This window comes from Xiphias gladius, chromosome 23, assembly GCF_016859285.1.
Source record: "Xiphias gladius isolate SHS-SW01 ecotype Sanya breed wild chromosome 23, ASM1685928v1, whole genome shotgun sequence".
NCBI classification, from domain to species: domain Eukaryota; kingdom Metazoa; phylum Chordata; class Actinopteri; order Istiophoriformes; family Xiphiidae; genus Xiphias; species Xiphias gladius.
In genome coordinates, this window is record NC_053422.1 from 20680628 (window position 1) to 20802523 (window position 121896).

Here is a 121896-nt window from a genome sequence, read left to right on the forward strand (position 1 = left end):
ATTTATTTACAAGAGAAGGTTAGGCAAAGAGTAAATTAACAAGCGAAACATCTTTTAGTCTAACTTTCTGGTTTAACGTTGACCTACTGTATTTAGTTGTCCTGGTCAATTAGCGATATTATGAGTGTGCCTACTTTTGGTTTTACCTCTATACACCTCTATTTTACCTCTTTTACCTCTATGTTTTTTTGGACCATTGGACCTAGTATTGACCTGAATAGCAACTGGACAGAAAAAATAGGTCAAATGTGGCAACAGTAAGACTCTCTAACTGAATAGTTAGAGAGTCATGCAGGTTGTAAACAAGCCGGCAGTTTTTCCAGATTAGCTACGAGTTCCAAGATTTATCGGTTACTTTGGTGAGTACGAGACCAATAGTACCGATGGCTGGAGATAAAAAAAATAAAACCCAAATTAGCTCCTTTGATAGTTTTTCCATTCTGGCCAAATTCTCAGTTTTTTTGGAGGAGAAACCACAAACCCTCCAAGGTTTCTGCTACATTTTCTGGTGCTGAATTGCTGCGTCATTCATGCTCATGTTATAGCTATATCATCAGTCAAACTGACGTTTTTATGCAATATCTCTTCATAACACCTTCTCTGCTCTTTTAGCATCATTTCTGCTCTGCCACTTTAACGTTTCAGCTTAAATATGAGCCAGCCCGCGCAAACTTGGCCCTCACAACAGTCCTTAAGTTCCCATTTCACAGAAACAGGGAACATTTGCATAATATCATCTTTTTGTGTGGGTGTGATTCCTTGGCAAGCATACAATGCCTCATTAATTAAGCATAACATGATAGGCATCCCTCATGTCATGTACAGTTTCAGCTGAACAGTCAGATGGTTCATGATTTCTTAATGGAGAGAGATACTCAACATGGGATGCTGGCTCCTTTGACAGATCAATGGTAGTGAGGAGGTGAAATTCAGTGTATTGCTCTGCATGTGCATTGTTTTCCAAATGGGGCTGTTTGTCGGAAAGCCACACCACTTGCATGGTGTTTATTAAAAAGTAAAGGCTTCAAATGAGACTTGTTCAAAGTCAAGAGAGTAGGCTTCCTGTGAATAATAAAAAGATATTGCCCTGTCAGAGTTAATGCCAAAAGGAATCTAGCTTAGTCAGATGTGAATGGGTATGAAAAGAAAAACTGTTAGACCCATAATCGGTGGAAGACATCTCTTTGTTTCTGTGCTCAAAGGATCTGATCAGAGTGCTGGCGGCCCGCAGAAAGGCTGAGGGCAAGCCAATGCTGTGGGCACGGCTCCATCAGAAAGCTAGTGTTAGCCGGGGTACTGGCACAGTCTCAACACCTGTGTCTTTGACTCTCACGGAGAGAAGAGGTCTTCTGCAGCCTCATGTGCGTACATACAATACACTACATGCACAGGCCTGCATGCACACTGGTATTTGTACAGTTTCATTCACAGTCATGTGCTTTCCACACGATGTCTCACTGTGTGTACTAGCCAATGGTTTGTACTTTGAATTTTGAGGATATCACGCGTTGTTCTGTTTGCTAATGTATTTGGTGTTAGGACAAACAATTGTGAAAGGCTTTGTGCTATTGAATCCAGACTTTTTAAGAAGTAGTGTCTGAAGCGTGTAACAAAGATCATCACTCCCATCTCAGACAAAAAAAAAATGCCCTCACTGACAAAAAATTAGAAGAGGCTCTTCAGACTCAAACTGAATCAATTTGATATTATATTATATTATATATTGTAAAAGTTTTTAAAAACGTACTTGTTATTAATGAGTATCTTGACGGTGTGTGATTAGATCAGATCTAGCTGACCCACATCCAATATGTACCAGAAAGAATAACAATTCAGTTTGTTAAATCAGTTACAATGGTGGTTTCAGAAGCATAGGCTCGATGTGTTTTTCAAGTGTTAACGATATTCTCTTGGAGATGCTGCGGCTCCAAGAAAGCTGTGACTGCACCATAAAGTGAGTACTGGGAATGCCCCTCTTTTCAAACGTAAAGTGAAAGCATATCTGTTCTTCAGTGTTATGGTCTCAGCTGCTCACTTCCATAAAGATCACTTAAATGGCTTCACGGAAGCTACTGAGCTTTTTTATTTTATTTTTCATGATAGACAGGATACTGACCAGACACACCTATATTTGACTAAATCTGGATTTAATGGTTCCATTAACTGTGAAGATGGCAGCAAGTGGTCCAAAAAAAATCCAGTCTTTCAAACAAACCCAGTAACACATGGGAATCACAGATGCCACTGTTATTTTTGTCAAAAGTGTAAATGCAGCAGCTGTAAGTTATATCACAATTATCACCCAGATACATTTTCACAGGTACAGTAGAATAACAGGAAAAATGATTTTGGGAGAGAATCACATTTTCTGTGGTTTAGTTCTGTTCTGTTCTATTTCCTGTTTGTCCGGTCATAGGGCTCTCTGTTTGTTGTCTTTGCTTCTGGGGAGTCTCCAGGGTCGAAGTACACACACACACACACACACACACACACACACACACACACACACACACACACACACACACACACACACACACACACACACACACACACACACACACGGTCTCACACATGCACCACTCCTTTTATCTCTACCGTGTTTGATAGTACAGAGAATGAAGGCTGTTTATGTCTTTTTTTATACATAAAGATCCCATAAAAATTTAGCAGGAGAGGTGTTATTGTTTCACTAAACCATTTACATCATCTGTTAATGAGGCAAATGGTAGACATGTCATTGTCACTTTTTCTTTCTGAGATGTTTTCCTTGGTTCGTGTTTAATCTTCTTCTCTTGTTCTTCTTCTCTTTTCCCACTTTTGATTCTAACCGTTTTAATAACAGCCTTATCTCCTTTCCTCGATGCAATTTGTCACCGTCTACAATCTCCCCTGTTTGGGCAAACAGGGACCATCACACAGCACGCTGCTTGGCATAGCTCGCTGAGACACGTTAATGAAGGTCAGCAGGCCACTCCACGCACGTGGCTGCTTCGACTGTGCTCTCACCCACCCGATACCCCCTTCACTCTTTCTCAACCCCTCGGACAGGCCTCCTTGAGGCTCTGTGACGACTCTCTACCTCACATTATCCTATCATGTTAATTTGAGCTGCAGCCACCAAAGAAGTCCTCAACATGATGCTAATCAGCTAAGACACTATGAAATGATTGAGAAGTTTTTATTTTAGCTTTCACTTTCCATTTCTCTGGGTGGAATTGTTGAAAGCACAGATGTTCTGCAGTGCAGCCCAAAGTTTGACTATTAAAAAAAACATTTATAAATATATAAATATATAATAAAATATAATATATGAATTTTTTTTTGAGGATTAATTAAAATCTGAAAATAGAGAGACATTTAAAACTGGGAGATGCATTCATCTGTATATAGCAAACAATGTCAGGAAAAGGCAAGAAAAGTGCAAAATTATCCTAAGCAGAAGTGCACTGTTAATATATTGAACTTGTGGAGACAAACATATTGGTATAAAAATGTAATTTAAGTGAAATGTTTCTCGCTTAAAAATGTATTGAGTGCAAAAGTTAAGAAAGAAGAACAAGGAGTTGTAAACAAGAAGTATGCATACAAATAAAATACCCTCTTATTCAAAAGTGTGGTCCCAAAAGGTGAAATAATACTAATAAAATAAAACTCCAACCTGCCATTGTTGAAACCTATTAATATGTAAGTGCTGACTAATACTTGTTTCAATGTTTTTGAATAATTCAATATGAGCAATTTTGTTGATTTTTATCCTGTTTGACAGTGTTAGAAAATACCTAAAGTGATATCAACGTTAATTTAAATAGGATTTAAGACTGTTATTTAATGATACAATATCATCATTTCATTTTAAAACAATGCACATCACAGAGTGCAAAACAATTGATTTCTAGGCTTGTCAGTATTTCTCCAATTGATAAAATCAGTGTGGTCAAGCACAATGAATCTAAAACACATGACTGCAGCAGGTTCAGGTATGTGCAGTGCAACAAAATCATCTCAGCATTTATTCAGTCTCTGGCAGGTTTTTGTCTACAAATTCCTTTTGAACCCCTCCCCATCAGTCATTGACTGCCTTGATTCAACTAAATGTGTTTCTGGAATTAATATCATGCCAGTTCACGTTAATTCTGGTCACATTATGTGCCCTCCGTGACACTGCATTCATGTATTTTTCCCATTCCAAAGCTTAGCAGAGTCTTTAATTCCACTTCTGACATTGTTAAACTACAGTGGAGTCCAAAAGTCTGAGACCACTTCTCTCAGACTTTTGGACTCCACTTTACATGCAAATGTATTTCTGAAATAAAGGGCTATTGCTGGATCTAACATAACTGAAGAAACAAACAATAAAAAAAAATGTCCTAACATATTGTTGCATGCCATTCATTGTTAGATGACTATTTTATTGCATTTCCAAAGTCAGAGAGAACAAAATGATCAAAAGTTCAAAAGTATTATATTATACTGTATGTGAGTGTGCAGATTTCAAGTCTCTCAATTTGGACATTTTCTCAACCCAACACCTATGCATGAAGTACAGTCCAGACCATAAGTACCTGGACAGTTACACATTGTATGCTCTTCAGGCTCATTGAGCTCCAGCACATTCAATTTGAAATAAAATAATGGAAATTACATTAAAGTGCCAAGTCTCAGTTTTGATTTGAGTGAATCAATTAGAAGTACAAAACGTACTTGGTTACATTGACAAGATAGTAGCAAGTACAGCAGAGTAAACTAATTTCCTTGATTATCAGCGAAATAAAAAAGCAATAAAATATCTTTCATTGTTGTGGGTGGATGGTAGCTGCCTACAAAGTCTTTTCTTATGCTGTGTAACATTAGCTGTGGTTACATGTGCACTTTTTTACATATTGATTGAAATCATTCCGATTGAAGATTTTTCATCAACTGTTTACATGGAATGTGATTTAATACGGTCTGTGGTTTACATTCGCCGACGCATTTCATCGGAAAAACTGTGTTTCATGCTCTCGTCTTCCTCAGCGGCTATCTTACAGAACACTTAACGGAGATGTGAGGGGTTTGTTTCAGGGAGTGGGTAAGGGGTAGGGACAAAGGGTAGCAAAGGGGAAGGGGGCAGTGGGGAGTGGGTAAAGTAGGAAGGGTGAAATGGGAAAGGGGACGAGGTTTCAGGAGGAGGGATGTTTTGAGGTAAAGGGATCAGGTGAGGCATCGTACCTGAAGCTGTTTGTTTTCGGAGGTCAGGAGGCTGAGCTGCTCCTCAGTCTGACTTTCCCTCTTCCTCCATTCTTCCTCCTTCCTGAGTCCTTTTTCACTGTGCAGGTTCCTCTCAATTTTCAGCTTCTGCACTTTCCTCCTCCGGCTTTCGTTTCTCCGAGCATGCTCCTCTTGCAGGCTCGCCTCAAGTGTGTCACACCTGGTCTTCCCCTGTTCTTCACTCCTCTTTAGCTCTTGGTCATTTTGAGTGAGCAGGGCCAGGCAGTCTATGTGGGCCTTTTTGCGAGCCTGCCTTTTTCTGCTGACTCTTTTGAGGACCTCATCTTTGTGTCTGAGCTCCCCTTGGAGCTGGCTTTCCATCTGCCTCCATTTTCCACCAAGTTAACTCGCTCCTTTAGAGCCTTATTTTCCTATTTGAGAGACTTTATCTCAGTGACTGCAGAGTAGAGCCCCTACACAGTGTGCTTCAGCTGCACCGCAGCTAGCCTGTACTGATTTGGGCCGAAAAGGGAGGCACTAAACTGCATAGGCCCAAATGCCTGAAAAATAGAAACATAAATGTAGTTAATGGCTAAAACTCCAGTCCCACCTTAACACAACCTGTACACTTATTTATACAGTTGAATCTACTTTAGACTAAGGACAGGACTCCTCGAAACACTCCTCAACAGAGAGCAACATGTAACCACAGCCAACCACTTAAATTCATACATATTCAATGGAAACCAAACCTTTTTGAGACCACAGTGTTGGGCTTATATTTTATTTTTCTTCTCCTTGCTACCAACTTACCACAGAAATGCTGCCACATCTATTTTCAGTTTCAGTTAAATAGAAATTCAAGTCAATTTCAATCTCTAAAAGTCGATTTTCATAACAACAATCTAGACACGTGGTGTGTTTTGTACACATAATGTTCGTTAGTAGATTGTAACTGTTTTAAAGTCCCTGTTCACTCCGAAGTATGTGTTGCTTATTGTTACTTCACTTGAATGTTCAACCTTCACTGTGCAGAATGTTGTATGTGAAGAGTTTGACACTAAATGACTGTTTTCAGTTTGATCTGCTGAAGGGGGAAAACCTCTGTGCTCACTTCAAGTCTCAGTTTCAGGTTTATTTGAGCCATTTCTCAATTTGTTCTCACATAATCATTTGTGCTAGAATTTTTGTTAGTACACACATTTTTGTTCATAGATTTCCAGGGGGCTTTTGATAGTGTGAATCATGATCTCCTTTGCTTCAAACTATTGAAATCTGGCATTGGTAGGGAATTTTAATAAAGCTGTGAAAGCTGTCTATTAAGTCTCAGTTGCATGTGTGCAAATGAATGACTAAGACAGGTTGGTTGAAATTTAGCAGCAGGTGTCGGGGTCAGACTTTCTGAAAGCTGGTATTTTTCTTTATTCAAATGACATAGTTATTCTGGCAGAGACTAAACAGGATCTTCAGAGTAAATATTGCACATTGCTGGTGTAATGAATGGCAACAAAGATAAATAAAGATAAAACTCAGATCATGTCTTGTAAAGAAAAGGGGATACTTCGTACTGCTGGTACTGCTCTGCATTCTAAATAAGGTTAGGCCTTGTAAAAATCTTGGTCACAATATGTGCATGCAATTGTTTAAATCTTGGGTCTGTCCAGTTTTGGACTGCACTGCAGGGATCTGGGGTTGTAGACAATCAAAAAGTGATAATGTGCAGAAGGGAGCTATGCATTGCTTTTCGGGTCCCAAAACTGTCTGTATGTGGTAATATAGGATGGGAGTCATGTGAAGTTAGGCAGAAGGGTGACATGCTGCTACTGTGTAATAGATTACTTAACATAAAAAAAAATCTTTTATTGGGATTGTTCAAATAAGTATTCATGGGCAAGTGAGCTCTCTAAATTACTCTCTAAATTCTGTTTACAATATATATTCAGAATAAATCGCCTTGTTGTGTCATTTATTTTAAATATCTGCGATTTAAAAAGTATAAACAAAAATGGACAGAAGAAATATTAAGCAAACCAAAAATCAGAACATTTGTGTTATTAAACACATATTTAATATTGTGTTATTAAACACATTTACAATCACGAGCAAAATGTCGCCGTTAAACTGAGGAGAGCTCAGAAGTCTGTTTGTGCTCAGTTAAAGATCTGGCATCCTGCCTTTGGCTGTGGAAACTGGAGGCTTCCATTCCGTCCCAGAGGAGGACAGAAAGGGTCTCCTGTGTGATTTGGATGAGGTTGTGAATGAAATACATTTTATATTCTACTGGCCCTTTTACCCTGATCTTCAAGTTAAGTTTTTTTCTGAAAATGTCTGCTGGGCATCCCAGTCCGTTTGATATGACCAATAAATGAAGACTACTACAGTACATGGTTAACATATGAGACATTTGACATAGCTTTTTTAAATGTCTGCCATCAATGTATGAAAGTGCAGATCTGATATGATGTGTTTTTGACACGTGTATGCAGCATACTGGCTTCCTTTCCTTTCTGTCTTCTCTTGCTTCTGAAGGTTGGTAGTGACTCGTAAGCCCATGTGGGCTGGGCACGTTTAGGTGTATGACACTCAAACAAAAAACAAAAAAATTTATTCATTCATAGTTGTACGAGCATGATTTTGTGACATCAAAGCTAGTTTGGAAACCAGTATGTGACTTACACAAGTGTGATGTGGAAACTCGAAGCTTCCACATAGTGGGGACTAGTCATTCTGGATTTTTCAAGGACGTAGAAGGAGTTGATGTAATTTTAAGAATTTTTTAATTAATTAAAACAATGAGACACAGATGATTATTACAAGCAGAGTACTTTTATGTTAAAACATGTATTGAGGGAGATCTCTAACTTTTTCAAAATCCTCCCATTTTGAAAGGTGTTGGAGCTTTCGTCCCCACATGAGGAGGAAGTGAGTTCGGAATAGCGATGGGGGAAGCAGTTCTTTTACTTTTACTGAATCATTAGAATCAGTTCATTAAAAAGATTTAATTCAAAAGATTCGTTCATCAAATGATTCAGAGCTTGACTGGAGCTCCTACTGCCTAGTCCCACTCAGTGAACTGAAACATGGCGAAACATTCATTTCAGCTGGCTAACTAGTGAACTTTAGTTCTGTTCTGTTCTATTTCCTGTTTGTCCGGCCATAGGGCTCTCTGTTTGTTGTCTTTGCTTCTGGACACACACACACACACACACACACACACACACACACACACACACACACACACACACACACACACACACACACACACACACACACACACACACACACACACACTCTCTGTTCAGTGAGTGCATCCTTACAGCTGTCCTCTTTTAAAAACAGTATTGTTTTTTGTATGTTTGTGTATGTGTATGTGTGTGTGTGGTGTGCACTTGACATTAAATGTTGGCCTATACATATAATATCAATCCAGATAATGTCATATATCTGGATTACAGTCCAAGTCCAATGTTTTTGAATCATTGCAGCTTAATGGTACCAACCCAAATCAGCTGTGTGTTTGATGTCTTTGACACGCCCCATCCGTCCTGCGAACGAATGACTTGAATCACTCGCTCAGTGAGTGTATCCCTGAACATTCGCTTATAACTGACTTAGAGCTCAACTGAACTGATTGAGAACAGATTGTTTCAGCAAGTGATTCAGTTCAGTTCATTCGTTCAAAATATTAATTCTTTTGCACAAAACATTCACGAACAACACAACACTAGCATGTGTTTGATCAGCTCCCTGAAAATGGGTATCTATTGTCTGTTGAGTGCAGTATATGCCGTTTTTGTGTTCTCTTAATCAAGCAACAGATTGAGAACAGCGGCGATTACAAGCCGCCATTTTTGGGAAGTGGAGAAACGTATGCCCCCATGCATTTATGTCAAGACGGAGGGCATGTGCAGAAAGAATGCAGGAAGTAATCAAGTTAAATTGTTCACATGGTGCAATTATTCTTTTGATCGTATATAAAAAGGTTTAAACTACCCCTCTGCACCCGATTTTTATTCTATTTGATCTTTTAAACCGATTATAATTGGAATATTAGGCTCTATGTAAACGTACCTATTGTCATATTGTGTAATGGTGGATCACCATCTTTCTAATAGTGACTGTGGGATTATGGAGCCATTGGTGTTGCAGCTTTAATAATTCTTGGTATTCACTTCATTGGAACCCTGACAGTATACATTTCCACACGCTTCAGTGTAATCAGATGATCTTAATTCATTTGTAGTGGTTTGGATGTGTCAGAATCGCTTTGTTCCCCTAATTGGTATAATGCAGATGCAAATGGAGATATGGTTAGTAATGAGTTCTCATTGGATTAATGGTGTGTCACGACTACTAACTTATTATTTGAGGATTACTGTTACAGCAGGGGATGTCCACTGTATTCTCTCCAACTCCTATTCTGACTTGATAAAATAAAAAGCGCTCATAGAGGAAATCCTGAGAAACTCCACACATCCCTGGTACACCTACTAATTGACTTTATTTCATTTTAAGGTTTTGAGACAGAGATTTGTAAGCAATTAACACAGACTCGACCTTTTCCTTACATCCAGTCATCTCGGGGAGAGGGGGTTGAATAGGGCATGTTTGATTTACCTGTAGTGACAGCTCTGGTTTCATGTACTCTTTTAGGATTTTCTAAAAGACAACAGAAAGTCTCCAAAAGCCTCAAGCTAAGGCATGATAGGTGAGCTTATTGTACCATCTCCTCCTCTTCAACAAAGATTGTAGCTCGCTGGAGACTAAGGGAATGTGGCATATTATTACTCGAGAGCTGATTATACAGCACCAGAAGATGCTGATTTTTTTTCTACTGTGCTGCCAAGATTCATCAAGAGCAAAACTGCTCATCAGATTGCACCCTGATTTTTTTTTAATTTCCACCAATGTTTCATGTCTTTGTCAGAGTGGTTTTGCTTGCTCCTGGATTTGGCTCCATGTGGAGACAGGCTGGCACATGGCGTCATCTTGCTATAAGAAAGATGAGAAGGGAGAAGAAATATATTGGCTAAACAAATCAATAGTGCATTACAGCCTCCAGGAGGCATCCTAAAAAGAGTAATACTCAGAGGCAGTAAGCATAGAGTCCCCAGCTGACTCTAAACCACTCGCACAAACATGCATGCATGCACAAACGCCCACAAACACAGAAAATCATTCCTTGATGGTCCCACAGTAGCTGACTGGGGAACTACTGGCATAGTAAATCGGATGAAGTAGGGTGTGTGCATATGTGAAATGGGGGTGATCCGTTATTCCAGTGATAGGAAATTTTATTACTGGAGCAAAGAGAGGAAGAGGAGATGATAGCAGTTCAGTTTCCACATAGGCTCTATGCAATACAGCGAGGAGAAACAGCAACATCTGTGTGAAATAAATACAGCTGAAGTCCCACTAAAGCCTCCCTGATTGCTAATCAGATATGGCAGATGATCTAGAATTACTATTATTTCTCAGAACCATTATGTCTTACTTTACTCTTAGCTGCTCTGTGTGTTATCTTCTTCTTTTGAATGCAAGATGAATTTATTATCAATTCAATAATGCGTTTTTACAAAATGATAAGAAATCAACATATAATCACATAAGTGGTACTATGTAAAGCAAGGAATCATTTGGTTTATTTTATCAAGATTTTACTCTTTCACTACTGACATTTTCTGTATTTACATTAGATTTAATACTCACTCTTTCGCTGTTAGCTGCATGTTTGCTATGGAATCGGACCTCATGCATATGCTGTTGCTGATATATTGCAATGCACTCTAATAGCTGAACTTTAAGTTAGACCATCAGAACATCAAAAGAAGCAATACAACATCCCCAAAAGATAAAAAGTCAAACAGGTCATTAGACTTACTGACTAGACTAATGAACTATGTTGTACTAATGAACTATTTGTGCTCACTTGTATTGGGATAAATTACTCTGAATCTTATGTGATCGTTTTATTGTCTGCGATGTTCTGATGTCAGCCAGCGGCTGAAAGTTCCAACCCGGACAAGACAAGAACATCGATGTTGGAAGAATCTGCAAAATCCAAGTTTACGTTCATTTCTTATAGTGTCAGTGTTTTTAAAATTCTGGCTATCTGCACATGGCAACAGTTATATGGTGAGGTTAGGGAAATTAGGCATGTGGGTTTGGCAAATGATCTATATGGTCAAGTTTAGGGAAATAAAGCACTTGGTTAACGTTAGGAGGAGATAATGGTTAGGGTTTAACGTGAATGTTATTTGCAGGTCTGTGACAGGATGCTGACTTTGGTCTCCTGTATGAAAGTGCTGAATGATGTTGAATGGTGTCTTGCCCATCCAACGCCCAAACCTCCCAACACTTGCTTTTGACCTTGCTACTTAAAGGACACCGTTGCTACTTTCCTGCATTGGCACTGAATGTTGGACGTTGACATAATAAATAAATTAATTAGGAATTCTGGGCTGGACAGTTGAACAATTGCAGAGTATCACAAAAGCAGTGTATGTATGGAGTCTTGTTCTTCTTTTTCTTTCGACACATAGACTTGGCATGCAGATACTGTATGGTACCTCTTGTTTCATGTTTGCTAAAACGATACTGTGAAATATTCCCTTTTCACAAACAGGTTACACTGCAAGGAAAATAATAGCTTTCACCATTGGTAGCAATTTTTGGAAGCCAATTATTTGACACTTTTTACCCCAGGTCCACTTGTTTTGTGCTTTGGTGTGTATAGTATAACACAATACAGACATTCTCAGTAAAATACCATTTGAATTCCTGTTAACTAAGGTGACTGAAAAAATGTGATTTGATCAAAGGTTCCCAAAATAGTAACAAGAACTCACTGGTTATTAGAATTTTATGTGTCCTTAAAATGAAACATTTTTGACCAAATAGTCCCAGCTTCTAAGGAACTAAACTCAGGGGCTTAAAGTCCCTTTGCCCATTCTGTGAAGATTAGGCACACCAGTCCTATACCACATTAGAAAAACAACATCATTGTTTGAGATGCAATTTTCACAAACAGTGAAACAGCAATGGGGTCATGAGCTGTTCTTTGTTGTTTACTATGGGACACCTCTGATGTTTGAATGGATGTAATGAATGGATGCAAAGGAAACATGTTGAGGTGGAAAGGGAGACTTAAAACGCCAAAACATGTGATCCTAAAGTAGAAATGTTCCACTGAGTGTTTTCTGGATGTTTCTGCTTCGGTTTACAGTACTCTATGTCTTTACTATTCTGGCACCAGGAACTGTGGCTGAGTATCTAAATTTAGACCCCACTTCTTTCGCTTAAAACTCGGGTAAGGATCCTGAGATCCTAAAATGGTTCCTGGACTCCTGGAAAAGTTCTTGCAGTTAACTAATTATGTTGCTTTGGTAGATATCTCTGCCAGGCACCTACAAAAAACTCCATTTTACATAGTTGCAGTGTGGTTTAGCTCTCAACATAGTGCTCCATCTCAGCCCTGTTATTGAACTGAACCCTGCTGTTATGTTTATGATCCTCTGGCTTAAGGAAAGCATTTGATACTGTAGGTGCACACATTTGAAACAGCTGTAAAGTTCTAAACATCACAACGGTTTCAAGACCTTCACAGCACATATCGTCCATCCATGAATGGTGTTTTAATGCCAGACACACGCTCAATTTTTCTGGGCTGCTGACACTCTTGATTTGTGAGAGCCCTCTTAGCCTCTGCAGTCTTGTATGTCAACACTAACCTGCTCAGCCTCAGGTCAGCTTGATCTTCCATTAAACTCATATAATCCATGGCCACCGAGATTCCCACTCTATAGAAAAGTGCTCTACACTTGTTTAATTACCCAGGATTCTTCCTTCTATATTCCTCTGTCTGTCTCAAGGGGTCTCCATCTGTAGCAAAAGGAACAACTAATTTTGGGTCACCACTGTGGGGAATTTGGAAATTAAAACCATCTCTTTTGGATTATTCCTGCTAAAATAAAGCAGCTTGATTATTCCCCAAACATTTTTTTTTCACTCAACTAATTTTCCTAACCTCTAGTAGTCTTGATGATGGATGACAAACCCTTTGATAGTTTTGGGGGGACATGGATATTCCTCTCTTCACATGAAGAGTTAGAGTACCTCTGTCTGTCTTGTTTTCTATATCAGACTCTGCCATACCGAAGGGACTGTATGAAAATTATCAGGAGAAGTTTTCCCCCTTCAGCCGATCAATCTGAAAACAGTCATTTAATGTCAAACTCTTCACATACAACATTCTGCGCAGTGAAGGTTGAACATTCAAGTGAAGTAACAATAAGCGATACATACTCCAAGAGTTTGGACCCTCGCCTTGGCTTAGGCAAAAAACTACACAACCTTAGTACTATTACCTTAAAATAACAGGATAGAGTTTTTAAAAAACTCCTCTAACAGTACATAACTGAAAGAGGAAAAGAATAAACAATTTTGGATGATGTAACCTGACTTAAAAAATTTAATCCTGTGGGTTCGTTTAATCACTATTTTTAATGTTGTGTGACATCACTGCAGCATAAAAATTCAAATAACTTTCTTGTGACTTACAGTTTTTTTTTTTTACAAACTTGTATATATAGTGATGACATATGTATATAGTAACAGCTTTAGCTTCTTTAGCTTTTTAATTTTTACGATGTGCACAACATGATTGCCAGATTTTTGGCAAACAAATTATGCATCACACTTACCAAATATTCCAGCCACATTCTATGTTCGAAAACGATAGCTACTAAATGCTACAGTACCAGTATGCTCTTGTTTTACACAAAAGGGAATTTGGTTGGTTACAATAGTACTTCACTGATTTGGCATTGCGATTCTATAGCATTTTTAAACTCACGATGGACAGTTTAAAAAATAAAGACTCAAAGTGGATGCAGCAGATCCAGAGATATTGTCTTTTTTATTCCATGCAGTTTTCTTCCCTGTCAAAACCTGGTGCTTACATTACCCACAATGCAACTCGACCGCCAACAAGAGTTTCTGGTGCGTTATGCTAGTAGCAGCTAATGTAGTCTCGCGCTGCATGTAGTTGTCAGCCCAAGCCAACATTGCGCCACGTTACATAACTTGGGGCAACTTATCAAAGTAGGTGCAGCTCCTCTCCCCACGAAAAGCTTCATACAAATTTTTTCACGTATGCAGTAGTACTCTCTAACAGGTAAACAGACTTTGATGAGTAAAATTGGTGGAGTGCTGCTTTGACTGCAGAGAATGGATGATAAAGTGTGTTTAGATTGCCCAGGGGACTGAAAAGTTGGTTGCAGAACTGATTATAGGGGTAATGTTCTAAATTGTAAACGGCCATATTATGGTACTCTTTCATAAAATAAGTCTCATAAGCAAAGGCTGAATTAAAGTATGAATATGTGGGAAAAAATAACATCAGAATGCCCTTGCTTCAGCAAAAAAAAAAAAAAAAAAATACAATACCCTGCCCCCACTTTCAATTTCTTATTAGTTGATGTAATACTCATACATGTTTACTTGAGCTCTAGAGCTATGTGATAGTTTGTAGAACTTGTAATACAAAGCCAAAAGCAGGATTAAAACCGAGTGTGTTGCAGCATTTTATTGCACTGCATAATTCACTGTCACATGCAAATCAGTGTTCTTTCTCAATGCCTCAATGAAATTGATAAGCGCCTTCTGGATCATCAATTGTACTTAGACCTCAGTGCAGGTGTCTAATAGGTTCGGACACGCTGACAAAAGAATAGACACTTTTGTCCAAATGACTACTTTAAGCCATTAGTCAAGTTACTCTCATTTAATGATCTGCACAGCGACAAAACAGCCTTAAATCTATTTTCAGAGCAGTTTTGGATCCGCTCTCCCATAAATTATGACGGCAGCTCCTCTGTGTCTTTATCTCCAGTATCTTTGGAAAGTGTGGCACAAGGTAAGGGGGCTAGGTGGAGAGTATACCGCATGTATCCCTCCCCTGATTTAATTAGATGGATCCTGATGGCACAGGCATGTTCCGAATTCTATTAACCTCACCAGAGGGGGGTACGACCCTGATGAAATATTTACTGGTGAGATTTACATGCTCCGGAGGTCAGCAGGCATCAGGAGAAGTGGTGGAGATGGGAGAAAGCGGAATCAGAGCATGCTCCAGGAGGAGGCCCAATGGTGTTTGTCATCTCTCATACACTATTGAATAATGAAAATGGATAATGGCTAAATATATAACTTATTCCCTTTATTTTGACTGCACAGACAGTGGTGGGACAAGAAAGAATGAAGATGGAAAGTGGAAAAAGCAGTTACATGATCTGATTAGATATGACATATTTAACTTGGAAAGTGCTACTTAATTTAAACATTATTTCCATTTCCACTACATAACACTACAAATATAAAAGAGTCCCTTATGTGACTGAAATATTTATCATCATGCAAACATCAGTAACATTATCCCCCTCTAGCTGTGAATTAAGGGTTATATTAGGAGCTGATGTACAGTACATAGGCCTTGGACTGCCTTCTGTAGACACAAAGGACATTTCTCGCCAAAGGCAACGACATGTAGCCGAGCTCATTAACAATGTAGAAAATGTCATACTCTTTCTTTTTTCTGGTTCAATGATAAAAAACAATGCCTGTGTAAGGACAGAAAGGTGCAGTTTATTTGACTCTCAATACACTTTAGGGAATACAGCGAGATGCTTTGAGCATTTCATTTCCTCATCTTAGCAGCAGTCAGCCTCTCTAAAGGGGGTATTAACGTGCTGTCGCATAAGGTGAAATCTTGAAGCGTTGACAGTTCTTGAGACAAAGATAATGGAATTTGAACTCAAAGGGGAAAATTAAAAAATACTAAGATAAGTATTCCAATTTTGTGATCACACATTTAATTAAAAATCTTCTGTTTTGATCGTGCAGATGAATTTGTGGTTTAAATGAGGGTAAAGTGCCGAACAAGGTCAGTCTCAACATTGAAGACCCATCAGAAAAATCTCATTATAGAGACATTCTTATTTAGGGAGGCTGTCTCTTACCCAAAGGAGGTGAACTACATGTTTCGACTGGTGCTGATTAGATTCTCTGTGGGGGTTACGGCTTTGAGTGTGGGAATACGTTTGTAAATGTTAGTGCATGAGTGTGTGACCGGGGTGTTGTGGGGTACACGTGCCTGCTGAAGGTTACTTAAACTTGTGACCTACAATTAAGGCTCACCATTATCGTTTTTTTTACAGAAAAATATCCCAGTCACCACAGTTTAAAATGAACTGGGACTAAATCATAAACGAGCTCTTGATTATGCACAAAACTCCCTGAGAAAAAAAGGCACTGCAAGTAGTGCATCTAAAATTAATCACTTCTTACATGAATTCAGTATCTGTGTTGACAAGCTTCACAGTGGAAAAATGTATCAAAAACAGCCATTGAAACTTCTCAAACTACTTGCAGCCTAATCCACTTTTCTGCTGTCCAGGGTAATGTTCAGTATGTTCCAACCGGTCACATTTTCACCAAAACTCAGCTAAATACTGTACTTCACAGCTCCGAGGTTTGCAATAGCATGACAAAGAAGAAGTGTATTTTTGCAACATTTTGGCAAAGTTAAAATTGTAACATACTAAGCATACGGTTTGACTTTGGAAAAGTGGATTATGCTTCAGCAGTGATTTTTCGAACATTTCTGTGGATGTTTGGTTTACTTTTCCCATGAAAACTTGTCATGTTTGGAATCCATTATAACTGACTGAATTCAGCTAACAGGAGGAAGTCTTACTCAAAAGATAGCTTTTGGGCAAAGTATCACCTTAAGAAAATAAAATAAAAAATAAAAAGCTATCTTAAAAAAACATTTCTTAGAATAATTTCTAAATTAATGCACTTTGTACAGCAGCTATTGCGTATTATCTCAGAGTGAAACAAGCTTCCCTGTTTACCTACTCACACTCCACTTAAGTGTCGCTCCACCTGAAGTCACACACACACACACACACACACACACACACACACACACACACACACACACACACACACACACACACACACACACACACACACACACACACACACACACAGAGATGTGGAGGTGATCGTATATAAGAGGATGGTATAAATAAACAGGTAAACTGTTGGATGCAGTTGCCACTTTCTGCCATTAGCAAGAAACAGCTGTCAGCACCGACAGACACTTTGTTCATCCAGCTGTTGCTGTTTCCTCCAAAAAAAACAGTCATTAAGCATATGTATATGACATATACTGCGTGCTCTTTTGATGCATGCACATACACTACAAGCTAAAGTGAGAAAGTTAAATGAATATAGAGAAAAAAAAAGAATGGCAGCATAGATATCACATCTCTAAAGCCACCAAGAAAAGACCTGTTGAGGTGCACAGGCTGCATAAGTAACAACAGTTTCCAATCACTGATCCATCTGTTAATGCGCAAGAGGGATACAATAATATAGGGGAATAACATAATAACAATAACAAACTTATACTGTGTTTACATGTCTGAAAATAGCATGTATCCCAGTGCAACTTCAGTTCGAATTTAGGGACATCTGAATCTAGCAACCTGGTAAACAATGCTGCCTACGCTGTGCAGGTAAACATGAAGTTAACGAACGGCTACTGATCTGTCCACACCTCTTGCCCAACGATATAATGTTTATTGAAAGGAATAGAAGTTAGTATAACTCTGGGTTTGAAACAAGCTACTTTCAAAGTCAGTATCCATACATCTCTATCCTAGCAGGAGAAAGAATAGCCCACCAGTGTGGCATTTGTAAGAGGCTGTGACGTAAACCTCTGAAAGGAAAAGTCCCATTCAATTTCTGCATAAAAAATGTTACAAAACTGGCAGTTGGAGCGCTTCAATGGCTTGGATGCACAAAAGCACAAAAGATTAGGATATGGGTTGGAAAATATGGGGTTCCTTGATAAAAAATGATAGATAGAAGCCTTGTATACATACAAACGTACCTGGAGAAGTTCACTACAGTTCCCAAGGTGCGGAGCAGAAGCTAAACATTACCCTTCTTAGAAAATTGAAAACACAATATGTAGCCTAAATGAATTTTCTGGATTTATGGTCACTGACAAGCTTCTCAAACAAAGCAACTGCGGCCGAGGCTCATGCATGATGTAGTATAGAGCCCCTTGCGATACCAGAATGGCAAACAAAACAAAAACAAAAAGCCGCATATGATTTCACAGAAACAAAGCTGAAATAATTCAAACTGAGGCTCGTCACAGTTGCTAACTTCAGATACTGCTGCTGTACTTTCTGGGATTCATCTTGCACCCTAATGATTGTTCTCTTCCAAGCAGTCGCAGTCCCACCTGTTCAACTGCTACTGTCTAATTGACACTGACGTGATGTTGTCACCCAGCAAGGGACCGTTAATGAACAAACTGTTAGACCACTAACTATGCTAAGCTAGCTTGGCGCTTGGAATTGGTTGAGGGCAGGCACTGTGAGCTGTTTTCCCTCCCACCCTTCAGTCCTCCTGGGGCAGAAGCCAGGCCTTTCATCCCCACCCAGGCCTCCTGCCAACAAAACAGTGAATAATTCACCACCTTCTGGATGGATAAGCTCTAACAAAGTCTCTGCTTATTTGACGCATTGATGTCAACATATAACACAACATGTGCATATTTTTATAAATTCACAAAAAGGAGAAGATGTCTACTCAGAAAAGACAGTAGGAATGGATGTCAAGTATCTAATACATTTAAAAAAACAAATTAGCAAAACAAACATTATAGTTTAAAGGTTTCCTCCGTGCAGTTTTAACCACAAAAATTAGTCATCCCAATTTCTATGTGCATCTTACTGTATATCACGGTTAACCTTGATGACTTGAATTTATTACCTTTCCCTCCATGGACACTGATTACAGGAAAACAAAACAGCTATCTACGTTTATTGACGATTCAAAAATATAATTTTCTCCTGTTTTCTTTTCATTAGCAAAAGTTGAATATTAGGCTCTCTGAAATCAATGTATAGTAACCTTGATTGGTTGAAGCCACTTGTCGTAAGAATCTACAAATTGTGCAAATGTTTCTAATGCTTACTTGCAACATGAATACTCTTCATGGTGTATTACATACAAGTCATCACATACAAAAAAGCTGGGAGTGAACATAAAAGCTGGGGATGGAAATGTATATAATTACCAAGTCAGCACATAGCCATATGCTTCTTGGCAGCATAATGAAGACAAGCCAGAGAGAGAGGCAAGGCAGAGTAAACACACAGTGTGAGCCACAGCAGTGCCTCCAGCCACAGATGTGAGTAAAGGAGTCAAGATGTCAAAATCACAATGCAAATAAAGCCACTGTAGAAATCCCTTATGGAAATTTGGTTACAATACCTGAGAGACAGAGCTTCAAATATGAATTACTGAATTATATTATTACAGCACTCTAGAAAAGCAAGGCTGGTTGGACTAATACTGAACGGATGTAGGAAAAATAGATGAAGATTAACTTACACATGCAAATGTGTAAGCTTTTTTACACATGCTAGCCGCATAGCCTTAGGGACATCATCAACTGCTTGAAATTTCAGTTCATCCCTCAGGATGGATTGTAATAACTGTGTTTCCTTCACGTTTCATCTAGTGCTGTCATCAGGTCAAAATTTCAATTTGTCAGAAACTTTGGTTTATGACCAGTGGATCTGCCTAATTAGCAAGAGAGAGACATGAATCAGAGCTGGAGTGAATTCAAAATGCTTAGTTGTTGCAGTTGGGCCTAAAGCACTGCGCCTTAGTTGCCATATTTACCCCAAAATCTGCTCAAATTCTGAATCTGTTTTGTAAAAAGCATACTCTAGCTTTCACCCATTGTTGGCAGTATTTGTAGCCGAATTTTAAGCTTGTTGTCTTGAAGTCTCTTACTTAAATGCACCTTGGGAGTCATAAATGACTTCTTCCAGTCGTTTTTTTGTACACAGGCTTGTACCTTTGATTTTTATCAAAAAACTAGATATTTTCTGTTGTGGTTGCTCATCTTTTGTAGTGATGATTCAACCTGGAACTATTTGTGTCCATACAGTCCAACTGTCACCTGTCACTGCCACCTGCTACTGTCTATGCAGAAAATAAATGTGACTACCAGGGTACTCAAAATAATTCCTTCCTTTCACAACTTCATACCTATCAGGACTGCTATCATCATGATTGTTGGAGTTATTGCATATTATTATTGTATCAACCCTTCCCTAAATGTTTCATTGTGAGAACCAAAAAATAAACAATTTATGCCCATTATATAGTAGTTCCTCACAATGCTAGAGTGGGAAGGGTTTGACAACATCACATCTGCCTGTGAACAGTGGTGAAAACTTCATAAACCAGAGCAAAATTCTCAGATAAATCAGCAACTAAATGTCTATATGACCTTTTAAACACTGTATTTATAGCTCAGCTACATCACCAAACTCACTCTTACTCACTCTGTCTGAAACTGCCGAGAATGTGAGCATCAATAAAGTGAGCACTGTCACACACATCCATACATTTCCTCTCTAGCAGTCTGAAAACTATGAGTGTTTTGCGGTTTGCCAGGCTGCATGGGTCTGGATGCACCTGGACATGTAGCCTCGCTCTAGTCATTCTATATATTTTCTTTATTCCTCTTTTTCAAGTTTAAGTGACATCTTATTTTCTGTGGGTTCTAAAATATAATCAGTTGTGCACTCTTTGAATCTCAGAGAACTCTAATGTGTTGAGTGGCACAAGCACAAATGTACTGCTTGGTCTTCATTTTCATATTAATAAAAAAATGTAGGCCCTGAGCAGCCATGATCCTTATATTATCTCTCTAGTCTTCAGCTTGGATTTAACAATTTCTTGCTTCATTTTTCGGGTCATGTTATTACGTGTATTCAGGGAAGTGATGACCTTTGCTACGATGTGTAGGCCTCTTCACAAGTTGATGACACTTAGGGTTCTTGATATGAAGTAATGCTTGAGGGACACATCCATGGATTTAGTATTATGTGGTAAATGAGACTTCTAATATATTTTTCACAGCTGTCAAAGCTGTATTATTAGTGATATGGAGACAAGCATTACATATAATTATGAAGCCTTCTTATGGTTGGTATAGCTCAGTTTACATGATGACTTGTGTAGTTTGCTTCCTTGGCTCGTCTCAGGAGGTGAATGTGACTTTGTCAGAGTGTAGATGTGCTACTGGTATTAAAAAGCTGGCCATGTTCAGATCAGCCTACAGTTTTGATCCCTTACTACAAATAGATTTAAAGGTCGATAAAGGTCATGGCCATGAGGAGACCTTTTTGTACTGAAAACTAATTATGACTCAATCTCAAGCCTTGTCCCCAGTTCCAAGATGTCCCTACATTTTATAATAAAAGTAAAACCTGTAACCTGACTAACATCGATTGTTTGATCAGTAGGGGTACAAGCTTAAGCTCCCATTGCATCGTATCAGGCAACATAATGTCCCAAAATTGGCATTTATTTATATAAAAATGTAAATGGATCATTGCTTTAAATTATTTTAGGTAAAGGAAGTGAAAACTAACTAAATCTGGGATCACAGTTCCAACTTGGTATGCACATGTGTGAGGAACAGGTGGTGTGGACGGTTTGAGGACATGTCATGCGCTCACCCTGGCCATCTCTGTGTTTGTATCTGTGTGCTGGAGGAGCCCTGGCCGATCCAAACAGACCCCGGGGGCAACAGAAGTGTCCCCAGATGGGTTGCCTGAGGGGATCGGTTGCCAGAACTGAGTGTTGAGATTCATCATTTGTATGTGATCAACATGATAAGTCTGAAAAAGTGTTCCCTGTATGATTAGTCACTGGTGGCTTGTCAAGAGGTAAATCTAAACTTGATGAAGAATAAATAAATTACTTTATTTTCGGCACTTACTAGGAATGGGGAATAGAAGTTATATTGGTCTTTAATCCAACATAAGTATAACTCTTGGGTTTTATTTATTTCAGTAAATGGGAAACCTTATGGACATAAATCTATAAAATTAATACTATTTTTTTTGAACAGATTAGAGTAGAGAATGTTAGAAATGATTGAGAGGAAAAAGATACAAAGCAGTTGAAGGGGATATTAAAAGAGCAAAGACAAAATGCCAGAAATCAATCCCGATCCAGATATGGCTTACTGGTAGCTATGAACTTAATACCAGATAATTAGGCAGATCCACTTTAAACAACATGAGATTATAGAGAGAAAAAATGACAGTGATTGAAAAGGAACGAGTGTAAATTATGATGAAGATGTAGGATGATGATGACGATGGAGAGAATACTGACTAACCAACAGGACATCACAATAAAGGCATACTCAGATGGCTGAAATTGAAGAGGCAACAGTGTGATAACATCAAGAAGGGGGCATCTTTTATTTCACTCCCTTAGCACTGTAAGTTATGGGATAAATCATTTGAATACATGCCATCAGCATTAGCGCAAACAGACCTCTTGTGAGGAGGCTTGTTCCATGCTTGATGTGTATTAATATTCATAAGAGTGCACTTCTCTTGAAATAGCCATTTATTTATATGTGTGGAGAGGAGCACAGAACATCTGTTGACACTCTGGCTCGCCAGGCAAGATGTTAAACGGAAAATGAGCTTTTGTTAAATAATCTGTTAAGTTTCAAGCTGTGAAAAACTTGGGAATGAAATTAAAATTAAACATGTATGACATTAGAGTATTTTCAATGTTGGGCAAGTTACTGAAAAAAAAATGTCATGAATTACTCATTTCAAATTTCTCACTGACAAAGTAATTGCATTACATTCAATTACTATACTTTAGTTACTCAACATGGCTCTGACAAAGTTAAATTTGAAGCCTGTGTCAAACTCCAAAGCCTCCACACCAATGTCACATATTCTGTTTTTAACAAGTGTAAAACTAGAAAACAATACATTATAGTTTAACAGGCATTCAGCCTATGTTTTGTAGATATTTACAGTCAACAGGTAGCTTAACTCTAATGTTAGCCCCAGTTACTGCACGTTGCAACAGTTACCTGTCCTCACAGTGAAGCTGAGGGCTTCTCACAATATCCAATTAAACCAGCTAATTTGTTAATTTAAGTTTACCGGTGGGTAGCATTAGCAAGCTAGAACACAAAACGTACAAATACAAGAACTTTGGATTAAACAGGAGTTGCATTTCTCACCTTTTGGTAGAGGCTAGCTGCGTCCCTGCGCCAGGCTAGCATGTAGCATTCTATCAAATGTCAAAGAGACCAAACTTATATCAACCATCCATCAAAATACCACTAAGAGAACTGTTGACGTAACAGAGCTTTACTGGGATTAGTCACCGTAATGTAATCGCTGAATTTCAAACTTCAATTTAAGGTGCCGGATAAAATATTCCCTGTGGTCCCTGGTAATTTAACTTACCGCTTCAGATGGGATTTTAAACTTATTGAAATTGTAGGATATAGTCTGTAGTACACTGTTACCCTTTATTCTTACCCTTTATGCTCATGACTGTGTAATCACCTTGTCTTGACCTTTGTTATTATTACTTGTGTGAGAATCTGTACAACTCTCTCATGACAACAGGCTATGCGCCCAGGAGAGAAGGTGAATAGGAACAGGGAGGAACAGGGCACTCTTGTTCCTCTCCTCAAGGCCATCTCACTTGTTTATTCCTGTATGATAAGCAAAGAACTATCTTCACCATGTATATTGATACATGTCAGTGAGAATACAATCCTATGCCCATCTGGCACATAAAAGGGATGGCAGAAGAACAGGAAAGCAGACAACTCATTGCTGCTGTACTGTGTTGTGCTGCTGTATGCCTTGTCTCCTTGCTGCAAGAATAAAATACTTGCTTTGAGTTCGGAGAATCCGTGTGTTATTTGGAACTTTTCCTAACATACAGGTGGACATTTCGTAGGACAAAGGCAAAAGAGAAAGCTAACCTCCTCAGCGAGACATGGGAGAGTTGAAGCTGTTGAAGATAGTGTGTGAGGGTTTTAAGTCAAATATTGTACTCCTTCTCGGAGTCATAAATTCACAAGTCAAATCTTATCACACAGACATGACATACATCTTTCAGCATGGCTTATACTTCCTGAGGATATCATCCTCTCCAATGTCCATTTTAAATAAACATTCATAAATCCTCTTGGAAATCATAGAAAAAAGACACTTCAGAACTTTCCTTAGAGTAATCACATATTTAAGTTTTTTTTCAATATCAAAGTAGTCCAGTGATAGGTGTCTGCACATCCATAGGTACACTGCAAACAGTAACTGTGAATAGCTAATGCTAATTTTCCAAAATGTAAACAAATATAAGCTAAAAACAGACCTCAAAAGAGAATACCTGTATCTAACATGTCAGGGGTCCATTTGATGTACTTCTATGAAGTCTTGATCTCCTTGGGAGTTTAATTTTTTTTTCTCGTCATGTTCGTTCCCAAATAGGCCTATATGTTGGTGTTGGCACATTTCCATCCATCAGATTAGCAAAAACATTTTTGACACAGCCTGTTTTCACACAAAAAGTCAAACTGCACACTGAGCTGTTAAAAAAAAGTGTAAGGACAAGCAGCTCAGAGATCCACTTTAAAATACAAGGATGTTGCTCTCGACAGGATTTAAACTACAGGAGGACCAGTGGGTTCACTAAAATACTACGTAATTTTGGCTGTAATTATTACATGGAAAGGGCTGAAAAATCACCCACGTCTGGGCTCTGGGCTGGATTAAAATCACTGACAAAGGCAGGCAATATTAAAATCACCCCACCTCTATATAGGGAAATAAATCCCGCCCGAGTGGGGTTTGACTTATAAACACAGTGCTGGTAGTCTGGAACTAAACTCTGCTTATTACAAGCCAGTTTACATATTGATGAGGTTACAAGCTAACAAGTGACCATACCAATGAATTACGTAATTAATTGAAGGGGCTGATAAATGAAAGAAAGTAAATTGGATGCATCTAGTAATAAATGTGGTTACTATTAGTGGGAACATTAGGACAAAAATAAAGCTGGCCATGTTAGACAATGAGTTAGATTGTGTAACTTAGTGTTACACGTCTGCTGAATAAAGCTAACCTTAGTTTACTTTGCCACATTCATTGTCCTACTATTAGGATACTGAATCACACTCACAAACAGCAATCGTAGAGGCCAGTGTTAGTAGTTACGTTACTGGTCAAGTGAAGCAGATGTCATCTCCGAGTCTGTTCGGAAACCCAGTTGTTGCCACGATTCTCTCAGTCGTGTTACTGTTGGACCAAGGGTTACGTTTTGTCGTGCTATGCCATTTTTCACTTTCTTTTTTGGCCTCTTGACCCTCTTCAAATCTTGTTGTTTGCTTCTTACTTGGAACACTGCACGCTCAAGTTGGTCATGGCTTTTCCTTTTCACCTGACAGGTTTGTTGCAATCATCTTGATTTTTGTTCTTTTTATCTTTTATGGTGGCTGGCAAATTATGAAGCAAGTCACTACAGTGACTCACTGTTACAGAGTGTGTCGCTGGTGTCTTTGTATTTAGGTTGGAACCTTTGCTCACACCTTGTTGCCTGGGGACACACATGACGGTATCTCTCAACTGGGACATCCAGAATGTGGTCTCATCTGACTATTTTAGAAACAGTAGGATTTCACAGACAAAACAAAAGTAGTGGTGGGTTTGCTATGGTATTAATATTGCTTGGGAATTTAACTTTAGTTTTTCATGAGAAAGAATTCACTTTTGTTTATTTAAAAGTTACATAGTCTTGTCTTAAGCTCCATTTATACTCGTGCATTGCGAGGTTATGCTGTTCCAATGGCGGCTGCATGCATGGACTCTGAAACTACAAGATAGCTATGTCATAGCTGACGTATGCTTTCTCAAAAATGTAAGGGCTTATGTACAGTGACCATGGAGATACCATGAACTGTAAGAGATGTGATTTTCTTCTCCTACAAGTATCTGATGCCAGTAGAGATTGATGATAGTGTAGACATCATTAAGGAAATGAAGAAAGACTCAGCAGTCTTCTCCTTTTAACTAATACACATTTAGCAAACCTACTCACAACGCTCTCCGTTCTCTATCACAGTGAATGAAAGAACATAAACAAGGCAATTGTGCAGTAGTAGTGTTGTATTCAGTAAAGAGACAAAGGCAAAATAGAATTTACCTGGATGTAACTCCAGCTGTATATGTACATGCAAAGCCGACCATCACTCTATACGACAAAGTAAAGTGAAACAGCTGCTGTGGGGAATATAATTACGTAGTTACTCATGTATCATGCGTCCATCTAGTGTTGTGGACCTGCAATCAGTGGGTGAAATCTGATGCTGAACTATAAATCAAAACCTACACTTTATGTATCCAGGACCACGTTAACCCCTTGCGTCAAGAATTAATCAGGCTTTACACACTACTCTTTATTGAAAAAGGTAATCACATTGCTTTTACAAAGTAATGTGTTCCTGACCAAAACTGACTGTTTTTACATTTTTCCGATTTGTTCATCGATTTACATGTCTGGAAAATTGTATATACCCCCCCAGTATTCTTTGATCTGCCCTTTCTTTCTCATGGTGTTTGCTATTTTTCTCCTGTAATCAGACACACAGATTCATCTCTGTCGCCCTCAGACACCACCTAAATCAATTTCCCAGCACTCTCCCATCTTGGAGGGCCACTGTCAGGATTGGCATCTTGCAGCTTGGGACACACCTATGCGCAAACGCACACACTTTCTCTTTCATTCACCCACACAGTCACCAAAGCACACGCACAGACAGGCACATAAAAACACACACACATAGGTGCACACACACACACAATCATACCGGTGATTCACCACATCACTGTTCTCTAATGTCTTACTTGCTTCATCTTTGCAACATCCATTTGTCACTGCTGACAGGTCCTGGCAACAGTATCTATCCATCCTACCTTTATCCTCACTCTGTCAGCCCACACTCTGTTTCTCTCAACACCCGACCTCCTCCCTCTCAGCTTGGTCTCTTTTTGAACTTGGGAGGAAGAAGTGAGGATGGTACACAATTGGTAGCCATATAGATGCAGGGCCATGTCTTCAGATTTCTCCCGGCTTTGATACCAGCCAGTGTGTTCAGTCCCAACATGGGGTTTTGGGCTGAGGAATAAGCCAACCCGGCCCAGCCAGTCAGCTGTGATCAGTGGTGTCGAGGAGAGCATGTGATGCATTAGCAAGGAGGACTCAGCTCAGGCTGGCATCTTGTCTAGAATCACTTAGACATGGTGTCATAGCTTGTGTGTGTGTAGCTACAATGTGGCTGTTGTGGACCATACATTACTATATATCCATATTAAATATGGTAATTTAATAGAAAGTACCCATTATTAGCATGTTAGAGTTGTCATTGTGAGCATTCTAGCATGCTGATGTTAGCATTTAGCTCAAAATTGCTGCTGTGCCTATGTAGACTCTTAGTCTTGTTAGTTGCGTGTGTCACTTAGTTTCTTGTGCTTTAGGCATGATGTTAACTGAATGGTATTTCTATATGTTTGTTTGCTTGTAGCCACATTTTTGTAAATGTAATAACTAAAGCATACTTTATAATTAAGTGTAGAGAAACCCCCCCTACCGAGGGCATGATCTATTTTTGTAATACCTTGATGAATAAATATGCATCTTAATCAGCATAAAAAGATTGTCTTGAAATGACTTTTGATGATTTACAGTACAGAGTTTAAATTAATAAAATCCACTTGGAGTAAGTAAAGTATTTGTTAATTAATGTATCATATGGTTTCATGAATTACCTTATTAGCATAGTTGGTTAGGTCTAATATATCACACTGATTATACTCATTCATTAGTCGGTTCAATACTCCTTAAATGTTAAATGTATGTACAGGAGGTGCTTGATCCTGGAGAAAATACTAAAAGCACGGAGGGAATCTGTAAGGTGTCAGATAGAAGGGGAGAAATACAAGAAGGCTGGATAATGAAAGAGGTGGAGTTATCTACAGTCTTGACCTTAAGAGTAGTCCAGCTCTGCCAGCTCATCCATCTCTTCCTGGTTCTTCCATTGTTTGCTCAACACTGCCACAAACTGTGTGTGTGTGTGTGTGTGTGTGTGTGTGTGTGTGTGTGTGTGTGTTTCTACCAATCTGGCTAGGCTTCTTTTAATCAAATATTGATCTGCAGATCAAAGACAGGAGAAGGTGGAGTTATAGCTCCAACTCAGTAAGTAAACATCATGGGCAAATTATTGTTTATGCAGTTTTTTAAAAATTTAAAAATTATTTTTTTTTCATTCTTATTTATGCCCACTGGTAAGACAAATCAAAATCCTAAAATGCCTTCAAGTCCTAATTCCATGTCCAGATTAATTGTCATTTACTGGCCTCTGGGTCTTTTTTTAAATTTATGTAGCTCACTGTTTACCATTATTTAAAGCCCGTTGCTGTTTTGTGTAGTACCATGCCAAGGTCCTTCAAAGCATCAGAATTCACTTCACTAAGGCTATGAGTCATCAGTGTTTGCTAAATGAAAACTGTCTACTTGGCTTTTCAATTCTGCTCATGGTCATAATACTTGTCAACAATGAGGCATTTAACAAAGAAGACTTGCCTCCTCCTGACAGCCGGAGCAACAACAGGATAGTATCTAGTCTTTCTGAACACTGCTGACTCACTAGGCAAATTAAATATATCACTTTTTTGGGTGGATGCTGCTTCTTTTGAAACACATAGTGAGAGTTGTTCATGTTGATTTGCGATTAAATGTATACCAAAGATTTAAAGAAAAAAAAAAACATAGATTTGACCGGAAGGGGGAAAAGCCACATACCATGCAAAGCCATGGCCAGTAATTGTGTTGACAGTGATTGATAGTAATGTGTTGAGGCAAAAAGGATCATAACTCACATATGACAGCAGTCATGGAGCATGGCTATAAAACATGTATGCATGAAGGCATCTCACAACTTGAGAAGCTAAGATTTTGTTGTTGGCTAACGCTCTTTTCACTCTTTTTTTCCCCCCAAAATTGATCCTCTGACCAACTGAAGCTTTATGGCACCGTTCAGATGGAGTTTCAAAGATTTTCCTCTTTTCTACTGGGCAGCGTGATAAATATGTTATGCTTCTGTTTCATGAACTGGTTCGTAAAGGATCAGTTCATAGTTTTTCAAATATATCTTCATATACTACACAAAAGAGTTATGGTACTCGGTGTTATCACCCCTTGTGTTTAAAAGAGTGTGACGGTGTATGTGCTTGTGTTCAGCTCAACTCTGGATTAGCCCTCATAGGATAAGGGCAAAAATTTTGCTCAAGTTGAAAAGTTGAAATATTTTCAACCATAATGGACACGTCTTTACTTCAGTTGGTGTTACCCTGCATCTAATTCCAGCCATCTCACATTTTACCATTGAATTTATACGCAGTCTTGCGTATTATCTGAAGACACAGTCCGATTGTCCAAATTGAATGGGAATCTTCCAAAGTTACAGTCTTTTTATTACAAAATTTCCTCATTGTATTGGTAACAACACATTGGCTTGTTGCCAGTCATGTGTTAAAGTATTTTTCCCCTTTGTATACTGTTTCGAAGTGTGCTTTCTGCACTGCCGTCCATGGTGGGGATCAGGGTGCACTTGGCTTAAGGATAAGCATTATAGGAGAGACTGGTTGGGGTAAACAGTAAGGTTGGATTTAGGTTTAGATAAAGGGAAACACAAATATATGGGGAAACAGACTCTGAAACAAAGGGGAGAAAAAATAACAGCATTAAAACTTCTACTAGTACTGACCTGTTAAAACAAAGATACCCACTTGGGTGCTGGAGCCGTGTATCAGCTTCATTTGAACTTTAGAGTGTAATTTTGCACATAAGAACTGTGGATTTCATTCCTCATTTCTTACAGTGTGGTTGTGTCACGAAGGTAGTGCTTCAGGACCACGATGGAGAGGAGAGATTATTTTTCTTCTTACATACTGTCTGTCATTTGAGTATTGTTTTAAGATAGATTTTAAAAAGTCCAAACCTAAACTTTAAACAGATCTTATTAGTTCATCAACACTTACCCTTTTAATGTGTAAGTAAATGTTAATTTTAAAAGATGACCTTGCTCACATTTGAGAAAAAAAGGTGAAACTGGAAGCAGAATCAACTGCATGGTTCTTCATGATGCAAATGTATCTGTACATGAACCATGCTCTGTGAACCAAAGTTATATACTGTAGGTATCTCCACGCTCTGCTTGCCTCTCTGGAAAAATGGTTGGTAATTTAAGTAAGCATATATTTGTCCTTGTTGTTTATGTTTACAAGCCTCAGAAATTTGGGAGATATATTTTTCTATCTCTCTCTCTCTCTCTCTCTCTCTCTGTGTATATGTGTGTGTGTGTGTGTGTGTGTGTGTGTGTGTGTGTGTGTGTGTGTGTGTGTGTGTGTGTGTAGGGTCTCTTGTGTGGGATAAGGATAGACTTTTATCCTTGCTCTTAATGTAGCAATATGATTATCAAGGAGTATTGTAGCGTACTTAAGGCTCAGCCTGCCGATACAGTCTATCTCCCTCACGTGTGTTTTAAGATAAAAAACCTCTCCAAACACCATTCTGGCTCACGAACCTCTCATCCCCTGTAAAGCTGGGCTCTGGAACAGTGATCAAGATAAGTCTGGCAATTTTACACAATAACACTCCAGTAGAGCCACATGGAAAATACATTTTTACATGTTGCACTGCCAATGCTCACCAAGGACTGAGAGCTAAAGAGATCAGTGAATGAAGAGTTGCATGAAAAAGTAGTAATTTGTTAGCAGGAGTGCTGGTCTAAGCATTTTCAAGGTTGTTGGACTTGTGAACTTTTATACCCAACAAAAGGAAAGGATAGAGGGGCATTAAGTTACACATAGTTTATTGGTAAAGATGTAAAACATACATTCAATTTTTGTGATGTGACTAGCAACCTTTGGAGCTTGTTATAAATTTCTAGAGGTGACCTTGATGTAAGAGTGATGTTTCAGTATTGTGGCTGTGTCTTTTAAAGGGCCACAAAAGTTTTCACTGCCTCAACCTGCAACTGACTCTTGAGACCTCTCTCCTCAAAACTGGATAATGTTGAAAAACTGCCTTTTTTTATTCTCAGTTTCTCTGTTCATGGATTGGACTGCATGTACCTCATTGTATTGCATGGCAATAGACTTTCATGGGTAATTTCACACACTCATAAAAATGTTAATCTACAATGATAATACTGCAAATGGAGTTCAATAATTTGATCTGGTAAAACATCTTTGTCTGCTCAGCCTTCCCCTCTCTCAGTCTGTCTCTGCTCTGTTGCTCTTCCTGTCTTTTTCCTGCTTTTTTAAACATATGGGACCCAGTATAAAGTCAACTGCAGAGAGCTGCATCAAATTATATTAGCCATAGCCCTAGCCTTCCTGGCTGCAGCCACGCTTCAGAAACGGCTAATGGAGGCTTTTAGGCAGGGTACCTCTCAGATGGCCGGTTCAGGTCACATGGTATGTGGGATTGACTCTTGGGTAAAGCCCCTCTCTCAGGGGAGAGCCAGTACATGCCACTTCCCAGGTGTCATTCCAGCTTCCATCAGCATTAAGTTTACTCACGCTGGGTTTTGTATGCAGGTTAGTCAGGGTCTAACCAGGTGGAAGACAAGGGTCAGGGTGATGATCATATACAGTAAATGCTAAAGAAAGCACAAGGGCCATCAAATGTACAGGTTGAGTGGAAGAATTTGACTGAGATAAATGAAATAACTGTGCTTCAGTTTGATGTCCCTGAATGAACACAAACACTCCTAAAACAAATTACTTGCTTGTAATCACTTGGATTCAGAACAAAGATAATTGCTACTTGCTTACCTTGACAGTGAGTGTTTGCTGGCCCCACTCCAAAATGGGTGCACTCTTCCTTATAACAAATTCTCAAACCTGCTTACACCCACTCATTGTTGTCTTTGCATTAAACACCATCCTGCGTCATGGCAAAATGTTGAAATGTGGGATTTTTTTTTTTGTAAGGTAGCAGCAGGGCTCTAGGGGAATGCAATGTTGGTCTTTCAGTCAGTGGCTCCACCATTTTATCAGATCGATTACCATGACTTACCATGAATTTTGTACAGATATCTTAATTTTCCCCAGAGGATGAATCCTACTGAATTGGATGGTCACCTGACTTTTCCTCCTTCGCCAACAACAGGCTAATATTTTTGTTTTTTATTGAACTGTCTTGACAACTATTGTATGGATTACCATGATTTGGTATACACCTTATTGTCTTCCTCAGGATGAATTGCACTCACTTTGGTTGTGTTTAACTTTTTACCAAGCGCCATCATCAGGTCAAACTTTTAATTGTCTAATTCTTTGGTTTATGACCAAATACCTGCAAAACTAAGAGCATTCCCACCAGCCTCAGCTGTATTTTGAGTTTCGTGCTAATTAGCAAACATTAGCATGCTAATATGATAAACTAACACAATAAACATGGTAATTATTATACCTGCAAAAGGTAGGTGGTGTTTTACTGTGTGGGGATATACAGTGTGCCTATAGTTTAAATGTGTTGAACTCTGAGCAGCTCTGGCCTTTGTGAGTGCTAGTGGCTGTAGGCTACTGCAGTTTAGAATGCTGCCTGTGTCTCTAGTAATAACACTAGCATTATAGCATATGTCTCTGCAAAAGACCTAATTTCTCAACTTTGCTTAATCTCAATCCGAAGCCTTATTTTTGTGTTGGAATATGAACATTTTTGACAGAAATAAACAGACATTTCATTCAGTGATTAAGGTGGTTCAGTTGCTAGTGTATGAGTTAAAACACTTTTTTTGAACTTGGCATTGGAGGTACAAAGTTTTAGTCAAAAGATAGGGTAAAATTGTGCATATGTTCCTTTGGTGATTTAATTAAATTTGGCTCTCAGTCAGGGGCATCAAGTGAATAAAGTGAACAGCTCCTGTATTGATTAACTTCCACATGACAGCTTGACGAATCTGAGTTACTTAAGAGAATCAGTCCTCCCACTGCTAGGTGTTAGTCCTCCAGGCAAAGTGTTGGAGAAAGAGAGAGCAGAGGAAGATGTCCCACTAGAGTATCCCATTACTATAACATTGTTTCTAGTCACTAAGCAGAACAACAGAGGGAAACAGTATTTCTTTAGGTTACACAAAAAGCAGTAAACTAAATTCCTATTTGTAATATATTTCTTACTTCAGCATCATCAGTAATAAGCAGAGATTAATTCTGATGACAGCTGTCATGGAAATCAGGAGGAGATTGCTCTGTGGTCCATACATGAGAAATGAGCATGAAAACATATTGTATATTCAGAGCTACCCTTGAGATAAAAAAAAAAGGATGCATCACTGGCGACTTTGACTGGTACATTAGATCATTGATTCACACTCAGCTTGAGAAAGGGTTGCAAGTCATTTATATTATATCACTTCCATATTACCAGCTCTGTGTATTTAGTAATAAAAGGCTTAATGCAGTTAGAACAATGTTAAGAGTAAAGAAGAGGATTATTTCACTACTGCGGTTTGCTACTGTGAAACATTTGTCAGTGGTTCTTTTAACCACAGAGATCTTGCTAAAATTGTGCAATTTCTTTCACACCAAAGGCAATAATGTAAGAGAGTTGATTTATAAATTTGTTTCAAATAAGACTAAAAGCTCCACTCTAAGGCTTTAGAGGTTGTAATATTCGTAGATCATAGGATTCATCCACAGGAAATGGTTATGGAAAAGGTCCGGCGGGTAACCAAAATTGTCAGCATCCTCTAATTCATTGCAGTATGGCCAGTTTCTGTTGGGATATTTTTCCCAACAGAAACTGGAGTGCTGGATAGCGTGGCAGATCATGGCCCCTCCACAGAAAAGTTTTGAGAAGCTTGGCCACAAAGAGTTGGCAGGCTTAGCAATTGTAACTTTTGAAAGTTCTCTGCTATGCTGTGGGTGAGCCCTCATGTCTGGGGGTCATGGAACTGAAGTCTTTTTGAGTGACCAAATATGGTATGACAGACAAAGATTGGCTATGGGTGACCAAGCTGTCTTTCTTCCTCAGAGGTTGCATTGTGTTTGCTTAATGAAGCCTCTCCAGAACTCCAGTGGTTTGAGCGCCAGCATGACATTGAGTCATGGGTGTGAGACACTTCCGAGAGGTGTGCATAGTGTACAGACTAATAACTTTGGGCTTCAAATGGAAATGATTCAGCCTTATTGTCTTAAGGCAAACCAGGAGAAGAATAGAAAGGAGAGCTTTGGAAATGTTATGTCTGATATGATTGATGAGGAGAGGATGAAGGACTGGTGAGGAGAGGCAATATAAATTTTACTTCCTCCAGTTAAACACCAGCAGCCTGCAAACGAGAAGTGAAGCTGCAGGGTTAAAGAGGTGAGAAGTCTCCCATCGTGACAGTTGTGTGGCCATTATCATGCAACAGCCATGGGTATTAAATTGAATTATTTCTACCACGTCCAGCTGCCAGCTGGAGATAAGGCGCTGTTTGGCTGAACCTGTGAACTTACCAGGATCTCTTGGAACCTGTACTCACTATGTTAATTGATGTATGCACCCTCAGCACTGTTGCCTCATATTAACACAACAGAAATATTGTATCTGTGCTAAGTGGATTGACAGAATTGGTTTTAAAGTCAATTTGAATTATTGTACTATTGGGGTGATGCATATGATTAGACACTGAGCACTCACCCTAAAGAATACTGAGGCAGGGAAAGCATCAAGTTTCAAAGCCACAAGCTACAAGCTTGTGTCCCTCTTTTGTTATTAAAATTCAATTCAATATAATTTCAGATAAGTTTGTGTATATGTGTATTTACTCAGGCATAAATGAGTCAAAGGTGAGAGGACTTTTTACGAATTAAAAATCTGCTGAAATTGGATGACTAAAAAAAGGGAATTTGTCTTACACATCTGTTTAGGGATATTCCTTTTACCTCCTCTCAAGTTGTAATCAGTAAATTTAATTGAGTACTAAATTATGACATATCAAAAAACTAAACAGATAAAACATACTCTTGATAACGTGAATAATTTACTGTAAAATTACATTCGCATTCACTTTTAAGTTCATACATGCTAATGAAAAAGGAGCATTTACAATGTAAAAACACAATAAACCACAATATAAATGCATTGCAACATTGTTAGATTGATAGAGACCAGGGGCCAGATGCATAAAAACACGTACACGGGCCTAATTCCCCCCCACAGTTAGCCTTATATGGATGTAGACACGCCCTTTAACCTCCAGCACCAGTACCATTAATTTATCATACATACCTGTAAACCATCTCAATCCTCATTATTAAACTCCTGGAGGATTATCAATGATTAATTAAAAGTTCTCATTGAATCAGACTTTACAAAGTAGGATTCTTCACAGTTGAGGATAAAACTCCTGCAATAGCTTTGTGCTCCCGCAGAGGGGCCCACTCCCCAGTTTGGAAACCTATGGCTTAGACTGATGAATGTTTAACTATTCTGACATAGATCAGCATAGAGGTTCGTCTAACAAGCTGAAAGCCTGAAAGATGTACCAAAACAGCTGCTTTAGAGAGGATAAACCTCCCACCTCTTATCTCTCAAGGTTGCTGCTGATGCAGATGATGCAGCCAGAAAGATAAGGAAATACAATAGACTAATTAATAGTAATTATGCATGCAACCATGTAAGTATTAATGTTACGACAACAGCAATAATGATGATTTCACTGATGCCAAATATGTAAAAGTAATGGTAGTCACCTCATGTAAACGGAGTAAAAGCATCTTCAGACTCTGACCCCAAACTGTAACTGTAAATACTTTTGGGCTTCTATTTCCTCAAAGGCTGTGCTGCTTTTTAAAATGTAATGAGGCATTTATCATTTATGTCCTGGTTGGTGTTATATTTCCTTAAGTGATGTTAACCTGATTTAAGAGCCTCTTGTTAAAAGACTATAGTCACTGGGTTTTAACCTTCACTCCCTGTTGTCAGGCTTAGAAGACAGACATCAAGGAAACACTTTTGTTTTTAATTTCTCTTACATTAACCACGCTGGTGATTGACTCTGCAAAACCAGCAATTACAGCCATGGCTTCAAATACCATTAACTGTTTCAGGCTCGGCCTAACCACAGGGAGTGGGGGTTAGGAGTAAATACAGTTGTCAAGTAAAATGAAAAATTTGAGTGTAACACCAGATATTGTGTGTTTGTGTGCATTTGAATTGATTTTTTCACTTCAAGATGGAATGAGGAAGACCGTCGTTTTTGATGTTTTAAGTCCAGGGCAAGGCTAAGCCTTTGGAATGGCTCTTGTAAGAACAGACAAAGCCAAGTCAAGGTTGAGGATTTGCTTAGGAGCGGGCATATCTACAAGGTTACCCAGCGAGGCTAGTCCACTCTAGAACGGGGGGGATTAGGAGCTAAAGATTAGACTCTAATGATCCTCAGGTCTGTGTGGTAAGAGCTTCAGCACAAGTAACAGCAAACTTTCTCATGGCCTGTCATCAAAAACAGTGCAGGGCTTAATAAGCTTCACCAGTGAATTCTAGCCCAGAGGCCTGTTTCCTCGTCTTCCTCTGCACTCAGATAATATGCTGATAAAATGCTATAAGTGTTGCAAAGCACTCTCTTGACCTTGATAAGGCAACCAGCCGTGATGAGGGGCTAGGGGGAATTTATACATCAGCTTATCTAAACAGCTAACTGCTGACGTTTCACACACAGAGAAAGAAGGAAGCAAGGACAGAGAGAAAGAAAGACAATGAAGAAGAAAAAGAGACAGAAAATGAGTAAGAAAGAGACAAAAAAGGAAGAACAAAGGGGTGAAAGCTTGTGTGTGTTGGAAGGGATGCTCAGTAACTAAACCTCTTTGAATGAAATTCTCTGCTCCTCAGAAGATACTGTATTTTTGTATGCTGGACGAGACTGCCTCTGAGGAATGAACACATTTTATTTTCCCCAAGTGACACAGATTTAAAGGGCATTATTAGTCTTGTGAAAACAATCACACCACAGACATTGATCATTATAAGAACAGACAGGGTCTGGAGCTGGCCTTTCCCCAGGAGAAACTGCAAGAGCAAGAACACAGAGTAGCTTACCGGAACATCTCTTTTCTCCTTACACCACTTCTGGAAGCCCAACCAGTTTGTCATTCAAATTGTGGACATCACCCACTTACCTTGAATAGATTGTACCACTTCAGGTGACAATCAAAACATAAAGCTTGTCCTATCATGATCCACACCTTTAAAAAGGTTGCTCAAGGCTGGGTAATATGCCATTGCTCTGTGACTACACTCTCTCATACTGGAATATTAACCAGGGCCATTGACCAGTAGTATTCATGTACCTTACACTGCCGTTTTAAACAATGACACACAAAGCTACCACTGCTTACCAGCATGTCTATTAGTTTCTCCTATGAGATGCGCCACATGAATTGAAGGAGATCAGGGAGAGGAAAAGGCATTTTTGGCCGTAGCAATGTTGACACCCCAGGGTGTACTAGCAGCGAGAGCAACAGTGGAACATTGGCCTGAGCTCTGAGGCCAAAGAAGCCACCTCCACTTACGTGAACAGCATCTGTCCACAATGTCGAAGGGCAGTCTTCAAAAAGCCTAGCAAACCACTTCATGCTTCTAATGCGCAACCATAATATGTGCTGTCAACATCAGATCAAAGGGGTGCATGGCAGTCAGATAAGTCCCTTAGTAGCACCCATATCCTAACTGTCATTCCCAAATCTATAGAACTTTACTAATTCTTTTAACCCAGGCACAATAAAGAGGGCATCCAGGTGTAAGCAAATAGTTATTATCTACCTGGTGCTACAATGTCCATACATTTTGAGTGCAAGGCATTGGGGAAGACCAGTGGATGATTTTAACCAAGGGTGTCCTAGGACCAGGTGGGCCTGAGGTGGAATTGAATGTACTCATGGTTACCAGAGAGGATGTGATTCAGGGGTTTAATGTGATGCTCGCAGCAGGCAAGGAGCTTACCATTGAGGGTGTTAGCTTTCAGAGGGGTTGCCAGTGGTTTGCTGGCATTGCCGGCTTGAGTGCATAGGTTGATGTCCAGGAAATTTTCGTCTGTCCTGGAGTCCACTACGGCAAGCAGGGGCAGAGTTTGTTGATCCAGTATAACGTGGCCTCTAGCTGCATTCTTGTTCGTGGGATTAGAGTAGAAGAAGTTTGGCTCGCCAGAACCCCCACTGCTACTAACGAGCCTTTTCTTTTGGTCGAAGGGGACAGGTGGTGAGGAAATGGCCCGTTTGGCCGTTGTAGATGCACCCCCTGGCTTTCATTCTACGGGGCTGTTTGGCCGGTGAGAGCCAAGCCGAACCCAACTGCATTGACTAATCTCCTGGGTTAGTGGGAGTGTTGGAGCTGGGGAAGGTACAGGAAGCTGTAGAACAGCCTGAGTCTGCTCCCATGGAAGGGGGAGAGGAGGAGTAAGAAGAATGATGAAGGGAGGCATTGGGCAGTGTGCCTCCCCTGGACAGAGTGGTCAAACACTTCTCATCTCAGAAACAAAATCATCAAAAGACAAACTAAAGCTAGACTGACTCTTTTACCACTGATGCCCAGTGTAAAGCATTCCCCTTGAGCAATCCCATTACATAAGCAATCTTTGACTTATCTGTACTGTAGTTGAGGGGCTGCTTTCCGAGGACTAGGGAGCACTGGCTGAGGAAAGCCCTAGAGGCACCCAGATCGCCAGCATAACACTCCAATCGGGGAATATGGGGCTCTCTGGGCAGGGGAGCAGGAGGGGCTGGGTTTGAGTGTGGAATTAGGGGGAAAGAGTGACTTGCTGGGGTTCGCTTTAAGCGTGCAGGCGGTGGCAGGCAGGTAGAGAAGCAGACTGGGAGACAGACAGAGGAATGATGAGCTTGGACATGAGAAAAACAGGTTAGTATCTGTGACACACAAGGAGAGCAGTTCACTAGAAATAAAAAAAAAGGCAGTTCAGAAAATTTACTACCACAGTGGTTGAAACAACTACATGGCAACAAATGGATGGAGAGCCAGGGTAGATATACTGCAGGTGATGAGCTGATAGGGCAGGTGTGCAGGTCATCAGGGAGCCAGGAGAGAGAGGACTGGAAGCCACGGCCACACCAACACACAGACGCAGACAGGGGAACACTGGAAAAGCAGGGGGGGGGGGCACAAGGAAACACTGGGAATCTGCAGAGACAGCACCACAGCCCTAACACTAAGGCAGCAAAAAATAGTACCTTGATTCCCATAAAGAAAGTCATAATCTTGCTAAGTATCGCACTCATTACTTTCTGTTAACCAACAAATGATTTAGAGACCCATACATAATTCATGGGGTGGGAATCTTAAGCCAGGGGAGCTGCAAAGACAGGATACAGATACAATCACCGTTTACCCGAAAACCACCAAGAATCCTCTTCACCTCTGCTGAGACTATACCCAACTGCAAGACCATAAGCTCTTGTAGGAAAACACATTACAGAATGAGATAAACAGAAAAGCCATGGCCATTACATTAATATTAAAACAAAGGCATGCTATATCGTATAAAATAAACAATACATTTGGTAATGAGTCTTCAATACTGTACATTATAATGTAATTTGCCTACCAACCTGACATTTTACACCCCATTAACTTAAAAAAAAAAAAGATTCAGGATTTTGGGGGGTATATTATAATTAAACCAGCATAACTCAATATAAATTTGTCACATATGAAGATGAACAAGGGTAAGAGTGTACTGTAAACAGCCTGCAAAAATATGGGAAATATTTTACATTCTGGTAGCAAAGCAAGAATCTCCAAGGCACTGTGAAATAAAATGCTAGTGGAGAATAAATGCTTCACTCTGTTTTCTTCCCCTGTAAGGAAGCATTTTTTTTTATCAGTCATGCCCAAATTACCAGTAAACATTCGTCCATCACTTTAGGGGGTGGCTGCATTACAACAAAATGCTTGTGGTAGAAGAATGAAAGAAACACATACGAGAACAAGTTTGCAGAGAGGCAAAAGCACAACAATCCATACCATCTGCTCTTGCAAAGCCACTATAATAACACCTCCTGACTATTATCACATAACATACAATGAGGGAAACATTTAAACCCCCAAGAGAAAGGTAATGAAATCCCCACTCAGCAGCTTAAAAGAGAACTGCAGTTTCCATAGGAACAGGTCTAAAAGCAATTAGATATCACACAGAATGAAGCTTGATGACCCATCATTCAGGAATGGACCTTGAAATTCCATGAAGTGCCAAATCCACACAGCTCCCTTTCTTGCATTTCCCTCTCGTCATCGCTTGTGTTTCCTCTGTTCCTACTTCCCTCTCCTCACCAGATGCTAGTTTAAAGCACGCTTTCTGCAATGAATCTCGTCTTTAAATCACGAGGGCCCTATTCATCTTATGATCAGCCAGCATGTCTGAAGTGGAGATCGATGACACAGTGTCGCTTTCTGAAAAGGAGAATGAGATGATGAGGATGGGCTGGAGATGCAAAAACAAGGCTGAGTTTAGGGTGGAGATTAGGGAGTAAGGGAAGGCATCAAGGAGAAAATTAAAAAGGAGAAGGGGAAGGTAAGGACACAGACAAATTGGTAGGGAGAAAGAAGACAGGGAGACAAAGAGGGGGAAGAGGGAGATGTAGTGATCGGTGACCCTGATATGGGGCTGTGTAGTCCACGCTCCATTAAGGCTCATCTGCATAATGTTCCTCCTGGCCTCATTAAAGATGAGCAGAGGTGCTAGAAACATTCTGCCAGGTAAAGAATGTGATAGCATCTCCTCCTCCTTTCCCTGATCCCCCCCTCCCTCTCCTTATTCAATCACCGCCTTCTGTCTTTGCTCCTCAGTCCTCCCACCCTCTTTCTGCCCAACCTTGCCTCACTCTGCGAATCAAAAACGCATAAAAGAGATAAAGGGAACATCTGACAGTCTGCAACCCTCTCCACCTCTCATCCATCATACATAAATGCTTCCCTCCCCTCCCCTCCATTGCTGAGCTGCCGTCCCCCTACTCATTTGTTGGTACATGTACTGCCTCCCTTTCTTTCCCTTCTAGCATACCTTTGCCTGTTCTGTGCTAAAGCGTGACTGCACGTCAGCAGCATTTCAGCAAAATACATATCTTTCCAGGAAGAAATTAATGGATTTCATCACTGTTTTTGCCTTGCTTTCCTCCCTCTCCCTATTAGACCTAACAGAGAGTGGCAACAGCTCTGGTGCCAGTGTTAAAGGCCACTGGTGAATGGATAGCATGTGGATTTTTTTTTTTTTTTTCCCAGTAAAACTGAATCTTAGCCACCAAATGTGAGCACCAACAAAAATACAAATTACTGGCTCCTGGAAGAAGAAATTCAAAATCACATCAAATACCATCCATCACATCCCCCTCCTTTATTTGCTTTAGTCTCTTGACTTCGAGAATAATGCCTGCTGTGGCAGTCAATAGATTTCCTCACAACTAATGTCACTCTCTGTTCTGCTGTCTCCCACACACCTCCTCAATTGTTGAGAGATAGCACAGCACAGATTTTTTCTCATTTTCCGCTCACACACTCCATTTGGTTTTACATCTTTGTACTTTTCTCCAGTTCTGGTCCCTTTCCACTCTCTCCTCTTCTGTTGCTCCTCTCTCTCTCTTTCAATCTCTTTCTGCTTACCTCTCTGGCTCTGACAGCTGTTGTTGCTTTGCTGTGTTTGCAGCCTACGCCTTATCTGGGCATGAATTCATTTAGCTGCCATTAGATGCCTCTCCAAAGACCCTGCCCAGAGCTCTTCTAAAGCAGGAACCCATTTAAACAGCATAATTCATAACACAGGGAGCAGCAATACAGATGGAGGAGTAATGTGCTTTAATGCTGTCAACTATGAGTAGACAAATAGTTGGTCATTAAAATCCATATCAATTGCATGGGGGAAAAAAGTAGATTCTCCACTGTTGTATCATTTACATAGAATATGTTAGAGTAAGCGCTGTATTTTTGACATCAAAGTTTTCCCCCAGCAAAACGACACTTTGCATGGGATTTATGCTGAAATGTAAGGTCTTATTTTGCTGCCACTGCCTACGTATGCAAATTCTGCTCAACTTTTAAACCTTTTATCCAAGTTCCCTAGGTTCTCTGGCACTCATGCTTGCCATCAGCATATTTCAGCAGTCACCTAACCAGCTTTGTGGTAGCATATGTCCTGAAATCTGCATGCCTGTTTTAGAGTAAATCTCCCCTTCTCTTCCATCCTTCATTCCCCGTTTACTTCTTCTCTTCGTTCCTTCCACCATACTACAAGACAGACCGGAAAACTGGGTGAGACTTTCTGGCACAGTGCTGAGTTGGTTTGAATCTTATTTGAAGGACAGGGACTAATGTGTGTCGAATGGTAATTACACATCTGAGCGTACAAAAATGACACAGTGGAGTACACCTCGGCTCCATTCTTGGCTTCATGCTCCAACTAGCTCAGATTATGGAAAACAACAAATTACATTACTATACTTCTGCAGACGACACACAGATTTACAAAAGGGTGTTATCAGGTGACTATATCCATATAAGCACTGAGTAGGCGCACAAATTAATGATTGAATGTGCCAATTTTTTCTCCAGTTAAACAAAAAAATAAAACTGAAATAATTCTCTCTGGAGCAAAAAAAAGAATGATTGAAAGTCAGTGATCACCCTCTGTCGCTAAGGTTAAACACCACAAACCCAGCCAGATGTACTCACTAAGACCAGGAAAGTGGATCACATTACTCTCCTGTTTATCAGAGAATTGATTTTAAAATGCTACTAATTGTTTATAAAGCCCTGCATGGGCCAAGATACATTTGGGATCTGCTGTTTCATTATGAGCCTTCCAGACCTTTCAGATGGTCTGGGATGAGTCTGCTTACTGTGTCCAGAGTCAAAACTAAACATGGAGAAGCAAAATTCAGTTTTTATGCACCACATATCTGAAAGAAAATTGAATTTGGGACTATTTATTCATATCTCGCACTGCACTGTAACGGAGCTTTAATTTTTATTCTCCTGTTTTATTCTGTTTTATCTTATTTCTGGCTTCTATTTTATTTTCAAATTTAAAATCCTATTCTAATGTGTCTTTTTACATTGTGTCGTGTTTCTTTTCAATGTTGTGTTATGTAAAGCACTTTGAATTGCTGCCTTGTTGTTGAAAGGTGCTATACAAATAAACTGACCTTGCCTTTGTCCTTGATCTTCTGTATTGGTGGTGAGCCCATTTATGTATGGTCACTTCCTCTTTAAGCCAAGTTATCAGATAGCTTTGTCACCTCCACTCAGCTCCGATAATATGTCTTCATATCATCTCTCTCACAAAGGTCTACTCATACATATTAATTGGAAATCAAATGGAAGAAGCTCCTCCGTCCCCCCATCACTTTTGCAGAGGTATTAATGGAAAGCCATTAACCTGTTTATGACCAGCATACTTTAATGGTCAATTAACTGGCATTATACATGCATTTATTCAATTTGTGCTGGAGAGTTCAAACATCATAGCAAAACATAAAAACGAGGTCTCAAATGTGCAAAAAATGCAGATCATGTCCATGGTACGTATAATACATGTTTTCAGCATTTGTACGCAAGTATGTGTGTGATGTATTTGTCGACTGCTTCCCTAAACCAAACATTACACTTTTCTTTCCTGCAGGGAGGAAGAAAATAATGCCGTTCTCCACTTAGATTTGTCCCTAGTTGCTGTTGTCATCACTTCAAACTACCGGGTCATTACTGCACCACAAGCAGCTTGGCTTAATGTCTTTTGACTTAACACTAATGACTGACTTTGCATCTGTCCCTACGGGGAGGAGAGCGGACGAGAGCACTATGAAAAGTCATGCTAACTCTTATTTGCAACAATTAAGGCAGTGATTCTCATTTCATCAGTTTTCTTAAAGTATTTCCGCAAGGATGTTTTGGATTTTCATATGGCTGTTAACAAAAAAATTATGTCCCATTAGAGGAAAAGAGAGGAGAGGAAATTAAAGGAAGGAGATGACAGATATGGAGAGGAAAAGAGGGGAAGAAAGGAGAGGAGAGGGAAGAAGAGAGGAGAGGAGAGGAAAGGAAAGCTAAGGAAATGAAAAGAGAAGAGAAGAGATGACCTGAGATGAGAGGAAATGATAGGAAGTAAAAGAAAAGGAGAGGAGAAGAAAAGAAATTAAATAATACTAGAGCAGAGGAGAGGAGAGGGGACTTTCCCAGCTTCTTTTCTTCTCCCCTTTTCTCTCCACCTCCTTTCCCACCCTTCCATCTTTACTATATCTCTCCCTTCCTCCTTCACCCCTTTTTTTCCCACTCTATGTACTGTGTTGGATAACCCATGCATATTTAACGTTGCCGCATCTTCAAAGCTATGAACTTATTCATTAGCATTTAGAGTGCTAATGAAAGCACACACAGTTGCTAGCACCCTTGCTGTTTCCCTACACCTCCTCTCGACCCCCCTCATCCAACCCCAGCCACCAGCTGCACAGTGCACTATCTACAGCACCTCTCTCCCCCCAACCTGTCCCAGCCCCCTCTGTCTTCCTATCTCTTTCCCTTTTAGTGCATTCAGCATAGAATTCAATTACAGAAGGACGGACTTAAAACTTAAAACAGAGAAATGTGTGGGAGATGTAGCGGAACCCCACAGGGTTTTCTCTATCTCTTCATCCACCACCACCATTACTTCCTCCCAGTGTTGCTCTATTCATGTTTCACCCTTCTCTTTCTTTCTCATTTCTCCCTCTCTCTTTGTTGTAGCCCGACTGGGAGGGAGGAGGAGTTCCCTGTGGTCTTGAAGGTGTGTTGTTAATTCCTTCACATGCCCTCATTCTTTCTGTGTCTCTTTCTGTAATCACTCTCTCTTAGCCTCTTGCTACACACACAGAATAGACTAGAGGAAGCTGGATGCTCGGTTTATTGGGAAGCTAACAATGTTCTCCTCTCCCATTCAATCCACACAGTGAATGGCGTGAAAAGTGGGCGCCTTTTTCTCAGAGCGACCTGTGCCAAATGCAGTGCACGCCTTTCTCTTTTCTCAGCCTGTGGCCTCAGTTTCGGTCTGTCCCCCCTGTCTCGCACTGCCCCTTCCTGAAGATAGAAAAGCCTTTGAAGAAGAGGCTACGCACTCAAAACGGGGTTGGATCTCTAGACCGCCTCCACGACTACAGATTCTTCGCTCTCCCACACAAATACACAAATACACAAATACACAGGAGCCCATGTGGGTAGCCTGATTGACAGAGAACAAGAGAGAGACAGAGAATATAAAGAGGGAATAAGGGAGGAACTGGAGGGAGTGATGAAGGAGCAGGAGGAAGAGGAGGGGAGGAAGACAGACGCTGGAGATAGTGGGTGTTTTGGAGAAAAGAGGGGCCTGGAATGAGAGAGTTAATCTGCAGAGGAACAGATTGGCTTCCCATCCTTCCTTCCCTGTCCTTCAAAGCAAAGCACAAATTCAGCACTGTGAGACACATGCACACACACACACACACACACACACACACACACACACACACACACACACACACACACACACACACACACACACATATGTGGGAATCCACACAAAAAAGAAAAAAAAAATCCACATGGTGAAGACTTAAGCATGCAGTTCATACTGTGAGTGTGCACTGCAAAATTCACATCGACACTAACAGCAAAAGAATGTAATCCAGTTCCATCACACAAATGATCAGGTATGGATGAGTACGCTACACACTGCTCTAGCTCTCTCAATGGTACATTGCTGCTCTCTGTTTTTGGCACTAAGATACTTGAAGTGACCGGACAATGACGTTGGCAACTTGAAAGATACGGGTCAATGAAACACAAGGGACATTTTAGCTCAAAAGGAAATTGATTTCTCAGCGGTCAGAATATGCTTTGACCTTCACAAATCTTAGGCCCTTTTATTGTGACTTTATGAGAATTGAGCTACATTTTGTTCCCTGTTTGTTCCAAACAAGTCCCACCACAGACGCAGTGGCCCCGCAGCATTTCACAGTACATTAGTCAATATTCTGGACTCTTCACCTTATGAAAGAGCTCAAGTGGCTTCATTGCAGTTTAAACCATTCGACCATGAAACCAGGAACTGCTAAATGACTAAGAAATACAGTAAATTCATTAATATATTAAAAGACTTTGTTTTCATAAGTTGTTACACCAATCAGCCACAATATTCAAACCAGTACCTCGTTTTAATGTTATGGCTGATCGGTGTATATGTAGATAATGTGTTACTGTGCTATTTGACAGTAATACTTTTCTTGTCAAGTGTTAAATGAGGAGATCAATAACACTGCCATATATGTCTGTTCAAGGTGTAATCTTTAAAATTGCATGAAATCAAACCTTGTTTTTGCTACTATATGTAGTCGACCATTTATTCAACAATAGCCATATAATGTATTGAAGTCATGATGAGATTACGGTTTCTCTTCGGCCCTCTATACAGTAGTTTTCATTTTTAGCGACGGAGTCCACCCTTCCCGCACTGGATAGAAATTGCCCCCACACGCAGAAGGGATTCACAGGAGATAGTGCAGCATTATATATGTATTAAGCCGCTGCTGATGCAAACCAAACATTTCCTGCTGTTGCTGCCTCCCATTCAAAGCACTCAACTGGCAAAACACAGGGTAGCTTTTACTGTAAAGGCTACACAGGAAACACTATGTATCTATACCAAGGTTGGCACTGACAGCAATAATTGTATTTCTGATTAAAGTAGCTGCTGAAGGAGTTTTAAACCACACTTCCTCTTACCTCAATAACCATGGGTCTTGAGTATAATGACTTCAAATATAAAGCTGGAGCCAGCAGCTGGTTAGCTTTCCTTAGCATAAAGACTGGGAATTGGGAAACAGCTAGCCTGGCAAAATCCACCTACCAGCACCTGTAAAGCTCACTAATTAACACATTAGGGAAGATGCTTTCTTGTGGTTTGTCTACTTGCATGTGTCTTGTTAAGTTACAGTGGGCTGAGCCCTGAGGATTACATTACCATACAGATCTACCAGAACCTTTTTTTCCACGGTTCTTAATCAAAATGATGAGAGGGAATGTAGCAATACATTAACAGCGTGCGACAGTAAAAATGATGACTTACAGTGGTTGTCGCAGTTACAAGAAAGTGGACACCCCAGTGCATGGGTGTGTGACCTGGTTTGCTGACCCAGTAACGGTGGGCATGTTCTCCTGTATTGCTCACAGCTCGAGCAGCCCAACAGCAGACCACTATCCATCAGGCTCAGAACTGAATCATAACTCTCCATCCACACCGCAGGACACCCGCTGGAGGTAGAGGGGTGGTGTCAAACCAGCCAGATGTGTGTTGCAGAGGACAGGCCACGATGTTTAACAGGCAACCAGCAAGTGCGATTTTTTTCGGTATTGTTTGACGAGGAGTCATGTTTTGGGGAATGATGAAATTACAAAATCTTACTAGAGATTTTGTTGTGAATGGACTTTGATAAGTGTCGGAAACGTGTGAGAGAGTTTAGATTTCTTACTTGCTAAAATGTGTTTAGTTCCGTTGTTTTTATTGACTGTGCTCCCTTTGCTTTTGTCTCTCCTCCTTTACTTCTCAGCTGACATTTCCACCTCGTTTCTTTTCTCCCAATTTCCAAGACTTTCTCGGCAGGTATCAAGTCAGTCAGACTGCATCAGGCAGCGAATGAGATCATTAGAGCTGCTGATGTAACGAGCACACACACGTCCAAATTGATTGGACGAGCAGTGATTTCCCTGGGCAAATATGTGATACATGGTTGCTTTCATGGGGAGGAGCTGTCAGCTCCATTGCCTGCATGTACGTATCCTGCAACACATGAGCCATGATATTGATCCCTGCATATGTGTGTGAGTGCGTGTAAAAAAGAGAGCGAGGAATAAAGAGGCAGACAGTGGTTATTCAAACCCCCCTCAAAGCTTTAAGAGAGTTTTCCTGGTTAGAAAAATAATTGCATTGCATCCAAATTTTTCTCCTTCCTTTTTTAATGAAGGTTCACAGGGTCTGAGTAGTGGCTTTTCCACTTTCTTAATAACAGCTTCAATCGCAAATTTTTATACTCCCTCTCCCTCCCCCTGGCTGAATGGCCAAGACTACTATTATCATATGCAGCTACCTCCATTTTTAGTCTGAAATGGTTCTTAAGAAAGCAGATCATGAGTAAACACTGGCCAGTAAGACTGACAGTTTGATGTCCCGTTAGTCATTTATTTTCGTTTGACTGTCCCTGTTAGCGTGTCTGATCTCATTTGGGCTGACCCTGTTAGGCACGCAGAGCGTTAATTTGTTTTGATTGATCCTAAATGCTTGTTAGCGGAGGCAGAACATTCTTACAGAGATGGCAGGCTTGATATTAAACATTACGAGATAATGAGACAGTTATGGTAACGTATCAATTTACACCCCACAAATTTACTGTTGTTATAGCACATTCACCTGAAATGTATCCCTGCAATCTTTAAGTAATATGCAAACAAATCTAACGAAACAGATACTGTACCTAACATGATTTAAATAACATCCCATAATTGTTTTTTGCATGTTTCTTGCAGTCGCAGATGATGGAGGGACTAAAAAAGGTTTTATGTAACAGGACGTTTATCCTCTTCAATGATATCAATGATATTTGTTAATTGTAATTAAATTACTTTTCCTTAAAGCAGCTGTACAAATATGTTGTTAGTGTTTATCAGTCTCAGTTTCACTTTGACTATATAACTGACAAAAGTAAAGGGGACCATCAGTGAGAAGATTCCTTATGTTTTCCTTATGTTTTGGGTTGGTACCAAATCAGCAGCAGTGAGGTTAAACCACTGCAATTTCACTGTGCCAACAGGTGTTTTTACAAAATACCACTCTGTCGCTGTCTGTCCTAACTGACCTCATTAGTTTCATTTATCTTGTATTTACAATAGCCCATGATCTTATGACCCTTAATATGTGATTCTTTAAGTTTTCTTACAGTATGATTTCAAAGCCTTTAACATATTCCCAATTGTTTGAGTTATTAACATTAACAAAAAGAAACCCTTTGGTCATTCTATATCTAATTTAAGGTTCTTTACAAGAAAACAAATCAGGAACTACTGGTAAATGAACAAGTTACTTCCTATGTGGGTTTTTATAGCTTGACTTATTACACAATGCTGTCTTTTTATTGCACAGTCAATGATAAATGTCAGGTCAGTGAGCTATAACAACAGTAAGTTAGCAAGTTGTAAACTGATACGTTACAGATACTTGGGTTTTAACAGTGATACACTGTCTTTACACTGAATTACTGACATGATTGTTTACCATGTGACTACTCCACCATTTCTTCACAGCTCACAGTAAGTGTCTGTGAACCAGGAAGAGAACTGTGAAAGTAATTCTGAGGATTTCTTTATTATTTATCATTTATTATTTCTTTATTTTATTATTTACTTCCCTTCCACGCATTGTTGAGCAGCCGTAGCTATGAATTTCCTCTTTGTCAACCTTTCCTTGTGTCTACACAGCTAGACAATGGATACAAAAGCCCCCTGAGTCTGGTCCTGTTTTACAGCTCTATGTCCTCCATGAGTTCATAGGTATTCACAATATTTCCATTTCCCCAGAGGGGATTAATCATGATGCAGGCCATTATAATTTGTTCCCTGAAATTTGTCATGTTTGTGCGTGGCGATGCTCGATGTTCTGGAACCGCACAAGTATCGACTCCATCAATCAGTATTACCACAGTAACATTGTGAGGGCTCCACTTCCCTCGTGGCCAGTGGAGGGGAAAGGCAATTATGCAGGTAGCATATGAGGGAGAGGGAGCTAGAGATAGAGCCAGAGAGAGAAAGAGAGAGAACACCTGACTAGCAGTAAAAGGACAGACAGCAAGAGAGCGTTTTTATTCCCCATGCCACCTAATGTTTTTCTCTTTGTACTGTATGCCTGTTTCATAATTGGCATTATCTGACTGACTGTGCTCTGTGCATAAACACTCTCCCTGGGTATATGAGGCTGAATGATACAATAATTAAATGTGACAATCTGCAATGCTTTCCATAATTTTTTAACAGAAAGGTGCCCTAAGGTAGAGTTTGGCTTAAGGGGACGATGCTGGTGTTTTTCTGAGTGGCTTTCCGACTACAATATACTGTACTGCTGCTGTAAAATTTTCAGTGTCTCCGTCTTCTTTCAGGCAGGGATTGGTTTTCAAGCAATTCACTAGTATAAATATCCAACAAGAAGGAAAAGCAAAGACGCACTCCAGTTTTTTCCTTTTTTTGTTTAACTATAAAAATCAACTTGGACATACTTGAAAATCACAGTGAATCACAGTGAATCACAATGAACATCGCGTTTTATTTTTTAAAGCGACATTATCTATTGTGATGCAGCTCAAATTGCTGACAGATTTTTCTGACAGATGACACTCAATTGCCATTTGACAATAATGTAGCTTTGGAAATAATGAAAGCAGACATAGTGGCCACTGTGATGCTGTCTTAAATACTCACTAGTGCACCAGATGTATATTCATCCACAACTGAAAATAGTTCCTAACAAATTCATTTACTCTTATTGAATAAATGCTTCTAAACTCTAGTGCCCAGCTGTTTAAGGGGCCTTTTTTTTTTTTTTTTTTAAATGAAAGTATGCATTTGTGACCCTTTTTTAAAGATTTATATCTTCAGTAGGAAACAATGGACTTGGGAATGAGAGCCACAAGCAGGCTGGGGAAGTCAGAAAGCATTGAGAAATGGACTAACACATAGTTGGTTTTGGTCTTTTCATGGAATTTGTTATCAGTAAAACATAGAATATCACCAGCCTTATGAGTTAGTAAAAAGAAAAAAATAAATGTCACATGTTAAATATAACATTGAAATGTTCAAAAACCACATCTGTCTGTAAGTGAACATATCTAATGTGAAATGGATAATTACATGGTTTTCATGTAAATTCACGCCATTGTTTTAGAATAATGTAAAAGATCTTATATACTGTATGTTCAAACCAGTGATGAGAAAAGAGTGTATCCTTAAAGGACTAAGAATACTTTCTCTTCTTCTAAAACACATAGCAAGTAAACTCTCAAACATCTTTGAGACTCTCAGTATTTTTCAAAAGTCACAGTCCTCTCCTACTTCTACAAGGAATGCTTCCTTTCTTGGCAGACCTGCTGCATCAATTATGGGGGCGACTAATTAAGCCACATGTCAATAACTCATCACAATTAAGGTTTAGAGCAGAAATCAGGCATGCACTGAGTCCAGGCCGGTCTGCTTCCTATCGATTCTGTTCTAATGCCAGGCATTTGTCTAAGGCTGCTGGTGTACTTCCAGAGTGTCTTTCAGTCAGTCAACAAGTCTGCAGATAAAGTGAGCTACAAGCCAAAATCGTCAGAATCCATTACTGAGTTCCATGTGAGACAGGAAGATTAAGCAGGGCTGCGCAACTGCTAGCTCACATTGAGAGGGATGGGAGGACAGTTTCACACTATTGCTTTATGAATTGTGTTTTACTAACTTACTTTACTTTTCATTTGTTAGAGAATAATAGGAAACAATAGCATGCTCAATTGGTCTAGTATGCCTTTTTGGGACAGTGTTCTCAAAGGCCAATGGACTGAAAAATCTCATAGGATTGGGGAATTTTTAAGTTTATCAGTTTATATTTTTTTCTTACATAGCTTTACTCAGATCAGACCAACACACCAGAGAAAAAAGAAAAAAAACTCAGCCTTGTTTTATTTTATTGTGCTTACCGAAGAAAATATGCTACACTTTCACCAGTGAATCATTTGCTAGTCACACAATGTCAATAGCGCATATGTTGGTGACTCAATATCAGGGCTGTAGCTAGGTTAGCGTGTAGTTGGCTTTTTTTAAAGGCTTATACCAATATTAAGACAATGTGCTTTTGGAGGATTTTCAGGCCAAGAAAATTAAACATTTTTTAATAAAATTCAGCAGTTTTCCCATCTAGAATTTTGTTCTAGGCAGAGTGGAAAAAAAGCTCTTGGAAAACACTTTTAGACCATTAAGTAGGGAAAATCTGGTGCATAGGAGCCTACAAGGGTTTTTAACAATTAAAAAAACAAATTTAAATGCTACAGATATGAATAAGGGTGATATTCTTTGTTATATATAATTGATTTTCGGTCACTAGTGGGCATGAAAACATCAGAACAAGCTAAGAAATGCCTAGCCACTATCATACCCCTTGCCTATGAAGTTGTGGCTGACATGTTAGCAAAAAGTTGCCTACTTTTACACCCAGCAGGCATGGAGCAACATTGGCATTCATTTAGAGTCACGTTTGTTGCACCCTGACTAATGCAAGTTCAGTATTTACTGACCTTTAAGGTCATTCTGGTCTCCACTAATTCTTGGGAAAAATATTTGGCTCTTTAGCTGCTAAATGCTTGAGTGTTCACCAGCTAGTTAGCTGCTAACTTTGTTTTCTCTCCGGTTTGGTGCCAGTGGATAGTATGTTTGTTGGAAAAAGTTGGGGGTTGATGAAAGCAGTGAGACTTAATTATAAAGAAAATGTGGCGACTACAAAACCAAAACAATGAGCTAAAAAGGCTAAAAAGCTCTGTAGAGCTGTAGAGTTGGATTGTAGCCTAAGTTAAATCTCTATTTTCAGCACTATCACGTAAGCAACCTGTTGTGTTTTTATACACTGTTAAGAATAAAAAAATACTGATGAAATCAGGTTGAGTAGGCAATACAAACCATCAAATAAGACTGAATTGGTGTAATATTAATTTTTCGGCCTTACTGACCAGCAGGTTGATATCTAAGACCATCCCTACCAGTGTTTTTGTTCCTACTGCCAATAGATCCTGTTGTCCCTGGAGAACTATCTATTGCAGGTTGACATTGTTTTGCTAATCCGCATCTACTCCTCAGCCTGTTTGACACATTTTGTTCCTTTGTCACTTCTGCAGTAACATACTTTTTTATAGTTTTGCCTCCAGCAGTATGACGTACACAAGTACTTGACAGCACAAGTGTAGTGGCTCAATTATAAGAATAACATGCTGGGAGTTTTTCTTTTTTTTTTCTCCTCCTCCTCACTCAAACTGGAGTGGAACCTGCAGATTTTGACGGATTAGCCTCATTATACTCTTCACCTATTCTATTAAAAACCTCCAGACAGACACTCAAAATATGATTTATGATGGAGGAATCTTTAGGTACAAAAAGACGATGTACTTCCTTCTTCCTGTTACATAGAGTCTGTCTGATGGTGACGATATTTTTAACCTAGAACAACAAGCTATTGCCTCTGTGATTGTTATTCCTCTACTTAGCACCATTGAATATTTAGCCATCGTTGCTAATGCTATTCTAAGATTTATTTGCATTAATCAGGATTTAAAAAAAGATTGCATGGTACTCATTACACATGGGGCACTGCAGGCAAACACGAAGCGCACCCAAACACCGAAATAAACACTATGAAACAGGCTGGAAATATATGCATAAGTTAAATGTGTTTTTGCACACAGAGAATAAAATACTAATAGATGTGAGGGAAGCTGATGTATTGTAATGAAAACCTGCCCAACCATTTATGTCTGAGCTAACCCCTCATTTTGAACAAAGGTGAGGAAGATTGACCATTCTGCCTGTATTTATAGGACATCCATCATTCATAAATTAGATAACCTTTTACTTCCTGCATTACAATTGCTCAAGTGTGTAAAGCGCTGTGGCCAGAGGTAGTCAGTCACACTTCTTTATCGGAAATGTTTCTGCTCAATTGGAAACACTGAACTTTGAATTCTAATCTTGTAGATTTCATTTTCTTGTAGAAATGTGTTAATGCCTGCCATCGTGTTGTCAAAACAATTAGTTTGGAAAGTGATTTTAACTAAGGAAGTGCCCTGCCCTGGTCTGATAAATGAGCTCATCCCTAATCCTAATAGTGTCAAAGGCAAGATTTACCACTTAATTTTCTAAACAAGCACCAGGGCATCACACCATATTGTGGTTTGCAATCAATCTCATGTGCATATCGCAAGTGTTGGTTAATTTTGCAGTGTGTACAAAAGCATGGGGGCGTGTACCTTTTTCGTCAGGAAATAATTGGCTGCAGCTGTCAGTAAATACATGGTTTAAATCATAACCCGCCTTATCAGCTGCTCACCAGTCCTGCATTGTGTGTGTGTGTGTGTGTGGGGGGGGGGCATGCAAAGCAAAAATCCTCTTTCATATCCAGAATTCTCAAATTTCACATTAAACCAAGCCAATTTAAGGACTGAATCTCGGCACTATTAAGCCCATTTTCCACAGTGTGCTTTCTCCCACATCAACCTTTTTAAAGTGAAATTTTTACTTGCAATTCGAAATAGTCTTGTGCTTCAGCCCCCAGTGATGGTGAGCAGATCTCTCAGGTGGCGAACAACGTAAAGTAATCCCTGGTGGAGATGTTTGCATCTAGCCTGCCAACAATTTATTGTGTTTATTTCATAATCCTGTATTACAGGCAAAGGCATTACTGACTCATTTTGTCTGAAGACATATAATCATTCTCTTAACCATGCTAAAACTGTAGGATTTGGAATCAAGTAGAGATTTTTAAAAAAGGAAAATTATATTTGGTCTTTGTACTACAGACTATAGTATCTGTTTTCTGTCAGTTTTTTTGTTAACTACAGTAAATAGACTTAATAATATCGTACAATAACATGTCAATCAATGACAAGTACACATAGAGATAATGTGTTCCTGTAATTTTCACCATGAGAAAGTATACATGTTAACTGTAATGTCTCAATACTTTCAAAACACACAGCATATCTTTACGGCCATTTGGATGTAAATAATACAAACAGTAAGTCTTCCTTATGCTGAAATGACAGATAAAACCAATCTTATTGGAAATGAAGCAGAGAACAATGGTGTGGACATTCTGTGTTTTTATTGCAGTATCAGAAAGTTGACTTTAGGGATTACCGTTTCTCTTTGCAGTGGGAGATAAAACGGATGTTCAGAGTTCACTCTTCATTTTGGAACTAGGGTCCATTTAGTAGCAATTCTGTAGCTTTCGGTCATATCACATGGTCTGCAGATGGGTTTTTCCCAGTTCATGTCCAAATTTTCACTTTTTGGGAGCACTTTAAGGACTTCTCACCCATGTTGGCTTGAAAATTGAGGTACAATGTTCATTCTTGACCTTGGAAACATGAATAAATTGGGAAAACTGTCTGGTAAACTGGTAATTTACATATAAACAACTTTGCACACCATTCACCATACCTTCTTCTTTTCTGCATAAACCTTCACTATATAATTATATATATATACATGATATTCAAAATGTTTTATATAGGCAAACAAAGGTAGGCTAACACATTTTGTCTGGATCGTATGGAAATCCATATGGAAATCCATACAATACCAAAAAATAATTTACTACAAACAAAAAAAACTGGCAGTAGACATTATAAATATGTTGTGGATAGTAATATGGATACTTTCTGCAGGGCCGGAAGATGAATGGATATCTATGAAATCCCATGCGACTCCTGTGGAACCTGCGGGTGCGCTCTGAGGGTGTACACTGCAAAAAATAGTGCTCCCGCAAGTCGTTCAGTCAAGTACGGAGTGTGAAAAATGTCCTCTTTTCTTTTTCAGACGTGAAGATATCATCCAGCAGGGTCGGATAACATCATTAGTTTCTTGTGCAAAACAAGTTTTTCTTTTTCTTTCTTTCTTTTTTCTTTCTAGGAATGTTTGTCATTTGTCCTTATGTCATTCCCTTTATTATAGCCTTGTTGCAGTGACTCTTGTTTCGAGGCACTTCTTTATATGGGCGAAATTTTCCTCCAAGCGACCAACAAGTGAAATCACCTCGCCGCATTGTGGAAAAATAGATTTGAAACCTGACAGTGAGACTCAACGGCTCGTCAAGACGGGCATATTTTTTGCAGCGCGGCAAATGCTGAAGTCATTCTCCGTCTCATACAACAGCAGCCAAAGACAAGACGGCATCAGTGGAGAGAGGGAAAAGAGGAGAGAGAAAGGTGCCTCCTCTCGCCATTGCGATAATTGTCTCGCTGTCGAATCGATGTCGGTGTCAGTGCTGCTCTAACGGGAGGCGACAGGAGGAGAAGCGGGGGATTTAACTTCACACACGGACAAACCTATGCTTGGATTTCGGCTCTTTCCCCCTTCGCCAATGCAAAAGGAAATATGCAGCGAAGCTTCACCATCCTCTACACCAGTTTACTGGGGATGTGCTTGGGTTCCAGCTCAAGTTTTCCAAGTAACATCAATATAGGTGAGCATGACGCACAGGCATCAGATTTCTGAACAAGTCTCGGCAATAAAACCTCTATTTCACCTCTCTTTTTTTAATGTGTGTGTTTTCCCTGATTTGCCCTCGGGTGCAGCGGGTCCATTATTAACTCCCGATTCTTTGCCGCTCAACAGGAGGACTCTTCCCAACCGAATCGCACGAATATGAGGTTTTTCGGTTCGCCCTCTCGCACCACCAGGACATCCCCAAACTGGTGCCGCAGGTGGATATGGTCAAGATGGGGAATAGCTTCTCCATGACATATGCCTGTAAGTCCCATCTCACTGGAAACATACTGTATTCGCCGCTCTGTGCCATTTTTCTCTCTGTTCAGCCGGTTTCCCTTCCTCTCAGTCTGTTGACCGACTTGTTCATGAGCGCCTGGAACTCCGTGCGGGCTAAATGGCATAAATCGGAGGCCCACGGCAAAGACTCGCATGTGTCAGTGTTTTATCTTATGAATTGTTGCGTGGGACCGCGAAGGACGTGTCTGTCTGTGTGCGTGTGTGTCTATCTGTTGGCAAAATTAAGCAAAAAGTACTGAACCGATTTGCACCGAACTTGGTGGAGGGATGGGGCGCGGGCCAGGGAAGAACCCATTAGATTTTGGTGCGGATCCGGTTAAAGGGGCGGATACAGGATTTTTTTTTTTTTTTTTTTTTTTTTTAAATCACTTTCCTTAACATTTTTTTTGACATTTTCGTCAATATTTGGCCTCGGCCGTGGCATTCGCTCTACTGAGTGCCATTCTAGTTTTCTATGCCCTCCTCTGCATGATAGCAGCGTGGATGTGCGCTCCGGGGAAGCCGGGGGGGATTTAAAACCGACCTCTGCAGCAGCAGTAGAGCTCCAACAGTCATAAAACATCAGGTTTCCAAAGCTATATGATTGTAAAACGACTGCCACTGATCCCAGTGCCTCTCTCTGTCTTTAAAGCGAGGGTGAAAACAATCAGGCGATGTGAAGAAAGAGGGAAAACGACTCTAAAGGCATTTCCAATAAGCCAAGGATCACAATCCCATTATCTTTTTCTGACAGAACACACACCCTCCTACCCTGAAATATTTACAAAGACACGCGCACGTGCATGTGTGCACGCGCAATATACTGTAGATGTCAACTTTAAGGACTTTAGGATTACCTGCCCTGTCTTTGTCGATGTGGATTGATAGCAGCAAGACGGCAAGATTTTGAGAGTATCTGTAACAGATCTATGTGAGGAAAAACTGTGACAGTATTTTGAATTAAGATGAAGGCATGGCGGCGGCGGGATGCAGGAGTTATGGTCAGTAAGGAAGTTTAAAAACCATTTTTCTGAGTCCCTGCTCAGAGCACTGGGGACGCCATTCTCCTGTGGGTGATAATTTGTGCCATTATGCCAGCTAAACAATAACTCGATGTCTGAGCTTTACAAAGGAAGTGCCAGTCTAAATTGTTTCTTCTTTGTTAACCCTGTTCTTACCCCTCCTACCTATGACAAGACTGTGTCGCCCTTGAGGCTTTCCAGCTGTGTTTTCCCATTCCATCCTTGACTCCTCTGAGTTTGCCTGTGGCTCACTCACACTCACTACAGTGAAGTCGCAGACTTCCAGGAGATACCCTCTAACTACACCGCCTTTCTGTCTCTCTGCCAGGTGTGTGACATTGCCTCAGTGACAGATATTTGATTACCTCTTTCAGACATCGATTGTTGCATTTCCACTCTGAAACCTGCCTGGAATTCAAAAACTGGTCTGGGTGCAGTCACAGATCTCAATGGTAGCTCACAGAATAAACAAAGAAGCGGAAAAAAACTTGATGCAGTTTTATAAGGCACAAAATACCAGAATACTGACATTGCGAGTCAGAGACTTAATGTAATGTGGTTGTAGCAGCTTTTATGAGATTCAGTTATGAGCTTAGAATTGGATTGGAAATAAAGCATTATGTGCAACAGCACTCATGCAGATGTATAGACTTTCAGCTGGCTGGCTTCGAATGTTGAAGCACTGTACTAAAAGGAAATTTACTCTCATCTGTCGAAGTATAGTACAGATATCCCTGCACTTTTGTATTATGTAGCATCATCTTACTACCTGCCCATAAAACCAAACTTTGTGATATTCCTCCGGTCCAGAGTTGGCCTTATAGCGCGTATGATTTTGTAGAGATGACTTCAAGAATATGATAAGAGCTGTGGAAAATATTCAGAAACCTGGACAGTCCCCAGCCGACCCCACCCCCCCCAAACCCCTCCACCCCCTTTTGCTGTTTTGGCCGGGGATCCAGGCAGAGCTGTGTAATGAAATGTAAACACACCCAAGATGTCCTCATTAATGAGATGGCCCTCTGTTCAGGAGGGAATGTGATGTGAATATGAGGGTCAGGCTGCTGCGGAATGTTTCCAGGGATGTCCCCAGTGGATCAAACATGAGCCTTTAGCAGCAGAGAGGGGTGTGGGCTGTGGGGGGCTGGGGGTACAGTAATGTCTTAGTCCCAGCGTTCACCCAGTGGAGAGACAGCAGCATATACAGTAGGTTGATAAAGAACAGTATGGCGATTTGGACACACGTCTAAAATACTGCATGGCTTACCTTCTGTTCACTGCTTTTTCCTGTTTTTCTATTGATTTGATTGGTATTATCAGTTCCAAACTCCATTAAAATATTAGGTGAAAATGTTAATACAGATCTTTTACAAAAGAGATACTTTAAATATCCACAAAGATTGATAATCCCGGTCTTAAAGTGTTCAGGTCACATCAAATTAGACATCTTTCCTTCATTCTGTCACTCATATCACTGCCGTGCATAGGTACGATGGTGGGCCGTGGTGCAAGCATGTCAGAAAGATTCACGGTGGAGGGAGATGGCAAAAATGAAAATGACAACTCTTCCTGCTGTGTGTCGCCCGATCTGAAAGAGTACTTGGTTATGGAGACTACAGAGATGTGTTTGTGAGCAAAAAAGAAGGGCTCCAGGGCTTGTTTATAATGATTCAGATGAGAATAGCAGCCTATTCCTGGATTTTTATTTAGTAAGCCTCTATACAGGAGTGCGCGTATGTGTGTATCATCATGGGTGTAGGATGTCTTGATTGAGTGACAGTTCACCTCTATAAGTGCACGTGGGCGTGGGAACGTGCCCGGGTTCACGAGCGTGAAAAGCAGCGGGTGAATGGGCCCTTGTGCACGGGGATGAATGGAGCGCCGGATGAGGGTGATACTCATCAGCTGGCTCTTATGAGTAGCCACTTCCTCCAGAAGCAAAACCTCCCACCACAAACGCCAACACACACACACACATACACACACACACGTGTACACATGCTCACACACACTCGCTGGCACCTGCCTAAAGAGCAAGAGAATAAGGGCGGGGGGGAGGGGGGGGCTAAGGCAAAGGTGAAACAGATAACAAATAAGAGAGAGATGGAAAACATAAAAGATAAAAATATAAAATAGTTAATGGTGAAGTGACTCATTTTATTTTGCGTCTGTGGAGTCATCAGGGTCGTAATGAAGATGGCTACAATGTTGGCATAATGTGAGACAGGCACTGGAGCTAATTTGCATTTCTCTGTCTTCTTTCTTACTTTCACATAAACAAACTAAGTCATAAAGAGGAAGAACACCTGTATTTTTTAGCATTTCTTATGGTGGATCATGGCTCTTTTTCTATATGTTCCAGTGTTTTCTCGTTTACAGTGAAAGCGCTTGCTGGACTGGCTCATTTTACATGTTTCCAGTGGTTAAAAATAACCACCAGGGATGCTGTGTGTACATGGAGAATATTAGTCACCGTTCCCCTCAGTTAGATATCACATTACCATAATCTGCTATTGACTTGGTTTATAATAAGGACGTCCCTGAATCGCTAGCTTCATGTCAAATCCCCTGCAGGCTCACGCCTATATTATCTACTTTTCTCTTTGATATCATACACGTGTGTGATGAGATTTAGGCTAAGCTTTGGCTATTTTTGGTTAAAAAAAAATCTGCGCAGAATATTGCACCTAGCAACAAAATTTAACATTTCAGGCTAGGGAATTTTGAAATAGATGTGCATTTAGCTTTACGAGTCACTAACTCCCATTTGATTTTGTGTCCGGTTCAGCTATTCTGATAATAAACCTTTCATTAAGACTAATTAGTGTTCATGGAAAAGACGATTTGTGTTGTCAGTGGGATGTAGGCAGCAGTATTTCCCCGGGTCTCTGAGGGTCAGTTAAAGACGACTGGAAGAGGATCTATGAGGCAGCCATGATCAATGAACTGAGCACTGCACGGAGACCTGCCCAGCCGATCAATGCGGCACAGATGAGAGGAGGGTGGGGAGTGGGGGATGCTTCCCTCTGGGCAGGCCTGGAGGACAGATATGAATTACTGTCGGATGATGGGATGTGTGTAGGTCTGTGTCACAGACAGAGTGTATAGGTAGAGGTCAAGTCCAGGGGTGGTCAAACGTTGGTGGCGAATCAAACCCAATGCCAATGAGACTCCCTGTCAATAATGTGTAAAAAAAGACAAAGAAAAAACAAATTATATTTATCAATACACTTTTGAGGTATTGGATGTTTTTATGAAATTAATGATACGGCTGTCATCCGATTTTTCTTGCGAGCACAAAGCTGATCTGCTCTTTGCGACGGGATGTGATGTCACAGATAGATAATTAGGAAATATTGAGCACAGCGATGCTGATATTCTGATAACCTACCGCTGTATACAATGACAGCAACCGCAAGAATGACTGCTCACAAGGAAGGTCCATTTCAAGATTTGTGAAATATGTTGTGGAACTCTTCACTAGCTGCGGCTTCCGTGGTAGTGACTGAGAGTCAGAGTGAATGTTCACACAGTGGTATGGACTCAACATAAAAGGATAAATCCAGGTTATTACAACTTATTTTATTCAGTAATAACATTTCACTCACCAAGTTAGTTGCTGAGATTTGGGAATGCGGCAGCATCCCTAAAGATAAATCTGACAGGGCAAGAAACATGGGCATAATAGATAGAAACACGCCACCAGGTAAACCACACCTATGAGAAGGTGATATTGGGGGGAAATGGTAAAATTATGCTAACTTCCTGGTTCAACTTTATCCTACTGTTCTTGCAATGAGGGACCACTCAGGGGAATTCACTTTCAGTTTTACCTCAAAATTAAGTGTATTAGATGAGTGGTTCCCAACCTTTCTGGCTTGTGACCCCTCAAAAACAAGCAGTCTACTTCTAAAGAGGTAAAACTGTCCAGTAATTTACATGTGAAAAAGCTAAAAGATTAGAGGAGTATTAGTGTATTGATATATCAAAATACATTCTGTTTAGGACAAATGTTTTTGTTTTTTTTATTCCTATATTTTACTGTCCCTTTAGCTGTCCTGATCCCCAGGTTGGAAACCACTGTTTTAGATAACCTGGCTAAACTGTAGTCTTGTTTGATTGCTACCCCAACCCTGTGTTGCCATGTTCTCCGAAACAACAGTTACTTTAATGAGTACATTATCAAAAGCATTTGTATGTCCAAAACTATAAAAATAAGTCACAAATAGCAATAAGCCGAAAACATGCATAAAAAATTCTATTATCTGTGTCAATCTACTTGAACGTTAACCTGGCTCACGTTTTCCTCATCAGTGTAGTACCATGATCTGACTACTAAATAAAATGCATATAAGACTGCTTCACAAGATTCTGTGGTCACACACATGCACACACACAATAGCTAGCGAGAGACAGAGCTTGAGCAGATGCGTTTAATGTATTATTCAATGCAGCACATCCAAAGCTATCACTCCATGGAGTTATAAGCATAAATATGTAATAATAACCTCACAGAAAAAAAAAGAGAATTGTACTGCCTCTGTTAAGCACTGTAATGCTTAAAATTAATCAGCTCTCCATAGCATCTGCCTGGAGAAACTGAAAAAGAAACGTCTGTCTCCCATAGACCTTAATATTTATTATATTTCTATACTGCCCTATTGCTCCACTCTTCCTACCTTTCATGGGCAAACAACACCTCCAACTGCACTGGAGGTTTGGGTGGAATATCTGGAAGCTCTAGGGTGTTGGGTTTTCTTTTGTGTAGCTACTGTGTAAGTCCTTGAGGTAGCCTACAAATGGGTTGGCTTACTTCCACAGTGGATGCACGTTCAGAGGGATTACTGTGTGTTCAACGTGTTGCACGAATTGTGGACGAACAGCAGATCATGCTACTTCCTGACTGTGTGTGACGTGACAGTTATTACTCGAGCAAAAAAACGAAGAGGATGGGGGAGAAAAAAAAAAGAAAAGGAACTGACAGTAGTTCTCTTGGGCTACAGTCTGGCAGGCGCTGGTTTGATGAATGAGAAGTCTCTGATTTTTTTTGCTCCGGAGTGCCAGGGATAGAGAATGGACCATAGCAATCAATGTAGATAAGCCAAAACTGCTCCCCAAGCAGCAGAGTGATAGACTGTGGAGCAGAAGAGATTGAGATTGTTTCCGTGTGTTGTGTGTGCTTGTGTTGTTTTGCAAAAAGCAAAGCAGAGTGAATACGCGCATTGAGCAAGGGTGAAGGAGGAGGGAAAAGAGAGATGTGGTTAGGAAGGCAAAAATAAGCAACCTGTCTTTTAATCTCCTCACCCTATGATATGGCCACTTTCTAAGAGCCACTCGCCACATAAAAGTAACCTAAATGGCCATTCAGCTCCTTGACATTTGAGAATTCAGCTGTGAATACAAGAAACCAGTCTTTATCACACAGGCACTTCTAGTTCACCACATAAAGACATACACACATGACTGATGGCTGTGTCCACTCCTTTCTACAGCATTTGTTCCTCTCATTGTCTTTCTAAGCCTGCTCTGAATCCTTTTCTGTATTCATACAAGCTCACCAAGTATTTAAAACAAATCTGTCGTCTCTGGAGTTAATGGCAGCGGGATGTGGAGGTCTAAGCTGAGACATGAGGGGCTGGCAATTAGAAAACAATGTGTTTGGGGATGAGGACCAGGATTTGTGCTGCGGGGTGGAGGGACGCGCGCCGGATGATGGCAGCTGTCATGTTTTTGCAGCAAAGACAGAAGCGGAGTCCCTCTTTTGTCATACAGTACATCTCAGGAGCTTCTGTGTACTTTAATGAGGAACAAAGCCTACAAGCATGTTAAACAGCGTGACATAGTGCAACTGCTCTTACAGTGACAGCACAAGACTGCTGTTGTCATCCACACAGCCGTGCAGATGCTCACAGTACTAAGTGACTGCCTTGCCACGACACCAGACCTGCAACAGTTGCTGAAAGTTGGAGAAAGCAAAAAAGATGAGGAAAACAAAAAGAAAACAATAAAAAACAAACACACAAATAACGTGTTCACGTGTTATTCTGAGGTGGTAAGCTCTAGTGCTAACCTTGTGGTCACACCAGATAAACAGCCTAAATTAGCTTCTCTTGTTGTGTCGTATATTTGTAGCAGTTTTGTTACCAAGTGAACCCATATACAAACAAACTGTGTATATTTCCTGTATAATGAGCTCAAGGGATTGTGTCAGTGTTATTATTGGATTTTATTTTGATGTAACTGCCAGTGGTGGTGCATTTGCAGCCATTCTGCCAACAGTTTGTTGACATGTCCGTAGTTCTTTTCACCGAGTGGGACTATAATAAATTTCACATATCTCTGGCTTGGAAAAACAAGTCGGAACCTGACGTGAGCGTTTTTTCAGACGTGGCCGCTCATAATTACGTTTAAACACTATGTCATGAAAGCAGCATGTAACTTATGGACTCTGACCCGTTCTGAAAGGAGAACCCTAAAATCTAAGATAAAATCTTAAAAACAAAATGGGGGCTTTTTCGAACTTAATGAAATGCTATTTGGCTTTGGAAGTAACGCTACGTAAGCATTAATAGATCGTAAGCTAGTTAGCTGCACATGCTAACGTTTGCAGCTTACGTTAGAGCAGACAAACACACAGTTTAATCCATTCCTTACACTTTTTTTTCTCGCATTTTTGGTTTCAGAAACCACCGTCCAAACTTTTTATATACCGAGTATCGCCCTTACTACAGCCCCATGCACACCACTTCAGCATGTGGAGAAATCCAATGCTTGATATCTCTGCCATGCCTAGTTACAGTTGTTAAACTATGATTGGACAATAGTTGTTCAAGGGGAGGGGTTGAGTGAACTGTTAATGTTAAGAATACCATGACCTGGATGACTGAGAATCTTCACAGACACGTTAATGTTAACATTAGTGTGATGAAGTATTTTTAAGTTGTTTCTTTATCACAAAAGAATGCATTTTTGCTGGTTCCAGCTTGTCAAATGAGAGAATATTCTGCTTTTTCTCAGTTTCATATCATTTTAGATTGTGTATCTTTGAGTTTTGGACTGTTGGTTAAACAAAACATGGTATTTAAGGACATCATCTTGGGATCTGGAGAACTTAGATGGTCATTTTTTCCCTTATATTTGATCAACTTTGGGATTAAATAAATAAATCACAAAAATGATTGAAAAATTATTAGCAGTAACAATAGATAAGTTTTGGAGCTTTAGTTGTTGTGAGACTAGGAATGCAACATCTATGGCATGGCTCATAAATTCTGCTCGGGTCCATTTTGAACACTTCATTTCCCAGTGGCTTGGCTGGAATTTGTTGAAGACAATTGCGAATTTCTACAGCAGGTCCTAATGATTTAGCATGCCGGTTGTGTGTTTCCCTCTTCTTGCTCCACATATGCACCTCCATCACTTCCTCTGTCAGAGAAATGAAAGTGTGCGAGCAGGACCGTCCCACTGCACCTGTCGACACTGACACGCAGATGGGAGATAATTGCGAAGGGATGATTGTTAAGGGGATAATTGGAGTTTCCATACCCCCTGACAGGATTTGGTCTGGGTTGGGTTTCTGACCCGCTGCCCAGGTAAGCATTCATTCAGCAGGTGGCTGGGCTGCACAGCAAACCAGATTGGAAACATGGCGAGAGACAAGTGAGGAGGAGAGACAATGGCCTAGAGGGTTAGAGAAAGGGACACAGGAAGAGAGAGATGTTCGGAGCCGAGGGGAGTGCTCTCACACCCTCGATTACCCATTTAATGAGGCGATGCGGTGCCATTGTTTTATTACTCAGAGGAAATAGGAGAAATCTAGATTTCACCATGTGGTCCCTGTGTTTCCCACTGCTAGGCTGGCATCTGTTCTCTTTGTTCGCAGTAGTCTTCCTATCATCTCCTCTCACAGACGCTAATGCTTCTATTTCTCTCCTCTCCAGCAACCAGCTTCGCCTTCTGTCTGCCCTCTCCAACATTTTTCAAGACACGCTTGCTTTTTGGCTCATCCTTATTAACCTTCTATTACCCCTGTTTCGGCTAATGTAATCTCTCAAGAGTATCGAACACTCTCTGACATTAATCTAAGAACTGTTTGGCTGGTCATCTGCTCTGATCACTGCTGTTCCCAGCGGTTGAAGCTTAAGACTTTAGTGTCTTCCTGTCTGCCTCCTTTCTCTATTTTTTCATTTTTATCTCCTTTCCATCTTTGCCTCACCTATTACTTTTTTCTTCTGTCTTTTCCTCCCCTTTCTCTATTATTATCTCTCTTTTTCGCCACACACAACGGTAGCAGCAGTGACATAAACACAGTTTTATTGCTCTTGCACAGGCACTAAATCTCCCTTAAGCTTGAGGAGCTAAAGCTGTTTATACCGGGGAACAGCGAGCGCACCTCTCTGGATCGCAACACTCCATGGGGCATATGGGTACTCTAGAGAGATGGGAAGGCAGTGAGGCAAAGCCCATCCCCCTTCTAAAAACCTGTTAAACCTGTTTTGTATTTCTTACTGAATATGCGTGGACGAAGTATCCTCTTTGCAGTACACTAACATGTTATCACTGAACATGTTGGTTGAATCATTTTCTCCAGAGCAGATTTCAGGTCGTTTGCGGGAGATCCCAGAGAAAATTGTTCTCACAGTAAAAGTCTCCTACTCAGTCATGTCTGCAGACATTCATGCAGATCCACATTGGTGCTGCATTTCAGTCCCCTGGGCCCCTGTCCTCTGCACAGAGGGAGATTGATTGCACTGTGTGAGTCATGCTGTGTTGGAGGGCTCATAGAGTAGGCCTCCCCCGACCATTACCTGAGGGATTCTTCACAAGCACAAGCTGTGTGTGAGACTAAAAACCAGTGAGAATTTTTTTTTTTTTTTTTTTAATTGAGAGGGATGTTGAGGGAGTGGAGTGTTTGATGGGTGCATCAAGGGTGTCCAACCTTAGCAAAGGTCCTGCATGTACGTGTGCGCGTGTGTGAGTCGGGGATCGACTTCTTTTTCTGGTCCTCTCATTAACATAGCTGATTAACTCTCCGGAAGATTGATGCGGCCAGAGGGACGAAAACATGCTCTGCTTTTATTATACACATCATCTGACAGTTATTAGCCATGGGTGGCTGAGTGGAGGATGATTGTGTGCATCTTCCAGTGTCTGGTGTCAGCTGTGTTTGTCTCCCCTCATAGTGCTCTGCGGTTGATTCAGTGACCCTTCACCCTTGTGGAGGTGGTGTATATTACCACCAGATGTGACAGCAACATCCCTGCTCCTTTTACCCCTCTCATCTTTCAGAGGGATACCTTGAACTAAACATGGAAAAGATACAGTAGCATTGTGGGTATGACTCTTAACCAAGCTTCTGTACGCTATTCAAAATGAACACCTGCTTTCATACCTTTTTTATCTTTTTTCTTAATATATATGAAAACAAATGAGGGGAGAGGAAGATGGGGAATGACATGCAACAAACATTCCTGGCCAGACTCATCCATGGATTTTGTGGTTCATGATCGCCAACTTAACTCCCAGGCCCGTACCTGCAGTGTAGCTAATGTAATCACCCACACAGATCTATTTGGCAGCACATGGATGGGTTTTATGCTCTTCTGCTGTCAGATTTGTGACAAAAGATGATAAAACACTTGGCGTCACAGTGCACTGCAATAATTAACAATGTAAGAAAAGCAAACTAATCGTTTAAGTCAGTGATCACACGAGACAACACAGCCTCAGTGATGCTTTGAGTTAAATGCTACCACACAGCATGCTGACACTCACAAGAACAATGCTAACATGTTAATGCCAAGCGGGTGTAATGTTTACACTGCTCACCATCTTACTCGAACACGTTAACATGCTAAGATTTGCTAATTAGCACTAAACACAAAGTACTACTGAAGTTGATGGGAATGGCAGTAGTTGTGCAGGTGTTTGGTCAGGATGAAATTTCATGGCAATCTGTTCAATAGCTGTTGAGATATTTCAGTCTGGACCAGAGTGGTCCAAAAGAAAAAACACAAGATTTCTGATGTTGTTACCCTGGGCAGCGGGAGACTGACGGGCATTTTCAATAAATTCTGACATTTTATTGACTAAATTATTAATTGAATAGTCAAAAAAAAAATGATGAATTGTTTTTCAACCAGTCTTAACTGAAAAAAAAAAAGACCTCCCCAGGCATCAGTCTGAAAGTTATGGTCTTGTGTTGTAAAGATGACATTGTATGGACATCATAAACCCAGGTGTAGTTGTAGGATTGAAGCTCAGTGTATGAAGGCGGTGTGTGTGACTCTGGGACTATTGGGAAGGGTTATGCTGAGGTGGAGGAAAGCTAGGCTGGATTTAGCTGGTCACTCATCCATTGTAGAGTCTTTGTTCACCAGCGCCCAAAGGAAAAGAACATGATTGCCTTATTTGGAAGCGTCTGCATTTGCTATGTTTCTCCACTCATTTATTCAGGTATTTCCTTAAATTTTTTCACCTGTCTGTAGTTGATCAGTGGGTAAGATTAGAAATTTAATCGGATGTCCTATTTTGTGGCCTCACTTTAAATGTCAGTCGACAGTAGTGAGGCTCTATTAAAAAAAGACCTCATTATGGATGGCTGAACAAGAACCCTCCAATCAGTACACTCCCTCCAGCTGAACCCAGCTTCCTGCTGCTGTACCTCTGTACCGCTGACCTTAATGTTGCACAGGATAATAGCATGCAAGTCCCAGGGGAGAAAATAGAAGAAACCTTCTGTTCCTTCTGCGTATGTGTGTGTGTGTGCGCGCGCACAGGTTTGTGTGTGTGGGTGTGTGTGTGGAGGTACATATTGTATATACTTTTCTTATCAGAATTCTTGGTTTGCATGTGCTCATAGTAAACCATTGGTCTGGAATACATTGATTTACTGAGCCAACACACTCAAAAGACTGTCCTTACATTAATTCTTGCAAACCTGGTTGTGTGTCCCCCAAAAATACATTTGAAAATTTTTTTTGCGACTGCTCTTGTTACAATTCAGTTCAACTGTATTGATTATTTTGACATATCAAGCAATGCAGAGCTATCGCCAAAAGAATTATACGTGCACACGAAGGAACTGCTCTGTAATAGCTCAGTCCTATACATAGGTTAGTGAGCAGCCCCAGTGGAGCTGCAGTGAGTTAGGCACCAAGCACAAGGGCACCTTGACGCTTTTCTCTTATACATCCATTTGCCAATATATCATTGACATTTGATGAATTATTGACCAGACAAATAGTCTCACTTTGATAGCTGGATATTTTCCCCATCCACAAGTAAAGAAAGATCAATCAGTCTCTGTATAATGTTGTTTCTTTTAATTCTGAACATCAAAAAATGTTTCAAATTTTACAGCTTCACTATTAATGTAGTGATCAAGTCCAACCTCAGACTGTATTTTTAAGTGTGAACCAGTAATGTGTCAGAAACATTGTGGGATTTTGTACTAGGCTTTAAACATTCACAGCTAATATGAATGATGCAGCGTTGCCAACCACCCCCCAGCAGCCCTCCCATCATCCACAACTTCAGATGCAGGAGCAACTGTCACAAACACGCCCTCTTTGTGCAGCCGGCACAGACACGTCTGCCATTTGATATTTGGCTCATGCTAAGCAGAGGAACAGCTGCAGGGCACAGGAAACAGAGAACAGGGAAGACAGTAGCTGCGTGAATAGTTTCTGACAGCTCCTCCTGTTTTGCTAGCATCAGTCCCTTTAGGATTTGAGTTTTTTCTCTTTTTCCTGCCGCCCAAAACTCTTTGACCACACCTAATGCAAATCAACATGTTGTTCATTCATTGGAAAAGTTTAGTGCGGGTGAAAACTTCAACTCAGGAGACACTTCCAGTGAGCTTTCCTACATCTGTATGCATATGCTGAATGATTTTGTTGACTTTTGGATATGGTCATGGTTTGTTTTGAGTGTAAATAAGAATATGTTGCAGCGGAAGTCTTTCATATATTATCTAAGGATTTTGCAAGGCCAAGTCAGTTTTGCAAATTTGCCAGTCCCTTGAGGGGAGACGTAATTATGACAAAATATCCAACCACTCACAAATCCCACTCCATCTTTCAATGCTTTAGCTTTAGCAGCTTTGAGCTACTGTAATCCCTGCCAGAGCACCAGACTGTTGCCCAGGCAACCTCAGTGCTGCCGCCATGGCAGCTGTAACTGTGGCGAGGTGACGTGGAGTGCCAGGGTGGACAGGTGTTGCAAGGGTCTTCGAGATCCCTTTAGTTGACTGAGCCCTGCGTCCAGTGTCGTTGCACATGTGGAGCAGCGCTAACAAGCTGCTCACACACAAACACACTCGATATGCCGCTCCTGTATTTTGCAATTTGAACTGAGACTGCTGAGTTACACTAATGTTCTATGTCATGCTCATGTCGAATTAAACGAGCACATGGTTCTCTTGCCAGCTCAGAGCAGGAGGTCCATGCCACATGGCTGCATGTTTTTTTTTGTTTTGTTTTTTTTGTCAGAAAGACATTCTGTAGGTATGAGAAATGACTCATATTCATTGAACGTGCTAGCCTGCTGTAGGGCAGAGTAATGGGACACTGCACAAAAAGTCAAACAAGCTCTCATTACCTTTATCTAAGCAGAACATGGGGACCACTGCTGAAATTGGTCCTAGAACATTTTCTACCACTGTAAGAGGAAATATAATGTGTGCTGGTGGAAAGCAATAGCTGACAGAGTGTCCATTTACTAGCAAGAGCGTGTGCAGACCATGAAGGAAAGATAGTTCTGTTATTGAGTCAGTGTGGCGAGGCGCAAAATGTCTATTTCAGGGCTTGTTTTAAGTAGGGTGAGTCACCAGGCTTTTGGAGCACTAGAGGCTGCATATGTGTGTGTGTTCATACCACTCTCCCTTTCTCACTCTCCCTCTATCTCCGTCACACACACGCAAACACACACACACACACGTGCCTGCCTGGAGGGTGCAGGTCTGTGACAGGTTAGGCGTTTTGGGTATGGGCCATCCTCTCTCTGTCTTTCCCTCAGCTCCTAGCAGCGAGCTGGCCCTCACACGAGGGACAGGCAGTGACTTCAATCTGTTTGGTAAATACTGAGATAAGTAAGGCCCACCCATCACCACAGCAGAAAATAGCCCAGGCCAGACCTACGAGTACAAAGATAGCATGCTAAGCTGAAAGCCCAGAGAGGATATACCTTCCAGAGAGAGGACTGTCAACGTAAATGAGCTATTTTAAGATATCAGAAGGTGCAAAGGAAGTCTGAGTGACAGACAATGAGAGAATGAGAAATGGACAGACTGAGGAAGAAAGGCAAATGAGAGATGGGAACCGCCTCCTGCTGCCAGTAAAATGTCAATGGAGCCCTGGGGATGCATTGATTAACCTCTCTACTCCTAATCTGCCTTCACCTCCTCCACCTCTCACTGAAGGCAAACACACAGATTGATGGTACACAGATGGACCAACAGGCCAGCTTTGCATAAACATGCCACAGAGTAGTTGAGTGGACAAGGCTATTAGAGCTATTCTACTTATTTAATTAATAATTGAATTCAATTCAGTTTAGTTCAACAAATTCAATATAGGGTTGCAAGTAACCAATTTTCCATTATCGATTAATCTGCCGATTATTTTCTCGATGAATCGAATCATTGTTTGGTCTATAAAACATCAAAAAATAGGGGAAAAGGATCATCACAATTTCCAGAGCCAAAGGTGATTTCGAAAACTTTTTTTTATAATTTCTTTTTTTGTTGCTCTATGGTTTCTCACTGACAGAAAAATTGGTGTGCTCTAGAGTAGTAAGTGCCTACTTGATGGAAAGAGGTTGCATTAAGTTCGTTTTGGGTCACTATAATTGCCCAGACCTTCAGTTTTATTTTTACGAGTTTTTAAGAGTTTTTCTCAGTTCAATACAAATATTCCATAATCCTCTAATCCAGAGAAAGTCCAGAGACTAACTTTCCTCTTTTCCCTTCTCTCTTTTCTCTCTTCTCCTACTTACAGTTTGTTCCCAGTTCTCCAAAGGTGTGTATGCCATCATTGGCTTGTATGACAGGAAAACAGTCAACATGCTCATGTCCTTCTGTGGAGCGCTGCACGTCTGCTTCGTCACGCCATCCTTCCCCATTGAGACGGCCAATCAGTTTGTTATCCAGCTGAGGCCTGAGCTCCAGGACGCTCTGGTGGGGGTGATCGACCACTACGGATGGACCAAGTTTGTCTACATGTACAGTTCTGATTCAGGTAGAAAACAGAATTTATTCTGGCTCTATTTGTTTTCATAAATCAAACTGTATGACTGTAGTCATTTTTGTAGTGGATATTTTTATATTTATGCTTTAATTAAATGTCATATCATCCTCATTTATCTTGTAGAATCAAAATTTTATGTTTTACCATAGAATTAATTTAATATAAAGTAAAAGATGCAGTTCCACTACATGCACATAAACACAGTATGACCCATTACCATTCGTTAAACCAACTACCATTAGTCATCTTCACATTGCCATGGTGACAGCAGTTGGGTCGATAGTAGCAGAAATGTGTGCAGAAATGAGCAGCCATCGAACATTTATTTTAGACCACCGTTTTTGTACAGATAGCGAACACGGAAAAGAGACATTGACCTTCACTGACTAGCAGATAAATCTCAAATTGGAACAAAAAATTAAGCTTCTCATTAAGCAGTCCTCCACAGGAACCCATGTCGCAACAGTCCCTTTTACAGTAGAATGACAAAAAAATTTAGAAAAAAAAAATAAAAACACAAAAAGGGCTGTAGCATTCAATTTAAGCATCTTAATAATGCTTCTGCAGAGGCAGACAGAAATTAAGTAACACACCTGTCAGCCTCCTGCTTCCTCCCCTTTCTTTCCTCTCTAGCCAATCAGCTGTATGCTTCCCATAATGCCACGCCATCTGTCCCAGGTGTCGTGTGTTTTGGAGCATAACCATGATGGGTGTATTTTTGTGTGTGTGTGTGTGTGTGTGTGTGTGTGTGTGTGTGTGTGTGTGTGTTTGTGTGCGTGCGTGTGCCCCAAAGCATGCACACTTCAAATATGTGTGTAGGCATTTTGCACATGCAAATTTGCATGCTACAGCATGAGGGCTTATTACGACTTTTATCTGCTCATGCTTTTGACTTGTGTGAGAGAAATAAGCAAGCTCAAGTCAGCTTTAAAAGACAGATGCCATCATGTCACTCTGCTCAGCAAACTATCAAGCATTGACGGGAGATTTCAAAGTGGTCTTTAGCCCTATTGATGTACGACGGCTGTAGCACCACACATGTCCCACAGATTTTTTTATCTTCTGTGATCCCTTCATTATCGACTCACAAACTGTTGAGTAGTGTGTTTATGTGTGTGTGTGTGTGTGTGTGTGTGTGTGTGTGTGTGTGTGTGTGTGTGTGTGTGTGTGTGTGTGCAGGGTCACCCCTGTGTGATTGAGTGGTGGGAGGGAGCTAGTGGAATCCGTATCAGTAGTCCTCTGTTGCTTGGATACGAAGATGCAGTCACCCTTCCTACAGGGTTATTTTAAGCCTTTAAGAAAAATCATATTTAGTTGTGAGGAATTTGTCTGGTGTGTGTGTGTGTGTATGTGTGTGTGTGTGTGTGTGTGTGTGTGTGTGTGTGTGTGTGTGTGTGTGTGTGTGTGTGTGTGTGTGTGTGTGTGTGTGCATGGAGTTTGTACATGTCTGAGTGTGCTTATTCCAAATATTTTACTAATCTTCTTCCTGGTGATGTTGCCTATGAAGAGGCCAAAAGTTCTTTAATTTCTAGTCTAATATATTTCTATCAGATATGTATTTATATTCCTAGTTTTCTCTCTGTTTTAGTCCATTACCTGAAGTTGACAAGGACATACACATGTATCACATGCATTATCACTTTCCTGCCATCTCCAGAGCTTTAACATCTTCCCCTTTTTTCTAATAACATCTGTCTTGCTGTCTTACCGCACAGCATCAGCTAATAAAAGTGCCTCTCATTTTTTATTTTCAAAAGCCAAGAACGGGAAAACAAATTTGATAGCCCATTAAACCTATCATAAACAATATTCAGGAAATGGTTTCGTAAAGTTTTATTTTCTGTTGGTTCCCAGGTCTCTGTGTAGTGCCTCTGGCCAAAAGGGTGCTTATGAAAGCCAGATTCTATTATGATATTATTCTCTTCCAGGATGACTTTGGAGGACCAGTTTTTACCTTTGCTAGTACTACAAGCCTCCCTGTCGGGCTGGCTCTGATTTATAGGGGAACATCAGGGCACATATCTACATTTAAAGAGGATGTTCAATGCAAAAGCAGTGAGCCAAAAAAAGGGAAGAAGGCAGGGGAGGAATGAAGAACAGATGGAAGATACGGGGAGATAAGAATTGTAATAGTTCAGCCACACTGATAACACTGAGGGGAAGCTGAATCCAGGTCTCTCTGTAATGCATTACAGCACAGAATATTCTCAACACTAAGCATTAATTAGATTCAAACACTAATTTTAGAGCATCTTGACTACTGCCCAGAAAAGGGAGGAACAAAAGAATAAAAAGATAAAAAGGAATAAACTGCTTTGCACACAGCCTGGTTTTCAAAAGAAGAGATTGTATGGTGCTGTCCATGGTGCTGAAACCTTCCACTGACACCAGGACAAGACACCACTCAAAGACAGTTGTCCATTCTCCTCAGGACCCACTGACCTTATTCATGGCCATAATTAACTGCCTTCTATGTTCCCAGGCCTATCATCAGTTTGACAGCTACTATTAAACCTGTCAGTACCAAGGACTACAATTATTCACTCATGAGCAACAGTGAATGGAAAGAGACACCATGAAAGGTGTCATGCATTACAAACCCTTGTGTATAATTTCCATCCAACATCCCTGCATTTTTCTGGTTGTCTAATTTATTTGCATTGACTGTACTGTCATACGTGGAGGTGAAACACCATCCATCTTTTTATTTCATAATGGCCTGGTGTCAAATAGGCAGCAGGAACTGTCTGGAGAGCAGCTGGTGTGCATTCTAATAAGGCCAGGCAAACATCTTTCGGAGGCTGTGACTTTATTTCTCATTCTTCTTTTGACAGGCTCGGTGTTGTTGTTTTTTGTGGATAAGCTATTTTTACATTTGCTCAATATGCCTAAAATGCCTGTATGAACATGAACAAGCAAGCATGAAGGATATGCAAAATACATCATGTATAGGCTACGGTAGCTTTAACAGTGTTTGCCAGCTTAGTGGAAACGAACAAGTACAGCTACATCATGTATTAGTTTACATGTCTAAATTTTGTAATTGCTAGAATTCATTTGGGTAGAGGCTGCCAGTCTGCTGCGGGTGAAATTACTTTATTTACTCTCTGGAACAACTGTGGCTGCCAGCTCAAGAGGAATCTGATTGGTCTGCTGCCAGCAGCAAAGGAGTACAACAGTGAGTCAGATTGCAAATCAGAGCTCAAGATCAATGTGTTCTCTGATCGCCTTCTATTTCCTGTCTCAGCGTGAGTCCCTAGCTCATTGGCTGCTCTGCCTCTTTCTCCCCGATGCTCTAGTGTTTCAGTAGCGTATCGGTGACAGTGTAGTTGAGTAGCGCCACCTGTAATTGGTACGTGCAGGGCGTAAAGCTGGCTGTTAGCGTGTCGCTCGATATTGCATGGGATTATTTGTTAGTGTGAACGTGGTGATTGTTTAGCCCGGCGCTGTACAAGCTGGACAAGCATACCTATACGTGTCAGTGTGCTCAATGGACTGTCCGCCCCGTTACACTTTATCACTGAACTTACAGGGGATATTCTGATGGATAAGCTTATCACGAGCAGTTTGGTTTTCTGCACTGCTTCTTTTTTGTTCCCAAGTTGTTTTAATTTATCTCGCAGCTCATAATATAACCACATAGGGTATAAGATTCACCTGCACATAATTTATTTCCCAGAGAGTTTCTGCCCTTTGCATTCTTCTCACCAGGCCTGTCAGTGCTGCAGAAGGTTCTGGACACAGCAGCAGAGAGGAACTGGCTGGTGACCTCGGTTAATGTTGAGACCATGACAGAGGCCTCTTTCTTGAAAGTGTTCCAGGATTTGGACAAGAGGAAGGAGGGCCAGATTATCATTGACTGTGAGACTGAAAGGCTCACTGGCATCCTCAAAAAGGTAAGGAGCTTTTCTCTGTTTTTTGCAATGATAGGGGATTATGTAATTATATCGGAATTTATAGTATAATGCAACTTCAGTTTAAAGAATGAAACCTCACAACACAAAACCCTACTGTACTGTATGTTATTAAGTTGTATGTTGTTACTTCCATGATGAGTGAATTTTCCTTTTGGACAAATATCAAGCTTATAAACTTGTTAAGTTTAAAAGACTTCTTAGGAAAAATATATTGAAACAAAGGAGAGAGCCAGTCAGAAAAAAAAGGGCGTATCAATGATAAGTGGGGGTTGGTTGGCGGTCTGCTGTGGTGTTTGGTCTCCTGGAACATCAAGGACAGGAGCGATAAATAACACAGCATTGGCATTTGGAGTCGGCAGTTCCTCTGTGATAGCATCATCACTTACTCACCCCTGTACTATTGAAAGCAAAAGGATCCTGGCATCCTCCCCTGAACACAGATTGTCCAATCACACCTTAGCAACTGTAACTAGGCATGGCAGGTCTGTCAAGCTTTGGGTTTCACTGCATGTTGGAGAGGTTTACATGGCGCTGTTAAACTCAGCATCTCAATGATTTCAAAGTTTTTGCTAGCCTTTCCAAAACCAAAAAACACAAGAGCAAAAGTCTAACAAATGGACCAAAACAGTGTGTTTGTCTGCTCTTATTTAAGTTTAGCATGTCTGGCTAACTAGTTTACTACGAACAGTAGTTACCAAGCATTACTTCCAAGGCCATGGAGAATTTCATTAATAACTACAATAGTTACATCACATGAAAACATCCTATTTGTAAATATGATAATGTATGTAGGCTAATAAGTAGCTAAACAATGATATGAGGGAATTAAATAACAGTGTGATCTTACATATGCCCTCTTCATACTTACAATACTAGGACTAAGTAGCCCTACACCCCAGTACAGAACAACAATTTAGTTCTTCAGGTCCTTTACATGAATCCGGTGAGGACGCTGGCTTTTTGCCCCGTTTGCTTTAGCCTCAGTTTTTCTTAGCATGATATATTGTATGTAGCTATCAAGTGCACTTATAAGACCCTTTTTTACTTTTAAAACAATCCAGATGGGAACATTAAAAAAGTCAGCCGGGGACAGCTTGTTCAACCAACTCATGTAGCTAACATTAGCTTTAATTAGCTAGCTAACCGCAGCTAATAAAATCAGCCAGCGACAGTTGTCTCTTCAGTGGGCTAGAAATGAGAAGTCTGCTTTTGTCTACCTCTGTCTGAAATCATGAACCCATTGCTTCAGTTATTACTGAAAACTAAAAAGCACAGGGGTAATTTTAATAATGAGTGCTTTCCACTTAGCTAATCAGCTAGTTCCAGGGCTGGTGTTTTGCGTGAATATCTTACTGGCATTTGTTGCACCTGTGCTTTTCCTACTATGACAAGTCAAAATGTCTGCTGTGAAGAAGATGTTGTAAACTGCATATGTGCCATTTGATAACAGAAAGCTTTACAGGCATAGCATAGCAGTAACTAAATACAACGCATTTGTAATTTGTATTGTTTTATCTTGTTGATGCCATTTGTGTCATTTCTGGTTTTCAGTGAGCTTGTAATAGTTTTTTTTTAATTTCTGTTTCAGTAAAAGCACATGTGCTCTTTAATGATGTTTTTGACACACACACACACACACACACACACACACACACACACACACACACACACACACACACACACACACACACACACACACACACACACACACAGACAGTCCCCATCTGTATGTGTAGGCTCTGTCTGCTCTGTGTGAACATTATTGATAGCCTGGTGTCTACAGTTAAGGTTATTGCATGAGTTCTCACCAGTTTACAGGAGCTGAGCCTGAGAAGTTCCCCATTCAGACAGCCACCATCAATCACCCACATCTGCTCCCTGTCTCCACACTGCCCTGCCTGTGCACCTAAACAATGGCGAACGCACACACACACACACACACACACACACACACACACACACATGCACACTCAACACCTCTGCCTCTTTTGCCCTTTAAACTCACTCCTGTGTTCATCACATTCATCTCGTATAGCACACAGATTCATTTCAGATAACGTCACTGACAGTATCCTGAGGGTGGTTTCGTGTTTAGGCTGACTGTTGATGTAGTCTCCTCGGAGAGTGGTTTTTGTAACAGAAGAGGTACCTCAGAGTGTGTTTCCCTACAGACACACACAAAAAGATGACCCGTTCTCTCTAAGCTGAACTCTGAATGACTCTTCAAATCTGTATGTTTCCTTAAAAAAGTGCTCACATCCAAAACATTTCCATTTGCCAGTCCTCTGTGACAGTAATGTGTGTGTTTTCCCCTGGCGTCGGGTGTAATGGTGTCAGCGCTGGTGTGTGTCTCTCCTCCTTCCCTCTCGATTTTCCTTGCCCGGGGCTTGGCCGCAGGGCCCGCCTTGTGCTGGGGTCACCATTAATATCAAATGCCACCTTCTGTCATGACCTACAGCATCATTAGACACACACACGCACATACACACACACACATAATGCTCAAACTTCGCCGAAGTATAGGCAGGGGAAAATGCTCACAGAGAGGAAGAGGAGAGAGGTCATGCATAGTGCCAGAACAGAGACAGGGAAATTCTTTAATCTATGTGCTAAGGCTGTTAGTATGGTTCATGGCTTTAAATTAGTGCTGCGTACTCGTGCTTATTTTATGTGACTGCCGAGTATAATGTGATGACACATACACACTCACACACATTTGTTGTACGGCACAGCAGGCTCCAGGCACATGTGAAGTAGACATTCGCCTAAAGTGCCACGTGCTTTTTTTTTTGTTTCATCTTATATCTGCATTTAAATGTCAGTCAAAGTGGTGTCTAACGTGTCCATTTCATTTATAAATAAATAAACCAGTTCTAGTACTACACTACACACCTCTCACTGTGATGTTCAAACTGCGCTGACCCTAGGTGCTCAGCCGACCTGTGTCGCCCGCAGTTAGACAATGACAGCAGTGCAGGCAGAGGAGAGATGAGAGCGTACAGTAGGCGTGGGAGAGGGGCTTGTGCACAGCTCAGCCCTGACGGATTGCATTATTTGATGATATTGTTAGACCATGATGGAGTTCCAGGGAGGCTGTATATTGTAAGTTATTTAAATATTAGATCAAAGATCAAATCAGAGCTCTCAGGTGAAACATACTGAAAACAGAGGAAAGAGCAGGAGGGGGAGGGAAACAAATAAACAAATATAGTAGTGTTTACATTATTATATTTACAAATTGGTGACTAATTGCAATTTATACAGCAGGTTTACTTGCATTAAATGTTAATTCATATATTAATTCATTTTCTGCCATTTTCTGTTTTCATTTAATTGTTTATTTTGTAGTAAAAATTATTATTTCTCTCTTTTTTTAAATGTTCACACACACACACACACACACACACACACACACACACACACACACACACACACACACACACACACACATATATATATATATATATATATATATATATATATATATATATATATATATATATATATATATATATATATATATAGTATTAGTGGTGGGTTTGTGTGTGGTAGATAGAATGTGGTTTGTTTTTTTCCCCCTGCTTAGTGGGTATCTGGCCAAAGGCAACAATGTTGTACGATATAGCCCTTCACAGTAATACCTTTCACTGCCGAGTAAAGAGAGGAGAAGAGAGGGCATTTTGGTCATAGCTGTTTCTAATTGACTCCGGAACTATCATTTTCTTTAAGCTACTTTGATTATATGGAGTCGGTAATCTCTTAATATGTTGCCTTTTTACACACAGATTAAAGCCGACATTTGTGAAGTTAGTCACCCTTTTATAAAGTAGTCATTCAATGTTCAGTCCCTTTGCTCTGATTTCTTGTGAACCTACTTTCTGTCTGTCTTGGACAAGGTCAAGTACTGTACACTGCACCAGGCCCACTGCTGAGACGCCGTCAAAAGCCTCCTCCCGCTCTCTTGGTTGCACACATACACAAACTGACCTTCTGTTTTTGTATCACAACCATTTTATTCTCTACTTCTCCTCTACCCTTGTCCTCCAGATTGTTGAACAAGGCAAGAATGCAAAGAGCTATCACTACATCCTGGCTAACCTGGTAAGGACTCATCATTATAGCAGTACATTTTTATCTATTTAAATTTCTTAGGAGATATTCCACATACTTCTCTAAATGCTTTCATACCTCGACTGAATTTGCATTGCTGTTAAATGTGGCTTTAAATTAGTGCTTTATTACCAGTTTAATAGACTTGCATTTGCCTAATAATTTAGCCTTAAACTATCTGGTCTCGTGTCTTTTATGTTGTCTCATTTCCCTTTTCAGCTTCACCATATTTTCTTTCCCTGCACTGTCAAACCTGCAGACCTAATGCCAGCACATTAGCAGATTTACAGTGACGCAAAAGCGGGAAACCTGTAACAGTCAGAGACAGAAATCTGTGCAGACTCACAGTGACAGAGAAAGGTCAGGGAGCCAATGTATGCAAGCTTATATCCATTAGCTGTCTTTGTCTGCTGCCATTTTCTCAGTGCAAATGTTATGTAGACCCCTGCAGCACTGTTCAGACTCCCTAAATGCAACCAAATGAAGAGAAAATTGACATCAACAGAAGCTCTAGTAATAACAGCATTAATATGCAGCTGCTGGCTTGAACAATTTCTCACTGCTGAGGTTTTAGATTGGCTCAATCTCTCTGGTCTGGCTAGTTTGCCAGATTTAATTTTCAATGAAAAGATTTGAACGATAATAACAGCTAATACAAAAAGTGGCCACCATCATTTATAATGGGCTCATAAAAAAGTCTGTTCAAAAAATTACTTTTTCTCTGTCCTTTCACCTTTTCATAACTTTGCTAATTTACTTACTTGCGTGTGCGTCTGCAGCTGTGTGTGCATATATGAATAACAGAGCATGGTGCAATACAGAAACGAAGAGAGAATTTGGAAATACTTAAATGTGGTTAAAATATCTGTCTGAAATACCCCCCTCCATGTCCAGTGTTACGAAGGCTAGTTTCTATAGTAACCTCTTCAGCTCACTGCACTGCATTAGCTCATAGATGGAGCAGAGAAAAAGACAACTTTGTCTGTTCAGCTGAGAAATATGGACACCTGGCAACACACACAGGTACATTAGGGAGACAGTGGTGAGAGGAGGGGGAGACAGAATGCCGCCCCTCTTCTTTGCTTCCATTTGTTTCCTGAAGATTGAGCTGGCCTTCATTTAGTACCAGTCCGGCTTTTCCCAAAACATAAAGGGCTAGAAACAATTTGAACTTTGTGCGAGTGAACAGCCAGCCACTTCTACTGGACTAAATTTGTCTTTACTGTATGGATATGAAGATCAGAGGAAGTAAACAAGTGAGAGTTTGAGACAGACGTATGGCCAAGAGAGAGCCCTGCATCAAACGACATGAAACAAACAACATCAGAGCAGAGAAGAAAGAGGTGCGCGTTGTCTGACAGATGCCCGCCGAGCAGGACGCAATTCATTGAGGAACCTTTTCTTCTCATCAGTCAAAACTTTGCTCTTAAATCAGACAAATCACAGACAAATCTTCTCTCCCCCTCTCCCGCTCTGTCTCTACTCCCACCCGTTCCCACTTGTCTGCCTCCTCTTCTCCCCACGCTGACAGGCAGCCTGCTGAGAGACTGAAACTGCCTCTCCTACTCTGCTGCCTTTCTCCCTCTCTGAACAACAGTCTTCTCCACATAATAGTCAGGGCAAAAAAATACAAGTAGGAGATACCATTACAGTAATTTGCCTTTTTTCTCCATTTTACTCTGCCTGAGGCATCCCTTGCATTGTTCATAGTAGCCCATAAGGGTTTGATCCTGCCATTGTTAACAGTAGCCTATGAGGACTCAGTCTATCAGAGATTAGCTGTGGACTGCTCCTGCCATGAAATGAGGTTTTCTATTTTCTTTCTCACTACTCTTGTCCCTCAGTAAAGACAAGGATGGAGTCTGCTCAATGGGATAACCTCTCCAAGTGAAAAAGAAGGATTTGTCGTTTTCATTATGTATTTAACCCTTGCACTTTCGATGGGGGAGGTAAAAACAGTTACTGCAATGCATTCTCCAGAATTGCCCATTGGTCTCCAACCCTTTTCAGCTTGTGACCCCTGAAACAAAGCAATCCCTACTTTTGACCCCTTGTCACCAGTTTCATATGTTGACTGGTTTTAGAGGTAAAATTACCAAGTAACTCACAAGAAAGAAAAGCCATGGTTAAGGGAAAGTCCAAAGATCAAATATTATTATTATTATATTATTCGGTGTAGCAGAAATGTGTTGAAATGTGTCCACTGCCAGGCATCTTCTGAATTTCTTTCTGGAAGCCTTGCTCGCAATAATCATGCACTGTGCACGTGAATAAAATCATCAATTTTACAGATTTTCCCTGCCTGTCCTTCTCCCTGTTTCAGGGTTTCCTGGACATCGACCTGACAGACCTGAGGAAAGGTGGGGCAAACATCACTGGCTTCCAGCTCGTCAACAACTCGGAGCCCAGCATCAGCCGCGTCGTCCAGCAGTGGATGGAGTTTGACAATAAAGACTCCAAAGTGCCCAAGAGTGGACTCAAAGTATTTACCCTTCATTCTCCTGTCTATTCTCCCATTGGTCTTTTATTTTCCTTATTCTGTCTTTAAAGAGGAAGAAGTCGTAAAGTAGTGTGGGATATGCTGAAAGCTCCTCTGAAAATCCAACGATGTTCTTTGGGGTCGTGATCACTGATTTTCTGTGTGAGGTTAGGGTTACCTCGGCCAAGAAGGTTGTTATTTCCCCTGTCGTTAGGTTTGTTTGTGACTCTTAGCAGCATATTAGGAAAAGTTATGCAAGGGTTTTCATTAAATTTGGTGGGCAGATAACATTTGATCCTGTCTTTTTTTGATTCAGATTTGGGATATCTGCTATTAAACGATGATTGATTTTTTGCCATACCAAGTGTTCCACCAGCTGAGATAGAGAATTGATTCCAGATCCAAACAGTGTGTGTTTACAGTGTCAAAAAATTAACTCAAAATGCCCTGCCTCTCTTCAGCCAAGATCTTTATCAGTTTTCATTAGTGTTGCTTCTGTTTGAATTGACTGCTCTCTCTTTACAGTACACAGGCGCTCTAACATATGACGGGGTGAAAGTCATGTCCACGGCTTTCCAGAATTTAAGGCGACAGAGGATAGACATCTCTCGCAGGGGCAACGCTGGAGAGTGTCTTGCCAACCCACCGGCTCCCTGGGGACAGGGCATAGACATCCAGAGAGCCTTGCAGCAGGTCCGTGCGCATACATAGATACACGCTTCTACGCGCACACACATGCACATACATGGACTGGTGCACACACTTGCACAAATTCTTGAGTGGCACATTGGCTAACAGCTCCTGAGTTGGGGCCGGCTGAACAAATTAGGTCTTATTCTGTCGTGTAAAGTTCACATTAAGTCGTAGGAGAGCTCTCCAGTATCAAATGTGACATCATGGCTAGTAAACAAAACCTGCCGGCAATAACACTCGGCAGTGATCATTATGGAATATGACATCAGCAATTGAGATTTTTAGGGATGTAATATCTGACAATGATAATGGAAATGCTAGACTGGCTGTGAGACGTCTTGATATCTCGCACACACAGACCCACTCAAGTATCTCAAACCACATATATCGAGGAACAAGGACAATTATTTTATATTAAAAACTCTTAAGTATTCGCAGAAATACAGTTCCCATTTAAAAAGACAATTAAAAGTCAAATATGTTATTTATTTACTTTGGAACCCCATCTACATAGACTATAGTAGTGTATAATAAATACAGTGTTTGCAAGGGCATTCATGTAATTGCGTGTGAGTTTGTGTGTGTGTGTGTTCAGCCTGAGGCTCTGTCTGCAGAGTGGCTGTGCAGAGGCCTGCTCAGAATCAATCTTGCCATCTGCCTGCGGATAGACTGGAGATTGAAGCCGTGTTCGCTCAATTAACTCCATCACACAGCCAAGACAAACACACTGCACTGTACACATACACGCACACCGTTTGTAATTCACCTCTGTAGGGACACAGGCACTGTGAACTTTCCCACATGAATAATATACAAAAACATGCAAACTATGCTTGGCATGCATCACGTGTAAGCATGACATGCAAATGCATGCTGCCAGTGCAGACGTGAAGAAAATGGCTTTTATGAAAAAGCTTAACGGCAGCCATGATTCACCCATCTGCCGGGGGAGTCCAAGCCTGTGAGTTGCTTATTGAATATCTGTTACTCCATTACAGGTCCGTATAGATGGATTGACTGGTCATATTCAGTTTAACGAGAAAGGCCGCAGAACCAACTACACGGTTAGCGTCATGGAACTGGCCCCGTCTGGACCCAAGAAGGTAAATCTGTAGCCTGAGGGTTCAATTTCAGCTATTAATTCTCACTCAAGTATCCTATTTAAAAACTGTGCCTTATTATTATTATTATTATTATTATTATTATTATTATTATTGCTGTTTACACAGTACTCAGTAAGTCCAAGAAAGGTCTAGACTTCCGAGAATTACACTTAAGAATGCTCTAAAGTGGCAAAGACAGTTCACACTTACAGTGAGGGTAAGAGTAGCCTTTTCGAACAGCTCTCGTCTGATCCCATAAATATTCATGTGTGTGCTTTGAGTGGGAAAAGGCAAATGGAGACAAGGACTGCATGAAAAGCGACAAACAAAATCCGTCCGCTTTATTTGTTTTGATTGCACCCCTGATAAATAAATAAGCGGCGTAACATCCTATCAAATGTTAAAATGAAATGCGAATAGTGGCTAAATTACCCTATTCTGAATTACACATATAGTATTGCTTCTGATATTCAGAAAACTACAGATAACATATTATTCATCATAACCAATGATATTTTGTACAATCAGTGTATATAAGGTGTGTTCTCACCTCTGTTTCTGTACTGCAGCCATCAAGGATCTACTCTTAACCATCATGAGAGACCTCTAAAGGTCTAATTTATGACAATTTTTTTTAGTCATAAGAAATTTGATAAATAGCTCTTCTTCTTAAGTATGTGAGTAGGAGTAAAAGGGAAGGATTTTTGCTTTTATCTTTCACTTCAGTCCACAATTTCACTTTGAACAGTTTCATAATTACAGGCCCTCGATTGTGACACGTTCTCCTTGTCTTAGGTCGGCTACTGGAACGAGGATGAGAAGTATGTGACCACCGCCAGCTTCATGAGAGGCAGCAACGACACTTACGGCCTGCAGAACAGAACTTACATTGTCACCACTATATTGGTGAGTCTGAGTAAAACAGAGAGGTTGAGGGCTGTGGGGGCGGAGGGGCGGGTGAGACGAGAGGGACCGAAACAGAGAAAGTCAGAGTAACATTTTTCATTTTCTTTTATGATAGAGTTCCTTAAGGTCCAGGCCCCTGAAAGAATTTAGCAGACATCTGTGATTGTATCTCCCTCCCTTCCTTCCTTTCTCAGCTCTCTTCTGCTAACTTCTCTCCATCTGACTGGCGCCTGCTCAGACTCAGAATCAGAATCGCTTTGCTCGGCAAGTACAGTGCAAGTGCAGAAATTTGTCCCGGGTACGCTAGCTTACCGGCATACTGATGACTTTAAAAGACAACACAAGGACAACACAACCTCAAATGTCACCTCATGTCAAGAAAGAACAATTACAATGGAAGGCTCCAGTAGTGCATTCCTCGTTATATAAGTAGTTATACAGTCCTAAATAGCACCGGAGGTATAAAATACATTATAAGCACTGGAGAATACTTATTTCTGATGCTATGAAGTGTCGATGTGTCCTTCATTTCTCTCTCCTCCCATGGTCTTTATTTGGCTCAGATGTCACCATCAGGCTGTTCAACACAACTTGGGCAGGTTGTGCTGAATGTCCTGGCCTATATAACAGAGATGGAGCTGGCAGGGTCTGTGTAGGAGCTTGGATTTGAGAATAGGGAAGAAAAGAGTCAATCCGACCAACTCTCATGGCAGCTATCTTATCCTGACATTTTCTCAAAAGAAAGGACATAGTTGGCTATTCCTGGCCGATATACAGTAGAGGATGGTAGTATATCTCTGCGGGTACAGGATGTTGTCAGTGTCTGCATCTCGTTGAAAATTTAGTATCAGAGAATATACCATGTCTATAGATGCCTGGAGCCCGGCACTGGTTCTTTTTTTACTCGTGGTGTATTTTTCAAGTGTGAATTTCTTTTTTCTCTGGGAATTACTGCCACCATGTAATTTTGTTGGAGTGAGAACAGGCATAGCAATTCAATGTATAGACGAAATGTGTAAAAAAAACCAAAACAAAACAAACACACACACACTACCTGATTTTAGATATTCAGCAGGAGACTTCAGGTCTAGCAGGTGAGTGTATGTGTGCAGCTGATCTCCTGCACACACACTGACCTCTCCTCTGTGAGAGGTTAATGGGGTAAAGGATTTCTGCTATGTGCTTCCCTTAAGAGAAATTCACGGCTTGCCAGATAAAGGCTTGGTGGAGGACATGGAGCTGAGACACAAGAGAGAATAATAGGAAAAAGCACTGTATTATCTTATCTTATAGATGAAAGCTTTCAGTCTGGGAACTTGTGGCATCAGCAGGAAACAGCCAAACAAAATAATTCCTGCCATATCAAACATACAAGCACACAAATGGGAATAACTGTTCACGTCAGCCTCCTAGTTTTAATTAAGACATGGGGAATTTCTGACTAAACCTGTTTCTCCCAAATGAGGGAAAGATTTGGTCAAGTCAACAAATGTGTGCCAAAATGGCTGAAATAGTGAGTAGTTGAATCTAAATAAACCCCAGCATTAACACTCATACAATCAGGTCACCTGGTTAAAGAAGGAGCTGCATAGCTCACAGAGTTTGTTTATACCTGATTTAATTTGATAACAAAGAGATAGAAATATGTTACACACACACAACAGGGCTGGCTACTACCTAACCACACCATCGTTTGCTCAGTATCCCCATTCTGACATTAGACAGTAGAGTAGCTCAGTTGCTTAGAAATGATAGAAATTCTGATCTGATATAAGTATATATCGCCATCATTGAGTCTGCTGTAACAAATGAACACTACATGTTGAAAATGAGATTGTGTGAGGAATAGTTAGCAAGCAAATTTAAAAAAAAACTGTTTAAAAATTGAATAAATGTAGTGGATAAACGGTTGAAATAGCTAAAAGTTATGGATAAATAGTTGAAAGAGATCGCTTCTGCCACTCCAACTGGTAGTAGTAGACTTGATCAAACCAACGTAACACTGACAGTTCTATTGTATACGTTTTTTTGTAACAATATCCACTTTAAATATCAATGGTGTTAAATAATATCCAGTTTAAAATCAGTTCAAATGAACACATTTAATTTCAGTCAAAGGGCACTTGAATTCATCTGACTGGACTGTGGACGTTCATTTGACAAAAAAATGACTGGAAGACACTGATAAAGTGCATCAGGTTTACAATGAAAAAACGTAACATGTAGTCTGTTGGCATCAAATTTAAAAACATATGAAAATCCTCATTTAAACCCAAAGGTTGCAGTCTCTCAAGAGTGCGGACCTAAAATAACTCTCTCTAACATAATCTCCTATCAGTGTCCCCTTTTCAAGGAAGATAAATTGGTTTTCTGTCTTGGAACGTTGGAGAAGAGATAAGGTGTGAACAGTGGGCTGCAGGGTAGCAGCAGAAGTTTTGCACCTTGTAACTTTTGTGCCCACTGACTCATCGCTTTAGGAGGAATGTTGTTTTGCCAACGTGAAGGTATCACTTCGTGCTCCCCCCACAATCCCTGCTGTCCCAGCCTGTGCATATAGACCAAGCCAGAGTTAACAGGAGATCTGGAGGAGTCAAGCAGAACATGTTTGATGGAGCACTCAAGCTTTGTGGCTTTACACTTAAACCCGACCAGAAATGGAATTTGGAGTTGTAGTTTTAGCATGCTAGAATTTGTTATTCATTGCACTATTCGCAACTATTAAAACAAGTGCAGTTATTTTAATAGGCTTTCAGCAAGAAATGGTGGTATTCAAGACCAAATTGTGTAATTTTCAAAACTCCGTTGAGGTCTGTTTAACTTAACTAACTTAAAAACAGGTTGATTTTTACTATTTTGCCAAAGGTAAAACTAATCAAACATACTCATTTACATGCATTTTGTTTTATTATTATTGCGTGTGTTTATATTTGTACACATAATGTGTGTTTGAAATGTGTTCTTGTGTGAATATACAGTATGTGTGTCTGTACTACAGTTAACATGATTGAGTGACATCTGATCTCAGTGGAACAGTTCGAGGTCAATGAGACTGAGTCCTGGAGGGCCTTCCTTATGCCATGCCGTATCTCTATGCGCACTCGTGTGTCTGTGTTCAAGTGTCAGTGTGTCTGTGTGTGTGTAAGGGCACACATTCATGTTCACATGTATGTGTGTCACTGTTTGTGACTATTAGTGCAAGTGCATAGGCTGTCAGTGAGCTGCATGCCAGACCTTTCTCTCCGCTTTCTCCCCGAGGTGCTGTTTCTCTGCCAGTGGGCCTCGGTTTTCCATGTGTAACAATGATTACCTTCACCTCAACCATAAAGAGCAGGAGAACCCAGATAACTGTAACACGTAGAGGAAACCCCCCACTCCGTCTCTAGACCCTGATGAAATATGGTGGCAGGATTTGCTCAGCTCAGCACAGCTTTAGCTAAAAGCAGGCACACATAACAACTTGTGGGAATTGAGGCCCTGGTAGTGCTGGTGGACAATACAGACTGACTGAAATTCAATACGAAATGCATTTTTCTGAAAGTAAAGTGAGGCCCCAGGTGTCATGTCAGCTGTAATTTCTCAGGACACCCAATCAGTCTGAGATTTACAAATGTCAGTGTGATATAACAAGGAGAACAGCCTGGCCCTGGAGCAGAGGTCAGCAGTGACTGCTTCGCCATCTTCATGGCTCAAACATTCACGCGCGCGCACACACACACACACACACACACACACACACACACACACACACACACACACACACACACACACACACACACTTCTTCCTCTCCGATCCGATGTCGCCTCAGTTTTAATAACCCTGTCCAATTCCTCCGCTCTCTCCATGCTATCAACACTCCTTTCAGTGTGGCACTGCTTCTTGTAATGATCATACTTAGGTACCTTTTGTATTTGAATTACACACCATACCTGCAAGGAACAAAGCCAAAATAATACCTTGTAATTTCATAGAATTAGCTTCTCTTGCAAACCTTTCACAGCAACTATTATATTTTTGGCTCTTTTTTTTTTCCAAAATGGGGGGGGGGGGTGATGAATTGCATTGATGCACAAAATGCATGCATCCATAACATATCTTCCCAAATGTTCACATAGTATTATTAATATTAAAGCTTTATTATCAGCCATAATGCTGTCTTTGACTTAGATGGCTTAAAACATTGTCTTGCTGTAAAAGTGATGTTACTTACAGTCACAAAAGCTTGTTTCGAGAAAATGCGTATCAGTGTAGTTTTTATTTTCACATTAGTGAAATTCTTAATTACTTAGAAAACAGTTGTTTTTGAGATGTATGTGATTTTTGACACCGGAAGTAAAATTGATGAGAGTGGAGGAAAAGAATTTGTTTTTACTTATGGTTACCCTACATCTGACAGGAGTCTCCTTATGTGATGCTGAAGAAGAACCATGAGCAGCTTGTGGGGAATGATAAGTACGAGGGCTACATAGTCGAACTGGCTGCAGAGATAGCCAAACATGTGGGCTACCAGTACAAACTGAAGATTGTTTCAGATGGAAAGTACGGAGCCCGAGATCCCGATACCAAGATGTGGAACGGCATGGTGGGCGAACTGGTATATGGGGTGAGTTGGACAGAGATTTGTGTTGCCCATTTAAAGCTGGAAAACAAACATAATCTACTAAAAGTCAAATGCCTTAAGAGTGAAAAGCCAAAACCAATCAATTAAATTTAGTTGCACTTTTAGTTGGACTTTCACACTTGCAACTTTATTTTAGTAGTCTGCCTTGATTATTTTGCAGTATTTAACAACACTATATGTAGAGTTTTAAAATACCCCAGCGGTAATATAAAAAAAAAAGACAGGGAAGCTGAGAATGATTGACTGCAACAGATTTCACCAGGATTATCTTTTTTTTCTGCAACGAAAAAATTACACATTGAGAATAATTTAAAGGTTGCTACAATAACATAACAAGACTAAGACTCTACAGCCATGCTAGCTACTCTATGAGGTAGCGGTCAGGCACAGTGGTGCTTTAAGCTGAATGCCAATGTCAGTATGCTAACACGCCCACTGTGACACAGCTACTACAATAACGTTTAGCAGGTATAGTGTTTAACATGGTCACCATCTTAGTTTAACGTGTAAGCATACTTACATTTGCTAATTAGTAGTAAACACAAAGTACAGCTGAGGCTGACCGACGTTGGCATTCCCAGAGCAATGCAGCTAGCGGGACAAAAAAGGCCTTAACTATAAAGTTTATTACTAAAGATGTTTTTGCTAAAGATGATCTTGCCATATTAGTTTGATAAAGAACTCTGCTTTGCACAATCCTGTGCTTTTACAGTGTACTTCTGTTTTTATACCTTTATGTGTCCTGTTTATATGTCTGTCTTTGGTTTCTTTCTTCAGAAAGCAGATGTGGCTGTGGCTCCTCTGACTATCACCCTGGTCCGTGAAGAAGTCATCGACTTTTCCAAGCCCTTCATGTCCCTTGGTATCTCCATCATGATTAAGAAACCTACCAAATCCAAACCTGGTGTGTTTTCATTCCTGGACCCACTGGCTTACGAGATCTGGATGTGCATAGTGTTTGCCTACATTGGTGTCAGCGTCGTCCTCTTCCTTGTCAGCCGGTTCAGCCCGTACGAGTGGCACGCTGAGGACTACGAGGAGGGAGGTGAGCCGCAGACTCCCACCCAAGCTTCTGCCTCTAATGGGGTGCAGCAGGGCCAGACACCAACACAGCAGAACACCAACCAAATGAGTGCTGAGCAGACCAATGAGTTTGGCATCTTCAACTCCCTTTGGTTTTCACTTGGCGCCTTCATGCAGCAGGGATGCGATATCTCCCCACGGTAAGAAACTGAGGGCACAAATTTTGATGCACTGCAACCACAGTCCTTTGAATCCCTTCTTTTGTTTGTTGGTACACAAAGAGACACTCAGCACCACCTACGTACAATATATTTCTGCCTACCACACCAACGCTTCAACATGCTGTGTTGGTTTTTTGTGCAACTCAGTTGGGCTTTATTTATTTAGATTTTGTGCTTTGCCAGTCACTTGAGCAACGATAAAAGTTTGGTGATGAGCAGCAGAGGGAGTTTATGATGTGATCATGTTGCAGAGTGTTGTGTTTTCATTCTTCTGCCTCTAGACATTTCCTGTGCTGGTATAAACATGGCACGAACTTCTACAACTAGAATAATTTGTTGGTAGCTCCCTCCAATGATTTCAATCTTTAAAATCCAAATCTATCTATCTATTTATCCATCTATCTATCTGTCGGCCTGCCTAACTATCTGTCTATCTATCTATCTATCTATCTAGTTATCTGTCTATCTGTGGGTAAAGGAAAGTATCAGACCCTTGACAGGCTGTTATGAAGAATCCTGGTGTGACTATTGAGTGGTATGTGTTGGCTCCCCTTGAGTGCTCTCATGAGCTGTGGTATGAAACCATTCTCAAAAGGTCACCAATTAAAAATCTCATTAAGTGTCTGAAATTAGAGACACTGAGGTTGACTTTCTGAGCTTTCCATAGGGACTAGCAGGAGGAGATGAGAAGATAATGTCAGTGTTATCACTGTTAGCTCTGAACCAGCTGAGACAGGTTAGGTCATGGGTAGACACAGAGCTTCTTGTCTCTTTAAACATTAGGCTACATATATCTTATGTAAGGTCAGTGTGTTGGTGTACATATGCATAATGAATCTACACTATCTACGTTACTATACTATGAAGATGGAGAGGCTGATGCTGTTGCTTTGGTATTGATTTTTAAATCTAACTCTCAGAGTATGGCTTTAAACATTGGTTCTCTCAAAATACAAAATACAATAAAAAAAATCTTTTTGGACATATCCTTTAAGATTTCTGAGCCCACCCCAGCACAATTGAGGTGAATGAAATTTTGTTTGTGTTGCTCACAGGATTGAAAATGATATTTAAGAAGAATCCTGAAGCCAGGTCTGTTTCCAGAAACAATGTGTGGCTACTGTGATGATCGACAGAACACACTGATAACAGTTTTCTGCAGGGTTCATAACTAGTCTAAAGAAATAGTCCTTATGAAGAAAGTACAAAAGTAATTACAATTTCCAGTTCCACCCAAATTTTGGTCATTTGGGTGAAGCAACTCCTGCATCATCTAAACTGGTCAGTGACCAACAATAGGAGACATATTGTGGTTCAAGGCTCCCAGGTCTGAATGAAATCATTTGTTTAGAAGGTTGTTACCGAGAAATAGCACTGGTATTCAGTCAACCTTCCCTGATTGAATGGCTGAAGGTTTAAGAAATTGCAGCAATGTGCAATTTTTATCTTGGCTTCCATCTTGTGACATTTACAGAATATATCTCCACTTTGCTCTTACCTTACACAAATATCAGAAGGGTAAAAATCTCTGCACTTACAGGCCTGCATGCTGACCATGTAGGTGCTCATCAGTACATGATGTTGGTATTGGATCCCTACTCCCACAGGCCTTCACTTGATATTTACTATTTTCTGCCTCGAGACTCAGCTGTGCTTCATGCAGGATGAATCCTATTGTCCAAGTGTTCTTCTCTTACAGGCAGAAAATGCATCTCCAATAACTATTGATTTCCTTGTACGCCTTCCAGAGAGACGGAGAATGTCACCATGCATCTGCAAATCGTCCGTTCCCTGTCGTTTCTCTTTGCACACAAATACACACACACACATTTTGTGCGTGTGACTTTGTGTGTATGTTACTGTATGTGTGCTTTACCACTAATGGATTCACATACATTTGTACAGTATCTGCATTTGTTGTGCTCGGGGGAACGCAATCTCTCCTGATGCAAGACCTTTCACTGACTTTTTAAAAGGACAAAACAGATCATTCCTGTACTTGCAGCAATCCTTTGCTGATGCTACCGCTGAATGCAAAATTAACCAGTTGTAAGGCATATTTCATCATTGCTTGTAATATAACTGCAACAAGATGTTGGCCCATTTACCTTCTAATAAATAGAGATGTGACTTAGTAGCGAAACATATGTTGAGTTTTGTCTGCCAGGTAACAGCAACAGTTTTTGCTTGAAGTATTTTGGAATACTTAACCCACACTGAGTGCACCCAGACATGAACTGTACTTGTGTATGTTCCCTTTTAAATAGGTTTCAGGTAGAACAGAAGATTTCCTTAGGGTCATCAATGAGGGTGGCAGCTTCAAGGGCTCATATCCTCCAAGGACTTGAGTCAAATATCTTCCTTTACTTACAGCGTCCTTCCAAGGTGACTCTCATTGTCCCCTTTCGTGTTGTTAATGAAACACTGTTTGGGAGTCTGTATGGCAGCTTTAAAAAAACACAACAACAAAAAACACCACCACAAGTCGTTTAACGTGTGAAGCAGTCATGGCGGAGTCTGCTTGGTGTCTTGAAAATCAACACAGTGAATGTTTCACCCCACTGAATTCTGCCCTGAAGGAAACATCTTCCCCTTGAAAATTTGGGTGACCTAGTTGCTCTAGTTAGCACAGCGCATATTCACACACCGCGGTGCATGTTGATGTATCTCCTAAAGCGCTATCCCTTCCTCTGCTAGATTTAAAAGGACATGTAGCCTAATATTATTGCTTGTGTTTTGTCAGATGAATGCAATAGTGCTCCTAACCTCACGTATTTTGTTGTCAGGGTTTCACATGAACACAGTGTACAGTTTCATTGGGCTATTGGGACTTGAGAGAATTAGTTTTTTTTTTTTTTTTTGTTCTTGTACTGTATGCATGCAAGTGTTTTCTCATTTATTTAGATTTGTTTGGCCTAAGCTCATTAACAACCTGTATTTATGTACTTTTTTTTTTTAAACCCATTTCCAAGTATTTAATTAGACTTTATAATTTGGTTTTATGGATGAATCTTACAAGAACTATCTGTCATTATACGTTATTATCAAGACAACCTCCATAAAATGGATATTAAGTCCCATAAGTTAGACATGATCAAATTAAGACGGTTGCTCATTTAGGTGTGTTTTTGTAAAGGTGGGTCTTACAAAAAGCTGCAGCATCAGGTCCTTTCTGTTTTTTGTTTTTTTTTTGTCTTCAGAATACTGGATTCTATTAGGGCTAAAAATTGTGTGAAAGTATGTCTCAAGGTTTTCAAATAGAACATTTTAGGTATTTGAACAGTAACAATAGATTCTGAGAAAATGAGCAGCACATCGCTTATTTGCAGTGGTGGAGGAAGCAATGCCATCCTATAAAAATATGCCATTACATTACAAGTGCAGATCCTGCATCTAATATTTTACCTACATAAAAGTACAGAAGTAAGAGTGACATATTATTATAGTACTGGAACCTTTTTATTGATGAATTACATATAAGCAGTACTTTATTGTTGGCTGATTGAGTTAGCTAATCATATGTTTTGTGTATAAAATCTTAGTCTAAACGGTATCAGGGTGTCCGATAAATGTAGTGGAGTAAAGTAAATAGCTCCCTATAAAATGTATTAAAGTAGTATTTAAAGTAGCATTTAATGTAAATACTCAAAAGTACAAGTACCTCGAAATTGTATGTAAGTTCAGTATTTCATAAGTCCTTAAGATGCCTAGGTAGGTAGCCAGCTAGCATTTGCAGCCTTGTTAAGCTAAACAATAGCAGGGGTTAATCTAACTAGTTACATGAAAAGTGATTTAAAATGAAAAGCAACAAAATTAAGTATCGTTTTGAAATAACATTTGAATTAAAATACAAGGACCTATGGGAAAAAATGTCACTGATTTTTAAAAAGGTCATTATGAAATAAAAAATGATATAATAGAATGAAATTGAACTCCCATAAAAATCTGTTATCATGAAAATAAGAATGATTAAATAACATTTTATAGCAATGATTTGTGTTGTAATGATTTCTGAAATTATTTCAGAAAAAGTATTGGTTCATTTATATAGTTTATACAAGTTTCATATTTACCTTTTTATTTAATCATACTATTTACTTTATTTTGTAATGTAATACTTAACACTTTTTGGCTGCAGGCATTCAACTACTGATAGTTTATTATTCTTATTGTTACAGAATCGTACAATAAAAAAAGCTAAAAGACAATTTATTTATGTAGTTGCTGACCTTTCTGAGCAAGTGCTAATAAACCACTCATCATTCTGCCTTTATCAATAATAGGTAAAAAAGAGAATCTTCTAGAGGTGCATTCAGCTCTCAGGTAGGCAGCCCAAAGCATTTCATGCTCCATGCTTCCCCATTTAATAGGAGACAAAAGGCCAAGGAATAACACTGATGATCCACTCTGTCCTGGTTTAATCAGCAGGCGTGTTTAATTTCCCTGTCTGCCTGGATCAGCTTGTGTGTGTGTCTGTGTGTGTGTGTGTGTGCGTGTGTGTGTGTGTGTGTGTGTGTGTATGGGCTGGTTCTATTAAAAGCAAGCACTTATTGCCATTTTCTTTGTCTGCTGCATTATATTTGATTGGACCAGTCTAAAGGTATCTCTGCATCAAGTTTTTACACGCAGCTCTTTGTGTGTGCGTGCGTGTGCTCGTGTAGTGTGTGTGTACATACTTGTAGGCTTGCATTCAAACAACGATATGATGCATTATGTGTACAGTACGTAAATGTGTGTGTGCCTCCTCCCCCCCTGCTATTTATTCTCTGTGAGACCTTGTTTACTGTGCTCTTTCTAAATGTCAGCACTGTCAGTCAGGCCCTCCCATAAGCCCCAGTCCATGCTGTTGGGTCCTCCCTGTGTTTATCTCTGCAGACAGGTGGACTCTGAGAGTGACCCCCCCCCACCACCACCACCAACATCACCACCACCAGTCCATCCATCCATCCTTCTGTCCATTTACTTTTCCCTAAATTTGTTTCTTTTCAGTCTTCTTCTCCTCTCATCTGCTCTGCTCCCCATCCTTTATAGATCTCTCTCCCATTGGTTGTGTCTGGTTAGGAATGTATCACGTGTGGCTCTCATGTCATGGCTTCAGTGCTGCTTTCTGTTTCAAATAGCATGATTCCCTGTCCCTTACTGAACCTAGGGCTTTGATTTTCTTTTTTATGTTCCAAAATGTAATGGGACCATAGCTGATGTAAACACCAATGGAATGCTTTTACTTTGAAACAACTGCAGGACAAAAGATGGTGTAAATCTGGAATCAAATGTGTCTTAGCTTGTCACTTCTAAACATCGCAACGGAGGAACTGATTTTATATATTATTAAAGCAGCAAGAAAAGATAGCAAAAGGGATTAAGTTTAGAAAACTGGCAACTATCTGTTCGCTGACAGTAAGAGCAGGAATAAAAGTATAGAAAATGTAGCTGCATATACAGTACATTCAGCAGGACCTGTGTCAAACATGACCTTGTGGATTTTGACTTGGCTCTCAACAGCCGTATGAACCTTGCTGGTTGGGAGCTTTTAGCGGGAAGAGAACTTGAGTAAAAGGGTGTGGGTTCATGATGTTCCTCCAGTGAATCTGTTTTGAGGTGTTTAGATCTGTGTCTGATCTATGTGTGTGTGCCTAGGTGTGTAATTGTGTGCGTGTGTGTCTTAACTGCATTGCCCCATCGAGTTGTCTCCTCTCCTCAGCGCCTGTGTTGCTCCTGTTACATGATTGTAGACCGAAATAAATCAGCTCTGTCACTCACATCCTGCCTGCCACAACAGCAATTTCTCAGTCTGGCGGTCAGAATCATTCAATAATGGGTTGTGTATGTGGTGCATTATGGTAACCTGGGGAGGGTCAGTATTTCTCAAACTGAGGTTTTGTCGTACAGTGATGCTTGTTTTCCTCTTTGAGGAACTAAACAGGAGAGGCCAAAAACACTGTAGCCTTAATACACACATCTACTTAAGAAATTCTTTGAATAGCCAATACATTTCTCTTAAGACTTTGACCTAGGCATAGCAACAGTAACAACAGTCAATAACAAACAAAGATACAGTATGAAATGGTTTCGTAGGGCTTAAATTACCACACCAGTGATTTTGTATGGGAGACTATAAGAGTGACAGACATAATAATAAAGCATTTCACTAATAAATAACCAGTTGTACAATAAAAATATGACTTGATTCATTTGTTTACAGATTAATTTAGTCATCTGTGAATGAAATGGGAAATGAAATAGCTCTTCTAAATGCCTGAATAAAATCTGTATTCTTAATTCAAGTTGTGATTCCAGTTTTAAATTTCTTTTTTTTAAGATTCCCTTTTTAAATTGCATTTTCAAACAGATTTTTAAATCATTTATTTATGAATTCATTAATGTATATTTAAATTATGTACTTATTGACTGTTTATGTTGTTTATGTTTTTAGTTTTAACTATTTATTGATGTATTCATATTTAATTTATTATTTCTCTTTTAATTGCCCGTTAAAAAAATCTAATAATGAATTACTTTGTAATTCAGTCTATTATTCATAGATTACTCAATTAATTTGTAAACAAATGAATTGATTCATATTTTTATTGTACAATTACCTATTAATAATGAAATGTTATATATTTACATGCTATATTATTGTTGACCATTTTCCAAAGCAAAGCATAATTTTTGAGATTTATATTTCATCATCTTTGGCAAAGGTACAATATTGGCTTGTAGTAATGCTATTCTGCACGGAAGCTGATTTAAAATCTGTGATATTTTTTATGCCAGAGTGTCCTTGAACACTCCACCATGAAGAGCTTTCAGAATGGTCCCTGCTTGCAGCTCCATTAGCGCTGTGTAATAATGGAATTTAGACAAATAAAGACAACAAAGTGTTCACTGTGGGAAAGAATCTATCTCAATCAAGTTTTAAGTTCTTTTCAACTTGCTGTTCATGGCGTACTCAGGGGAAGGAAACCACTGGCTGCATACTGTCAAATCTAAAAAACGTTATAGACGACTTCCCTTGATATGTACTTAATGGGCTATAATATGCAAAATCCTGCATGTTGTCTTTCAAAACTAAACTTGGCACTGCTATTGCAGGTGCTACTTTAATCCATTTTATTTTTGAAAATTTTCCCTCTCGTTGCTGTATGTGTGTTCATGTTTATTAGAAGATGCTCACCTTGTTGCACAGCATATGTTTCTCTTTCTTTCACCAAAATTTTACATAGCACTTTGTACTTTACGTATCGCTGGAAATGCTCCCATCCATTCAGCCACTGCATTTTAGAGTTCATGAAATCGTATATGTAATGTCATTTGATATGTTGTATGATCAGATGAAAGTGGCTGAACAGTTGTTGTTCAAGTCCACAGGAATGAATCAAGTGGATTCTTGTGATCAATTATAATGGATTTCACACAGAGATCAATTAGGTATAACGTTGTTGTTTTATTATCTTAACAACAAGAAATTAGATTGTGTTACACACCACTGTGTTACATAACTGTGAAGTTAGTAGGTTGCTGTCAAAGCAGTTGGGGAAGACTTGGTAGGAAAGAATGATTTATTCATAAAGAGACGGTTCAGTTTAGTTCACGGCATCACTTATGTTTTATTTATCTGGGAATCGCATGAAGGCAACTTTTGATCATACATGCACGAACTTTCACTAACAGAAACAGAGAGGCACACACAGACAGCCCCCCCCCCCCCCAGGATTTCACTTGGGTATCGGACTTTGTACTCCGACAAAGACACCATCCCCTTAGAGCCATATACTCTGTCAAATCTGCATTTAAAACACAGTCACACAGAGGCACACATATGTTTCCGGCAGCAGCGAGGGTTTTTTTGCTGTAATCAAGCTGTGACAGAATATGAATGTCTTATCTTGCAACTATGAATTACACACCAGGCCCAAGGCCACATGGGAAATCTACCTGGACCGGAGGAAACATTGCCAGTAGTTTGACTGGAAAGATAGCAGGCTTGGGTCTGATAGCCTGTTAGTTGAAAGGAGACCTAATGAGAGCTTTCCTTTGGTAAAGGCATTTCTATCCTACTATAGGGGTGTTTGTCCTTATAGAGAGAAACACAGAGAGAGGGAGAGGAGGAGGAGTGAGATGACTAAAGTCTCTCTCAGCTCAGCCTTACTGTTTGGAGTGCAGCGTGTGCTGCCATGGCAACCATAAAGAGACATAGATCTTTCTTTCAGGGCAGTGTGGCTTCACATCAAATGTCTGCGGTCCGTGAAACTGCACTTGTGTGCACATGTCTGTCATCTCTGTGTTATTAAACAACCAGATTTAATGTACTATAAGTCACTTTATATGTGTGCCTATGGTATTGATTTTCAGTGTAGAGCTGTGATGTATCTGTGTTTGGAGTCCTGTTTTCTTGCTGGAGTGACTAAGAGGCTGTGCGTATGTGTGTGGGCGCGTTGTGAGCACTCTCACAGCTCGCCAGCATTGACTTATCTCAGGTTACATGAGGCAAAGACAGCGTCCATGATATCATTCAGCGAGCACGTGCTCAGCCACAGATACGAAGATGACAGTCGTATCTCAAACATATCAATTCCTTGGAATAGCGGGGGGCTTCATTGTTGTGTGTTCATGCTCCACCACTCCAACGTCTCTTGCAAAGCAGCCGCTTAACTCAACTGCTTCTTAATGAAACGAACATGCATTAAACAATTACATTGCATTTTGAATCTTAATGCTTTTGTCAAATTTTCCATAGCGTACTTAAACGAGTGTAATTACCCGCTTTTGGTGTGGTTGCTGCAGGCTGGTAACAGCATTATCATAATATTCTCTTTTCAACTCAGTGGCATGGTAATATTGACCTTTAGAGGGAGAAAAAGAGAGGGGGAGAGAGAATGCGTTAATAAATCATTATTTTTTGCTCCTTGCTAAAAGCCTGCATATTAGTTTGCCCTTAAAGATGAAAGCGCTCTAAAAATATACAATCTAACAATCATGAGACCATCAAAACAAAAGCACAAGCAAACAAAATCAGACATAAACCTACCACTTTGCAACAATATTGGCCACGGCACATTCTCATTCCCCAGAGCCTCATTTAGCAATACTGAGACAGAATGAAGTGGTGGAAAGCTGCAAACACACTGTAAGTCAGATAAGTGCATTTTCAAAAAATGTCTGTTAGTTTCCTGTGGCCCAGCGTGCACTAAATTGCATTGTGTGCTGCACTTCAAACCAATTTGGTGTGTCTGCTCCAAGGTTAGTTTGATTTTGGAGCCACAGCAGAGAACCAAAATTGCCCTTTTGCATGTGGTTTCAGGGAGGTATCCCTATATAGAGGCAGTAATTACATAAAAAGGTAATCACATTTATAAATACTTTATTCTGGTTAGTTATCCTGACATGCCCACATTATGCATTATGCATGTTTTTAACAGGCTGTTTTTTCGCTGAGGAGGCTGTATGGATCAAGAGGCTTAATAAAACTTTTATCCATTCATACAAGCAACTAAGGCATAGTTGAGGAAATACTAATTAACAAAAGCTTTGTGATATAAGTCAACAAATACACACACTGTGTACACACAACTTGGAAAGATAATTATAGAGCTGTATAAGTATATCTTTCCATAGATAACTAATCGAGAAGCCCTCCACTTGTATGTCATTGTATTTTAGAATTATAATGTATTTTGGAGAAATAACCAATGGGAGCAGCAGGACAAGATCAATTTATTCACTTAGTCTTACACAATCCATTATTGTTTGGCTGAACCTACAGAGGTTTTTGTGTCAAATTCCCTCTTCTGATGATGTGTGGATGTAAATAATACACTGGTGTCATGGGGTTTTTATTCTTCATAACTCTGTCATAATTTTCACAACTAGCGAGCTGTGGTTGCTAAGGACATTTCCTGCAGTTCAGCCATAGTCAGCACATACGCACTAACCCTTAAGACTCTGTTATTACACTAATGTATATGTTTATGTAACAATAATAATAATAATAATAATAATCTTTATTTATAGAGCACTTTTCAAAATCCAACTTAAAAGTGATTCACAAGGCAGAAAAATAAAACAGATAAGTCCTAAAATCATCAGATTTAAAAAGAGAAAGGATTTAGAAACAATTTAGTCTATAAAACCAAGGAGATTAAAAGACAGTTCAAAGAAATTTAAAGCTCAAGTAAAATCAGAAAAGGTCAATATCCAATAAAAGTATGTCTTAAGTAGGGACTTAAAAGAAATTACTGAGTCAGACCTGATTTTCTCAGGCAGATCATTCCAAAGCCTCGGGGCCCTGACTGCAAACGCTCTGTCCCCTTTAGTTTTCAGCCGGGTCTCATGAACAGATAAAAGACCTCTGCCCGAGGATCCCAAGTACATGCCGGTGCATAGGGTACTAAAAGGTCAGAGATATAGCAGGGAGAGAGTACATGAAGAGCCTACAGAAAGATCTTAAAGTCAATACAAACATACTGGGAGCCAGTGTAAAGAGAGGCTAAAGCAGGAATGAGATGATCACATCTCTCGGTTCGGGTTAATAAACTGGCAGCTGAGTTCTGTAGTTTAGCAGTTTAGAGTTGATCAATAGATTTCTGGTTCAAGCACATAAAAAGGCTGTTGCAGTAATCTAGATGTGCTGAGATGAAGGCGCGTAGGATGGTCTCTTAAAAGTTAAAATAGACCATATTTTTGAAATCTTTCTAAGATGATGAAAACATGATGCCCAAACTTTATGGTGTGCTGTTCAAAACCTAAATTACTGTCAAATCAGACGCCAAGATTCCTTGCAACAGATTTGATATGTTCTGCTAGGGAACCAGTAGAGGGCAGAAATTTCTTTTTGCATGCCCTGGGATCATATTATAAAGAGCTCTGTTTTGTTTGAGTTCAGCTGAAAACATTTTTTAGACATCCAGTTTTTAACATCACAAGGGCAGGCATTAAGTGAGCTCAGCATTCCAGGGTCTGTGGGTCTAACGGGCGGGTACATCTGTGTATCATCAGCATAGCAGTGGAAAGAGACACCATGTCTATGAATAGTGTGAAAAGAAAATGGGTCCTACAACTGACCGCTGAGGCACACCATACTTAACTGAAGAAAAAGAAGAGACATAGTTATTCACAGAGACACACAACCTCCCATTTGCCAAGTTAGATGAAAACCATCCTAAAGTTGCACCCGATATCCCTGAGGTCCAGCACATCATCGGCAGACATTGGTAACCTTGAACAGGGCAGTCTCAGTGCTGCGATACTTGGTGTGTGGATACCTCTCTGCTTATTGTATCTGGTGGTTTTTCCTGCTTCTGTGCGTGCTTTCTGCTTGCAGGCCCCACTTTGCCAGCCACTGTCAGTCTCATTTTGTCTTCCTGATTGACTGGCACAAAAATTCAAAAGACAAAAGTCTTGTCCCACCAGATTTATCAGGGGGTGGTTGTGCCCAGTCACTAAAAACATACAGCTGTCTTGCTCATTTCCAAGAAGCAAAAAAAAGCAATGTAGCAGAAAACTCCCTTTCCATCCCTGATTTGTCTTAGAATCACACCATAATTAGAGACCATTTTCTTTCTCATTTAAACCTCTGTAATTCCTAATCCATTGTAATGTGGCCATTACTGGCTCATTTTTTACACTTGCTAAAGTCATTAGTCATTGCTAATTACCATATCGAATAGAGAAGGCCAGCCAGGGGAATTCTAATGAGAGTTTAGTGCTACAGCAGAATCTCTGCGAACTGTGGGTGGAGATCATATAACAAAGCATAAAGATCTGGATCTGACAAAGAGAAGCGGTCCAATTAATTTTGCTCTCCATCATAAAAAAAACAGGCACACCTGGAAAAGTGTTGGTCTCTGTTATGCCTGAGCACACAAGCATGCACTACTGTGAATTGTTGTAAATATTGTACATAGATTACAACATACTCACGCACTCCTTGCCAAGTTGGGAAAATAAAAATAAAGAAGCTATAATCAATATATTTATAACCCACAGATAATAATCACCTTAGTCTGCAGTTTCACTCAGCTCTATGGAGTGTTTCAGTGTCTTTCAGCTTACTTTTCTGGTTCAGTCGTGCCGCTGTCATCAACCCCCGTTTCCAAACGCGACTGCAGCTGTTTTCTTTCATAGAACTTGTTTTGAGGACTCACTACAGGATACACCCCACACAGTGAGACATCTTGCTCATTCTACACAGAGAAACCGGGGTTAACAAATTAACCGAAAGTGTTTGGCAAAATATGATAAAGCCACTGTGCACCAAGAAAAAGAACGGACACAGTAAGTGACTAACTGGTGGACATAGTGGAACTTTTAGAGGCTAAGAGCCCGATATTTCCCTCAGGAGCGGACTGAAAAGCTGGCTACATAGAGAGGGAGAAGAGGTGATGTTTTTTTAAAGGGTGAAGATTTTCTCTCCAGGAGACATTCATAATGTTAAACTCAGTTGAGCTTGAAAGAGAAGTTCAAACCCAGCATCCTTTCTCACCTCAACACAACTGGCCAATCGGGGCGTGGATGTCGACTTTGAAAAGTTACAGAAGTTGGTTGGACTAATCCAATGTTGGAAAGCTATGGACGGAGGGGGTCTCCTAAACTGTCTAACTATCTGACAATGATGGAGAACACTGGCTCCTTCGGAGATGTTAGAGACTTAGACGTTTTATTGAATATTTTGACCGTCTCTCTTTTCATAACATTTCTTAGATTGTCACTCTTTGAATTCCATATCTTAAAAATGTATTCATTTCTAACTTGCGTTACCCAAATTGTTAACAGCTAAACCAAAATGAATTCAATAAGGGATTTGAAAGGGTTCGAACTTGGTCCTGGATTCAAATTTGAGAAAATACTACTAAACTCAAACCCTACTTTATACTTCTTCCTTATAATCTGTGATTCAACCAAGTGTTTTTTTTGGATTTTTGATCACGTTTCTAAAGCCCACAGTGATGTCCTACAATTTCATTCTGGTTCTGGTTTTATTCTGAAAAGAGCAAAACAGACAGATCTTTGAGATTTAGGTGCTTCAACAGTTATTCAGTATAGCTACTTCTTAAATGATTTAAATTGTCCAATTATCAAAAATCATTTCAGCACTAATGATATGCATAAGCAGTTGTATTTTATTCCTGTATACATCACTGCTGTTGAGCTAGTGCTTTACCGCTCTCATTACCATTCCTTTTCATTGTAATGCAATAAAAGAGGCAGAGTGAATAACTGATTAATCATTGCCTAACAAGACTATGAAATTGCAGTGCTACTTGGATGATTTCCCTTACTGTAATAAGACAGCTTAGTTAATGTTTTACAAAAGCACCAAGGTTGGCTGCTGTGCAATAATGCATGAGGAGCGGAAAGGAAGCTCAAAGGAAGCGAGTTCACAAGGAAACAAACAGAGACAAACAGGTCTGTGTTTGCCAGTTGCTCTGCTCTCAAATAGGGAGGAGGACTGCTGCAGGAGAAGCAACACACACCCACACACACACACACACACAGCCCCTTTATTTCTCCTCATCCCAGTAACACAGCAAATGGTGAACTGGTTGTTAACACAAACACACACACGCATCTCCACCGATCAGCCGCAACATCAAATGCAGTAATTGGTTTTAAATGCAGCGGCTGATCGGTGTACGCACACTTACATTTTTGTCAGGAAAGAAGTGTATGCGCGTTTGTATCAATGGCTTTGTGTTTGTGTGTGTGCATGCATACTTGAATGAGTCAGTGTCAGCGCCAAGGTGTGGGCCATTGTTGTCTCGGCCGAAAACGAACCCCTGTCAGCCCTCGAGCACATGAAGAGGCAGGCAGGGAACACAGCGGAGATGTAGTGTGGATGGAGGGGGGAAAGGAGAAAGAAAGGAGGGGAAGAGAGGAGAGAGAGAGAAGGAAAGAAAAAAGGGCGATTGAAGGAGAGGGATTAGACAGCTGTTTACTGCCATCTCTGGAGGCCAGCAGCAGTCAAAGCTAAGGAGTTTGTCAACGTCTGGTGCTACTATGCAGTTTGCTTTTCGTCTCTGCCATTTTTTCTCTCTCTCTCACTTGTATCGCTGTTTCAGCCTTACATAACACACTTTTCCTCTTCTCCCCCAATCTTAGGGTGGGTCTTTGTTTATCACTTTGCTCATTTTTTTTCAGAGAACTGAGGACTGAGTAGTAAATAGACACAATTCGAACAGCGATGTAGCGCACTGAGTGCCTTAATAGTTAGGGTGAAAGAACCCCAAAAAATCTGCACACTGTCGAACAATTATACTCACTTTATTTACAATGTGTCTGTCCTCAAACACTTTACAGGTAATATTCATATTTGATCTGCTCCTGAAGACAAGAAGCATTCTGGACTGATATTGTGTGTGAGCTGAGATAAATAATTGGTTTTTCTTATGTTGATGTAGGTGAAGCCCCCCGCATCTGTTCAGTAAATTGGATTCAGTCATTTTTTGAGCAAAAATACCAAAATTCCCTGGTTGTAGCATGAGAATTTTGCTGCGTTTCTTTGTTATATGTGACAGTAAAGTGGCTCTTGGTTGGCAAAAAAAGCAGTTTAAGGATGTCACCATGTACTCAGAGAGATTAAAATCTACAATTTTTATTTATTTATGACCTTTTTCTAGGCAAAATCTAGGCAAATTAATCGATGAATTGAGAATGAAAATAGCTGGAGCTCTAATTGATTATTATATTCTTTGAATATGCTTTTTTTCACAGTATTACAGTGTAATTATAACATATACTAATAGTAACTATTTTCATAATTTAACAAAACTTACCTTCTTTTGATATTTCTTTGTAGGCCTGATAAAGTATTCTTGAAATTTGCTGTTGTAAGTAGGTAAGAGCTCTTATAGGTTTGATTTTATTGAATCTGAATCCAGTTCCAAATCCACTTATCAAATCTTTTCAGGTATATTGTTTGGTGGGGAATGATGCCATATATGTACCGTATTTACTTCACTTTGTATTATAGCTAAACCACAGAGATTCTGTTGAGCTCAAAGGGTGCAGGACTTTCACCACATATTTTGTCACTGCTCTGTGACATTTATTAACCCTGCCCTTATTCCCCTTTCCTTCCGCTGTAAGGGAAATTGGTGTATGCTCCTCACTGGTTTGCTGTGCTGCAGCTACAGAAGGCGCAGCTGTAGAAATTATCAGACAGCAAATGTCAACTAAATAAATGGCTAGATTCTCTGCGTTCACTTTGCACTTAGTGTTACCTGGAGGCAAAGTCGCTGTTGCACTGCGACATGTCACAGAATCTGATGGGTCACACGATATGATGCAACACTGGCCGCGGGCTGAGGCCGAGCACTTGTCCATCTTAAGTTCTCAAAAATGCCACAAGTTGTTATTGTAACGTGATGGACAATAGTTGAATATTTAAACAACTGACTTGTCACTCTTCCCTTTGTAGTCCTGCAAATATTGCATTTCACAAATGTTTCATTGGCCTTTATGGAATGCATCCACACTTTGGAACGTTTTTGTTAAAACAGTCTGCCATGTTCAGTCAGTTAAAAAATTGTGTCCCCGAGTTAGTACATGTGGGTAGACGTGACCAGTGTTTCTTATTTGCAGATGCCTGTAGTGTCAGACAAGGGCACAAGAAACCATCAAAGAGGGATTGTGAATGAAAGACTCAATAAGGGATTTGTTTGCTGCAGAACTTAACAGATCTGGGTAGTTTACCAACTTGGAGATGGATCAAAATGGAACCAGCTATTGTTACCCATACCTAGTTGTACGATATTTATACACTAGATCCATCCTTTGACATTTAAATTCCCTATTGGATGATTATGTACCTATCTGGTTCAACGTTTGACCCTATACTGTATATTTCTGACGGATTCCTACTTGTATATGGACAACCAATCAATATGTATATATGTAGTTTATCTTTCAATATTTCATGTTTTGTAACATACTATTTTTGTTTACAATCTAAATTATAAAAAGCTCAGGAAGGGTTTTATTTGCAATCACAGACCTCACTGACCGAAATATGTAGGGATGCTGGGATGGACTGCTGGTACCCTGTGATTGGTGTTTTGTTTTTGTTTTTTTTGCGGGGGGGGCTATGTTTACATAAATATATATGATACCAGTGCTGTTTGCCACTATGAATTCTACCTGAAGAAGGTCCAAGGACTCAGATGTTGTAAATAAAGCAAGATTAAGTTATTGACAGCGTGCAGAATTTTTTGGATCTAGATCTGTAGCTAAAATTGTCACTTCCGACACAGGAGAGTCAAACATTTGCTCATGAATAGTTTGCTGCAATATTAAAAATTCACTGATACATGTTGCTTCTCTCACTTCACAGTCAAAGCTTCACCGTACCCACACCCGTTTTAGCAGTAATCAGTGAACAAGTCAAAGTACACACACACACACCCTGCAGACAGCTCTGCAGTCTCCCAACTGATTTTCAAAGGCTCGGAATCCATTCTATGTTTGCTTTTCATTCGCTCCCCGGCTGCTCTTTCATCATCCACCCGTCATCTGAAAAGCATCTTAAATGATTATGTTTTAGCTTCTTCCTTTTTTTTCCCCCCCGCACTTAATCTCGCCTTCATGTTCACACTCCATTTGGCTTGATGGCACAAAGGTGAATCATAAAAGCCTTTTTTGTTTCAGATTTGTGTCATTTTCATTGCATAAGCCACGCCACTCTGTGCCTCCGCGCTTGTCGGGGACCTGATATGTAACGCATCATGATTTGTGCTGTTGCTGTTCTAGCTGGCTTCCATTCAGGTGAAGAAACATGCAGGAAGGAAAGACAGGGATTTGACTCAGGGGATTTTGCTCAAAATCATTCTGTTTTTTTTTTTTTTTTTTGAAAGTGCAATTAGAGCAGTGGCTAAGTGTTCTCCTCTGCCTATTAATCCCCAACAATAAATGCGTGTGGTTCCATGAAACATATTGGCAACTTTCTTAAAGTGAGATTAATTTGGCAGGCAGGAAGCTGAGTGGGCCTTTGTGGAACTGGTTATCTTTCCTTAGCACATTGGACTAAGCTCTCCAAGCCTGGTGGAATGAAGAGTGTGTGAGTGCAGAGGGAGTGTGATGCAATGTAGGTCATTTGGATGGTTTGAAAATCACAAGGTTTTTAGATTGATTTTCTTGATTGTGTGCAAAATTGGCCAGAAAGAAATACAATGATGCTGTTTATTTTCCAAGTCATTGCGTTAACATATAACTTATTATTGTTTGTCATCATGAAAAAAATAACATGGGAAAAAGATTTTATGAATTGAAGTATACATGATCATTTAAACCTACAGTGCCTTTCATGCTATCTACATTTGACCAACCAAACATCCTGTCCTTCTGTTTTTAGCTCTCTGTCAGGCCGCATTGTTGGAGGCGTGTGGTGGTTCTTCACCCTTATCATCATCTCATCCTATACTGCCAACTTGGCTGCCTTCCTGACAGTGGAGAGGATGGTGTCTCCTATAGAGAGTGCTGAGGATTTGGCCAAGCAGACAGAAATCGCCTATGGAACGCTGGATGCTGGCTCCACCAAAGAGTTCTTCAGGGTGAGAAAACAACATTCAAACATTTATTCAAACAATTGCTGTCAGCGCTAACCTTTGTCAAAATGCAATACATTTTTTGTGACTGCTTCCCAGTAAAAGCCAGCCTGTGTTTTGGCAGTTGAGCGCTTTAAACACAAAGCAATATTTAATGTTGGGTTTGTGTTAGCAGTAATCAATGTTTATGAGAGTGAACAGTAAACAGCAAAGCTGATATCAATGGGATAAAATTACAAACAGCAATGTTGGATTACATGCATGCATCATTTCCTGTGGATCCTTTGTGCAATTAATCCAGCACTGGAATGGTGGACTTCACTACTAACAATGAATACTAATATATAGACAAGTCATTACAGAAATAAATACATTCGGTGGCTATTGCTGAAAAAAATCTGACCATAAATAGAATCCAAAAAAGGGGCTTGATTTAATGAAAATTGTAAAGAATATTACTTCAACACAGTATTATACAGTTTGAAAATAGATTATATAGTATTCCCACTGACACTGTCTCTTTCTCTGTCTCTCCATTTCTCTCATTTCCATTCTGGTTGTCAGAGGTCTAAGATTGCTGTGTTTGAGAAGATGTGGTCCTACATGAAGGCGGCTGACCCGTCCGTGTTTGTCAAGACCACAGACGAGGGTGTAATGAGGGTCAGGAAGTCCAAGGGCAAGTATGCCTACCTGCTGGAGTCCACTATGAACGAGTACATAGAACAGAGGAAACCCTGCGACACCATGAAGGTGGGAGGGAACCTGGACTCTAAAGGTTATGGCATCGCCACACCCAAGGGCTCCCCTCTCAGGTAAACCCCTGCCACTGCAGCATGGCAGGATAAAAGCCTTCAAGCGCTTTTATTGGCGCTCATGCATGAGCATCATATGTCACCTTTTCATTTGTCCACAGAACAAAGTTCCTTCAGCATTTGCTTGGATTGATTAGTTTCGTCTTTTTTTTTTTTCTTTTTTTTTTAATTTCATGCATTTTGATTCATTTATGTATCTTTTTTTTTAATCATAATAACATAAGATGTCTTTATTAGTATTATGTTGTTCATATTTTGAGTTCATTCTAAACAGATGTAGAAGGCATGCAATTACTTTGACAATAATTCATTGAACTTTTTTCTTCTTTTGTTCATAGTTTACACACACCACACAGACATTTACAACTTCATCATGCCCATTTTCATCAGTAAAGGCCATCTATTTTTGGTGTCTGCATATGTATGTATGCAGCTGGCCTATTCATAGCTGACTTGTGAGCACTAGCAAGAGTGTAAAGTAGGACTATGAGATGTCCCACACTTGTTTTCCTGCAGCCCTCTCATTACATTTTCTTCATGAGAGTTTTTTTGGTGGCTGGTTACATGCGGTGTGCTTTGAAACTGAAGCATCCGCCCAAACACACACACATACAAAATGTAAATGTACCTCTCACAAACCAGGAGGGCCTTTGAAGCAGGATCCCAGCTACAAGGACCACATCCCATATGGCCACTTTCCCACTTATGCCAGGGCTCACACCTTGAACGGGAAGTCAGCAGAGTGGAATTGATACTTGCAACATTCAATGTGATAAATGATGTAATGAATGATAATTCATACTTGATGTACTTCTGCCATTGATGTCCAAGAGCAGTAGCTGTCATTTCACATTACATTAACACCCTCACCAACTTCCCATCCATATTTCTCCTGCAACTACAGAGAGGGCACAGGAGCTAGTGGCATCTGAAGCTTTTAATCTATCTCTAATAGGCCTCATTCATTTTAATGAAAGGAGACATATGGGGAGATTTCATTCAAACTCACTAAAGATTCATTCACCGTTCCACCTTGGTTGACAGCCAAAGGTCAGGAAAAACTGTCAGGAAATGTTTCCTATGCCTTACTCAAAGGCTCCTCATCCGATTCATATAAATTGGATTTCTTACAGCAAGTAAGTGCTGTATTAGTAATAAGACAAGTGGTGAAAATTCTGCTCCCAAGTCATGTCGTCAGATTGGTCTATACCTACAATGTAGCGATGGGATGCAGTGTTGAACTGCCAAGGATGGGCCCCAATATCTCCCTTTCTTTGTGTTAATTATTAGCTGAATCATGTGTGTTATTCTCAGGTTGCCACTCTGTCCATTCAAGGATGTCTGATACTGAGTTTCATTAACAGATAACAAATATTCGTTTTGTATGAAGGATGGAAATGTGAATGCTTCAAATGTTTTTATGGTTGAAGTAGAAGTTGACTAATGGTGCTGCTCACCTGGAATCAGACATGAGTGAATGTCCTGCGAATTCAAAGAGTTAGGTTCAATTCTACCTGCAATGCATCGTTAATACATCAATTTGCAGAGAGTGTGAATATCAGGCTTTCTCTCTAAAGATATTGAGTCAGATACCTAATCCCAGTTCTCTCTATTGCAGAAATTTAAAATGTTTCCTCATTGCATGGGATAATTCCTATGTACTTAACTGTACGTTAAGAAAAAAACTATACTCATGTCAGTTTTTGGTTAAATTTGCCGGCTGCAAATGGTAACGTCAGCACTTTCGGTTTCACAAGCTTCACATTATAATGCATTTATTATTTATAATTTGGCTCGGTCACTTATGGCCAATACCAATACCACAGATCTGAATGTCCCACTGGATATATGAAAATATACATACATATGTTCTATTATTTTTATTGCAGTGCAGGCCTAATTGAAAGTAGCACTTTGAAAACAAAAACACCCAAATGACATAACTCTTCATTTTACAGGACTGTCTTCAAAGAACACTTTCTGATCAGTCTGTTTAATGTTCTCTATATATTCTGTGCTCTCTCATTTCTTACATGTACAATGTCCAGCCACCTCCATGCCTGCCTGACTGTTTACCCCATCCCACCTAACATTCAGTAGCCTCCCTGACATCTGCTTGCCTCGAACCAGCTGACCAAACTAACCAATGGCCTGCAGGTCTCCAGACCATTCATGTCCACACACTTTGACTTCTTTCTTTCTGTCTGAGTCTACTGGGCTGAGAAAGAATTCAGAGGTTTTACCAGCTCTGAGGATACATGTGTTCCCTACAGCTGTGTTGTGCACTCAAGGTTGGGGATAGAGACTCTTCTGAATCCGCTGGTGAGAAAGGCAGAATGTCACCAAACTAAATTGTTGTTGCACAGAAGAACTGACACTGATTCGAGGGAAAAGACAATCTGGTAAATGCTGTAAGCTTTACTTCTTTTATGCAAATTCTGACTGCAGATTCTACCTTTCTCTGATTTGTGGATGGAGAGAGTCTTTGTCCACGGCCATTCAGCTATAGGAAATACACACACACACTCACCAGAGAGAGAGAGCAACCATTTAGGAGATGCTTTGGATGAGGGGACACATATGGTTTCAGCACTCCACCTGTAGTTGGTGCACAGTTTCCTCTGAGCCTGTTAAAGACATAAACCTACTGTGAATTTGAGCCATTACAGTTAAAACATTAAAAGCCTCATTTTGCATTTGTTTCTGCTGATAGTTCTAAATTAATCAACATGGGCTTCTATTCACCAGGATGCAGTTATGGGTTGAATATTGATAGTTTAGTTACCATAGTAATCTGTATGCTGGTGCCACTGAAAGGAAACTGTCATCTGTGGACAGACTTCTGTATCCAAATCATCTCCAATTATAGTGTCTGCTCTGCCTCCCTCTGAGGCCCCTGCTTGGTAAAACCTGACTCTACTATTGTATGGGTGCTCAGCATTTCAGCCCCAACTAACATATATCGAACATGTGCATCTAAAGCCAGTACTCCTGCTTCATATCAGTAGTTATCTGCAGGAGAGTCTCAAATAGTAATTCAGTGTTGTCATAATCACCACCACCTTGCGACCAATTTGTTTATATCTGTCCCATAGAGTGTCTCCTAATGGCTATCATTTTATATTATTTTCAAGAAACCCAGTAAACCTGGCAGTGTTAAAACTGAACGAGCAGGGCCTCTTGGACAAATTGAAAAACAAGTGGTGGTACGACAAGGGAGAGTGCGGCAGCGGGGGCGGGGACTCCAAGGTCAGAGCCAGTTTGATAAACCCTGCGGGTAACCCACCACCACTGGGAGTGGCGGGTTGTGGGGACGTGGGTAACCGGCAGGCCCACGCTGCACCTCCACTCGGGCAACACTTGATTTCTCTGTGGTGTGGGCAAGAGCAAAGCAAAAGTCACAAGTGTGTGTGGATGGGGGGGGGGGGGGGGGCAACACTTACTTAAAATTGATCAATGCCTTAATTAAACAAGCTTAGTTATATGCACCACATGCATTGATTCAGTGGCTTTGGATTTTTTTTTTTAGACTTAGTTATCAAATGTGGCCATTTACACCCTTTCTTTTAACTAAAGATACAATTGAGACATTCATGTTGCTTAAGTGAGGGTAAGCAGTGTGCCGGTTACCCAAAGTGATATAGTAATACACATCTACTGCCTTAGGGAGCAAGCCAACCAAGCTAGATGGAGTATTAATGCATATCACTTTGACTCTGATGTTTCTAATGGTTTTTATGCTTTAAATATTTGTGTGTGTGTGTGTGTGTGTGTGCGTGCGTGTGTGTGTGTGTGTGTGTGTGTGTAGTGTGTGTGATAAAATTTTTTTTTTTTTTTTCACCTGTAAGCAAGCTCAAGCATTAACGTGTGTATGTATTTGCTGCTCTGTGTTCTGAATTAATAACATAAAATAACATGGTATAATATGTTATTTATGTTATTTCCTTATGGTTGGAAGAATCCCAGTAAACCTAGCGGTGTTGAAACTCAATGAGCAAGCCGTCTTAGACAAACTGAAAAACAAATGGTGGTACGATAAAGGGGAGTGTGGCAGCAAGGACTCCGGAAGAAAGGTTAGTCTCAAACCCAAACCTGTCACCTCACAGCACCTCCCAGCACAACCCTGCTCCTGATCCTAAACCAGCCCCAAGTCCAGCCCTCAGCCTCTATTACACTGAGCAATAATCCCCATGTGGCTATCTGGCAGTACTACCTGTATTGGCCTGAATATAAGACGACCCGCCATTTTGCAACATGATCAGTCTAATCTAATTTACTAAAACAAATAATTTGAATAAACTCTTTGGCTTTAGCTTTAATAATAAAGAAACATTTTGAATTCCAATAATTAAATTGAATCAAAACAGCCCCGTCCTGCTATTGTCACTACTGACACTGCTACTACTACTGCCTCTGTCAGTAATGCTAACTTTACAGCTATACTGCTCCTATCACTATTACAATGTCTATTGTTGCTGCCGTTAAAACTTAGCTGCTCCTGGTGTACACATGGTATCACCGGCAAGAACACTTTTCAGAAATGCAGAAAAATGCTGTAACATTAACAAGAACCAGCAAAACAAAAAAAACCTCTTTAGGTTGGTTAAAGTTACCCTATGTAACTTTTGTTGAACAGCAGCCATGTAACCACAAGTGTAATTTTAAAGGCCGTAGTAAATACTAGAGTATAGTGTAACAGTAGTACAAATAAAGTCAGCAAACTAACTCAGGAAAATGAGTTGCAAAGCAATCTATATCTCATTTTTGCTAACGTTCGCTACCAAAAGCGGCTTATACCAAACCAAGTAAGGCTGTTTGAGGATACAGCCAGTTCAACTCAGTTCAATACAGTCAGGGCTTTTCTTCAAAAGCCTTGACTGTATTGAACTGAACAAAAATGTCTTTTATTGCTTATGAATTCTTGATTTGCAATAGCACAAAAATGTTTTCCTTTTTTCCCTTTCATAAGTTACATAGCTTTGCTTTAAACTAGGCTTACTGGAAATTTTGGGGGTTGATTGGTGCTAGCAGATATAAGAACATAGATAGCTCAGGAACCCTGAACGAGCTATCTTTACAATAAAACAAGTTTAATAAAGCTCAGTCGTAAAGTAACAATTCTGTAACGCACGAGCCTTCACTGTTGAAAAGGAACATCTGCTGTTGTGATTATGTAAAATGTCTAGTCCTCTTGTGTGAAACAAACCCCACTTTTAAAAAGGTAATTTCCAAAGGAAAACATCGTCTTATCGTCGGGCCAGTATTTTGGTGGGACTCTAGTGTCTATTTCTTCCCACTGATGAGCTTGTGTTGTCAGAGGTTTAATGTTCATTATCAGTGTGTAAATATATATTGTGTGGTGGATTAGTTACTATTGTTATTTATGCTGTTATACACATAGAGACTACAGTAACCATCTAGGTCCGCTAAATCCTCTTAAAATAGATTGTCCTACCCCACAAACACACACAGATACATACACATAGATCAAGTGTTATGTTAACCTTGAGTTTGTACTGTCTATTAAATCACCCTGAAAACAATTTTTTTGTTAGAATAGATCTCCTTCCCAAGGAGAAAAAATAAGAAAGAGGAACAGAAGGACATGACGGAGACATGTGATGACAGTGGGCCACTGGCCTTAATTGAACCCTTTGAAAATGTTGAGCTCTAACCTTTGCATTCTGGCCCTTATAATAATTCTGCCCTAACTCTCACTGTAGAGTGTGCATGTATGGATGCAAAAACTGTCAGTCTGCTAGATTGACCCCCCAAGTCACACTAAGTCTGCCACCGTGCTTGCATGCATTTATGGTTTATGTTACCCACCGTCTCAAGAAGCAGTTCTCCATGACAGAAAAGCTTTTGCTCTTTAGCTCAGCTACCTCTGTATGTGTTTGAACTGTTAGCTGGCCTTCTGATCTGTCAGATCTTTTTCTTACTTTACCCTGGTTATATTTTCATAGTTTGGTGTAGGGGTGTCAAACTATGTACTATGGTGGTATCTGTCTCCCTGGGAAAATATTGCAAATAATCTTAGAATATTTTTTTAATTTTTAGAACTCTTAACACTGCTAAAGGCTCAGAACAAGGCATTCTGTAGTAAATATTTATATGAACTTTATTATAATTTTTTTCTGGAGCATGACTTGACGTGAAAGGAATAATTTGACATTTTGGAAAATATGCTCCATCGCCTTCTTGCCAAGAGTTTGATGAGAAGATTGACACCACTCTCATATCTGTGCGCTAACTATGTAGCTACAGCTAGTTAGAATAGCTTAGCACGAAGATTAGACACAGGGAAACGGCTAGCTTGGCTCTGCCCAAAGGTAACAAAATCCACCTGGCAACAACTGTAAAGCTCACTAACACATTTGATCTCTTACCTCACTTGTTTAATCCATACACAAAAACCAAATTAGGCAAGAAATAGTCTGGCACATAAAGTCTGGTAAAACCACAACGTATCATTTTAACATTTTGGTTATATGCTAACCTAAGCTAACTGGCTGCAGGCTTTAGCTTCATACTCAACATACAGGGATGGAAATGGTATCAATCTTCTCATCTAACACTTCACAATAAAAGTGAGTAAGCTATTCCTTCAATATGTGATGCTTTTTATTTTGCAGCAATTTAATGCTCTGCTTAAAAAAAAAACCCTACTCTCAACAGTTATTAGCTGTGTGAAGGGATAAGTGATTTAATTAGTAGCTTTTGTCTTTGGTTGATTTTTACTGTATTTCTAAGTAGAAAGTTTACACTCACACACCCACACACGCATACACACACAGGATTTAAGGATTTGGCCAATAGAACCAACTTTAGGAAGCTTTGTGAATGCAGCTCCAAGAGATGGAAATAAATTCAACCTGAGAGAAAGAATTAGTCTCTGAAATCTGCAGACTCTCAGTCCACTATAGCACATAGTTTGACACACATGCCCTAGTATAAAAACTTTATTCACATCACATAATACTACTGCTTATGGCAGGGTTTATCTAGATAATGCCAGGCACAAAGACAGACATAATGTATTTGAATGCAAATTTGCCCTTGGAATTAAAATCTATTTATCGAAGCAAATTTCAGCGGTGGCTAAAAAGGCTGATGTGCTGATGTGCTCCTGTGTTAATTGTAAGCTCCAATGCATGTCAAGGCACAATAAAGCGTAAACCATCATAACAGAATAGCTTTCCATGTGGCATTGATCTCTTCAAGTGACCCAAAGGTATTCCCAAAATGGATTTACATTTAATAACATTAACACCACATAGTCCTCATTGTTCCATGAACAACAGTTAGGTTGATTGATTTAAGTCTTAATGATTCCATTTCATTACAGACTATGAATAGGCATAAATGTAAGTAGGTACCATTGCAATAGAGAATAATGGCCTATAATATGAAGCAATGTAAAACTAAAGACTTGTTTGTGCTGTTGCTGCATGAATGCATGTGTTGTGGGGTGCTTACGCACTTTACCTGTACTTACCTGTTCCCTCACAAAATGTATTTCTCTAAATGTAGTATTTTGACTTGATATAGACATTGTGTGAAACGTATAGAAATGTATGAGTCAGAAAAAGTTCTAGATTAGTATCTATTGTCAGTATCTTGGGCCTGTCTCACAAAGCAAGTTCAATATAGTGAGGCTCTCTTTGAATTCGTATCTGGTTTTACTAATCTAATCTAACACTGGTGATTCTGGACAACTGGTCTCAGAAAGCTGGTAACAAACTAGCTCCAACACAGCTATGAACACGTGCCCAAGCAAGAGATGAGGCTTCAAAGAAACATAAATAAGCTTGTCTTCATCTCTTATGAAGCAAAAAATTACACTGAATAAATATGAGAAAAAACAGAAAATTAAAATGTTTCATTAATGTTGCTTCTGTCGATGTACAGAGGAGCAGTGCAGAGGCATGATTTGTTCAATTAAAAATGATTTGATGAAGGCCTGTGACCAAAATGTAGCTTGCATTAATCACTGGGAGCTAATTTTCAGTGTGCAGACATTTTTCTTTTTTGAAATTAAAAAGGCTGATTACTTCTCGTCATTAGGGCACAGTCAGAATACTTCTTATTTATATGATAGTGTCATCATGAAGTTGCCTCATATTCTCTGGTTCTGCAGTGATAGAGTATGAGTCCGACAGTCTACGTTCAACCAGTCACTGAAAGAACTTCATTGCAATTAATATGCAGCAGTTGACTTGATTCATGGCCTTTCCAACTACTACTGTACTCGCTGTGAGAAGCTCTGGTTTATAACCAGAAAGGAACACTAGCTGTACCAAAAATGATGTATGATAATCTTTATCAATGCCAGACGTTGAGTGAGCATTCTCAGTATTGATGTTAACTGATGTTTTGATCTATAATTAGGCCCTGCAGTGGGCATCAGGCTGTGCCCTCATTAATTTACTGAGCCCTCTGACAGGTGACACCATCCTCTAACCCTGACCTAATGTACCGTTAGACTGCCTTTGAGTCCTCGCATTTCCAACATTTTCTTATACCTATTATTTTGTCGGAAGCCTTGTTATGTAGCCAAAGAGGCACACTGACTATCACAAATCTATAATATATTTTGGATATAATAAATTATAAATTATAATTACTTATACATGAAATCATAAATTAGTTTATATAAAATTACTCTGGAGTCCTGAGGACCTGTCAATTTTTACATGAATGCAGTCTTTTTGTCCATATTTGGATCCTGTCGGATCGTTGACTCAATTTCTCCTCACAGTTCTTAGCCGTAAGCCTGACAAAAACTTCTTCCAGGCTTGGTCTACCTAGTTTTATGAGAAGAAAAAAGCTATAGTTATATCCAAAGTTATCCAGCTCACATAATATATCCTACTTGGTGAGACAGGCCTCTAAAATGTGTTTTTATTGTTAATGTTTTGTTTTTGTGTGTGGCTATGTGTGTGTCGTGTCCTCTGGTCTTGTACTTTACGTGTATGAATGTAGAGGCTAATCTGTATAATGTACTTGTGTGTGTGTTCGTGTGTGTGTAGTCTTAAGTATATGTGGGTTTGAGTGTGCGTATAATTGTTTGTTATTTTGCTATAATGCATTTAAGTCCTTGAATTTGTGATTCCTGTTTGTGAGACTAATGTTTGTCTATAAGTATGTGTGTGTCACATGTGTGTATGTCTGTAGAGTCTTTTGTATTGCTCCACCTCACGATTGCTCCTCAACACTTGGCTCTGGCCCTTCTTCCTCCCCCTCCTCCCTCCAGGACAAGACGAGCGCTCTGAGCCTCAGCAATGTGGCGGGAGTCTTCTACATCCTGATCGGCGGCCTGGGCCTGGCCATGCTGGTGGCGCTGGTGGAGTTCTGCTACAAGTCCAGGACCGAGTCGCGCCGAATGAAGGTGTCAAGCGCGCGAGCCGCTGCTGCCTCAGCCGCTCAGGCCTTTCACTGCTCAGCCTTAGACAGTGGTGCTAGCGCCCCCTACACAGAGCTGCAGAGCTACGGCCTGTACGCCAACAACACTGTTAAGATATAAGGGCAGAGCACAGCGACGGGGTAGGAAACGCTGTGATCCAGCCATGATGATGATGATGATGATGATGATGATGATGATGATGACATCCGCCTTCTCACACCCCCCGCCCATCTAACCGTGATCACAGTAGGGCCTCTCAAGGCTTCCACCGCAGTGCAATCGCTCTGTACCTCTCTCTAACTCTGCCGCTCCCTCGCTCAGTCTTTACGTCACTGATCTCCTGCAAGTGTTGTCGAATCACTTGATTTTAAATTGCCCTTATGCCTGTTTCTTCATGTTTTTGAATTCTCTCTAGCAGAGTATATAAAATTTTCCTTTAGTCTATCTTTAACGTAACTTTTGGATGTCATCACAAGAGGACTCTACCTTTTACTCTATATTATATCATCACTATTTAAATATGAAATATATATCAGTCACTTTTTCTGTTGGACAATGTAGAATTTAAAATTTGTAGTACACGTTTCACTTTTTTATTTCAGTTTAGAGAAAAGTTCATCTCAGGCTTCTCGTTAAATCCCATTTCTACACTCAATGGCAAGTGAAGAAATTTCACTTTGCAGCACAGGTATAGAGGCAATTTGAATCACAGTGGTACATCTATCTACCTCTGTCGCTCTGAGCAAATCTCTCCCCTGCTCCTTCTTCTCTTTTTGCTGACTGTCTCGCAAAAGCAGGGCCCATTGTGGTGAACATCCTTTATATGTATACCATAAGGCAGGCCTGGTGCGGCTCACATGTGTTCCATCACTGCTTTAACCCAGAAACGTCTAACTCGAATTTTTGTATGTTCAGAAATCTCAAAGTAAGGACTTGTTGCTTTATACTATATTCGGAGATGCGCGGTTTCTCCTTCAGCTGCAATATCGTGGCTATTAGTCATCTGCCTCGTGGATCAATTTACAACAAACAACCTCAGATTCATTTTCCCAACATCAAAGCACCCTTGGGGCACATTGATATACTCTTGGTATAAACAGCATAAAAAAAATTTAAAAAAAAGGAAAGCAGTAGAAGACAAGGAGTGATCTTCTACACCAATCACTTATGTTTTAATCAGCCCGAGAAGAGGCACCTGATCAGTATGCTGATGAGATTGGCGAGGAGCCTACTAGTCCAGCGGTGCCTTTATGCTGTTTGACTTGAAAGAAACAACAATGCCATTCCAATTAGAGGGCGGTGTAATTCTCCAATCCCCATGCAGCCCTAACCGGTTGCACCAGGTTGCACTCGCTTTGGCCAATTTAATCAGCTATAGAATAGGGGAGGCAGGCAGACACCGAAGAGGCACATGTGCACACACACAAATCACACATCATTAGGTCGCCGTTCGAGTCCATGGGCTTTTACTGTGGTAGACTGGAGAATGGAGCTATTAAACCAATGAATGAAGCCTCGGCTCCCTTCTTACTGCCCACGCTTCGCTCTGCTCCTCCTGTTGCAAATTAGGACGTTGATGCACATCGGCCAGCACCACGATTTACCACCCGCGAATATCACTCAGGCCCAGATACAGAGGGTGAAAACTAGCACCCTGTGACTCCTAACAGCTAATTTTGCTCCTGAATTTCTTGGTGTGCCAGCACCACATTCAGATAGTGACATCAACAGCTTCTTATGTGCATATATTCACATAATAAAGACCGGAAAAATTACATAGCATTCTGCAGACTTATATTTATTCTTCTAAAGCTAAAAGACCTCCTAAAGTGCGCAACTCTGTGCGCTGCTAGCTCTAACTGTTTGATAAACTTTCTCTGTTGCGATTAAGATATATTGTAATGCATGTCAGTGAGAGTCATAAAAATCTGGTGTGCAGACTAACTGTAATCTGTTTGCTTCGACAGCAATCCATCAACGATGCCATGCGCTGCTCCACCCTGACCAGGATGAGTGGCAACGGGAGTGGCGGAGAGAACGGACGAATCCTCACCCATGACTTCCCCAAGACCGTTCAGACGCTGCCCTGTATGAGCCACACCGCCAGCATGGGACTGGGTGCCTCCGGCATGTGATCATCACATGACTGTGCTGGCGGCGAGGAATAGGCAGGGTGGGGCAAAAGAAGAGCACATGACTAAAAGGACCTCAAAAATCATGGCTGTCCAGTTTGACCCATCTTCTCTCCTGGCTGATAACGCACCCAACTCATTGAAGACTTTACTTACTGCCAAAATGCACTCTCGAACCGTCCTTGCAAACTATGAACAGAGACTCGCAACATTTTTTTTAAATAAGTGGCTGTTTGAAAAAGAGATTCCGAAAAGAAGGAGGGAAATGTGCTGCAATAAAGAAGCCGTCAAAGGGGCGTGTTTTTGAATTTTTTTACGGTGTTCATATATGTGGGAAAAAAAAGAACTTTATTCTTCAGTGTGACGCCTGCGCTGTGCCATTTCGATGGAGCTGTTGACGTTAGTCTGCGTGTGCAATATCTTCACCCCCAGTGCTGACCTTGTACTACCTAGATGCTTTGTAATGGCTGATGGAACATGTCTTTGCACATATGTGGCAGAGGAGGACAAACACTTGTGACTGCTATGATGATTTGATAATGTTTTGGGACATTCCCGTTCTCTTTCACTCTCACATTTACACGCCATTTTGGACGGACAAAGTGCTCTGTGTAGCATAGCCAGTTTTTATGATATAGTATATGCTTTACACTGTCGTAATAGCGCAGAGAGCTGTGTCAAAAGTAGTTTGATTTGACTCATCCTCGACTGAAGGTTAATGCTGTTTAAATCAGCGGTTGACCAGGCATCAACAAACATGCGTTGCTGCTACACCTCATTTAACACATCATGCCTTGTCTTTGTGCCATATGACCATTCTCACCAATGCATACGGATACACCGTAAACTTGTTGCCACTGGATCATTTGTTTGGCCAGCA

The 121896-nt window shown here is 40.2% G+C and overlaps 1 protein-coding gene across 13 annotated transcripts; it reads left to right on the forward strand.

Annotated features, from left to right (window-relative positions):
* Positions 1-55732: 55732 nt before the first annotated feature.
* gria1a (glutamate receptor, ionotropic, AMPA 1a) lies at positions 55733-121123 on the forward strand. Of its 13 annotated transcripts, none has more exons than XR_005706563.1 (16): positions 55733-56485; positions 56638-56772; positions 71807-72046; positions 75767-75951; positions 80020-80073; positions 82406-82564; positions 83087-83254; positions 84253-84357; positions 85153-85263; positions 89658-89864; positions 90660-91105; positions 108474-108672; positions 109231-109478; positions 112613-112727; positions 118735-119130; positions 120852-120962. XR_005706563.1 is itself a non-coding variant. In XM_040119647.1 (16 exons), exons 1-15 carry the CDS (start codon positions 56398-56400, stop codon positions 119002-119004), a joined length of 2730 nt encoding a protein of 909 aa, XP_039975581.1. In that variant the 5' UTR covers positions 55733-56397; the 3' UTR covers positions 119005-119024; positions 120852-120953. The 13 variants fall into 13 exon arrangements, 6 of the variants coding, with proteins under 6 accessions (XP_039975581.1, XP_039975579.1, XP_039975580.1 ...); XR_005706564.1 differs by lacking the exon at positions 112613-112727 and adding an exon at positions 113437-113551; XM_040119647.1 differs by having other exon boundaries at positions 118735-119024; positions 120852-120953.
* Positions 121124-121896: the final 773 nt, after the last annotated feature.

What these genes read in the sequence shown, in the direction of transcription:
- gria1a (XM_040119645.1), top strand. Translation starts at nt 56,398, where the DNA reads ATGCAGCGAAGCTTCACCATCCTCTACACCAGTTTACTGGGGATGTGC. An exon ending in CATGTACAGTTCTGATTCAG is followed by an intron (nt 72,047 to 75,766) that starts GTAGAAAACAGA and finishes TCTTCTCACCAG; the next exon opens with GCCTGTCAGTGCTGCAGAAG. An exon ending in TGCCCAAGAGTGGACTCAAA is followed by an intron (nt 82,565 to 83,086) that starts GTATTTACCCTT and finishes CTCTCTTTACAG; the next exon opens with TACACAGGCGCTCTAACATA.